The 144,179-nt window shown below is 39.7% G+C and overlaps 1 protein-coding gene and 1 long non-coding RNA gene across 2 annotated transcripts; one reads left to right on the top strand and one right to left on the bottom strand.

Moving 5' to 3' along the window:
- Positions 1–56,648: 56,648 nt before the first annotated feature.
- LOC147465713 (uncharacterized) lies at positions 56,649–117,092 on the top strand. The gene is made up of 3 exons (XR_015188093.1): positions 56,649–56,827; positions 57,035–57,447; positions 116,475–117,092. It is a non-coding gene; the product is annotated as an uncharacterized LOC147465713 (long non-coding RNA).
- A 2,494-nt stretch (positions 117,093–119,586) lies between these two features.
- On the bottom strand, positions 119,587–120,348 carry LOC147465712 (uncharacterized). Its single transcript, XM_086512173.1, has one exon. The coding sequence runs from the start codon at positions 120,346–120,348 to the stop codon at positions 119,587–119,589; it is 762 nt and encodes a 253-aa protein (XP_086368299.1).
- Between the last annotated feature and the right edge of the window lie 23,831 nt (positions 120,349–144,179).

Here is a 144,179-nt window from a genome sequence, read left to right as displayed (position 1 = left end):
AGTTTGTTTCAGGAAAGAACACCACCCTCTCCCACAAGCTTGGACAGTGACTAAGCACCTCTAAGCTTCACATGAATCAGTACAACCTACCTCAAGACAGATCACACATACTAACACGTGTACGCTCAATCAAGGTAATACTGGATTTGAAGGCTCACTACCAACACGTCATTGACACCATGCCGAGTGGGGAGCGGTTTTTGGAGGTTCTGGCATCAGATCAACCATTTGTCTTACCTTTGGTACAAGGCAATGTACCGTTTGAAGTTTTAATCTATGTCCTAGTATAAGAGGGTATACACGCCTCCTTGTAAAGAAGAAAAAAACTTTTGCAAGTTAAGCAGTGTGTCTTTCTAGCTCTCTCTCAGTAATCATGGCAAGTGTAGCATTTTCAACATTTAAAGGAAAGAAGGGGGAGGATTTGGTAACAGACTTCCTAGATGACTTTGAAGTAACATGTGTAGTGAGCAACAAAGATACGGATGAATACCGGGTTAGAATCTTTAAGCATCTCATGAAGCTAGAAGCTAGATCATGGTACAATGCACTTCCACAAGCAACCAAGGATGACTGGGAACCCTTAAAAACCACTTTTAAGAGGTGCTTTGGGGGAGGTACCACTTCAGAAAAGTTGTGGAACAAGTTGAGAGACTTGAAGCAGGAGGGTCTTTTAGAATATGCCACCTATGAGTCCAAATTTGTGGATTTGTGGGAACGGTGGGTTGAGTCACTGGCAAGGGGGGAAGCCGCACCCGATTTCCTAAAAAATGATCGGTTCACGCATGGCTTATGGCCGCTTCTCAAGGAGAGGTGAAAGGTAGATTCTCGGCTATGTACGAGTTAGCCGTTGAGATTGCTCGCCTTAAGGACAAGAAGCTGCGAATGAAAGCCAAAGAAACCGAGTCAACAGAAGCAGGAACATCGCGTCGACCAGCAACTACGACAACCACCATACCACCACCACCGGCTCTTGGGGTAAGAGATGAACAACAAGATATGTTGGCCCATATTACTGACCAACTGCAGAATTTGTCTGTCCACTTAATACAACAAGGGAGGAGTCAAGAAAGAGATCAAGACCCTGGAAGAGAACGACGACAAAACAGGGAGTATCATTGCTACAACTGCGGAGAAGACGGTCACGGTATGTACTACTATCCCAAACCACGACAAAACTATAATAGAGGAGGTAGGAGGAACCAATTGTCACCCCCTAGAGAAAGAACACCCCCACCCCGAGCACCACCCCCACCAACACAAATTCTACATTCACCCCAGACACCACTACAAGCATCCATCCCACCTCTTCCACCAGCCCCACCACCTGATCGCCCTGTAAACATCATAAGGCTAGAAGAGAAAGGAAAAGCCGTAGTAGTGGATCCACCCAGAGCAAAGGAGAGGGACAAGGGTAAGGAGAAGGTAACCTTTTTAGAACCACTTGAAGCCATGACTGTGAAAAGAGCTAGGAGGGAGAAAGCTACACAATCAGATGATGAGAGAAGCATGAGAGGAGAAACTAGCAAGAGGCCATCCAGGCCACGACGGAAATTGGGCATCACCGACTTCCAGCTAGGGGAAAGTTATAAGCCCTATGATCTAACATTGGATGTGGCAGAGCAAGGACCGAAGATTACATGGCCACAGCTGCTACATCTTGCACCAAAAGTAAGGCGACAATGGTCTAAAATGGTAAGTACAAGACGCTCCAAAACAAAGGTAGCCGGAGCAATTTCGGGATGCAACATGGATGACATCCTTCCAATTGTCGACGTAAACATAAAAGGAAAGAGGGTTGGAAACACCTACATTGATGGAGGTGCACAAATCTGTGTAATGAGTGAAGCTATGATGCTTCGATTAGGGCTCGAGGTTGACAGGCCTTCTCCATGCAAGGCAAAGATGGCAAACAACGCAAAAGTAAAGTGTGTGGGTGTGGTAAGTGCCGTGAAAATCAAAGCTTTCAACACTGAGGTAGAGGTAGATGTTTTTGTAATGCCTACTAAGGGAGAGGGCTATCCACTAATTTTGGGAAGGCCATGGTTGATGGCCATGAAGGCAAAACAGAACTGGGGTACTGGCCTTCTACGCATGACCGGTAAGAAAGGGGAGACAATCTACTACGACATGAGGATTGGCAAGAAGAAGCAAATGAATCTCGAAACATTGGCATATGAAACCACTAGCGAATCTTCCAGTTCTGAGGAGGAGACCACATCCACCGACGAAAGTGACAGTTCCATTGATGTGATGGGTATCATTATGAAGGATCCACAAAGGGTAAGCACAACTGGTGATCCATCACCAAAAGGGCAACCCAATGAAGAGGAGAGCAAATCACCTAGCCTAGGAGGAAGTAGGTTGAAGGGTATGTTGTCTACGGAATTAACACTTGAGGAGAAAGATAGTTTTTTGCAAATGTTGATGGGATTTCCTAACCTGTTCATTGACAACTATGAAAGAATCACAGGCATTACAGTGGTGGAACATCATATTAATCTGAAGGAAGGGGTAAAACCAGTTGTGCAAAAGCTACGACGATTGGGGGTCATACAAGAAAAGGCACTCTTGGCCGAGGTAAGGAAACTGCTGGAGGCGGGATTCATCTATCCTGTAGAAAACTCAGAATGGGTGTCACCCGTAGTGGTGATGCCTAAAAAGAATGGTAAGTGGAGGGTCTGTGTTGACTACAAACCACTAAATGCAGCTACAAAGAGAGACCACTTTCCTCTCCCTTTCTTGGATGAAATTCTGAATGAAGTAGCGGGTTTTGAATGCTATACCGTATGTGATGGTTATTCTGGATACTTTCAAATATGCATAGCCTTGGAAGATCAGCTAAAAACCACTTTTATCACTCCATGGGGTTGTTTTGCATACAGGGTTATGCCATTTGGTCTCACAAATGCACCTGCCACATTCCAAAGATATGTCACATATGTTTTTCAACCGTTCTTTGGAACATCCATAAGAGTGTTCATTGATGATTTTTGTATATATAGCTCCCGTATTTCACATTTAGAAAAGGTAACTGAAGGTTTGGCCAGGTTGCAGAGCCTAGGTGGGCAATTAAATGTGGATAAATGCCACATTGGGGAGAGTAAAGTCATTCTACTAGGCCATGAAATTTCAGCAAAAGGTATCAACGCCGACCCAAGTAAGGTGTCCGCACTCATAGCCCTACCTTCACCAACGACCGCACGCCAACTGGTCTCTTTTCTACAGAAGGTGAGGTACTTAAGTAGATTCTTACATCTACTATCACAACTTGTTCTACCACTGCAACAACTCACTCAAAGATCAACTTTCACTTGGGATGAGGAAAGCGAACATCACTACAACAAGGTAAAGGAGGTCTTAGCCACTCTGCCAACTATCTCACCACCTAAGTGGGATGAAAAATTCTATGTCACCTCAAGTGTTGGTGATGACTCATTGGGGGCTGTGCTACTCCAAAAGGATACGACGACATCTTTCATGAGGCCAATCTACTTCTCTAGTCGAATGATGACAGCAGGAGAGAAAGGTTTCACCCATGTGGAACACTTAGTCCTAGATCTTAGATTTGCAACTACAAAGTTTAGGTCATATTTGATTCCTAAGTAGTTTGTGATTCTAACCACGGATGAAATATTTCCCTATGTTGTACAACACATGGATGTGTCTGCTAGAATTACTAAATGGCTAGTTCGTCTGCAAGAGTTTGACTACACGGTACAGGTAGAAAGCACGACAAGGGCAAGTTTGGGGGGACTCATGACTTACCAAGTCTTTGAATGTAAGGAGAAGAAATCTAAGGAAGGAGAAGTCCGATTACCTCCAGTACCACCGATGGTAGAAGGAGCATACTCTCTCTACTTTGATGGAGCCTACAAGCAAGCGTCCGACAAAGCAGCTGCAAGCATAGTGGTCTTTGATGACAAAGGGACAAAGGTATTTTCGTTGGGCCAATTATTAGATTCACATTCTAACAATGAAGCTGAGTATGCAGCACTAACCAAGGGTCTACAATGGTGCGTCTCGCAAGGTGTACAACGCCTTAATGTATTTGGGGATGCTCTACTTCTGGTAAGGCAAGTAAATGGAGCATGGACATGCAAGAATCCTAGTTTAAGGACTCACTTAAGTGGTGTAAAAACCTTGTTGGGTAAGTTTGAAGAAGTTCAAATACACCATATCCCAAGGGCTCAAAACCAAGAAGCAGATGCCCTAGCAAGTGAAAGACTACAAGAAGTGGTGGTTGGAGCAATAAAACTAAAGCTCCCTCTATTTCAAGGCAGTGATTCCTTGCCTGACATCATGCATTTTTTGGAAACAGAGGAATGCCCATCAGATTTAACAAAGGGACAGAAGCAATGGCTGACGCGGAAGGCCACAAGGTATCGACTCATCAATGATGGTTTGTACTGTAAGGGTAAGGACCAAATACTCAGGAAGGTCCCTCTCTCTCACGAAATCACGGGAGTAATTGCTAGCTGTCACGACGGGGTTTGTGGTGGTCACTTTGCCCTAGACATAACAAGTAGGAAAATCTTGCAGGCAGGCTTCATATGGCCTAGCCTCAACCGTGATGTACACCATTGGTGCAAAACGTGTAAGTTGTGTCAAAAGGCCCGAACTAGGTCACTTATGCCTGAACCACAGACACCTATTCTCTCATATGGCCCATTTGAAAAATGGGGTATCGATGCCATTGGGCCATTACCTAGGGCCAACTCAGGAAAATTCTACATTATCATGGGAGTCGACTACATGACTAGATGGGCAGAGGCTACAGCCACCACTAGAATCACAGCGGTAGAGGTAGCTAAATTTATCTACGAGCACATATGCTGTAGGTTTGGCACACCTTTAGAGATCATCTCTGATAGAGGGCCTGGTTTCAGAGCAGACTTGGTAGGAGAATTAATGCAGAAACTGGGCATTACAAGGAAGGCACTCTTCACCATATTACCCTCAATGTAATGGCCTAGTTGAAAAGGTAAATGGAATGCTTTCTAAAATTATTACCAAGCAGGTAAACAATCATCCTGGAGACTGGGATAAGTATCTACTACCAGCTTTATGGGCCTACAGAACTTCATTTCGTACATCCTTGGGATTCACACTGTATCATCTAGTATTTGGTAAGGAAGCAATCTTGCCCATTGAAGTGCAACTACAAAGTCTCAGAGTAATGGCAAGCCAGCTTCAACAGCCCAACATGCATTTGAGAGATCACATCATCAACTTGGAAAGACTGCAGCTAGACAGAGAGGAAGCAATAAATTATTATGCAGCACAAGCAGAGCATAGACGGCTTAGCTTTAACGAGCATCTCCGGAAAAAAGAATTGAAGAAAGGAATGTTGGTGCTCCACTACGACAATCGCTTCGACACGCGCAAGGATAAGAAACTCCTACTCCGATGGGAAGGCCCTTTCATCATCAGGAAAAAGTATGCCAATGGAAGCTAAAAGCTTATGGAGGCTGATGGAAAACTTCATAAAACCAGGGTAAATGGTTGGCGACTTAAACCTTATTTTCTTCGATTTGACCAGGCTCCACCAATTGACATTCCAGATGAGAACACACCATCAGCCACCACCTCCGACGATAATGATCAAACAGATGAGCTAGAGACATGAATGCCTCTAGCCAAAAGGGGAGGGCTAATGATGGGGGCTTTTCACAAGCCAAGCTCCCATACCCCTCTTCTCTCGTCCCCACCCCATGAAAACCCCCTCTTAGGGAGGGAGTGATAAAAAAGCATTGGAAAAACTAAGAAAAAAATAAAGTATGATTATGTAAATATATAAGAAAGGTAAAATAGGCCACCTCATGCCTGCGGGGTAGCCCATCCCCACCTTGCCTCCTTTTTCTTCACTGTTGCCCCGTCGGGTGTCCCTTTTCCTCTCCTCCACTCAAAAGGTCAACCCCCTCTCTCTTCCCCTTGTCCTTTCTCCTTTCTCTCTCCCCTCAAGCTACCCCACCTCTCACCAATAATGCATTATAACTCACCAATAATGCACCCTAACTCACATGCAACTTACCCTATCTTCCAAAATAGTATACCCCACCCCCTCTTTCTCTCTCCTATCATATCCCATGACCCAAATACCCCCCTCTCTCTCTAAAGGGCGCCATGTCTCTTGTCTTGTAGATAAATAACCTCCCTCACACTCACACACACTCAGTTTCACTGAAAAAGGTGCCCACAGACCCATCCCCACCCGGTGGTTACCTGATTTTTCTTGTGTTCACACACATCTGCACACAGATTCACCTTTGAGCACACTCCCCTCTCTCCCCTCTTGTAATTACTTTATTCTCCATGTCACCTCTCACTTTTTTTTCATCAACCCATCTCTCTCTCTTAGTCTCTCTCTCATGAGACTGCTGTTCTGGCACATATACACACAGCCAGACAAGTGGGGCCCACAGTCACATGGCCTATGTAGATAATGATTTCTTCATTTCTAAATTCTAGAATTTCTCCCCCCCTCCTCCCCTATATAAAGAGGGGTCACCATCACACTAAGGACACAACATCACCAAAGAACACACTATGCACTGTGTGTGCCTAGTGCACACACACACACACACACACACACCATCACCATCACCGCAATCACCATGCTTGTCTTGAGCATGACCTCTACACCCTTGGCTATGGAAGATGAAGGGCAACTAAATGAAGGATGATGGCCATAATCCTCGTGCGAGTCTTCGCCATCAACTCCCACCTATCCGCCATGTACTCTACCACTCTCTCCCTTCTCATTCCCCTACCCTATGCTCCCCATTTCATTGCCTTATTCTCTAAATAAAGCTTGAGGTTTTGTGAGTATGTTTTCTTGCAATGTTTTGCCCATGTGAGGTGTGCGGAATCGCCACCTAGTCTTGTGTTTTGGAGTGAGCTTGTGTATGTGTGAAGGGTGTGCGGATTCGCCATCCTTTTGTGGTGCCTAAGTACTAAGCCGCTATACCCCCTCCCTCACTCTCTCTCTCTCTCTCTCTCTCACTCACTTGATCTCATTCCCTTTCCTCTTCATCATTACTCCCAAGCATCCATCTCTCTTGGATGAAAACTTTGTTATGGTGGTGTGTTGTTTGCGTCCTAGCCGTTGAAGCTAGGTGGTGCCCCCTGTTTGCTTTACCATGACAGGCTCAAGGCGCTCCATTCGATCCCCCGGTGTTTTAGAGGCCATCGGGGTTCGGGGTCCGCTTTGCTCCCGTCACTAGCTAAGAATTTTATTTGTGTGCTCAGCTTGTCCATTTTCTTGTGGATGATATGGAGCTAATTTGTTATGGATGATCATAAGTTCATTTAGCAGATATTAAATTACCTCATTAAGGAAATAAGTTCCACTATCACTGAAAATTTCTATTGGTAGTCCATATCTTGTGAATACATTCTCATACAAGAATGGGGATGTGGTTCTAACATCATTCTTCTTGGTTGCCTAAGTAGCCTCTGTCCACTTGGTCAAATAGTCTATAGCTACAATGATATATTGAGCTTGAGTTCTATAAGCAGGTGATTATATTGGCCCAACAAAATATATATCCCATTTTTCAAAAGCGCTAGCCCCCATCATTGGTCTTAAAGGCATGCTATCTACCCTTGTTGGCATTTTTTTCTCGTTGGCATGCATCACACCTTCGAACATATTCTTTAGCATCTCTAAAAAGTGTTGGACACATATGCCTGTCATTAAAATTGCTCTAGTAGTGGTTTCACTAGAAAAGTAACCTCCAACTAATCCAACTTGTGCTTGTTCTAGCATGGGTATATATTCATCTTCATTTTCATAGAAACGCAAATGTTAATCCTTTTTTGTATGATACAATTGATTTCCAATAAGAGCATAGTCTCTTGCTTCAGATTCAATAGCTCTTTGGCAGCATTTACTCATATCCTCTAAAAATGTTCTGCTTGATAAGTAAGTAACTAGATAGTTACTCCACTTAGGAATGCGTGATATTTGAAATAATGTCAGATGAGTTATGGGTGTTTGTTATTGCATTGAAGACAATCTCTCACAAATGAGTGAACATCAATTCTCATGGTTGGCCAAAATACTCCAAGTCTCAAGATCTGTTGCATAGTTTAGTCTTCCACAAAGTGAAGTCCTACTATGGTAATGTGAGCTTGACTTAGGGATTGGGTTTTCTCCTCAAGATTAATACACAAAATCAATATTCCATCTTGATTTCTTTTGTATAGCCTTCTAGCTAGTAATTAATACCTAGTTGATTGCCCAATTAGTCCTATGTAATAGGAAGTGCTATTTGAGAATCCACCGGATCTATGGTCATCAATGAAACCATATTTTTTGACCAATGGGGTATCATTTCCACGGAGAACAGATATGCATATAGTAGATCATCGTCTACCCCTTTTGGTAGTTCTCTTGAAATAATCATTGATAAATGATCTACTCTTTAGTGTGTGGTGACCTTTTTTACAACTACAATGAAATCCAATTCCAAAAGAAAAATGAACCATCTCACTTTCTCCCTGTGTTGCATGGCTTGTTGACCAAGTAGAATAAAGCTTGGTGGTCCACAAATTTATTGGCTAATAGGTAATGTCTATACTCTTTTATGGATCATCCCTAGTCCTTCTCTTTTAGTGGTTGTATAATTCTTCTCTTCCACTTTTTTGAGATTGACACACACTCTTAATTTTTCATTTTTCTTGGGTACCACCACAATTGGAGACACCCAATCTGTGTGTTCAATTTCATAAATAAGCTCTGCTTCCTTGAGCTTCTCTATCTTTTCTTTGATCTTTTTGGAAAATGTTTCATTATAAGTATATGGTCTTTGTCTACTTGGTTTTCCATCATCTCTCATGGGTATGGTATGTTGACAAATTTCTGGATTAGCACCCTTGAGATCTTTATAAGACCAAGAAAAGATATCTTGACCAGTATTCTTTAGTAAGCTTAGAAAAAGTTATTCTTCTTTGTCAGTAAGGTCATTTGCAATGTAGGCAGCTCTAGGTTCTTTTCTGGTTCGGCTAGATCTATTTTCTTTACATTTTTAGGTCCTTCATATGACTTACCCTTTTTTGTTAATTCTCTTACTATGATCTTTTGGTCTTGGAGAGTATAATTCTTGTAATGGAATGAATCACTTATTACATCTATACTCTTCTCGTCGATTGTTTCCATTCATTATTATATATACATCTCCTTTAGAGTTTTCTTCAACTCTTGATATTTTTTCTTTCTTTCAAACCTGTGTCATGGATGATTCATCATCTTAGTGCTTATGTTTTGGTTGAGTTTCCTTTCTCATTTTCCTTGATGTTTTTGATGTTCCTTGTTTATTGTCTGATCAAGGATATCTACCCATGATTTTGTCTTTGACACAATCATGTGCATCTATCTACGTTGTGAGCGGGATGAAAACACACAGAATGCCTCTATAATGACCCGACACACACTCTTGGGATGATACATACACACAATATGGGGCACCACTCGGCTTACACAACCCACCTAGCCGAGACAGGGAACACACCTATGGACTGAGAGGAGAGAGACTACCCATTTACCCACTCCACACAGAGACACACACACACACACACACACACACCCCCAAAAAACTCATCTCAAAAAAGAATAATGTTTTATGTTTAGATACAATTGAGCTTGGGACAACACCAATGGGGCAAATAGCTCACACAATATGGGTAAAATATGCCAGATACAATCACAAATTGGAGTAGAAGCTTTGCTCATAGGAGAAACTTACACAGCCAAAATAGCAAAACAAAAGTGAGTAATTTGGAAAAATAGACATCGTCATCGCGTCCGGAATGGCCCAAAACCCTAGTCTACAATGTCAAAGTGCTCAAATCCGATCTCGGATGAGCAGTTTATGGCCAAAACAGGCTCCAAAAACAGCAAAAACACAGTTGCAGCTGTTCCTCCTCTTCTCTCCATTTTTTCTTGGTCTTATCTCAGTTTTTTCAGTTCCCACACTTATCTTTCTTACTTGGGAACCTTTGGCCTTTTAGTTGACCTCAAACGGACCCCGAACAGGCCAAAAAGTGGCCTCGCAGTGCATAGTTGTCACCCTGCTGCATCCATCCGCACACCTGGCACTCAACTTTTTCCAATAATGCATCCCACAACCACATAAAGTGGCCGCAAAATATGGTCCTCATGATGAAATTTATGCATAATTATCGCAAGAAAACACCCACGTTGTGTCCGTACTTATCCACGTGCAAATATTGACCCCATTCGACCTCCTGACGCCACTAGATGCCATCTGACGCACCTGCTTACCTCATGTTGTCGACCCGTGGATAGCTTCCTTGAGAATTTCTACGCGCTACCAACTCCTCATTATTATAGAAAAAACACACTGGTACTGATGAAAGTGAAGATCGGTGCACTATGTTCATGTTGTCCTACCTGTACACATGTGGGCCCCACGTAACCACCTGCCTCTGGAGAATGGGCAATCCTTTATTTGATGCACCATGCATGTGTATATACATATGCGCAATCCCTTGATCCAAAAAACTTCTGACAACGTCAAAAAGTCTGTTCTACTAGAAACTGATGGCATAGGTCTAGATTTCAATTTTTTTGTGTCTCTTTTTCTTCTATGATATTTTTGACTTCTTGTTTTTTTGTTTTGTAAATTCAAAAAACTTTTCCTGCCCTCCTTTTAAGAGTAGTTGGCCTCTAACATGTTCTTTTTTGGACCCAAAATCATCAGATATAGTTGAATGTTCTTCAAACTCATTAGTAGCATCATAATAGAGGTTTGAAAAGACCTGTTGGGCTTTCAGTAAGTCCTTGGGTTCTTGAACTTCATCTTCAATGTGAATGGTTGAGATCATTTGTATGGGAATTATGTCATAACCATCCCCATTGCAAAATTGAGTAGGCATAGATGTATTCACATATACATTCATTGTTGCCAATATTTGAGTCCACTCAGATGGCTCAAACAAATGCTCCGAAAAGGGTTTAGGTATATATGCTTCATTTGTGCAATCCTTTTCTAAGATACATTCTTCTCGTTTTAAACTCTCATTTTTTGAGGCTCCACACATCCAAAAAGATGTATCTTTGTTTAACCAAGATGGAAGATTTCATTTAGCTGAAGAGACTGAGTCCAATTCTTGAATGGGTGTTTTCATTACATCTCTATAAGTGTGATCTTTTAGATTAACCCTTGTGATTGATCCCACTTGCTTCAAATACAGGTAATTGTTTCCCCAACCTTGAATGAGCTATACTTGCCGCATGAATGGCCTTCCCAAGATGATTTCATAGTTAAGTTATTTCCAAAGTCTACTATCGCAAAAGTATGTTGATAATTAATTCCACAGGAACTAACTATCACTTTTTCAAGAAATCGTAGGGGTCTTTCTATGTGGCCAACTGCCAATTGTAATTTCATTCGAGTTTGTCTAATGATTGATTTTTCCCAAGATTCCCATACTACTTTTGTGGCTATGGCTATGTCTACCCCACTGTCCAATATTGCCATGGTTTCTATATCATTATATCTCACAAGAAGGATTGTGTTTCCTTCTTTCCCCTCATAATATTCTCCGACTTTGTTCATAGGGATGGATCTAGTCTCCTTTTTATCCATTTCATGTTTCAATTTTTCCAATTTTTTTGTGATTAGCCCTATTATCCTCACTTTCTCTAGAGCTTTCTATAAATCATTTCATAAATATGGTCTAACTTTTAACAGTTCTCCCAAATTAAGAGTGCATTAAATGGGTGTTGACATGATTGAATGGATGTTTTTTACCTCGAGAGTCTGTTTCACTCTCTTTACCTGAGTGTTTTTACACACTATGGATTCACCTTTGCTGTCTCCTAAGTAAGAGCATAGTGTTTTAGAGTCAATGGTTTAGACATTCTTGATGCTTCAAAACCGCAATCCCCGTACAAGGATTGTACATCATTGTCCATATTAGGAGGTAAATTGTCTAACCAAACTTCCTCTTTAGGAGCTGAGTTCAAAGTTATGCTCCCATCATTAATCTCTCTTACTCTTTTCCATAAATGTCGTGGCCAGTCTTCCTTCACAAATGGAATTCCATCCAAAGCATCTTCATTGTTAGGCACTATGAGTTCTGGCTCTTTAGTTTCAAGGCGGGGTTCTACCACCACTTTGGATTTCTCTTTATTGATTTCTACCACAAGTTCCTCCGGTTTTGCTATACTCTTAAGCTTGGGTTTTTGTTTTTCCAGAATCTCTTAAGTAATTCTTGCCAAATGTTGATAAAATTCAAGCTTAGCTGCTTCCATATCTGGCGAAGGATAGTTTTTCCATTTGTTTTTCACGTTTTTTTCTGCTTTAAGTCCCACTTGAAAAGCTTCCGAGGCTGCATCGATTGACTCAAAAATTTTGTCCACCAAAATTGATCCTCCAGATTTCATTGTGATTTCTTTGATTTCACTCCCGGTTTCGTCCACTTTTTCTTGGAATAGTTTCTTGGATTTTTTTTCAATTTCATCCTTTTGTTTTTGTTTTCTCATCCCATATCTTTGACCTGGGTTGCATTTATACGCCCGTATCGAAAAAAATAAATCTATAAAATGCCATTATATACCAAAATCCCGTATAATCACCATATAGCCGTTTTATTTCTTTTTGATGGAAAGGTATTTTGATCAAAGTATCTTTCAATCAAAAAGGATTTCGATAAAAAATATCTCGTGGAGTGCAGTAGACATGATGCTACACCTCTCACTCCAGAGTGACCTATAGGTTACTCAATTTTAGATCAGCTCACATTATCATTTGTTTCACGTAGACACACAAGAGTTCTATTCGTCAAACATAAAGTGGAAAGATACATAGTTTATTCCCTCTTCATCTTTGTGTGACGCACTGGTTACTCTTGTGTTTCAAACTCCAAAGGCATGTCATTGTCACTAGAGGACTTGGTGTTGTTTTGGATGTAGATACATACGATATTTGGCCTGCATCTGATATTGTTAAGCAGTTCGTGATGTTTGTGTTGTGAGTTCCACACACTTCATCAGGGATTGGATTAAGTCACATCATCGTTCTTACTACATAGAAATATGAGGGTTACATTTGTCTACCTAAGAGTGGAGAGATGCATACTTATCCACGACCTACTCGCATACAACTTGTGCAACAGTTGTATACTGAGTTCTAGAGCAAGGGAAAGCTAGAAAGAGCAGCAAAGCGCACGAGAGTGGAACTTAGCTCTTTTGATTCTACTCCAGAGCCAGAAACTATGGTGTGCCACTCTTACTTCTCAATCAGTATCAGCTCCCCCTTGTATTATATCTTTTGCTAGAAACTGCAAGCTTCAACATACAGGCTCTACAGTTGGGAGAAGGGAGACGAGCACACGTAAAGCGTATAGGTGTCACACACCGTGCATTTAAAGATCCATTGTATGCAACAAAAATCTTCAAAGTACACTTGCGTAGACCCATTGTGGATTAGCAGGTCAAGGACAAAGCCACAAGTTTGACCATCGCTCATCGTGGCATTATTTATCCACTTGCCATGGTCTGCGACATAGAGCGTCCAATGCTCATTTCACATTTTTGGAACGGCCGCCATGTAGAGCAGTGGATAAGAGAGTGCAATGCAGATGGCAGTCAATCTCCTTCGTGATTATGTAACCACGGAAGGAACATTAGAGTTATTCCAAAATAACATTTTGCAGATAATAAATGCTCTTCTTTAAACTCTGCAGTATCTACATGCGCACAACTAGCCCCACAATGATCTTCACTCCCTCAACATGATGCTTCACTTTGGATAGAAGGGTCTATGCAAGAATTGTGGATTGGGGGTCATGTAAAAAGACCAGAACAACGATATTCTTTCCTCGCAACTTGCAAATAGAAACTAGAAAGTAGAGCAAGAGAGATTTACCATGGGCTGCCCCAGAATGCATATCTACTAATCCCCCTCCCTGGAATAAAGCCATGGATATCTACTCCATGTGTCATACTTGAAAATGACCCTAGAAGTGCATGAAAGTGCCAAAAGAGCAAAACAAAAGGGATTTTTTAGGCAATGTACTTACCCACCTTGAGAGTGTTAAGTGATACTTAAGAAAAACTTGAATTATTTAAACTTAGTTACAAGGAAGACTCACCAGGGACTGATATGGCATTTGTTGTAGCATCGGGGCCTGTACACTCTCATCAGTAGGCCTAATACTAGGCCCGTCTTTGTGGTTATGCGACGTTCTAGTTCTTTTTGAAGCTCTATCCTCACCATTAGATGTAGGATTTGCTCGGGTCCTTTTGGGTGCCATAACTTCTTATCCTCATAAAAAAGGACATCTAATCATTAGGTAAACTATCCAAAAGTTAGACTTAAACTTTGTATTCAATCTTAACCCAATCAAGGTTAAATTTGTAGTCTTAATTGGTAAATTCTTGAACTAGTAATTTCTTATTTGCCTATATAGATATGATAACTTTTTCCAAAGCTTCCCTAAGGGTTTTCTAAGCTCTCCGAATTTTCTTATAATTTTCTATATCTTTTTCCTAATATTCCCATCGAATTTTAAGCTTGGAATCTGCTTATTTTGAACTTAATATTTAATCTAATTTTTTTCTCTTAAAGATTTCATTTCCTCAACTTTATATCATTGGTTTACACTTATTGTAATTTTCCTAGAGACTTTTGACTGCAAACTCTATTTATTTTAATTAATCTTTTACTAAAAATAGGACTTTTGGTCAATTATAATTTTCTAAACTGAGTAATTAACTATGTATAATTATCACAAGTAGACAATAATATTTACGACCTTTGGTAATTCTCTTTTAATTTTACAACTTAATTTACTAATTTTGCTCTCTAATTTTCAGATAGAATTAGAATAATTTAACTTAGATAAGTAGCTGTATTAATTTTTAGACTTGAGATAACTATCATGATTTTTTAAATATGTAATCTAAGTTTGATAAATAGCATGTAATCATCTAACATGATTTACTAATGTCCACCTTTAAATTCTAGCTAAAATTAGTATAATTTGACTTAAGTAAATGTCTATACTAATTTAATAACCTTGAGATAATTATCAACACTTTTTTATCACGTAATCTAACTCTAATAAATAGCACATAATTATCTAGAATGATTTACTAATTCCCCTCTTCAATTTTTATCTAAAAACAACTAATTTTAGTTTAATTAAATATTTATATTAATTATATGTTAATGAGTAACTTACCCCATGTTTCTAACAATATTTTTTGATTGTGATAATTAACTTAAGAATTTTTGAGCTTTTGGCGTCTCCAACCCACCGCCTAATTTCATCATAAGTAGGAATTTAATCTAGGAAATCACAAAGTAAGCATAGGCGAGGTATTCGGACAACATTGCTAAGCATTTGAATGCATTCAGGGTCAAAAACGACTAGGTCAAAAACTCATTGTTGTTAATAATCGCGCTTTTTGCACTTCATAAAAAATGAGGTTTGAGACCATAAGCATGTGTTCTTAGGTCTTATATCCTTGTCCTAAAAGTTTCGTAACATTCGGATGTCATTTGATGCTATAACGGTCATGTTTTGTTTGTCGATTAGTGATGAGCTTTTGATGACTTTGGTAATTTGAGAGTAGCTTGTGTTAGATGCGAGTTGTCTAATGTTTTCCAAGAGATTGACACCCTCTTTGTAGCCTCTATGCACTAGTGGAGTCAGCTTCATCCCATGGATTGGTTCGCGTTGTGTGTGCAATAAGATAGGAGTGAGGTTAGAAATCCATCCCACATTTGGAACCTTTTCTGGGGACGAATGGAGCTAAATAGGGAAAAACAAGAGCGTCTTGTGTAGTTGTCCATTAACTTCCTCTAGGATCACGTAGAGTAAAACTTTCTCTTTAAAACCGCATAGCTTAAGACTGTCGTCTTTTGTTGTATAGAGGTAGCTTGGAAGTAGATTGTACTTGCTAAGTACCTTGTAGGATTGTAGGATTAGGTTAGGATTTTGAGAATGATTGATGGACGAGACAAGTCTTAAGATCAAGGATCAAGAAACCATAAAAAACAAGAAAACAAGTGTTTTTTTATTAAACACAACTAATTCTTGCCTAATTAGTTACATAAACTAATCACAAAATTAAGAGATAATTTTTATAGCTTCTTGATAGTCTAATCTATCTTTAATATTTATCTTATACTAATCTAAGTTTATTTGGTATAACTACCCTAAATTTAAGACCAAAAAGATTAATTTCAGTCCTAATATGACTTAATAATTAATTAGATTAATATCCCTAATCTTAATCTAAGTAATAATTAAAAATAATAATTAAGGAAGTAATTTTGAGTGTAAATAGGTTTAATCTTCTTAATTAATTGGATTAATTAGAAAATATAGATAAAATAGCATAATTTTGCTAATTAAAAAGAGATTAAGCTAATTATCGTGGTTAATCAACTAGAGTTTTTTCTCTCTAGTGATTTCTAAGTAGAGTTCTTTGTAGTTTTCCTGAAATTGTGAAGCAAGAGGTCATATTTATAGGTTTCTGGGCACTCACAGGCTGAAAATGGCAGTAACTTGCATCCCTACATCTCCACAAGCACCCCTGCTGCTAATTCCAGCCTGGGCAAGTTCATTCCTGCCCCACACAACCCCCTAGATAAACAAAATTGATTTTTTGCTATTATCTGACCATTTTCATGATTAATTTTGGAAATATTTGTAATTATCTGTAAATATCTAGGGATATTATGATAAAAGTCTTTTGCAGTAATGATTACCAAAACCTTACAGTCTACTTGATATGCTTGACCTTGTGGTATACTCAATTGTGCAAAAATGTTTAAATCTGGGGTAGATATAAATAATTGCGATTATTTACTTTTGGGATTTTTTTACAACCTTTTGCCAAAATGTTAATACAAATAGGTTAAGAAACTCAATTTAAGCTCCCTAGCCAAGTTTCATCAAGTTTGGATAAAATCTGCTCAATTTGTCAAGAGTTTTGTGTCTGTAGATTGACTTTATTAATCTCGCCACAATTTTCACTTTATAGATCCAAATCTTACCAAATTTGCTATGAGTGCTCAATACAACATGGTAGAACTGGTGGTATGCTTGGTTGGCCAAAAAAGTTGAAAAATAAGACAAAAGTAAATAATCATAATTATTTACTTTTGGTAAATTTTTGCATATTTTTTATTGACTGAGGATTCACACATGTTCAACACTTTAAACTAAGCCTCTGAGTCAAGTTTCACTAAGGTTGGATAAGATTTAGCAAGTAAAACTCAATTTCTCGACAATTAGTACAGATTTCAATTTTTTTCAAGTTTTTGGTCTCTTTTGTGATTCAAATTCTATGAGCCTTCACAAAAGATGTTTATAATCATGCATAGAATCTCTGGTATCAACCTTGGGCAATTTTGAGTTGAAAGTAAATAATCCTAATTATTTACTTTTGGCCTAAAATGCATACTTTTTGTAATTTTTTCAATGGTCAGTCTTTTTATGACATGTTTTAAGCCTTTAAGTCAAGTCAAAACTTCATTCTTAATTCTCAATAAAATGTAAATAATCTGAGTTTTTGCAAACTCTTGAAAATTTTCCTCAAAAGAATCCTTATACTTACCCACTGGTTCATACAACTTTTATAAGCAAAATCTCTAGCTGGATTCAGTCGTTGAAAGTTTTTTGGTGTTGTTTCAAGTCATAGACTTGAAGTTTTGCAACTTCATATAAACAACTCACAGATGATTCTTTTGGAGTGACCAATGATTTGAGATCCCACCTCGGATTCTACTGACCCTACTCCTAGGTTCTTCTGTAATTGGGTTGTGAAAAAAGTGTCCATAAACACTTGTTTTCTTGTTTTTTATGGTTTCTTGATCCTTGATCTTAGGACTTGTCTTGTCCATCAATCATTCTCAAAATCCTAACCTAATCCTACAATCCTACAAGGTACTTAGCAAGTACAATCTACTTCCAAGCTACCTCTATACAACAAAAGACGACAGTCTTAAGCTATGCGGTTTTAAAGAGAAAGTTTTACTCTAGGTGATCCTAGAGGAAGTTAACGGACAACTACACAAGACGCTCTTGTTTTTCCCTATTTAGGTCCATTCGTCCCCAGAAAAGGTTCCAAATGTGGGATGGATTTCTAACCTCACTCCTATCTTATTGCACACACAACGCGAACCACGAATGTCAATCCATGGGATGAAGCTGACTCCACTAGTGCATAGAGGCTACAAAGAGGGTGTCAATCTCTTGGAAAACATTAGACAACTCGCATCTAACACAAGCTACTCTCAAATTACCAAAGTCATCAAAAGCTCGTCACTAATCGACAAACAAAACATGACCGTTATAGCATCAAATGACATCCGAATGTTACGAAACTTTTAGGACAAGGATATAAGACCTAAGAACACATGCTTATGGTCTCAAACCTCATTTTTTATGAAGTGCAAAAAGCGCGATTATTAACAACAATGAGTTTTTGACCTAGTCGTTTTTGACCCTGAATGCATTCAAATGATTAGCAATGTTGTCCGAATACCTCGCCTATGCTTACTTTGTGATTTCCTAGATTAAATTCCTACTTATGATGAAATTAGGCGGTGGGTTGGAGACGCCAAAAGCTACAATTTACCATAATATGTTTACGTTAATATGTAAAGCTCTTTACCTGCGGTTGCAACGCAACAGATGGCACTGCAATGTGACAACCGACAAGGGAGTAGGAAGTATGAGAAGGAAAGAAATGAGCGCCGTTAGCTCACGTTGTGTATTTGTTATCCAAAAACTTAACAATAACTTACAAAAATTGGCTTTTATACCTAAACCAAGGTTTCTTTGGTCAAAAACTAATAATCTGGGAGCTCTAACTAAGGATAAATTGATACAATATGGAAGCTTATAGCCCTAGCTCATCGATTATAACATCCACCTAGAAAATAGGAGTTACAGTTTCTCGATTTATCAAAAGAATAAGTGTTTTTACAATAAAAGCTCCCGAAAAATGTTACATGGGTTAGCTTGCTGCTAACATTTTTCATTTTGGATACAAATTTGGCCACTTCCTTAGCTATAATCTGGGTGGTAGCTATTGCTTCAGTCCATATGGTCATGCAGTCTACACCCATTATGGATATACAATTTACCTGATTGGGTCTTGGCCAAGGCCCAATAGAATCAATTTCCCATTTCTCAAATGGTCCATAAGAGATATAGGAGTTTGTGGCTCTTAGGTGAGCCTCCTATCGCAGACCTTCTGACATTCCTTACATGTTTTGAACTAGTGGTGGACATCTCTTTGCAAACTAGGCCACACAAACCCATCTTGTAGAATCTTCCTACTAGTGATGTCAAATGCAAAGTTCCCTCCACAAACACCATCAGGGCAATTTGAAATTATTTATGTCATCTCTCTAGAGAGAGGTACTCACCTAAGAATTTGATCCTTACCCTTGCAGTAGAGGTTATCATGTATAAGGCGGTATTTTGTTGCCTTACACGCAAGCCACATTTAACACAAAGAATCCAGATAAATGTTCATGTGTCCGAGAAGATTTTTTTCCAACAGCGCATAGTCTTTATGTTTGGGCCAAAAAGATTAAGAGAGATACTGGAATGCCCTTTTCCTGTTGTAATTCCAATGATTAACTATGAAAACTCATTTTATGTGCATGTGTTTGTCCTTATCTAAATACAACCTCCATTGAAGTTTCAAGGGATTGAGTAAGTCAAAATTTTTGGTTCTTGCACGTGTGTTTGAAGGGGTTCTCAAAGCATTGAAACTTGGGTAGCCATGGCTTTCTCTTATCCAGAATTTCATGGAATAAGTGATGAAGATGTGGAAGACTTTTTCAAAAGGATGGAGGTTGTCTACATTAGCAATCAGATTCATGATCCGGCATAGATGTTACGTCTTCTCCAGATTTGTTTGAAGAGTGATGCAGGAGTTTGGTCCAAAGCATTTAAAGAGGAGTTGGGTGTGGTTGATCCGCCTGTAAGATTGAGTTGGGACAATCTAAGGCATGGATTGGAAGTGGAGTTTAAGAAGACAGAAGATCCTGACAAAGTGTGGCACGAAGTACAAGGTTTGGTGCAAAAGGAAGGTGAGCCAGTAGATGCGTATATACGTAAGTTTTCACTGGCATGGGAGAGGATGTGCAAGGCTTTAGCACCACATGTACCCCCGCCTGACATGATGAAGAAGGACAGGTTCTTGGCTGGTCTTTGGGAGAATATACGTTGGAGAGTGGAGCTAAAGAAGCCTAGGACATATGAAGATGCCCTAGAGATTGCAAGGAACAAAGAGTGGAAGCTGAGAAGATTGAGTCAACTAGGAGTAGAATCTTTGCCCATGAGGTCTGAACTTCAGCCTATGGATTATTTACAAGGTTGCATGCCAAGGGTTCATCATGAACCAGTGGTTTCTGTTACCCCTCAGGTTATGCCAGCACTGGTCACTACAACAGTGCAAGATGATGGGCTAAGGCAAGACATGAGGCAAGTGGTAGATTTAATGAAGAATCTCAGCCTAAACATGCTAGGTCAAGTGGGAAATAATCAAGTAAGGGAGGTTTGCAAATCAGCCAGGAGGTGAAAAAAGACCTAGGAATGGTGTTGGACAAAGCAATGGTAGATTTTGGAGGCAGACACCCACGTGTTATAATTGCAAAGAGTTGGGCCACATCAGTCCGCAATGTGATAAGCCACCAAGGATGGGGGGAGACATGTATCCATTTCCAAGACAGGTGCTAACTAGGTCAAATGATTATGGCATTGAAATTAAGGGAGAAGAAGGAACCAGTGGATTAACCTAAGAGGAAAAGGGAAAGACCAAAGTGATAAGTGTAGTCACCTTGGAGAAGGCATCAAAGCTAGAGGATACATTAGTGATGCCTATTGGGAAGAGGACAAGGAAGGAAGAAGTGCCCGAGGTCCTAGTAAGAAGAAGGGAAAGAGCCATGAAGGAGAGGATGTCAAGGCCAAGAGGAAAAGGAGGGCTCGTTGCAAGTTTCATGTTTCAGATTTTCCACTAGGGGATGGGCAATTAAGCTATGACTTGAAGGAGGATTTGACAAGCAGGAAAGCGGATGTTACTTTTGGGCAGCTTATAGAGATGGTGCCTGAGCTAAAGCGACAATGGAAGAGGATGGTTAACCCAATGGAGAGAGAGTTTTAGTGAAGGTGTTGGCAATGGATGAGCTAACAGACATTTTCCCAAAAGTAGATGTGTGGCACAAAAGAAAAAATATAGGACAAGGTTATGTGGATGGCGGAGCCCAAATATGTGTCATAACACACTCATGCATTGAGAAGATGGATCTTACAATAACTGGGGTGTCAGGCTTCCGGATTAGATTGGCAAACCATCAAAAGTAAAATGTTTGGGTGTTGTAAAGAGCTTAGAAGTGGAGGTGTATGATGCAAAGGCGATGGTTGATTTTCATGTGATGCCAGAGGGGTTGGGAGCATATCCTATTATACTTAGTAGACCATGGTTACGTGCAGTGGGAGCTGTACAATTAGCCTCTATGGAAAGACAGGTGCCAAGAAGCTGTATAATATGGACACAAGGAAAGTATTGGAAGAGCTTTATGAAGATGAGGATGAGTCTAATGATGAAGACTATTCCACAGTGTCTAACGAGGACAATGATAGTACTACCAGCAGTGATGAGGATGTTGATGTTGGATTTCTTTTGATGGACAAAGAAATCTAGGAGTCTGGTTTAGTTGCATTTTCAAATGAGATTGAAGATGAAAGTGAAGGGCCTTATGAAGTGATTGAAGGGCTGATGGAAACCAAGGTTGAATTGTCAAAGAAGAAGGAATTGATGACACAAATGATCAGTGGAGACCTCTCAGCTATGGAGAAGGAGATATATTTACATATGCTGGCTAGTTTTCCTGATTTGTTCATTACTTCATATGAAGCGATTAGAGGGTTCAAAGGACAAGAGATGCATATAGAGCTGAAATAAGGTGCTAAGCCAGTGTGGCAAAGGCTAAGAAGGATGGGTCAAGAGTAGATGGAAGCCTTGAGAGAAGAGGTGGACAAGTTATTGAAGGTAGGGTTCATAGTCCCTGTGGAGACCATAGAATGGGTGAGTCCAGTAGTAGTCAGTCCAAAGAAGGATGGGAAGGGGAGGATTTGTGTAGATTTTAAACCCTTAAATGCAGCCACTAAGAAGAACCCATATCCTCTTCCATTCATTGATCAGATCTTGGATTCACTGGCAGGTTATGAGAGGTATAGTGTGTGTGATGGTTTTTCAGGCTATTTTCAATTGAAGATTGCTCTTAAAGACCGAAGAAAGACAACTTTCATTATGCCATGGGGTTGTTATTGTTACATGGTATTGCCACTTGGGTTGACAAATGGACCTTCCTTCTATCAAAAGAGAGAAAATTGGGTATTGGCACCATTCATTGGTAGTTGTGTTAAAGCTTTTATGGACAACTTCTGTGTCTACAACAGTAGGGCTAAACACCATGAGAAACTGCAGATGATATTGGCTCGATATGATGAATGTGGAGGACAACTAAATCCAAAGAAATGTCATCTAGCACAGCCAAGGGTGAAGTTATTGGGCCACATGGTGTCAAAAAATGGCATTGAGGCTGATCCAAACAAGGTTAAGTCTAATATTATTCTTCTTCCATCGATGACCTACGAGTACGAAGCAATTGGCAACCTTTATACACAAAGTGAAGTACATGGCACGGTTTATTCCATTGTCTTCATAGCTTCTTTATCCATTACAACAAGTGGCAAAGCATGATCCATTGCAATGGGATGACAAGTGTGAAGAAGTGTTTCAAGAGGTGAAAGAGGTGCTAGGGGGGTTGTCAGCCATGCAGGCTCCTGATTGGGAGCAAGTGTTTTATGTAAATCCATCAGTAGGGGATGATGCCATTGGAGCCATGATATTGTAAAAGGGGAAGGGCAGCCATTATATGAGGCTAGTGTATTGTGCAAGTCAAGTGAAGATGGTAGCAGAGAGAAAATTCTTGAAAGTAGATCTAGTGATGGGCAGTGTAATATTTTCTTGTCAACAATTTTGTCATTACTTGCTACCACGACCTTTTGTTTTCTTGATGAGCTATGCTTTTTTGCCACAGTTAATTAATGGCACTAACATGTCAAATGTGTGAAGAAATGGGTAATTGAGCTACAAGAGTTTGAGTTCTCTTTTTTAGTTGAAGATAGTGTAGCCTAGCTGATTTGTTGACTTACAAGCAGAATCCCCTCCTTGTTAAGGAAGAGGTGGTGAGAAGGGTAGTTGAAGAAGTGCCACAGATTAGCAATGCACATGTGTTGTTCTTTGATGGCTCAGACGGAAAGAGCCATGATGCAGCTTCAGGGGGTATAGCACTTTATGATCCAGAGGGGAAGCTAGTATGCAAGTGAGGGTTCAAATTGGATGCGCATAGTAACAATGTGGTTGAATATGCTACTTTGGAAGCTGGATTACACATTTGTTTGAAGCATGGGATTATAAGGTTGAGCATAAAAGGTGATGCCTTGTTAGTTGTGAAGCAGTGCTGGGTGTGTCGAAGAGCAAGAACACCTCATCGAAGGAAATGTGTTTCAGAATTAAAGGCCTATTAAAAAAGTTTGAAGCATGGAGCATCAAACACATTGAACGTGCTCTAAACGGAGAGGCACATGAAGCAGCTCCAAGCATGATTGGGGAGCTATTTGTGTTGAGGACCAATTAACCTCTTTATCATGGCCGGGAATGTTTGGCTCAAGAAGAGGATATTTGCTAATGAGAATCATTCCGAAGGACATGCAAAAGTCTAAGAAGTATGTTTTTGTGCATAGAGCATACATATACAAATTGATTGGTGATGTCTTATACATGAAAGGGGCTGATCTCGTGCTGAGACGTGTACCTTGGCGGGAAGAGATTTATAGAGTGTTGGAAGAGAATCATGAAGGCTCATGTGGTGGCCATTTTGCTCTAAAGATCACCTTGCATAAGATCTTGCAAGAGGGGTATGTATGGCTTAGTTTGCACAAGGATGTTCACCATTGGTGTAGGTCTTCCAATAGGTTTCAAGCATTTGGGAAGAGAGTGTTGAAGCCAGAGTTACGAAAAACCATTATGGCATTTGATGTGTTTGAAAAGTGGGGGATTGATGCAATAGGCCCGTTACCTATCACAAGCAGGGGCAAAAGCTATATTTTGACTGCAATGGACTATCTCTCCAGATGGGCAGAGGCTATAGCAGTAAAACAAATCACTGCAAAGGATGTGAAAAAATTTGTGTACGATGAAATATGTTGCAAGTTTGGGGTTCCATTGGAGATACTTCGGATAAGGGGCCAGGATTTAGAGCTAAACTACTATACTTTTTATGTGCAAAGATGAAGATTAGGCACCAACATACCACTCCTTATTACCCACAGTGTAATGTCTTAAATGAAAGATTCAATGGTGAGTTGGTACAAATCCTTTCGAAAGTGACAAAGCACCAAGGAAATAATTGGGATTTGGAATTGCCTAGTGTATTATGGGCTTATGTACTTCGGTGAAGATAGGTACAAGGTTTAGTCCATTTCATTTGGTATATGAAAAGGAAGCACTATTGCCTGTGGAAGTAGAGTTGCTTGTGGTCAAGATGTTAGAGAAGTTGCTTGGGCAGCCTAGTGATGCATTCAAAGAGAGGCTCTTACAGTAACAAGAGGTTCATCTGGATAGGATGAGTGCATTAGAACATTATGGGCAGATGCAGGATAAGGCTTTGGCAAAGATAAATGAAAAGGGTAAAAGTAAGGGTATCAAGAAGCATGACTTGGTTTTGCGCTACAACAGTAAGCTGGACAACACCTTCCAAAAGAAGTTTCAAGTTAAGTGGGAAGGCCCTTTCAAGGTAGTGGAGTGTTTCCTGAATGGTACATATCAGCTGGCTAACCTGGATGGAATCCTACATAAGTCAAGGGTAAATGGACTGCGTCTTAAATTATATCATGCCTGGTTAATGATGGTGGAGCAAGATGAGCTGTCTATGTAGCAAGTAATGTCTGTGAGGGATGAGGAGACTTGTGACGCGGCGAGTCTCATATCTCTTTTTTCTACTGCTGATCATGAATGATCTAGCAGGCTAGGGGATGGGAAAACTATGTTAGGATTTTTTTGGAGCAAGGGATTGCACAAATGTATATACACATGCATGGTGCATCAAATAAAGGACTTCTCATTTTCCAAAGCCAGGCGGTTACGTGGGGCCCACATGTGTACAGGTAGGACAACGTGTACATAGTGCATCGATTTTCATCGTCATCAGTACTAGTGTGTTTTTTATATAGTAATGAAGAGTTGGTAGCATGTAAAACTTCTCGAGAAATCTATCTGCAGGCCGACAACATGAGGTAAGCAGGTGTGTCAGATGGCATCTAGTGGCGTCAGGAGGTCGAATGGGGTCAATATTTGCACGTGGATAAGTACGGACACAATGTGGGTGTTTTCTTGTGATAATTATGCAAAGAGGTCATCATGAGGAATATATTTGTGGGCCACTTCACGTGGTTGTGGTATGCATTATTGAAAAAAGTTGAGTGCCAGGTGTGCAGATGGATGCAGCAGGGTGACAACTACGCACTGCGAGGCCACTTTTTGGCCTGTTCTGGGTCCGTTTGAGGTCAACTAAAAGGTCAAAGGTGCTCAACTAATAAAGTAAGTATGGGAACTGAAAACCCTGAGAGAGGACCAGAAAAAACATGGAGAGAAGAGGAGGAACAGCTGCATCTGTGTTTTTGTTGTTTTTGGAGCCTGTTTTGGCCATAAACTGCTCATCTAAGGTCAGATTTGAGCACTTTGACATTGTAGACTGGGGTTTTGGGCCGTTCCGGACATGATGGTGCTATCCATTTTGCCAAATTCCTAGCTTTTTTTCTTCTATTTTACCTGTGTAAGTTTCTCCTATGAGCGAAGCTTCTGCTCCAATTTGTGATTGTATCTAGCATATTTTACCCTTATTGTGTGAACTATTTGCCCCATTGGTATGGGCCCAAGATCAATTGTATCTAAACATAAAAAATTCTCCTCTTTTGAGATGAGTTTTTTGGATGTGTGTGTGTGTGTCTCTGTGTGAAGTGGGCAAATGGATAGTCTCTCTCCTCTCACTCCATTGGTGTGTTCTGTCTCGGTCAGGTGGGTCATTAGGCAAAATTTGGACTCACAAAAGGGCCCTTTAAGGAGTTTGACTTTACCTCTCTCTACCAAAACGGGCGCATGGATAATTTTTTGCAAACAAACTCCAAAGTTGGAGGAGGTTTGACAGTTAGAATGTCCTCTTCAATCTCTATCTACTGATATATAGCACTCCATGAGATTACTCATATTTTAGAAGATTCTTTTTTTGATTCACCTATGATGTGACAAATCTGTCGGAATCTAAGTGAATCAAAAAAAGAATCTTCTAAAATATGAGGAATCTCATGGTGTGCTATATATCAGTAGATAGAGCTTGAAGAGGACGTTCTAACTGTCAAACCTCCGCCAACTTTGGAGTTTGTTTGCAAAAATTTATCCATGCGCCCGTTTTGGTAGAGAGAGGTAAAGTCAAACTCCTTAAAGGGTCCCTTTGTGAGTCCAAATTTTGACTTTGGCATGCACGTTTTGGTCATCTGAATTTTGCCAGTTTTGCGCGTTTGCAGAAATCTGATATGGTTGCTTCTTTGCCGCCTCTTGAAGCACCTGTTGAACATGTTTGTGAAGGCTATATTTTGGGTAAAATGTAGCGTTCTAAGTTTCCAAAGGATGCTTCAGTTAGGTCCACATGAAGATTGCAGCTTGTGCATAGTGATGTTTGTGGGCCCATGAAAACTCTATCCTTGGGCAATTACCTGTACTTTGTGGCTTTCCTTAATGATTACTCCAGGCATGCATGGGTATTTTTGTTTAAAGCAAAGTCCAAAGTTTTTATGTGCTTCAAACAATTTCTGGCCATGACTGAAAATGTGTCAAAATGTACTATGGGCACCCTCTATTCCGATCGAGGGGGGGAGTATATGTCTCATGTATTTAATGCATTTCTGGCTAGTCGTGCAGGGATAAAACACCAATGTAGAGTGCCGTATACACCTCAGCAAAATGGTGTTGTTGAGAGGAAAAACAGGTCTCTTACAGAAATGGCAAGATGTATGGTCAAGAGTCAAGCTTTACCACATTCGTTTTGGGTAGAGGCTGTCATGTGTGCCACTTAAGTACTCAACAGATGTCCTAAGAAAGCGTTGCAGTCTATGACTCCATATGAAGCATGGCATGATAGAAAGACATCTATTGAGCACATGCGTGTTTTTGGTTGTTTGGCTTATGGTTTACTGCCACAAGTGCAATGCAGAAAATTGGATGATAAGGCTGTCAAATGTATTTTTGTTGGTTATAGTGCTGAATTCAAAGGTTACAGGTTGTGTCATCCGCAAACAAAGAATATTTTGGTTTCACGAGATGTAGTGTTTGTGGAAGATTCTGTTCAACCCTTGTTGTCATGTACTGGAGACAATACTGTAAGATCACAGGACATTTATGACACTTTGTTGCCTCTTTTCAGTGGTGGAAGTTCGAATGTAAATTTGAATGAGGCAAATGTACAGACTATGGGGGTTTTGGAAAATGTTATAGATTAGCCTATTACTGATGCTGATGTACATGATGTACTTGATGAGGAAAGGGTTGAAAATGAACAGGCTAGAGGTATGCGAAAATGGCTGGTACACACTTTGCGTGACAGTAAATTGGATGCACCTTTGTCTATTCGTACTAGTTCAGGCTCTCGCCATGCATGTTATGCATCAGATTTTTATGCTTTGTCTGTGTCTAGCTTACATGATGGAACCTCTGTCTTTTGATGAAGCACAAAATTCAGAAAATTGGATGGCTGACATGCAATCAGAGTATGATGCACTTATAGAAAATGACACATGGACTTTATGTGATTTGCCTCCTGGCAAAAAGGCCATTGGTACGAAGTGGGTTTACAAGTTGAAACGCAAGCCGGATGGTGGGATCGATTGCCATAAGCCTCGACCTGTTGCAAAGGGTTATGCACAACAAAAAGGCATAGATTATGAAGAGACTTTTGCTCCCACTTGTCGTATGACTACTGTGCATTTTCTATGTGCATTGGCATCTCATTTTGGTTGGGATGTACATCAATCAAACATTGTTACTGCTTTCTTGAATGGTGACATATTTGAGGAAATTTATGTAACGTAGCCTCGTGGTTTTGTCACATTAGGCAAAATTTGGACTCACAAAGGGGTCCTTTAAGGAGTTTGACTTTACCTCTCTCTACCAAAACTCGCGCATGGATAAATTTTTGCAAACAAACTCCAAAGTTGGCGGAGGTTTGACAATTAGAATGTCTTCTTCAAGCTCTATCTACTGATATATAGCACGCCATGAGATTCCTCATATTTTAGAAGATTCTTTTTTTGATTCACTTAGATTCCGACAACTCTGTCGAAATCTAAGTGAATCAAAAAAAGAATCTTCTAAAATATGAGAAATCTCATGGCGTGCTATATATCAGAAGAGAGAGCTTGAAGAGGACATTCTAACTATCAAACCTCCGTCAAATTTGGAGTTTGTTTGCAAAAATTTATCCATGCGTCCGTTTTGGTAGAGAGAGGTAAAGTCAAAATCCTTAAAGGGCCCATTTGTGAGTCCAAATTTTGCCTAATGAGGAAGGACAAGAGGACAAAGTGTGCAAATGTAACAAGGCTTTGTATGGGTTGAAGCAATCTCCTTGTGCTTGGTATGAGAAAGCTGACATGCATTTGGCCAAACAAGGCTTTCATAACAGTCTAGCAGAAAGCACATTGTATGTAAAGCGTGAGGGTGATGTACTTCTCATTATGGTTCTTTATGTAGATGATTTGTTGATCACTTGACCAAATGAGAGACATATTGCTGAATTTAAGGCTGATTTGAATGCTACTTTCAAGATGAAAGATTTGGGGTTGTTGCATCATTACTTGGGCATACAATTTAAGCAGTGTGATGGTGGTATTTCCTTGTGTCAAAAAAGTTACGTAGAGACATTACTATGTAAGTTTGGACTTGAGGATTGAAAACCTATTGCCACTCCCATGGAAACATGTTTGAAATTGAGTCTACATGATGCTGGTGATCCTGCAGATGTCACTCTTTACCAAATTGTTGTTGGATGCCTCATTTATGTACGCAACACGAAGTGAGATATTCAATTTGCAGTCTCACAAGTCAAGAGACTTATGCATAGCCCAAGGTCTAAGCATGGAAGGCTATCAAGAGGATTTTTCACTACCTTAGTGGCACTTTACATCTTGTCTTGTTTTATCCCAAGGGGGGATCATTGCCACCAAACTTACATGCTTTTTCGAACTCAGATTGGGCTGGCTGTTTTGACACGTGAGTGTCTACAAGTGGTTTTTGTTTCATGCTTGGAAGTTCATGTATATCATGGTTGAGCAAGAAGCAACCTACTGTGGCCACTTCGAGTTGTGAGGCTGAGTACAGGGCAGTCTTCATAGCTATGGTTGAGTGTGTATGTCTCAGACGCCTTATGGCTGATTTGGGTGTTGGACAGGACACTGCCAACACCATCTACAATGACAGTTAGAGCGTATTGGAAGTTGCAAGGAACCCAGTTTTTTCATTCTCGCACAAAGCACATTGAGGTGCATTACCACTATGTCAGGGAGAGGCTCTGAGTAGGAGAGATCAGCTTGGCTTATGTGCCAACACAGGACAACCTTGCAGATCTTTTCACAAAGGCATTGTCTCATGAGAAGATTGAAGCTTTCCGAAAATCTTTGGGCTTACTCCCCTTTGTGGACTGATCATGTCCTCAGGGCATGGCACTTCTCTTTACTCATGTACCAACTCTCGTTTGTTGCATCACTCGAGGGGGGGGATTTGTTACCATATACATGTAGTAGTGATATGTGTGAACACATAGGACCGCCGGGGCATTTTTTCCCTCTTTAGGAGGTTTTTCCACCCCAACATTGTATATACGCCCATCACTCTAGGGCTAGCTATCTTTCCATTGCACACTAAGTAACACACTCTCTATTGTGTGCCTTGATCTTCCTTCGTCTTCTCCAAGCTGTGTGCGTTTCTCTGCAACCCTAATTCCAACAAGACAAGTTAGCCCTAGAAGGATGGGCTTATATGCAATGCATGGGGGGAAAAACCTCCTAGTGAGGGAAAAATGCCCTGACGGTCCTAAGTGCGTTCACACATATCACTACAAAATATGTATGGTGACACTATTGTCATTTGATAGTGGAGGTTCTTGTCCTAAGGTTGTTTGTGGCTTCATACCCTTTGATATAACATTGTTTTGGCTAACCAAATATGTAGTTAGTAGAGGTTTATACATGGGAGGTGGATTATATGACCGATTTCTTACATAGTTATGATTGTAATAACACTCATTTGTCTAATGGTTTGTACATTGTTGTTCAAATGTGCACCATATTAATTGTCAAGCCATGTTTTCAACTAATGGTTTTGGTTGATTATAGCATTGGGTTGTAAGATGATCAACCCCACAAATGTACTTTTTTGAAGGCTTAGTCATCTTTCTGACTACCTCTTCATCTATTTATTCAACATCAACTACTAGTTGGATTGAGTTATTCTTTCTAGTTGTCGTCTCACAAATTGTGGAGGCTGCATCATTTTTGGGACATTTGTATCTTTTGAGATCCCGCCATGGGCTTTGCAATTGTCCACAAGGTGAAAATATTTCTTCATCACTCCTTTTAGAATGCAAAACCCTTTTAAAAATGATCCTTCTTGAGTGTGTCATTATTTAGATCTTCAATGAAAAGCACTACCAATTCGGTCTTGTTGTGATACTTCACGTGATGGCCGACATCTCTCAAGGTATTGTTTAAATATGAATGAAGCTTCCTTCACTGTCTCGTATCTTTTCAAATGTTTGAAAGCATAAATCTTTGATATAATGTTAATCTTTATTCCCGTTTTAAAAGTCCTTTTTTAAATTCTGTTTAGAGATTTTCAATCCTAGCAAAAGCTTCTTGATTTAGCAATTGGAACCAAGTCAAAGTTGTTCCTTCCAAGGTCAAGCTAATCTCTCAGTTTGAGTATAAATATCATGCACTTGCTTTTCTCTCAAGACTCTTTTTAATAGAGATACATGTGCATGATGATCTCTAGATTTGCCTTTGGTTTTGCTTGTACATTTTTCTACTTGAGAAGGTCAGCAATGTATATATCTTATCATCTTCAGGTCTCTTGTAGAGATGCATCCTCTTGGAGGCATTCTCAATGGAATTCTCTCTAGTACGTGCTAGGGCACATTTTTGGAACTCAAAATTTGGCCCTCTAGACCCCTTACAATCGTATAACCACCTATTGGGTGCAATGTACTAGGATTTATAGTCCCTTGAATAGAATTCCAAGATGTTTTTTATCCCATTGATCCTATATATCTCCTCCCTAAAATGTGCATATGTCCTCGAGACACTTGAACCTCGTCCTTCCACATGTTCTATCTCCAATTTTGGTGGATTAGTTTCTAATATTTTTGGTGTGCTTACACTTGGTTGTATATAGTATGTCAAGATTCGAGTCCCTAAATAGAAAATACCTTTTAGACTTGATTGGATCAATAGGTTTGTTCACTATTCCATACTTATCTACCATTAGATTCCATATACATGAGCCCATAGAGATTCTTAGAGATGGTTAGTTCCCTAGAGCTTGGATCTTCATATCTGTAGAAGTTACTTTTATCCCCATTTTCAAGCCTATATACGTCCATGTACATGTAACCTCTATTGAGATTTTCTTAACAAATCTAGCATTAGGTTTATCAATTAGAGGAGGTTTCTCTTTTGGATCTTCGCTGACTTTTTACTTTGTGCCTGTTATTCCCCACTTTTTGATTGTATAATGGTCAGATACAACTCAATACTCAACTCCACTTGTCACCGAAGTACTTACCTCCATGTAATCTACTAGACCAACTCCTTAAACTCAATGGGTGTATCTTCTACCTTGAAATAATAACACCCAATCTAGTCTTTGTATACTTTTGCTCCCTGATCATTGTCAAACTCGTATTGCAAATTCATGACTTTAATTTTTTGTTAGCGGTGGATGTCCTAATGATTTTAGCTTCACTCTTAAAACTCACATGCGTCTAACAAGATTTCTTGTAAGATGGTCTCTAAAGGTTTTGGGAAAACTTGATCCACACTCTCTTCCATTGTTATGATACTAAGGCAATCTCCTTAGGCTTCATTGTTGGACTAGTACACTTGTCCTAAACTTAGAAACATAGAAAATTACAATGGAAGTGAGAACAAGATGCGAATATGCTTCCTGGTTTTTATGATTTGGTGAACCTCTATCTTGGCTATATGATACTTGATGGCAATCCTTGGATCCTCAACATGAAAACCAATAGTACTCGGTAGTTCTTAAGTTCAGAGGTTATTTATACCATGAATTTATCGAATTTTTATCAAATTTAGCTGATTCCACATTTGAAAACACTTCTTAGCTAATATGGCCCTGTTATAGTGGTCCAAATTTAATTTCTACAACACCAATATGATCATAAACAATAGGGCTATCACTAGTATAAACCTTGTTTCATGATCCTAAAAATGATGCATTGTTGCGATCCATCATTACTCTGAGATGGACTTGTGCTCTTGGTAGGGGCTATGCCTGCAATGTTTTCTAATTTGGACTCCTTTTGATGGGTCAAATACCTTTTTTTTTAATAAGTGTGGTGATTTTTGTACATCTATCTGATTTTGAAATTTGTCCAATATTTTTAGGCCTTTTTTATGCTCTATGTGATGAGTCATTTTTTGGCAAAACATCACTCGAGAGGTAATGGACTATGATCCATCATTGGCACAATATGCCCTCTAGATTGGTAACACTTATTTTTCTTGTTTGGTGTGGTTTCATACTTATTTTATTTGTGAAGATTTATACTTTCATGTGTTGAGTATTCAAATCCTCAAAAATTTAGTTTGTATCCTCTAGGAGTGATGGACCACAATCCATCATTTCTACCGGTTTGCTACCAAAATTGTTAGACTTGCTATAGAAGGAATATGGGGATTAATTTCTTGATCTTTTATGATTTAAATGAAATGAGTGTGCATGTGATATGTGCATGTGGTGAGGAAGAGTACACATTGTATGGTGGAGGCTGTAGTTAGATAACACTCAGGGACCCCTTATTCATATTTGATATAAGAATAAGTTTAGCTATGATTTAGTATGTGTGTGCTCAAACGGACATATTAGTTGTTACCCCAACAACCTCCCACTCAATATCCAATGTGTCCTTAGTAGAGTAGAACAAAACCATGTACAAGAACTTGTACAATTGTGAAACATGCCATTGGCTTCACCCTACACCCATCATCTCCTTACATGTAAGCCAAATCATCAATGGTGAACCAAGCAGACTATCAATGTTTTTATCCACCACATGGAAGATCATCATCTAATCATGGAGAAACTAGAACCATTTTCAAATTAAACTTTTTGGGTGCTTATGATATCCTTCTAGCATGGATGCTCTTATTACACAATATGCCACTTTCACATAGAGGGGGTATTTGATTCTCAACGTTACACCACATAGAGATTGGTTCTCTACTTATGCGAAGAAACAAGGCATATAAGTGGATCTTAGAGACTCTTATGTGCTTGATATATTTTGTTTTGGAGACATCAAGTTGGTATGGAATAAGGGCATAGAGCTTATGTTATGCAATGTCTAATTACATGCATCCAAGATTGTAGGAATATTGATATCCATTGGGAAACCAGATGATTTGGGTCACACTACAATATTTGAAAGCATATCGTGGATGATCAAGGAGATTATTCTTGAGATTCTCAAAGGTCATAAGCATGGGCTATCATCTCTAGCACCGGAAATCTCATAAGATGATTAGAAGACAGGATGTCATATTCAATGAGTCCAAGATGCATAGGAATCCTATCAAAGATGTAGAGTAGAGTATAATAGATTCCATCCATTTATGTTGCCTAAAATTCAATCAAAATTTAGAATTCTAGTGAGGAGCCTTCCACTAGCAACACTTTAGAAAGAGTAGAGAGCAACAATCAAGGATTTGAATTCTCTGGGAAAGCCTCAAATATGCTTGAGTGTTTTTAGCCGAGTCTAGATTATCTTATGCTCAATGATTGTGGGAAAAAATCTTGTTTCTAAGAAGGCATGCAAATAGATGCTAAGGACAAGTGAGAGCAAGTGGTGAAATGAGATACGTTCTGATTGTTAGTAATGAGAATTGGGAGTTGGTTAGATTTCTTGCAGGCAAGACAATGTTACCTTGCAAAAGGGTTTACAAGAAAAGTATACATGAGGAGATCCAAATCTTAGATACAAGGTAAGACTTGTAGCTAAAGGTTTCAACTAGAAGAAAGGTGTAGAATCTGAGGAAATATTTTCACATGTGGTCAAGATGACTACTTTACATATGGTGCTTGTATTGATAGCTATCAAGGACTTTGGATTAGTCCAAGTGGGTCTAAAGTATTTTTTAACCCAAGTAGAGGCGAGCTTGTTTGTAGACTCAAAAAACCATTGTATGGCTTAAGTAAAGGTTATAGGAAATGGTATCAAAATTTAATACTTTCATGCAATCTCATGGATATTAAAAAATGCATAAGAATCACTGCTTATACAAAAAGAACCTCAATAATGGATCACTTATTCATTTTCCATGAGGGATTTCGAACAAGCTGGTCACTTTCTTCGCATGCATGTCAAGCATGAGAAGCCAAAGGATATTCTTGAGATTTCTCAAGATTCGTACATTTAGAAGGTGATCTTGCAAAGTTTCAATATGCAAGGGGGAAGGCATCGAGTATCCCCATGCAAGGATACTTGAAACTTACCACAAATGATTCTCATAAGCTGGATGTTGAGAAGGCCAAGATGGCTTTGATTTTGTATTCCTCATTAGTGGGTAGTCTCATGTGTGCTATGGTGTCTACGAGACCAGAGATTTCATTTGTAATGGGAGTGGTGAGCCTTTAAATGGCTAATCCTTACAAGAAACATTGAGATGAAATGAAACATATCCAATAGGTATGACAAGTGCTTATGCTTCAAGAGTAGTGATGCATCCATGGGTGGATACATAGATGTAGATTATGCAAGGAATGTAGACAATAGGAAGTCCACATCTAGCTATATTTTCATATTTTTGGAGGGAAAATTTCTTGGAGATCATGTCTCTAACATTGTATGACCTCTTCCACTACAGAGGGTGAGTATGTTGCAGTATTACAAGGCATCAAGGAAGCATTATTCTTGGCACATATAGTGGGATCAAAAAATTCTAGTGTTATAAAATTATGTATGTAAGGTGTGACATGCAATTTCATATGTTGTTGATTTCAAAGCTTATTACTATTTTTTGTATACTTTTCAAAACGCAATTGGTATTTGATATATTCTATACAGGTCAAAAATAAAGATGCTCATTCCCCAAATGAGCATCTTATTTTTGAAAACCCATATAGCAACAATATACGCGATAATATAGGTGGTAGTATATGCGGTAAGAGACGTGGATATATATCCGTGTTTCTCTTTCTATTGTCCTTTTTTAATCCATGCAATAGCAGTGGTTCTTGACTTTTCTTCTTATAGTGATCATTCCAATAATTTAGAAGGGAATAAATGTAATAATCCTCTTAATTGCAAATTTCTTATGGATTGACTTCATTCACACACATATCCATGGTGGCTAGTATTTGATTCCATTCTAGAGGTTCAAAGAGATCCTTGAGAAAAGTTTTTAGCATGTAAGCATCATCTTTCAGTGATCTTTCTAACTGACACTCTTCTTTGAGGATACTATCACAATCTAAATCTCCACACATCCTAGTGTGAGCTTTGAATTGCGGCCATGCAAAAAAATTGGTCCACTTATTGTTGTGTAATCAATTAACATCTCTATATCCTTTGAATTTGGTTTCCTTATGACATAAGTAGATATGGTCATAATCCCAACCTTGAACCATTTCAAGTTGTCTTATGAATGGACGTTCCAAAATGACATCTAAGTTTTTTTCTTGACCAAAGCCTACTATTGCAATGATGTGTTTGTAGTCAATCACACAAGATGTGACTACTATTTAATCAATCATTCCCGTAGTATTTTCTACATAGCCATCCGCTATTGCACTTTCATGTGTCTTACAAAGGGATGGTCTTCCCCATTTTCCACAAGTGTCCTTTGTTACAATGGCTACACCCACTCCCTTATCAAGAATAGCTAAGTTTTTGAAGCCGTTGTATTTTGTAAGCAAGGGTGTGCTTTCTTCCTTTCCCTCACAATAATCGCCCACTTTATTGACAAAATAGTGGCACTATGTTTGAACCAATACATTTAATTTTCCTTGACCCATGAATTCATATCCTCAAATGGATATTCAATACCCACTTTTCCCAAGTCCACTTAAGCCCACACAAGTGGTTTGATTTTTAGCAACTATGCTAAGACTATTGCACATTGAATGGAAGTAGACAAAAACTCTTGTAAACTCCTTGCATCAATCATCCATGGAATTGTCTTCCATTATAAAGGTACACTCTCACTTTTTATTTATCTTCATGCTCTTTCATATATATATAAATGTATATCTATTTTCAATGTATGAAAATTGCTTTCAATGGAAGCCACAAATCCAATGTCATCGTATAGCAATTAAAACTCCATGTTTGGTGCTCATGCTCTAGGTTTTGTGATAGGAGAAGATTTGTATGTTTTGCTTTCTTATTTAGAATTCCTAATTGATTCTTATAACTCACTTGTCCATGGATTTTCTATTTCTAGTATATTTAACAAAAACTAAGATCTAAATTATCTATGGTGTTTCAATCATCTAGTCGAGAGTCATATGCCAAAGGTAAGATAATATTCCACCACTCAAAATGGTGTGAGATCAAGGTATTGTACCTCTATTTTTGTAGAGTCTCCATCAAACAATGGTTTATGCAAGAATGATGGAGGAGATTGCTAGAGTTGAGGGTGCTTTTCAAGGTGTAGATAAATGGAGTAGATGTTCATGCATGGATGTATGAGGTGCACACTTTGAGAAAGCAATGTACATTTCCTAATTTTAATATGTAGGACAATTTTTCACAAATGAGAATGCCACATCAATAAAGAAATTGCACAAAACTAGGCACCACACAACGTTTTTCTACCTAATATATATGCAAAGTTGTAACATTTGGAAGTTTGTACTACAAAACGTTTCCAACATAAGTCTCTCTCTCTCTCTCTCTCTCTCTCTCTCTCTCTCTCTCTCTCTCTCTCTCTCTCTCTCTCTCTCTCTCTCTCTCTCTCTCTCACACTCTCACACACACACACACACACACACACACACTTAAACACTTTTTTGTAAATCCACACACACAATACACACACAAATCCTTCTATCCCTCCTTTTATGTACATATTTACAGAAAGTCAAGTACAAGTTACACATTCATTCACCATTTGTGAATGATTCTCAATAGATGAGCACTATCTTGATCCTTTCCCCATCAAAAGAGCATCGTCAAATGTTCTACTTCTAAGGAGCTACCATGGAAGGTTAGGGTATATCAAAAATACAAAGTGGCAGAAAGAACACATGAGAGAGAGAGAGAGAGAGAGAGATTTTTGTGAGATATAGGGAGGAGATAGGATAGAGGAGAAAGACAAGGATTGTAGAAAGGAGAGGGAGAGAGTTCATGGAAAGGGAGAGGAAAAATACCAATTTGTACATAGGGAGAGATGCATCTAGCTAGAGAGAGAGAGAAAGAGAGAGAGAGTGAGTGAGTGAGAGAGAGAGAGAGTGAGTGAGAGAGAGAGAGAGAGGGAGAGAGAGAGAGAGAGAGAGAGAGAGAGAGAGAGATGAAGGAGATAGGGAGAGGATGATAATTCTACAAGAAATCTTTAACCTGCTTAATAAATTCTAGAAAAGGACTCACCATCAAATATTGGCAAATTTTTTGCCACAAGGGTCCTAAAATGGTAGAACTTTGTTTTGAAGAGATCTCTAACAATTATTATAGACGTAATCATGCATAAGTTTATATGTATACAACACAATTACAAAATGAGAAGAAGACTTTAGAATTTTATTTTACACAAGTGAATTATATAAATGTTGTAGGATTTTAGATTTGATGGAAAAAAGGATACAACTTGCCCGAAATAGCGTGAGCACTTCAAGTTTCTTTTGAAGTTTTTTTTGTAACTGTTCTTCATGATGACAAAAGATTATCCCATTTCACTTTAATTTTCCTCATGGTTTTTTTCCATTCTCTTGAATGAAGATACTTGATAACATCTTCAATTTTGGGCATAATGTTTTTTCCTTTGAGACTTAACACCATTTGCCAAACATTTGTAGCAAGTATCGCCTTTAATAACACAAGAACTTGGTATTCATTCTCTACATGGGTTTTAATATAAGCTAGCTCCATTGTAGATGTTTTGAATCATGTTGACAAGAGAAGACACATCCTCCCTAGGCTCTATAAATAATCCATAGGGTTGCATTTTTGGTGCAATCATGAAATGTTTAGTGATAGCTCCATACTGACTCTCTAAGGTGATCCACGCGTGGTATGTAGCAGTGCAAGCATCAATGTAGTACAAAAAGTTTTCATCTACTAAACTAAGTGATTTTCCTAGCGCTTGCTCATCTTTTGCTACAAATTGTGCCACTAAAATTGTCAATTTACTTTTTACCTCCCATGAATATAGTGCAACACCCCTTGGCATAAGTGAGATGAAGATCTTAGCGTGGTTGAGTTGGGTAGTCTCAAGTCTTGTTGGTGCAATTTACATGAAAATAAAAGATAACATATATTGCAAATACAAAGGGTGTGCACTCGTAAAGTGGTACATGGTAGGGAGTGAAGAGGAGATGTCAAATTTCAAAAAAATTATATTTCATGCTTTCTTCCTATTAAGTTTGTGAGGACTTGGGCCAAAAGGGCTTGTGATTTTTATGGATGTAGTAGGAACCTTGGATTTAAATTCCTCTCTAGGAACACAAGCATAATGGATTATGGATTTGAGGGAGAATCATAAGATAGTTGATGTGGGAAAGGTTTAAGAAGGCTAAATGTTGCAGGGCCTTTGGTAGTGTGGAAAGCAAACCCTACAAAACTACTATCTCAAAATATATTATATATATAACACATAGAACATGTTTACTTTATAACCAAAGGCTTTGATTATGGTAAAGTGAACCTACTCAACAATAAAGAACATTCCATACTACACATAATACAATAGAGACAAGGGTTGAAGCACTCCAATATTTAATCAATGCACACCTTGATTCCCCTTAAAGTCTACATGATTGTTGAATCTTCTCAAAGATATAAACTAGAGCTTGAGATAGTGTCTGTGTTTTCCATTGAACTGTACTTGTAGCTTTCTTGTCTCAATGAGGAATTTATGGCACTATGAGGTGATTTTACCAAGTAATTAGCTTCCATAAAATTGATATCTTAGGTTTGATCAAAAGTATTATGAGACAAGAAACAACATGCAATATTTAAACCGACTTTCAAATTTTTGAGTTGTAATGTAATCCTTGATGGAACCACAAGATCTATGAGATTTATCACATAGCCTTAATAAAAAAAGATTAAAGGCTAATATACTCTACAAAATGCAAACAATTGCACGCCAACTAGCAGCAATAATGTATGCTAGTTTTCTAGTCAATCCCTAATTTGAAATCATGATGAGATTCGCATACAAAGACTACCATTGTGTATCCATTGAGAAGTTGAACATATACTTGCATTGCTTTCCCTATATTTTTGAGTGAATATGAATATTAACCATTATCATATTCCTTTTGCAAAGTTTAAAAATGCCCCAAAGTTGAAGAATATTGTGTAGGTATATTGTAGCATTGCCTCTCTAATATGTACACATGCATATGTTGAGCACATGTACAAAGCATATAAAATAAATATGTTCAGTTGACATCCATTAAGCTATGTGTGTTGTATGAGTGTGTCACAAAGACATATATGGTTGGAAAGGAGAATTGGGAATCTTAATGAGCAGAGATCCATTGCTAATACTAGTTTAGATTTTGCAAAAAATGATGGAGCTGTCACAGGAACAGAATAATAGAGATAGGCAGCAAAAGATAGAGAAAGAGATCTTTGTATTGATGGATTTTTGTACAGTTTTGATACAACAGAGGAGCAATAAAATATATGGGCGCACTCCGTTGTACGGATCTCGAACCTCCCGACCACCCCCGAGCTTCAGTCCGTTTGCATGCAGTGTCTCACGCGCACTCACACTCTCACTCGCACTCGCAGAAGAGGAGATATGTGAATGATCCCCAAACGCACCACCTGTCGTGCTTTTATCCTTCTTTTCCTCGAAAAGCCTGCACGATTTTCGCACCAAGTATACCTGCTAGAATAATATAAGAACGTGATCGCTAAGCGATCCGTAAAGGTTAGATTTCTATCATGACACTTTGCACAAATCCTGTTTCACACATTGATTTCAACATCGCCTACAAAATAGCCAAAAGAACATACTCGTGCAACCAATTCAACATGATAATCAAAGTAAACAAACATAATTATATACCTTCATAATCTCAATTACAATAGTTTACCATGAGGAAACAAATCCACTTCTTGGTTGATAGCAGGGAGAGTTGTATGATATTGTATGTCTGTCTTTCCCAATGTATACTACACTACTGCTGCCTTCTGTTTGTTTTCATCATAACTTTTACAAACAAACTCAGAACAAAGCAATCTAGGTACTCAAACTGACGGGAATAGATCTGGTCTATAAGGCTGCGCGAACAGAATTGCGAAAAACGTCTTTCTTTGACTAAAAACGCAACTTTTAGGTCGCGACTCATAAAAGCTCTATTTTTGGATCTCCACTACTTTTTCAACTTATTTTAAGCCTATCCATGCATTTTAAGCTAAAACACATAAATATAAAACATTGATATTAATAAAAATCTCAATTTTACCGTTCCTAGACAGACTATCTATTATTCATTATTCTTTATCAAATACGTCTTTAGTGTATTATTTTTAAAAAAAGAATATATGTTCTCTCTTAATATCTCAAACTCATTGATATAAGTTCTGTTTAATAGACTATTCAACAATCTTTCAAATCGTGCTAAACGAAAGATATGCCCTGCTACATTCTTTTCGACTTTAAGAACTTCAAAGATTAGTCCTATTACATTCTCCCCTTATCAAAATTAGCTATGTCCTCAGAGTTGGTCTAAAGAGAGGAAATTTCTCTTTGCAAAACACTAAGATCAACCCATGATACATCCTCTACTGGATAGTTCTGCTACTTAATCAAAACTTTTACAATGTCTCTATTTCTCAGATGTTTAACACACCTATCTAGCACTAAGTCTGGTTCTACTGTCAATGTTTCGTCATCTTTCAACTTAGAGTTATCCTCTAAAACATGATGCACATTAGGAACATACTTTTTCAGTAAACTCACATAGAATACATGATGCACTTTAACATGAGAAGGCAATTCCAATTTGTAAGCTAATGAACCAATGCGCTTCAAAATTTTAAATGGCCCAACAAATCATGGAGACAATCTTCTATCATTTCCAAGAATCAAATGAGACTTCTCAGGAATAACCTTTAAAAAAACCATATCACCAGTTTCATACTCCAAAACACGATGTTTCTTGTCATAATACAGTTTATGTCTCTTCTGAGATTCTCTAATATTCCCCCTGATTTTGGCCAACTCGCTATCCATTTTCTCAAGCATCTCACGTGACAGTTCTACCTTATTCCTCGAATTAAGAAAATGAATAGGTGTAGGACAGCTATAGCCATACATTGCCTCAAACGGAGTCATCCTAATAGATGAATGATATGAACTGTTATATGCAAATTCAACCACCAAAGGCAGATATTCATTCCAATTAGATTGGTTTTCATCGACATACATTTGTAACATATCTTCTAGAATACGATTCACTCTCTCCGTTTCCCCATCTGTTTGAGGGTGAAAAGCACTAGACATGCGTAACTGGGTACCTATAGAGTCAAAAGTCGCTCTCCATAAATGAGAAGTGAACTTAGAATCTCTGTCAGACACTATGCTCTTGGGCATGCCATGCAAACGAAATATCTCTTTCACAAACAAGCGTGAAATGGTCAAAGCAGTATCAGTTATTTTAACAGGAAATAAGTGAGCTTGTTTTGTGAGTCTATCTACCACCACAAAGATCGAGTCATACCCTCCACGAGTAGTAGGAAGTCTAATGAAAAAGTCCATGGATATAGACTCCCACTTTTGTAAAGGAATGTCTAAGGGTTGAAGGTCACCAGGCATCCTCTTATGCTCAATCTTAACTTGTTGACATTGAAATCATTCACACACATAATTCTTAATATCCAATTTTCATACGCGGCCAAAAGAATGAGGTTTTAATCTTTTCATATGTCTTATTCAATCCAGGATGACCAGAAAAAGGTGAATTATGACACTCATGCAGAATTTGACTCTTAAAAGCAGAATTTGCAGGAATACACAAGCGGTCATAATAATACAGATTTCCCTTATACAAGTGATATCTGTTCTTATACATCTCACCAATATTTTCACGCAACAATCTCAAAATAGGCATATAAAAAGAATCATTCAACTTCAGCATGTATATCATCAATCAATTGGACCACACAACAGTCAACAAATTACACATGGACCTACGACTCAATGCATCTGCAACTTTATTTTCTTTTCCACACAAATACTTCAAATCAAAATCATACTCAGCCAGCAATTCAATCCATCTCCTTTGTCTATTGTTTAACAATGGCTGAGTGAAAATATACTTCAAACTTTGATGATTAGTACGCAACTCAAATTTAACACCAAGAAAAAAATGACGCCAATGTTTCAATGCATGAACAACAACAAGCAATTCTAGATCATGTGTTGCATAGTTCAATTCATGTCGTCTTAATTTCCTAGACTCATATGCAACCACTCTTCCTTCTTGTGTCAAAACGCAACCTAATTGTTCACCACTAGCGTCACATGACACAACAAATGGTTTGCCCATCTCAGGAACTTTTAAAACACAATTTTCCGCTATTTTAGCCTTCAAGGTCTCAAAAGCAGTCTCACAGGTAGAAGTCCACACAAAACCCTTGTCTTTCTTGGTCAATTCGGTCAAAGGACTTACTATCTTAGAGAAATCTTTAATGTGTGCTCTCTCATATTGTGCTAGACCCATAAAGCTTCTTACATCTCTTACTAACATAGTCTTAACTTTATCAAGATCAATGTGAATCCCCTCTTTAGAAATCACTCTTCCCAAATACACAATTTGATCCTTTGCAAAAGAACACTTACTTGCTTTGGCATACAATTTATGTTCACGCAAAACCTCAAATGTTTTCTTTAAGTGCAATGCATGATCTTCTTCATTCTTAGAATACACAAAAATATCATCCAAGAATACCAGAATGAAGTCATCAAGATACGGGTGAAAAATATTATTCATTAAGGACATGAAAGTTGCTAGTGCATTAGTCAAACCAAAAGCAAGAACTGTAAATTCATAATGCCCATAACGTGTACGAAAAGCATTCTTTGGAATGTCCTCAGCCTTAATGCGGATTTGATGGTAGCCAGAACGAAGATCGACCTTTGAAAATATTGTGGCACCACTCAAATGGCTAAGCAATTCATCTATGCGAGGAAAAGGATATTTTTTCTCAATGGTCCGTTTGTTTAATCCCCTATAGTCAATGCATAACCTATATGTACCATCCTTTTTCTTTTGGAATAGCACAAGACTACCCCAAGGAGATACACTAGGTTTAATGAAACCCTTTTTCAAAAGATCATCAAGTTGTATCTTGAGCTCTTTAAGCTCATCAATATTGAACCTGTATGGAGCTCTTGAATAAGGTGTTGCTCCTAGATATAGATCTATGGCATGGTCTACCGCTCTAGACGGATGTATACCAGGAAGATCGTCCGGAAACACATCCTTAAATTCATGTAAGAGATCTTCTATAAATTCTGGATTTGTCTCTTTGTCTTTATCCCCAGATTCTTCTTTAATCTCATTAGCAAACACAAGAAACGTCTCACACTCTTATCTAAGTCACCTTATCAATTCCATGGCCAAAACTAGATTTAGAATCTCTTTCTTTCTACGAAGAGTGAGACTTATCATCAGTTTTCTTTCTTAACAATCAATCAAAACATGATTTTCATCATCTAGTTGATACCAAAGATGAAATCATGCATATCGATGTTTATGATATAGGAACCATCTTTATGCTTCTGACTTTTCAAAGAATAAAAAAATAAAAATATTCTACTAACTCTTTCGTGAAACTATTATTACCACTGGTTAAGTCCAGAAGTCTTTTAACTTCTCAATTTAATTTAAAGTTTAATTTCTCAATCAATTTAGACAATAAGAAGCAATGAATACTATCCAAATCAATTAAGAAATTCAAATTTAAATCTCAACTTTTACGCATAAATTCGATCAAAGGACATGTCAAAAACATAAAACATCACAAAGAAGGGGTAGATGACTTACCTTTATTGTACGCATCGCCAAAAGTCTCCAATTGAGCCATCTTGGTACGTATTGTCTTATCGATCACCTTGCTCGAGCATTTGAAAGTCTGGTGGTCGTGTTTTCGATATTGAAAGTATAATCCAAATCTTTAAGTTCTATAATCCACGCTTTTAAATTTTCGCATATCTTTCTTATGCCATCAAACTCTTTATCTTAGCCTTCGTTAAGAATGATTTGGTTATCACTTCTCCCATATCGTCATCGTTTCTTTTTTTTGCGTTGACGACCTCTACGTCCACCACCACCGTTCCCACCATAACCACTTCAACCATCATCTCCAAGTGTCCTAGCGTCGCCACAATCATTATTATTTCCTGGTGGAGTAGCATGGTTTTCGTCTTCATGTTGGCTATCAAGGTCCACATAGATATCAAGCTCTCGTGTTGCTTTGCCCCGCAGAGCCTCAGCACGCTCCCGATTTGCTTGTTCCAGATCTTCTCATAGTTGTCGAATCAGGTCTTCTTGCTCCTTCATCCTCCTCACGTATCCTTCCATGTCCAGAATCAACCGCTTGCTCTGATACCAATTGTCACAGGAACAAAATAATAGAGATAGGCAGCAAAAGATAGAGAAAGAGATCTTTGTATTGATGGATTTTTGTAGAGTTTTGATACAATAGAGGAGCAATAAAATATATGGGCGCACTCCGTTGTACGGATCTCGAACCTCCCGACCACCCCCAAGCTTCAGTCCGCTTGCATGCAGCGTCTCACTTGCACTCACACTCTCACTCACACTCGCAGAAGAGGAGATATGTGAATGATCCCCAAACGCACCACCTATCGTGATTTTATCCTTCTTTTCCTCGAAAAGCCTGCATGATTTTCGCACCAAGTATACCTGCGAGAATAATATAAGAACGTGATCGCTAAGTGATCCGTAAAGGTTAGATTTCTATCATGACACTTTGCACAGATCCTATTTCACACATTGATTTCAACATCGCCTACAAAATAGCCAAAAGAACATACTCGTGCAACCAATTCAACATGATAATCAAAGTAAAAAAAATAATTATATACCTTCATAATCTCAATTACAATAGTTTACCATGAGGAAACAAATCCACTTCTTGGTTGATAGCACGGAGAGCTGTATGATGTTGTATGTCTATCTGTCCCTGTGTATACTACACTGCTACTGGCTTCTATTTGTTTTCATCATAACTTTTACAAACGAACTCAAAACAAAGCAATCCAGGTACTCAAAACGACGGGAATAGATATGTTCTACAAGGCAACATAGGCAGAATTGCGAAAAACGTCTTTCTTTGGCTGAAAACGCAACTTTTAGGTCGCGACTCATAAAAGCTCTATTTTTGGATCTCCACTACTTTTTCAACTTATTTTAAGCCTACCCATGCATTTTAAGCTAAAACACATAAATATAAAACATTGATATTAATAAAAATCTCAATTTTACTGTTCCTAGACATACTATCTGTTATTCAGTAATCTTCATCAAATACGTCTTTAGTGTATTATTTAAAAAAAAAGAATATATGTTCTCTCTTAATATCTCAAACTCATTCATATAAGCTCTATTTAATAGACTATTCAACAATCTTTCAAATCGTGCTAAACAAAAGATATGCCCTGCTACATTCTTTTCGACTTTAAGAACTTCAAAGATTAGTCCTATTACATTGCACTCAATTTAGAAATATATTACGTCATTGGTCATAAAGATCCAGGGATGGAGGACCTTTAGTGGTGAGACACCGTAACTCGGGGGGTTCTCTATGTGTAAAACTACCATATCACGTGCGTTCAAGACATGTTTGTAAAACCCCTTATCTGTGAATTTTGCTAGGAATATAATATAACCTTTTCTTTTAAAATCTGTAAGTTTTTTTCAAATTTGAAATAATAATGCCCTTTTGTATATATATTTCTGTAAGTTTCAAGAACTTTAAATACCCTTCTGTTGAACTCACGTTGTGAGCGGGATGGAAACACACACAACGCCTCTATAATGACCCGACACACACTCTTGGGATGATACACACACACATTATGGGGCACCACTCGGCTTACGCAACCAACCTGGCCGAGACAGGAAACACAAAGACGGAGTGAGAAGAGAGAGATTTCCCACTTGCCCACTCAACACTCACACATACACACTCACACACACACTCTCAATTCAGCTCAAAGGAGAAAAATTGCTGTTGTTTAGACTCAATGATGCTCAGCCCAACACCAATGGGGCAAATGGTTTACACAGTATTGAGGAAATACACCAGATACAACCACAAAGTTAAGCAGAGGCTTCACTCACCAGAGAAGATTACATAGAAAAATAGAAGAAAATCTGTGAGGAATTTGGCAAAATGGACAGCTCCATTGCGTCCGGAACGCCCAAAAACCCCACCCTACAATGTCACAATGCTCAAATCCGACACTGGATGAGCAGTTTAGGGCCAAAAAATGCTCCAAAAATAGCAAAAACACACTTGCGTCTGTTCCTCCTCTCTTCTCCACATTTTTTTTGGTCTTCTCTTTGTTTTTTCAGTTCCCACACTTAGCTTTATTAGTTGGGCACCCGTGGCCTTTTAGATGACCTCAAACGGACCCCGAACAGGCCAAAAACTGACCTCGCAGTGCATAGTTGTCACCTTTTTGCATCATCCGCACACCTGGCACTCAGTTTTTCCCAATAATGCATCCCGCAACCACGTGAAGTGGACCCAAAAAGTGATCCTCATGATGACCTTTCTGCATAAGTATCACAAGAAAACACTCAGATTGTGTCCGTACTTCTCCGCGTGCAAGTATTGACCTCGTTCGACCTCCTGATGCCACTCGATGCCATCTAACGCACCTGCTTACCTCATGTCATCGGCCCATGGATAGCTTCCTCGAGAAGTTTTACGTGCTACCAACTCCTCCTTATTGTAGAAAAAACACACTGGTACTGATAATAGTGAAAATCGCTGCACTATGTACACCCTGTCCTACCTGTACACACGTGGGCCCCACGTAACCACCTGGCTTTGGAAAATGGGCAATCCTTTATTCGATGCACCATGCATGTGTATGTACATATGCGCAATCCCTTGCTCCAAAAAACTCCTGACATAATTTGCCCATCCCCTAGCCTGCTAGATCATTCATGATCAGTAGCAGCAAAAAGCGATATGAGACTCGCAGCGTCACAAGTCTCCTCATCCTTCACCAACACTCCTTGATCCACATACAGCTCATCTTGCTCAACCATCATCAACCTGGCATGATACAATTTAAGACGCAATCCATTTATCCTTGACTTATGTAGAAACCATCCAGGTTAGCCAACTGATATGTACCATTCGGAAAACACTCCACTACCTTGAAAGGGCCTTCCCACTTAATTTGAAACTTCTTTTGGAAGGTGTTGTCCAACTTACTGTTGTAGCGCAAAACCAAGTCATGCTTCTTGATACCCTTACTTTTGACCTTTTCATTTATCTTTGCTAAAGCCCTATCCTGCATCTGCCCATAATGCTCCAATGCACTCATCCTATCCAGGTGAACCTCTTGTAGCTGTAAGAGCCTCTCTTTGAATGCATCACTAGGCAGCCCAAGCAACTTCTCTAACATCTTGACCGCAGGAAACTCTACTTCCACAAGCAATAGTGCTTCTTTTCCATACACCAAATGAAATGGAGTAAACCCTGTACCTGTCTTCACCAAAGTACGGTAAGCCCATAATGCACTAGGCAATTCCAAATCCCAATTCTTTCCTTGGTGCTCTGTCACTTTCGAAAGAATCTGTACCAACTCACCATTGAATATTTCATTTAAGCCATTACACTGTGGGTAATAATGAGTGGTATGCTGGTGCCTAATCTTCATCTTTGCACATAAAAAATCTAGCAGTTTAGCTCTAAAGCCAGGCCCCTTATGTGAAAGTAGCTCCAGTGGCACCCCAAACTTGCAACATATTTCATCATACACAAATTTTTCCACATCCTTTGCAGTGATCTTTTTTACTGCTATAGCCTCTGCCCATCTAGAGACATAGTCCACTGCAGTCAAAATATAGCTTTTGCCCCTGCTTGTGATAGGTAATGGGCCTATTGAATCAACCCCCCACTTTTCAAACACATCAAAACCCATAATGGTTTTTCGTAGCTCTGGCTTCAACACTCTCTTCCCAAATTCTTGACACCTATTGCAAGACCTACACCAATGGTGAACATCCTTGTGCAAACTGGGCCATACATACCCCTCTTGCAAAATCTTATGCAAGGTGATCTTTAGAGCAAAATGGCCACCAGATGCGCCTTCATGATTCTCTTCCAACACTCTATAAAGCTCCTCCCACCAAGGTACACGTCTCAACACGAGATCAACCCCTTTCATGTATAAGACATTACCAATCAATTTGTACATGTATGCTCTACGCACAAAACCATACTTCTTAGACTTCTGAATCTCCTTTGGAATGATTCGTGTTAGCAAAAACTCCTCTTCTTGAGCCAAACTTTCCCGGCCATGATAAAGAGGTAAAGTGGTCCTCAACACAAATAGCTCCCCAATCATGCCTTGAGCTACTTCATGTGCCTCTCCATTTAGAGCACGTTCAATGTGTCTGATGCTCCATGCTTCGAACTTTTTTAACAGGGCTTTAATTCTGAAGCACATTTCCTTCAATGAGGTGTTCTTGCTCTTCCACACACCCAGCACTTGCTTCACCACTAACAAGGCATCACCTTTTATGCTCAACCTTCGAACCCCATGCTTCAAACAAATGTGTAATCCGGCTTCCAGAGTAGCATATTCAGCCTCATTGTTACTATGAGCATCCAATTTGAACCCTCTCTTGCATACTAGCTTCCCCTCTGGATCATAAAGTGTTATACCCCCTGAAGCTGCATCATGGCTCTTTTTGTATGAACCATCAAAGAACAACACATGTGCATTGCTGATCTGTGGCACTTCTTCAACTACCTTTCTCACCACCTCTTCCTTAACAATAAGGGGATTCTCCTTGTAGGTCAACAAATCAGCTAGGGTAGCCCTTGTACTATCTTCCACTAGAAAAGAGAACTCAAACTCTTGCAGCTCAATTACCCATTTCTTGACCACATTTGACATGTTAGTGCCATTAATTAAATGTGGCAAAAAGGCATAACTCGTCAAGAAAACAAAAGGTCGTGGTAGCAAGTAATGACGAAATCGTCGACAAGCAAATATTACACTGGCCATCACTAGCTCTACTTCCGAGAATTTTCTCTCTGCTACCAGCTTCACACGGCTTGCACAATACACTGGCCTCATATAATGGCTGCCCTTTCCCTTTTGCAATAGCATGACTCCAATGGCATCATCCCCTACTGAGGGATTTACATAAAAAACTTTCTCCCAATCAGGAGCCTGCATGGCTGACAACCCCCCTAACACCTCTTTCACCTCTTGAAACACTTCTTCACACTTGTCATCCCATTGCAATGGATCATGCTTTGCCACTTGTTGTAATGGATAAAGAATCTGAGAAGACAATGGAATAAACCTTGCCATGTACTTCACTTTGTGTATAAAGGTTGCCAATTGCTTCGTACTCGTAGGTGATGGGAGAAGAATAATAGACTTAACCTTGTCTGGATCAGCCTCAATGCCATTTTCTGACACCATGTGGCCCAATAACTTCACCCTTGGCTGTGCTAGATGAAATTTCTTTGGATTTAGTTGTCCTCCACATTCATCATATCGAGCCAATACCATCTGCAGCTTCTCATGGTGTTCAGCCCTGCTGCTATAAACACAGAAGTCATCCATAAAAGCTTTAACACAACTACCAATGAATGGTTCCAACACCCAATTTGCTCTCTCTTGATAGAAGAAAGGTCCATTTGACAACCCAAATGGCAATACTGTGTAGCAATAGCAGCCCCATGGCGTAATAAAAGTGGTCTTTGTGCGGTCTTTAAGAGCAATCTTCAATTGAAAATATCCTGAAAAAGCATCACACACACTGTACCTCTCATAACCTGCCACTGAATCCAAGATCTGATCAATGAAGGGAAGAGGATATGGGTTCTTCTTAGTGGCTATGTTTAAGGGTTTAAAATCTACACAAATTCTCCACTTCCCATCCTTCTTTGTACTGACTACAACTGGACTCACCCATTCTGTGGTCTCCACAGGGACTATGAACCCTGCCTTCAATAACTTGTCCACCTCTTCTCGCAAGGCTACCATTTTCTCTTGACCCATCCTTCTTAGCCTTTACCGCACTGGCTTAGCACCTTCTTTCAGCTCTATATGCATCTCTTCGCCCTTGAACCCTCTGATCTCTTCATATGAAGTAATAAACAAATCAGGAAAACTAGCCAGCATGTGCAAATATATATCCTTCTCCATAGCTGAGAGGCCTCCACTGATCATTTGTGTCATCAATTCTTGCTTCTTTGACAACTCAACCTTGGTTTGCATCAGCCCTTCAATCACTTCATAAGGCCCTTCACTTTCATCTTCGACCTCATTTGCAAATGCAACTAAACAAAACTCCTGGATTTCTTTGTCCATAAAAATAAAGGAAACATCAGCATCCTCATCACTGTTGGTAGTGTTATCAATGTCCTCATCTGTCACCGTGGAATAGTCTTCATCACTAGACTCATCCTCATCTTCATAAAGCTCCTCTAATCGTTTCCTTGTGTCAATATTATAAAGCTTCTTGGTACTTGTCTTTCCATAGAGGCTAATCGTACCATGTCGCCAATCTTGAACAGCTCCAACTGCACGTAACCATGGTCTGCCCAGTATAATAGGATATGCTCCCAATCCTGCTGGCATCACATGAAAATCAACCACTGCCTTTGCATCATATGCCTCCACTTCTAAGCTCTTTACAACACCCAAGCATTTTACTTTTTGATGGTTTGCCAATCTGACCCCAGCCACTATGAGACCCATCTTCTCAACGCATGAGTGTGTTATGACGCATATTTGGGCTCCGCCATCCACATAACCTTGTCCCAAATTTTTTCTTTTATGCCACACATCTACTATTGGACAAATGTCTGGTAGCTCATCCATTGCCAACACCTTTACTGAACCTCTCTCTGGCTCTTTCTCCATTGGGTTAACCATCCTCTTCCACTGTCGCTTTAGCTTAGGCACCATCTCTATAAGCTGTCCAAAAGTAACATTTGCCTTCCTGCTCGTCAGATCCTCCTTCAAGTCATAGCTTAATTGCCCATCTCCTAGTGGAAAATCTGAAACATGAAACTTTCAATGAGATCTCCTTTTCCTCTTGGCCTTGACATCCTCGCCTTCATGGCTCTTTCCTTTCTTCTTACTAGGACCTGGGGCACTTCTTCTTTCTTTATCCTCTGTGGTCCTCTTCCCAATAGGCATCACTAATGTATCCTCTAGCTTTGATGCCTTCTCCAAGGTGACTACACTTAGCACTTTTGTCTTTCCCTTTTCCTCCTGGGTTAATCCATTGGTTCCTTCATCTCCCTTAATTTTGATGCCATAATCATTTGACCTAGTTAACACCTGTCTTGGCAATGGATACATGTCTCCCCCCATCCTTGGTGGCCTATCACATTGCGGGCTGATGTGACCCAACTCTCCACAATTGTAACATGTGGGCGTCTGCCTCCAAAACCTACCATTGCTTTGTCCAACACCATTCCTAGGCCTTTCTTCACCTCCTGGCTGATTTGCAAACCTCCCTCGACCTCGATTATTTCCCACTTGACCTAGCATGTTTAGGCTGAGATTCTTCATCAAATCTACCACTTGCCTCATGTCTTGCTTTAACCCATCATCTTGCACTGCTGTAGTGACCACTGCTGGCATAACTTGAGGAGAAACAGAAACCACTGGTTCATGATGAACCCCTGACATGCGACCTTGTAAAGACTCTATAGGCTGAAATTCAGACCTTATGGGCAAAGACTCCACCCCTAACTGGCTCATTTTTCTCAACTTCCACTCTTCGTTCCTTGCTACCTCTAGTGCATCTTCATATGTCCTAGGCTTCTTTAGCTCCACTCTCCAACGTATATTCTCCCAAAGACCAGCCAAGAACCTATCCTTCTTCATCATGTCAGGCGGGGGTACTTGTGGTACTAAGGCCTTGCACATCCGCTCCCATGCCAATGAGAACTTACGTATCTACTGGCTCACCTTACTTTTGCACTAAAGCCTGTACTTCTTGCCACACTTTGTCAGGATCTTCTATCTTCTCAAACTCCACTTCCAACCCATGCCGTAGATTGTCCCAACTCAATCTTATAGGTGGATCAGCCACATGCAACTCCTCTTCAAATGCTTTAGACCAAACTCATGCATCACTCTTCAAACAAATTTGGAGAAGACGTAACATCTGCGCAGGGTCATGAATCTGGTTGCTAATGCAGGCAACCTCCATCTTTTCCAAAAAATCTTCCACATCTTCATCACTTCTTCCATGAAACTCCGCATAAGAGAAAGCCATGGCTACCCAAGTTACAATGCTTTGAGAACCCCTTTGAACACACGTGCAAGAACCCAAAACTTTTGACTACCCAATCCCCAGAAACTTCAATGGAGCTCAACTTTAGATAAGGACAAACACATGCACATCAAATGAGTTTTCATAGTTGATCATCGGAATTACAACAGGCAAAGGACATTCCAGGATCTCTCTTAATCTTCTCGGCCCAAACATAAAGACTATGCGCTGCTGGAAAAAAATCTTCCTGGACATAGGAACATTTATCTGGATTCTCTAAGTTAAATGAAAAGGAGTGAATTGAGGGCCATTTTGATAATCCATTAAAGCCAACCATGAAGCTCCCAAGAAGGCACACCTGACTTAACCTCTGATTTTGCCAAAATTTCAACAGCATAACAGCATAAATGGCTCAAAAGACCAAGAAACCAGCCATCATCACTTGGAAAAATTTTCACAGAGTTTCCCCAGAAGTAGAGCAGTAGGAACCCAAAATATAGACTGTATATATATATATATACATAAACTGTTAACAATAGAACCCGAGCATCAAGTAGGACTCACTAGTACATAGCCTATGGCGAGGTCACAAAAAGGGTGCTCCAGCTACCTGTATCACCGAAAGGATCTCCACATTTGAGAGTCCCCCAGCTCAATAAAATCTCACGCTATCGACCCTCACACGAAGGCTAATGCAAATCGCGTATAGTCAAGTCTCAGAAATGACTATCTTCCAGACCAAGTCTCAGAAATGGATGGGACTGCCAAATACAACCAAGTATGGCTCCACAAATGCGTACAATGGCAGTTTCCACAAGTAACGTACAATCCAACAGACAATGCGCTCAAATAGGCGCCAAGTGATGCATACCCACAACAACTGCTAGTATATCACTGTACTCCAGCTACCTGTACCTGTGTGAATCCTGTACCTGTCCCTGTAACCTGTAACCTGTAATCTGTAACCTGTAGCCCCGAATCTTGAAGCTTGAAGCTCGAAGCAGAAGGTACTCGAAGAAGATCCTCCGGGGGGGCACCAAAAGAATGTGAGCAGGATGGAAACACACACAACGCCTCTATAATGACCCGACACACACTCTTGGAATGATACACACACACATTATGGGGCACCACTCGGCTTACACAACCAGCCTGGCCGAGACAGGAAACACAAAGACGGAGTGAGAAGAGAGAGATTTCCCACTTGCCCACTCAACACTCACACATACACACTCACACACACACTCTCAATTCAGCTCAAAGGAGGCAAATTGCTGTTGTTTAGACTCAATGAATCTCAACCCAACACCAATGGGGCAAATAGTTTACACAGTATTGAGGAAATACACCAAATACAACCACAAAGTTAAGTAGAGGCTTCACTCACCGGAGAAGATTACACAGAAAAACAGCAGAAAATCTCTGAGGAATTTGGAAAAATGGACAGCTCCATTGCATCCAGAATGCCCAAAAACCCCACCCTACAATGTCAAAGTGCTCAAATCCGACCTCGGGTGAGCAGTTTAGGGCCAAAAAATGCTCCAAAAACAGCAAAAACACACTTGCGGCTGTTCCTCCTCTCTTCTCCACGTTTTTTCTAGCCTTCTCTCTGTTTTTTCAGTTCCCACACTTAGCTTTATTAGTTGGGCACCCGTGGACTTTTAGATGACCTCAAACGGACCCCGAACAGGCCAAAAACTGACCTCGCAGTGCATAGTTGTCACCTTTTTGCATCATCCGCACACCTGGCACTCAGTTTTTCCCAATAATGCATCCCGCAACCACGTGAAGTGGCCCCAAAAAGTGGTCCTCATGATGAACTTTCTGCATAAATATCACAAGAAAACATCCAGATCGTGTCCGTACTTCTCCGCGTGCAAGTATTGACCCCGTTCGACCTCCTGATGCCACTCGATGCCATCTGAGGCACCTGCTTACCTCATGTCATCGGCACGCGGATAGCTTCCTCGAGAAGTTTTACGCGCTACCAACTCCTCCTTATCGTAGAAAAAACACACTGGTACTGATAATAGTGAAAATCGTTGCACTATGTACACCCTGTCCTACCTGTACACACGTGGGCCCCACGTAACCACCTGGCTTTGGAAAATGGGCAATCCTTTATTCGATGCACCATGCATGTGTATGTACATATGCGCAATCCCTTGCTCCAAAAAACTCCTGACAACGTGATAGGTTACATTTTTATTAGGTGACCTCCCTGGGAACCGTAAGCTGCTCCAGCCTGACCAATAAGAAATTAGTATCGATATTGACAATTGATTGAGCGACAATCTAAGCTACCATCACTAAAAGGAGTAGACTTTAGGAAACACTCCACATTTTGTTAAATGTTATCACACATGGTGAAGATGGATGCATAGCTCTTTTTATAAGTATGCCTAAAGAGGTAATCTATAAAAGGTCCATGAGATCATGGAATTTGCAACTCGGTGTGATAGAAAGGATGTCTTTTTGTGATGATGGACATAAGAAGTGGAGCCACTTGTACTAGCAAGATGTTTGCAAGGAGTATATTGTTTGAATTCAAACAAATGATATGCTTTGATAAGTGTAGTGAAAAGTATCAAAATCAATGCAAAATTACTTCCCTATTTTTGACAATTCTTGTGTCACGCATATGTAGTAGTGAAGTTTGTTGTTTTATAGCTTGTCGAGTGGAACGACAAGCACCAATGTAGCTCATATAATTTGGAGCATCTGTATAGGTCACAATACTAGTGTGGCCTCTAAAAGCCCCCATAGTGATGCTTCACAGTATGGGACATATGATTAGCAAGTTAGTGGCCGAAAGTGTGCGGTAGAAAGTAAATAATCATTTCGGGTATATTTGTAGGTGCACAGAGCCATGTGTTCAACTACAACTACATCCAAATTGTGTATATGCATGCACAAAGGCCCAAGGGGTGTGGTATGTGTTCAAGTCTAGACTCTTGACGGTGTCGAAAGATGGAAAAGAGAGATGCACATGTGAATGGGCCTCTACAAATTGAGAGGGTTAGGCGTTTTTAGAGGCATAGGATAGGAGGAGGAACGCGGTCAAATGTACTCATTTCACATTCCCCACCGCCCACTAGATAGGGATTCCTTCTCTTCATAAATAACTGCGTAGGCGAGCTTGCCTGCCATGCGCGCCACCTGCGGATAACAACCGACTTGGATGGGGGCCTATAAAAAGCGACTTCCATGCCCCGCTCTCTCTGCAATTGTGCAGTTTTTTCCCAATTGCCATTTGGCGTTTCAAGATCTGATATCTTTCCTTCTTGTTTTCATCGCCTCACACACTCAAATACAGACAAACTTCTGCTAAATTAGCAGCTCTCTCCAAATCAAGGGGCGGATTAAGCAGCATCCAGCCTCCCTCCCCATCTCTCTCTCTCTCTCTCTCTCTCTCTCTCTCTCTCTCTCTCCAGTCGCAGAAGAGAGAGAGCACAGCCCTTTCACGGCCATATTTTATGCTGTCGCGTTGGGAAGACGATTAGACAACTATCGCTATTTTATTGGTGGCACCTTGGCCTCATTGGGCTGTGTTCTATCTCTTCTGCAGCTGAAGCAAGTGAATTCCTGTCAAAATATCAAGTTGGGTACCTCCTCCATTGCCCTTAAATTGCATGCGAAGCAAGCTTTTCCAGGTGAGCTGTAGTCAAGCTGTCATCATGTCGAGCTGCCAAGTTGCGGACTGAGCCGAGCTACCGAGTTGCGGGCTGATCTCTCTCTCTCTCTCTCTCTCTCTCTCTCTCTCTCTCTCTCTCTGAGACACGCACACTGCAATGTCTTACTCGCAGAGCTATATTGTGCCCACCTCTCTCTCTCTCTCTCTCTCTCTCTCTCTCTCTCTCTCTCTCAGATGCGCTTGCGTGTATGTGCTGATCTCTCAGGTTAAAGGGTTGCTTTTCTGTGAAGGGTTGTGGGAGCGACGGTTATGCAAATATGAGCGCTCTGTGCTGGAGCTCAATTTTGGCTACACTTCTCTCGCTGCTTTCCTCCGCCCTCAGCTTTAATTATGGCGGCAGCTTGTTGAGGGCTTTTATGGGTGCTCGTGTTGGAATGGTGACTCTCGAGTCTCTTCGACTCATGGAATGGTGGGTCGTTTTCTGTTTGCAGTTTTCATGGTAGGTTTCTAATGCCGCTTTCTTGTTATCTCATCTTGTACTTGTGGTACAAGTACAAGATTGATAGGCGACTTGGTCCTTTGCAACGTCTTGACTCTTGTAATGCTCGTTGCTGCAAATTTTACTATTCTTCGTCCCATCCTTTTTGGAAGAGATGAAGGAAGAACGTCTTGTAATGCTGCCCCACCCATGTACCACAGCGAGGTAAGCCTTGGTCCTTCAATGCTTTTTTCTTTAAAAAAGAACATATTCTCTTCAAGTTTGTAAATTTTTGCATGTTGGAAGGGTTCTTTGACATGGGCCTAGGCTTCATCCTCTTATCCTCATGTGGTAATAAGTTTGGAGCACTCAATCAATTTCTGTTTTACATGGGGCCAAAATCTTTGAATGTTGATTTACTATTGTAGAAAGAGTAGCTCCAAGCCACCCTTATATTGTGGTCTGATTATATCATTGCCAGGCACATAGTCTCAAGGTATGTCTTAACTTTTGAGCATAAGTTATTAAAGATAGTAGGTTAGTTTCAAATTTGGGTAGCTGGTGATATTTCTCTTATTGTAACTCGAGTAAGTGAGTGTATAATAAAATAAAAAATTGACTTCATTATAACTATTGCTTCAAGGTATTTAGGATAGCAGCATGTGGAGCTTTTTGCTATGCTCATCTTTCTATGTAGATGTATTTGTTGTTTAGTTTTTTGTTTGTATTTACTTGTAGCAAGGTTTTGCACTTGAGTGATAAAGCCCTTATTGATTAAGGCATTGGTGTTGGTTCCATGAGTACAAAATGTGACCCATGATTCGACCAATAACAATGGATTGGTACAGTCATCCATAGTGTTTAAGATACGTCTGATTGGTTCCCTTCTAGATGTATGTGCCTTGATCTCCGACCTATGGGTTCAAACACTGATAACCTGAACTCCACCACAAGGGTCCAAACTAACTATGCACTATTTGACCCTCTCTACCACTCACAAGCCTCTCTCTAGCTGAAGCTATTGGTGGCACTGGTATCCATGTGACTAGAAGGCAGGAGACCTTGCCAATGTGGACTCCACTACACTAGTAGCCACTTTGCTATCCTTCCCTAATGAGTCACTATCACTGCTTTCTCCTAATGCTTTCTTTTATCTTTGTCCTTTGTAGATTCCTGTCTTTGCCTTTGGATCTGCAATCCTGGGCCAAATGACCGCGTTGTCCACAATTGTAACAACGGTTCTTCGTCCACTTTCTGGAATCCAAAGCAATAAGTGCTTCCTCGCTGGTTGTCTCAAAAATCTGAATTGTGCCTTGAGTTATCAATAGGCTTCCTCCTCAATGAGAAAAGAGCTAAGATCATCCATTTCTAGCTTTTCTTTCGTGACTTGTAGCCAAAGTGTCATAGACACCGTTTCATATCCCTTAAGCAACTTCGTGAGAACCAAAGCAGCTAACTGAGTACTTGTTAGTGCACCTTTCATAGCCGATAGTTGATCTTGAGTAACTTCAGTCTTTATAAGAAATGATTGCATGGAACTTCCTCATGGAAATTGGATGGAAAATAACAGTCAAAGAAGGGTCACTGTCCGCATTGTAGGATCCCGATCAAACATTCCTACAAGCTTGAACCACATATCGTTGGTAGCCTTCAAAGTTTGATAGGTCCGCAATGGATGACATTGACTTCACATTAGTCGCATCCCAGTCGACACACAATTTGCGATATTCGTCATCTTGAAGGTGGGTGTACATGTTGTGGGGATCCCTTGTGGGACGGGGCTCTGAGCTATTGAAAACATCCCATAAGCCTTTCCATGATAACTAAATTCGTATTATTAAATTCCAATGAGCGTAGTTATTTTCCGTTCAATTTGTCGGTGGCGCTCTAGCAAGGGGGGGGGCCATGATGAAGTTACAAGACCTGGAATTCTGAGAAACCTTCTTGCACTCCAAGGGTGGCCGCAACCAAGCCACAAAAATAAATGTTCAAGTTGTTCCTCTCTTCATCTCCCAAGCCGATCCACGAAGCTTCACACATTGAGCTTCAAAGTACTCCCAAGCCGCTCCAAAGATTCGTAAAATGGGCTCAAAACCCCAGCTTCCCTCTCTTCTTCCAAAGGGTGCCCTCACATTCCACATTATTTTAGAACACTGGGATCACATATTGGAAGAGGGGGCGTCACTGCTACCAAGACAAGGCGGGCTGGAGGGTTCTGTAGTCGCTAGCTATAGGTAGGAAACAAGAAGAGCATTTTAGAACAAGGCTAGTGTAGGTGTGTAGGGATAGGGGCATTGCCTTTCACGGATGAGCTTGTAAACACCTAGCATTCTAAAACATTGGGGATATTGATGTCTCAACGGTGACACCTTTTAGTAGCGTGTCAAAACGCTAGGAACAAAGGCCACTGATGGAAGCGTTGGTGGAACCAAAATTGGTCGATGATGTAAGGTGTATTGTGTTGTGATTCATGTGGTCACATGTGCTGGCCAAAGGGCTAAATCTAGTGTGGGAAACCTGGGCAGATAGGTGGTAGCGGAGGTGTATGTATAATGTGGTTTTTTGGCTAGAGAAGGCTCCAGGAAAGGCCAATTGGGAAGGTACTTCCAAGTTTTCGAAGTGCTATGCTAGTGGCCATGAATGTAGTGTTCAAGATGCTATGGAAGCTGGTCCAGACGGCTCATCAAACGGATCCACGATGTGAAAGATATTTAAGTTCAAAGTTAGAAGGTTTTCCAGATCCTCGAGAGATAGGGTGGACAGGGACAGATGGCCATGCCCTATTTTAGCAAGTGAATGTGAAGTACTCGAGTTATGGGCCATGTTGGTCCTTACAGATCGGCAATCGAGATCCTAGATGCCAAGTTTTAGGGCTGTGAAGTTTTGTCGGGGGTCAGTTTTGAGCCGGTTTGGATGCTTTGGGAAATATGCCACTATGTGTTTTTTGAAGCCCAACCAGGTTTGTGGATGTAATATTCCATTGTATGAAGCTGACAGGAAGAAATGGCCTCTCAATTGGGCTCATGGTCTCCAAGTTACAGACCGGTGAAGATTGGGGCAATTAGCGGAGAGGAGTCGTCAAATGTTTTTTGCACGTTCTGGTCGGTTTGGTTAGATATGCTGACAAAGTTGAAAGGTAGCCAAGACAGAGGAGTTCGAGCTTGAGAATGTCAAGGTTCGGTTGGTTTTGGCGGCTCAGCGATTGAAGCCATTTTCACTAAATGGTAGACATTTAATAAAGGTGGAAAAAAATGGAGAGGGTTTATGGAGGCCTTTGGAGCCCACTTCATAGGGTGCTGCCATGTGCCCAATGGAGAATCCCATATACGAAGTGTGAAGCTAGATAAGCAAGGTATTAGAGCTTCAACGGACGCCTCACATGGTCAACTAGTGGGAGAGAGAGAGAGAGAGAGAGAGCTCTTGAGCTCCAAGCGATGGCGTCCCTCTCACCGCGCACTGCGTGGGTGCTATCCCTAGTGGCAAGTGGTGCAAATGGGAATCCATTGGCATCGCTGCTCGTGCATGAGTTTTGAGAAGAAGCAATGCAGATTCTCGTGTAAGCATTTTTTTCGCCTTTCTTGAGAGTCAAACAATGTTGGAAATTATATTGGTATACTTGTGCAGGTTAGTGCTTGACTGAAAAAATTCATATCACAAATCTTAAGATTCATATGAAATTATTGCGATAAACAAAAGAGCTTTAATGGGTGGTTCAAGTTAACTTTTTATCGGGGTCTAATAGAGCAAACGCTTACCTAGTATTTGAACGCAAGAGGGCGACTTAAAACCATTGGAGTTTTTACAAATCACCCAAGTCATCTCTTTCCCTAAAATTGATGAATTTGACTACCACTTAATTGTTTCAATTAACGATCCTTAATAGAGGGTAGTGCTTAATTAACGATATATTCTAGAAATTTTAGATCTAAATAGAGGGTAGTGCTTACAAATAATTACCAATTGTACTACCATATCCCTAGATCTCCTACTCAAAGATTGCATAGCACTTTTTGTCTTGTAAAGCCCTTTTAAATAAAGCCTATCTTATGTACAAAGTTGCTCATGATGAATAAACGATCTTACTTTTGTCTTCAAATTATTATTTTTTGTGGTGAAATAAGTTTCTTGATTTTATTTATTGTTCTAACCTATTAAAGTTTAAATTATGTTCTGAGTAACTAATTGTATCAGTTGCACTATGTAGTAGAATGCTCTTGTTAGTCTAGACAGAGGCTTAACACTAGAATGGTAACAGGACACTTTTATGTCCTTGGACACTTTTGTGTCCTGTTAAGTGACCATTTTGCTTGAATTATTTGAAGAGTATGAAAATGAATTTCTAGGTGCTATATATCCACAAAGTTGCCTTATGAGCTGAAAAAAACTTAGCATTTTTTTTTGAGTATCGATCTCAACATTAACCTTACTCTTGCACAACATTTTTGAACCTAAACTGTGTGAAAAAACGGGTCCTATTTTTGGCAACTATACCACTCTAAACTTCATGTTTGTTAAGTGGCCAAATTAAGATGCGAAATAATTTTAGAAGGTTAGAAATTAATTTTCATGACATTATCTCTCCCTTGAAATTATAGTCCTCCTTGACTATGGGGTAGGGAAAATGAATTCATAGATACTCCTATTACTTTTGGTAGAGGATCCTTTTTACCTGTTGACCACAATGGTGAGTAACTCCACTTGGTTCTTGGAAGGATTAATTATCACAAGCATAGTTTTACTTAGCCCTAATCATCTCTCATTGTAGATTGGCAAGGTCTACTAGATTCTTGAGAGACTAAGATTGAACAAGCTTGATTCATGGCATGCATACACTTAAAACTTAAGAACATTCAAAAGAAATGTTAAAGTTAGAACAAGACATAATTCTTTATGAAATATACTTGTTCATACTTGATATTTATCTTTGACAATTACAAGGTTTACATTATCCTTTAGCTAGATGTCTTGCATCCACCTTGCATCTTCAAAAGGATAATTCTTATATTTGACGAGATATCGTCGGATAGTCTTACCACTTCTTAAAACCTTGTCGACGTCATGTAGTAGAATGTTGTCTCGCTGTAGGATCTCTTCTTGACCCTTAAAATCGGGTGGTTCTTCAATTATTGGTTCTTTGGGTGGTTCGCCCTTATAAGGCTGGGTTCAGACTGAACCGGCGGAAGAAACAAGCCTTCGTAAATCTGTCGCCGCCTAGTGTGAACAGTGTGGAGGAGGAAAAGTGAAAAAGTGAACGGGACTGAGAGAGGCCATCAACTCTTCCGAGGGGGGGGGAGGGGGGGTCGGAAGAAAAATGGAGGGCCCGGCAGAAGAGTGCCTCAACTCCAACCAAATTAATTTCGCCATGGAAGATCGATGCCCCTTTCCATTTTTTTTTTTGTCTCCTAGTCTGAACCCACCCTAAGGTTTCAAGAGGCTCAAGTGAAAGGCATTATGAATGAGCCAAGTACTTGGTAATCTTAAATTGTAACGTGAATCATTGATATTAAGAATCTAAAATGGGTCATAATATATTTTGCTAACTTCACCCATTGGCAATCCTTGTGTTCCCTTGACCGTAGTATTGCTTAAATCATGATTTTGGAAAGTTGAGCAATACCCAATTATTTTCTTTAAAGGTCGAGGCTCATCTATCCTTATCAACAGCACTCTTTTGCTTTAATTGTGTGCAAGACGTAGTTTGCTTAATCTTCTAAAAAGATTCTTTAAGATCTATACTATAATCATCAGAAGAAAATATCTTCCCAAGTGTCTTGACTATCAATCGAATCTTGAGTCTTTATTCTGTTACCTTGAAGAGTGTCTTTCTTGTAGAAGTATGGGTAGAGTAATTGTACACATACTCTACTAAGGGTGAGTGATTTTTCCATTGATCTCTTTGATCTACTTCCGTAACATAGGCTTTAAGTAAATCAATGATGGTTGAATTTTCTATCTCACTTTGGCCATCGGTTTGTGGATGATAGGCCAAAGAGAATTTGAACTTTAGTACCCAGATTCTCAAAGAGACCTTTCCAAAAATTGGTTGTCAACCGGTATAACATGTGCTTGCTTGCTAAACCAATCTCTTAGGGTAAGACCAACTTATGGCACCATATGGAAAAGCCCTCTAGCCACCTAGTAAAGGATAAATGATGACATGGTCCGATAGCAAGATCTCTAGAGAATGATTATAGATCTCTAAGCCTATATTCAAGAGGCTGTTCTCTAATCAATCAATCAATGGAACTTGATTCTCTTATTGTGTCTATACTCTCTCTATAACCCTAACCATAACACCATCCTCCATCCTCCATAGCATAACGCTAAACCATTGTTGACTAGGGAGCACACTTCTGCATCTATCCCAACAAGTGGTATCAAAGCTAATGGTTCCATACCTAAGTCTATTTGCATTAGATTTCTTAATAATCTCACTTCCTCATCACCATTCTGGCATGAGCATGCTCCACTACCCTTTGGTAATTAGAGAAGGAGGAAATCACATTTATTCTTTTGATTTCTTGCATAGCATTTCTTTAATTAGCCTTGATTACTAAGTGATCATTTCATTAAGATTGTTGTTTGCATTTGGATTAGCCCTAGATTTCATTTAGTGCAACAATAATCACTCACTTAATTGCACGCATTCATCTTGCAATTTTTTAATGTGATTTTTGTATGGGAACAATACTCTTTGCTGAAAATAGGAAACACACACATAGCTTGGAGAAAATGAAGGAGTTCAAGGCATACAGCATAGAGTATAGAGAGAGTATATCGCTTAGTGTACAATGGAAAGATAATTTATCCCTAGAGTGATGGGCATATATCTAATGCATGGGGGGCGAAACCTTCTTGTGAGGGAAAAATGCATTGAAAATCCTAAGTGTGTTCGCACACATCACTATCACATGTCAAATATTTCACAAAAGCATCATGTAATGTCTTCTATGCGTACTACGATCGGAAATCCTAAGTGTGTTCTCACACATCACTATCACATGTCAAACCTTTCACAAAAGCATCATATAATGTCTCCTATGCATACTACAATCCTATCACATTTGTAGAACCCAGTGATGGAAAGATTTGTACAATAAGATCATCCTTCAATATCTATGGCACTTTTTTGGAATCCCAAAATGAAATTGTGCTCCTAATACATGTCAAATGACTAATCACATGAGTCATAGAAATAGTATAACTTTGCCCGGTAGTATTACATGTCCACACCCGTGTTCTTGACCATGCTTGCCTTGGTGTTTTGACCACCTAAAGAATATTAGTTTAAAGTGCCAAGTATAGATTGGCCTTGTGCAATATGTTGAGGCATGCATAACACGCAAGAATATTTAGTTTCACACATAAACTTGCTAGAGATTCATGATAGATTCGGGAGAACGTGTGAGAAGGGATAAAAGTGTAAACAAGCATGACAAGATAACGAGTAGTATCTAGAAGAAGGTTCGATGTCGAGAAAAAGACCTCTACTAAGCCGTTGTTGCACTTTTCTCTATGAAGGACATCTCTCTATGATCAATTATAGAGACTAGAAAACTCCCTAACACTTTATTATACCCCCTCGCACTGCTTTCCTAGCCACACATGCACAACTAAAGAGGTTATTTTATAGAAAGTTGTCCATATGGTACCTTCATGTATGTAGTACGGATCCATCCATATAGATGTGTCATATCATACTAATTTGTACTAGTACGTACAAATGCAACCTTGAGTGTAGGGTCCCTATAAAGGGACCCATGCCCATCCTTGTATGCATATTCATTCGAGTATTGCAGACTGCCAACATTTTGGTAATCACCTCTCTTGAACATTTTCTATCTCTACATTTCTCTAGCATTTTCTCAGCACTATCTCTTTTTAGATTTTTGTTTCATGATAATGTCTTTCCCTCTCTCCCCCCTTCAATGATCACTCTTCACCTCTCTATAGCCTCCTTTATAAATGTTTGTGTGCAAGTTTTGCAAACTGGTGGTGGTTGCCTGATTCTTGAGTGGGGTGGACTCCTCAATTTTAGAGGCAAATTTAGTGGAGATCTATCATGATAGATCAAATAGCTAGTGTCTTGCTTTGTTTGAGAGAAGGTTTTCTCACCATGGCAAACTTGACCGTCAGTCCATCAGCTTATTTGATGAGCATAATACTCTCAACAAAATCAGTTTTTTTTCTACACATAATATGTGTTACCAAGAAAAGGAATATATTGCATTTGCTGAAGAAAAAAAATTAGAAAATTAGTTGATTAGAAAATACTATTATACAGAATGCACATGGTGTTTGTATGCCTTACCCCTTCACAAAAGTGCATTGGTACAAAGTAAGTTTTGAAGTTAAAATGAGCACCTAGTCACATTAAAGTGATAATTGTAAGAAAATGTTGTGCTAAAGAGAAGGGCACTATTTTAAATGAAACTATTGATCCCCATTTTCATATGACTACCGTTCATAGCATTTATACATTGGAGTGTGCATTAACTCGACATTTATGCATTGGAGTGTGCATTAACTCGACCTTAAAACCACAAATGCTGATTTTCATGAGAAAGTGTATATGGTGCAACCTCATGGTTTTTTCCAAAGAAGGCAAGAAAACTAGGTGTATGACATTCAAACAATCTCAAGGTGTGTAGTATAAGAAGACACATATCTATTTCAATGCCCATGAATTAAAATTATCCAATCAAGAGGTACATTGAGAAATTGGCTTAGGCTTGAGGAGTACAAGCCTATTGCTACTCCAATGGAACATGTTTCAGGTTTAGTCTTCATGATACTGAAAATTACTTACATGTCACTATCGGTCAACACGATATTAGCTTATCCATTTATGAATGGGTTATGAGGCCTAGATCACCAAAGATCACCTCTCTTTGAATTCAATAAATCCACCTTGATATCATTCTATTAAAGATCAAAAGTAGCCTTACTTGCCTAATCCGTTGAAGTTTTTGAATCCCAAGAACATCAATCCATAACAATCAATCTGTTAAATACCTATACAAGGTGCCAACACTATATTGTTTTGTTGAGAGCATCTTGAAGAATAAAGATAATTATATGCAAAACATCACATATATCCCATCACATCACATATATACAATAATGTATGCAATTGAAAAGCAATTCACACTTGATAAAGAAGTGGAAATCCCTTGAGAGGGATGGCGAATTCCCGATTGTATTGTTCTCCTCTCTTAGTCACTCTGTCAAGACTATTAAATGTAGGGCCTTATCAGACATATTTTACCTTCATAAATTAACTATATGTCTTTCAATGTACTCTATAATGCAAGGAGCTATACTTACACAAAATACACACACACACACACACACACACACACACACACATATATATATATATATATATATATATATATATATATATTAGCATTTACTATGTAGCTAGATCCAATGAAACTTCATGTCAGCTGTAGCATCAAGATCATGGAGCACATATGTTGTGCATGGATAGAGCACACTGTGTATGTATTGTGCCAATATCGGTGGTGGAGTCGACATAGGATTTGAAAAAATACCTAGAGGACCACAATAGGAAAAATCCTTATGAATAAGAATTCTTTCACACATATGTAGGGTCTCTCTTTCCCTTGGGGTGTGTAGTATACATTGATGGAGACTAGCACTAGGCACAAGTGTGTTGGCTCATGCAAACAAGACAAAAGAGGGTGTAGAACCCTAGTAAAGATCAAGTAACTAGATGAACTTTTAAAGAAACAAAGTATATGAGGAAACATGAATTGCATATGGCACATTGATGTAAGCACCGGTGTATTTAATTAAGTATCATAGAGATACTTACAAATGAGGTCCAATTGCTTAAAATTTGTACAAAGTGTCTCTCTTAAAGGAGTCCTCCACTTCAAAAAAAAAAAGAAAAAGGGTTTTTCCTTGGCTCGTGCAGCTCGTTGAGCTCACTTTGACATTTCATCCACCTTACATGTATTGGGTCCTCGTATTTTTAGCATGCTTGATAAGATCGTGACACCTTGGCAAGCTCCTCAATCCACTTGCATGTGAAGCACCTCAAGGAGCCCCTTTTGGTTGTCACGGCGCCATCACAACCCCAAGGGATCCCCTTATCCTCAATAAAAACGATTGGCCGCAGGTGCCCTCTGGAACAGGGCCTACCAGACCGGCATGTCATCAGCTTGCTCATGCGAGCGGTACTGCCAAAAGAAGCCCATTTGCACCACTTGCCACCAAGGGTAGCGCCTATGCAGCACGTGAGAGGGACTCCATCACTTGGAGCTCAAGAGCTCTCTTTCTCCCACTAGTTGACCATGTGAGGCAGCCATTGCAGCTCTAATACCCTACTTATCCGGCTTCACACTTCGTATTTGGGTTCCCCATTGGGCACGTGGCAACACCCTACGAACTAGGCTCCAAAGGCCTCCACAACCCTCTCCCACTCACATGCATAAGGCCAAACTCTTCTTACCTCGAGTAGGACATGCAAGATGTTGTCCAAGATAGTTAGCAGCGAACAGAATATCAGGACGAGTGTTCATGCCAACAAACTGAAGACATCCAATCAAGTTAGCATAAGGTTGATTTGTGACAAGTTGACCGCCATTGTCAGAAGTATTCTTCGTAGAGCTCGCAAGACAAGGTGTGTTGGCTGAATGTGCAGATTCCATACCAAATTTTTGAATAGTATCTGCAATAAACTTTGACTGTCGAAGGAATAAAATACCTTTTGTACGGTTCCGTTGGATTTGAATGCCAAGACAAGAGTGAATCTCTCCAAGATCCACCATATCGAATGCAGAAGACAATAAATTTTTCACTTGCTGAAGAAATCCCAAATCATTGGAAACAAGGATGGTATCATCCACATAAAGAGCAAGAATCACAAAACTGCTACCTTGGCGTTTTATGTATAAGTTGGGGTCTGACGAGCAAGAGATGAATCCTTTAGAGGTGAGAAAAATATCAAATTTTGTATACCAGGCTCGCGAAGCTTGTTTGAGACCATATAGTGCCTTATGGAGTTGAGCAACAAGGTCTTCTTTACCTGGAATAACAAACCCTTCTGGTTGTTCCATATAAATTTCCTCTTCCAAGTCACCATTAAGAAAAGCAGTTCGCACATCCATTTGATGAGCTTCTAAATCAAATTGAACAGCAAATGCCAATAAAACTCGAACACTTGTAATGCGAACAACTGGTGAAAAAGTCTCTTGATAATCAACACCAGCTACTTGGGAGTAACCTTTTGCAACTAAACGCGCCTTGAACTTGTCAAAAGATCCATCTGCTTTTACTTTTGTTTTATACACCCACTTACATTTAATAGCTGTACGACCAGGAGGTAATTCAGTTAGTATCCATGTACCTTTAGAGATAAGAGAATCGTACTCTGCTTCCATAGCCTCTTGCCATTGATCCTTTTGTGGTGAAGAGATAGCTTCATCATAAGTAACGGGATCTTCAGAAGTAGAAAAAGCATTATCAGCAATATCGTCATCATAAACATGACATGAGCCATGTTCAAAATCAATAGGCAGATCAACAAAAATATCAATATCATCATTGGCAACATTTGGAATGGATGGTTGTGAGGAGGAAAGTTGCTCTATAGGAAGTGTTTCATCTTCTGAAAGAAATGGAAAAGCCTGAAGCAATGATTTAGTATCATCAGAATCATCCATGGACTATGAGCCTCCAATAAGCTGTTCGTTAAAAGTAGCATCACGATTCCCAGTTACTTTCTTGGAGGAAGGGTCATAGAATTTGTAGCCTTTGGAAGCGTCGGAATATCCAATAAAAATAACTTTAAGACCAGGAGCATCAAGCTTTGTTCGTGTTTCTTTGGGAACATGAATATAAGCAATACATCCAAAGGTTCGAAAATGAGATACAGAAGGAATGTCACCTGTCCATGCTGTGATGGGTATCTTACCAGAGGATGCAGTAGTAGGAAGATGATTCTGAATAAATGTTGCTGTCAAAGTAGCTTCAGCCCAGAAAACACGAGATAAGCCAGAATGAATCAGCATACATCTTACAGCATTGAGAATAGTGCGATTCTTTCGTTCAGCAACACCATTCTGTTGAGGCGAATATGGAATAGTGTGTTCATGATGAATTCCAGTGTCAGCACAGTAACTCACAAACTCTCGAGAAACATATTCGCCTCCATTGTCACTACGAAGCTTCTTAAGGCGGCGACCAGTTTGAAGTTCCGCAGCCTTGTGGAATTGTTTGAAAACAGATAAGGCTTCAGATTTTTGTCTAAGTAGAAATACAGTCGTATACCTTGAGAAATCATCAATGAAAGTAATGAAGTAGCGATATTGTGATCTCGAAGAAGGTAGAGGTCCACATATATCAGTATGAACAAGATCCAAGATGTCATGAGAATGAGTTGTATTTGAAAGAGGAAAGGGTTTACGATTGTGTTTCCCAAGAGCACAAAATTCACAAATTCCCATATGGGGATGGGCTTTAAGATCCATGCCATGAACAAGATCACGACGTTGAAGATCAAGGAGTTTTGAGAAATCAGCATGAACAAAACGGTGATGCCATACTTTGCAATCATGATCACCTAGAGCAGTGACAATATTTGCTACAGCATCGTTTAGAGAGAGTTCAAATAAATTACCGTTTCGAGGAGCAGTGGCTATAGTCTGTCCATCTTTCTCAATTAGGCATTTGGTATAATCAAATCCAACAAACAGACCAAGATCAACAAGTCTAGCAACTGAAAGAAGATTACGTTGAAGATCTGATACATGTAATACTCCTCGTAAAATTCGAGTGGAAGAAGATAAGGTACCAAGATATAAGTCTCCAATACCCTTTACTTGACAAGTAGTATCATCAGCAAGATAAACAACACGTTGAACTGGCAGTGGATGATAGTTATGGAGCCACTTAGACTGATATGTCATATTTCCTGTAGCACCAGAATCGACAATAAAAAGTGATCCATCACGTACATGAAGTATTCTGTCTGGAGCAACTGAACATAGGACGCAGCTTGTTTCTGGTACAATGTTGTTTCGATGTTCAGTAGCATATGCTCTATTCCGATCTGTGTCGAATCGATGCTTATAGCACATATGAGTGGGATGATCAGATCGTCCGCAATATTCACAAGAAGAAGAAGAAGATTCTCTAGATAAACGTGGTTGTTTTGTGGTAATATTGTGTTCTTCATCATATTGACATGCCCAACAATCATCTTCAGTATGGCCATTTCTGTTGCAGTAAGAACATTGCTTATTAGGAAATTTGAGACGAGAGAAAATATTACCGCGACGGCCACCTCTGCGGTTTCCTCGTTGAAATGGACGCCTTCGAGCATAAAAAGCACGTTCCATCTGTTGTGACTCAGTCTCCTCTTGTGAAATCATAGCTGTATCGTGACCAGCATTCCGACGTTCTTGACGTTGAGAGTATTCAATTAAAGACATGCAAGCTTGGTCGAAATCAAGACCATCTTTATTAGAGAGAATAGTAACAATGTTATCATAAGAAGAGTCCTTCACCGTATCAAGGAGAAGTGTAATCAGTTGCTTTTGTGGAACAGGATCACCGGCATCAGCAAGTTGATTAATAATAGATTTGAAAGACTCAATATGTCCCGTCATGGCAGTACCAACTTCATATTGTAACTTGTTAAGCAACCCTCTCAAATAAAGTATTTCTGTAACAGATTTCTTCTGAAAGTTTGCAATAAGGTACTTTCATACGTCATGGGAAGTACGCAGTTCATACATATCAAGCAAAAGGGAATCAGTAAGAGCAGAAAGAATATATCGACGAGCTGCTTTATCACGTCGTTGCCAATCCGTATAGGCAACATTCCAATCTTCAAATATAGGTCCTTCAGTGATAAGCACGTTATCATTATTCGTATCAACAGGCTGAGGCGGACAAACACGATTTCCAAGAACAACATCGGAGAGTTCATCGCCTTCAAGAATTAACAACATCTTTGCTTTCCAGCCTGGAAATCCTTGACCTTGGAAAGGAGGAACAGAACGTTGGCCAGAAGGAAAGCCGTTGACGAGAATATTCATAGCCATATCTTGTTGCGAGAAGACGTATAAGATAAGATCGCAGAATCTGCACACCATATATGGTGAAGGCCGCAATTGAGAATGAGAGAGATATGAGTACTGCGTTCTGTCAACGATAAACGTAAGAAGGATGCTCAAGGAACGTCCAAAGATGTGAGAGACGTCACCCAAAAAAGACAGGGTAAAGGAGACGTTAATAATAAACGAGTCCTCAAAATAGAGTGGCGTGAGACGCAAGATTGACGGCCACAATACGAATAGCAAAAAGCTAAATCTTCTCGAAAAAGTTAACGCCAAAATAAGAAAAAGGATCGCGGACGCTTCACGAAGAAGTAGGACGAAGAAAGCTGCGTCAAGCTCTATTGCAGTAAAAACAACATAACTTTCTGCTGCGAACTCCGATTGACGCAAACCTAGAACTCAAATCGAAGAGCTCGAGGAGACGAACAAGTTTTGGATGAAAAGTGCTACGCTCCATTGCGCTTTTCCCGTTTCTCCAAATTTTGAGCAGAACAGCAAGAAAAATTGAGATGAAGTTCAGGGTGTCATTAACAAGAAAACGTAATCAACGATTAGATTGATTATAAATAAACGCCACATAAAACACTAATCATATTCTTCTTAACACAAAACAACCACAGTTAACAAGAATCAACGCTCAAAAATAAAATTTGTAACAATTTTGAATCTTACATGCGAATCGCATACACATACTGTTGTCACCATGAATTGAATCGGCGCGTGATCGTTACCGCTCTGATACCATGTTGAGATGTAGAGAGAAAGAGAGAGAGACGAGACAAGAGACACACCATATACGCTCCCAAAGACTGATTCATATTGAGGACAAGATACAAATATATAGGTGAGACCAAGTTCAGTAGAGTGAGCCATATATAGCTCCAACACTTCAGGAGATTCCTTGTTCAACCTCTTGCAACGGCAAACACCTCCGCATATGACACGGGCCCATCAACCTACCTTTCATCACGAACATCTGTATAAAAGAACTTCATAAATTTGCTTAAATTCAAAAAATCAAATGTCTCTACATCAAATACCTTTATGAGCTGTTCCCAAAGAGCCGTGACTTCCCATTCAAACATTTCGGAATCCCATCCAGACATTATCTCAAACCATCCAGCTTTCTCTTCACCTGACCGAGTTGCGTACTCGTCACCAACTTGCACCGAAATGCCATTTCCAAAGCTTCCCAACTCGCCAAAAAATAAGTACTTTGATCTATCTCCCATTTTTTTGGGTGCTTTGATCAATCTCCCAATTTTTTAAAGATAGTATTTAAAACCATGAAATAGCCGCACCAATACATACTTTATTGAATTCAATCCTAGCGTTTAATGTGCATACATCTAGGCTCTCCAATATGAAAACTACTTAGAACCTTTGTGTGGTCCAAGGTGGAAAGGTGTGCAGATGTTTGGAACGTGTGCACAATGTGAGGTTCATTATACTGAACATTATCAAGTTTAAGGTACATTAAAAATTGTCCATTCTTTACAAAACCAACTAGTTTATGATACTTCAACATTTGTTCAGAATCATATAAGATCACAAACCATAACACAAACCTTGACGTGAATCCGAATGCGACAAGTTTTTAATGTCTATTCTCTAAGACGAGTCTCTTATGTATACTATAGTCACTTATGTCTATTAAATAAGACTATCCCTTATTGGTCATTATTATTACTTAGTGAGGTTACCAGAGTAACTAGTTGGTAGAATATCTACTTTTCTAACCTTTCAAGAGTGCTTAATGGTCAAATACATTTAACGTTTTGTGATGTTTTAACATACCCATATATGGTACAATTTATGCATGGTATACTATAAGGATGTGTTTTGCGTGTGCCTAAGTATGTGTTTTTGCGTGCTTGTAAGTATTGAATCTCTTATCATTTTTTCCCTTGATATGGTATCATCACCTTGGTGTGGATCAAGCCCTACTCTTGAGATATTTCGGAGGTGTGAGTTGCTTCAATTTAGTTACTTCTTGTGGGAGTTCATATGATTTGTGATTCTAGCTTGGGGGTGCACCTCTAAAAATATAAGTATAGCACTTGAGTTCAAAATAAGGGGTGTTTTATTTTCTCAAAATTGAAAATACATTTTCAAAAGGGTTTTGTTATTGTATTTTTATGCAAAAACCATATGTCTCATAAGAGAAAGGGGTCATTTATCACCTTATAGCATGTAGGCTATTTACTATATGTGAAGCCCCAAAGGATTCTAGTTAGTCCTTTGGACTATTCTTAATGGAGTTAATATTGAATGTTTGGAGTATTCTAGCAACTATGGTTGAATTTGGATGCATTTGTGTGCAATTTTAAATTTTTTTAAATGTGATACAACTTATTAACTGTATGCATATTATAGATCAAAATTATGAAAACTATATATACAATAAAAAATACCCCTATAATGTATTTCTCAATTTTGAGAAAAAAATAGTTCAATTAAAAAGGTGACGTATGCTAGCTATTTGGATCCCTTCTAGCTTATTTTGATCTCCAATGCCCACATTTCAACTCCCAAGTGAAGTATTTTGTTTCTTTTGAAATCGTTTGAATGTAGAGAACCAGGTTTTAGACTCAAAATCTCACAAGTTTTGAACTCCATATATCAAAAGCTCAAAATTATGTCTCAAAAACTTAAATTCACTTATTATATCTCACAACATAACTGAAAAAATTGTAATTTGGATGTTACCTCACAACTTTTAATTTGAATGTTTCCTACCTCAACTTTTTGTAATTTACTTATCTATCCTAAGAAAGCTCTTTCACTTTTTATGAGCTTATCTGGATGTAGAGATCCCCCAATTTAAACCTCACAACTTTAAATTGAACCTATTATTTAGTTTTTGAGGGCATCAAAGCTCTAAATTTACTTTACTGTGAGTTTATTTGGATGTGGATATTCTCCAACTCAAAAGCTCACATTTTACGATATCAAAATATTTAAATTGTAATATCTTTAAAATTAATAAATATCTTATTATATTATGTTAGATCACAATCACTTTCGAGCACAACAATAGTGGTGTGTAAGCTTTTTTAGTTTTTTCAAGAGACTATAGTTCTTTTTATACTGTAGGATTTTGCTAGAGAAATTTTTCCATGAAAAGTCTATTTTTCCTCTCTCAAGTAGTATTTTGGATTCAAATGTCAAAATATATATCTATAATCTCAAATCCATGATGTGGCTACATATAGCATAGCTTGAATAACTAGATTATTTATATAATACATGCACATTATTCATATACTCTATAAATTTGAAAGAATGTATAATGCAAGTTAGTCTACTAGGTACATAGGTGAAATTAAAGGTTTCCAAGGGAGCACTCAGAATTGTGAGATAATACTTGAACAAATAAATTTGTAAAATTTCTTAGCTAGGAAAATCATCAAATCTTTGGTAATTTTAATGTACGTCTTTGGTGATTGGACTAGAAAACGTGTAGTGCAACATGAGCATTATGATTGTGCAATGCATGCTTTGATAGGGCAATGCGTCTGCTTCTACCTTTTTTACCAAAATTCCCAGATGAGTTGTTGCTAGTACAAGCACTAGAAACAAGTGATCGATGAAGAACCATCAAAAGTGGTTGCATTGCTATTACCACCTTTTCTTTGAGTAACAACAAAAACCTGGCCAATTACACTATGTTTAGCCATGTTCTTTCTTGAAAGTGACTCTTGTAAATAGCAATGTGCATAATGCATCAAACATGACAGCTTGAGGGTTTCCTTGGGTCATAAGTCTCCAAGCACTAGCAAAAGTCTAGCAAAGCATTAAGAATAGTTTGCACAAGTGAAATAATAGAATAAATTCATCTACAAAAATGAGTTTCTCATTGATATCTTTGATACCAGTAAGAAAAGTGTCCAGGTCATCTTCCTTTTGCATAACCTTCTAGTGCAACTCTTTACCTAGCAATGCAATTTCTACCTCATTGTTACAACTTACATAAAGACTAGCCAGAGTATCCCAAGCTTGTTTTGACGATTTTGCTGACCAAATGTGAGGAGTAATAGTGCGCTTCATGGAGAATGCAATCCTGGGGGGTCCACCTTAAAATATGTAAGTGTACCACGTGAGTTCACTTGGAGGGGTTTTTTATATATCAAACACTACAAGAGGTTGTGTGCTCTTGTGATGCTGTTAGCAACGGAAATACACTGGGTTTTTATAACCCCCGACGTCGCTAAAACCGTCGCTACGAGCGTCGCTACGAGAGCGTCGCTATATGCGTCGCTATAAGCGTCGCTATAAGTGTCTCTATAAGCGTCGCTATGAGCGTCTCTATATAGCGACGCTCATAGTGACGCTCATTGCGACGGTTATAGCGACGTTTACACAGAAGACTATCGCGACGCTCATAGCGATGCTACAGAGCCATAAATAGCGACGGTTATAGCGACGCTCGAGAGAATTTTTTTTTGGTGGTAGGGCATTGAATGCCCTGCCACCCATCAACCATATTGTACTTGATTCACTTTTTAAAAAAAGTGCAAGGGTAGATAATAGACCCAAAATAGTCACCCACAAGACGCATTGTTTGCAAAATTGACAATTGTACACATCATAGGCAAAATGAATTGATTGGCAAATGTAATAATGACAATTGTACAACATCATAGGCATAAAGAATTGATTGGCAAAAGGAACTGCGGTGACAAATGTAATAATATACATGGTTCAAAAAGACGTATAAAATCCGTCTCATGACACATAAGCTATGAGAAACCCTAAACTAATGCTATCTAGCTACGGCTAAACTGATGTCGTCTAGTCAGACGTCTCATCGCGTCCAAGCGGCGTATCTGTCGGATTCTGCAAAAAAAGACAATAAGACAGCTTTCAGTAAGTATAAACATATAACGACATTTATAAAACAATACAAAAAATAGAAAAGAGTAAACCCTAATACTAACCATGCCGCCGCGAGAACTGAGAATGTCCATCAGGGCGTTTAAGCCCTTCCTGCCTGCGTACTCGCGCTCGTACGGTGTGGGATCACGTCCTGTCATCGACCACTGTCAAAACATACAAAGATTTCATTATGTTAGAATTAAAAAACTCATAAACCCTAAACTATCGAACATAAAGAGCAATACGAAAACACTTACAAAATTGGCCTCAAATGATGCCCATCCACCGCTCCCCAGGTGGTGCGAGCTCCCTGCCTCTACTCGCGCTCTGGCTGCATCCTTTTGTTGCTTCCACTTGTCGGGATTCTCGCGCGCTGCTTTCTTCGCATTCTTCCAATCTTCTTTGGCCAGCCAATCTGGCCTGTTCCATCCATTCTTGATTGCTTTTTGCACTTCGAAACGCTTGTGTTTGCAGTATTCGCGCATTCGAATCTTCATCAGGTCTTCATTGAAGCACTGATCCCGTGTTGGAACGGGAAACTCATCATGAAGTATGCTGATGACTCTGTTTTTTAAATCACTTGGTACTTCACTCCATTTGTTTAGTATGTAGTGTCTAAACAGCCGAGAGCAAAGACGACGCATGCGCGAGATCACCTTCTTGCCATCATCATCCATGATGATGCCGCCGCTGAAGTCGACGGAGTAAGGCAAGCCCTCTGGCCGGTGACGCGTGAACCTGGGTGTCCCGGTAGGGGTCTCTAGCGGCGTGTCGATGGGGGTACGGACGTCAGGTGTCTCCACCGGCGTCTGGGCCACGAAGCGAGGAGCGTCGAGTGGGGTGGCTCCTGGCAGAGTAGGTAGAGGTGTGTAGCTTCTAGGAACAGTCAGCCGTGCAAAACCTGGCGTAGATGGCGATGCTGTGGCTGGTGTGGGGGTGGGCAAAGAAGGGGAGGGTAAAGAGCCTCGTCGAACACGAGGCAGTGTGGAGGCATCGGTGGTGGAATCCCCACAACAACCGCCACCACCACCACTAGAGCGCCGGTGTCTAGACGAGTGTGAAGCTCGTCTCGTCGACGCCGAAGCTTCGGAGCGCACCGAATGCTCCGAAAGAGAGGGAGATGCGGATGGAGTAGGAACGCGCGATGACACTCCACGTACCACTGTCTCTGCTGCGGTGACAAAGAAGAAAGAAACTCCTCATCATCCATACCTGCATTAAACACACGAATATTTAAACTTAATATTGAATGAATAGAGTAGACAATGACGCAAAGACCATTAAATACAATGACGTAATGACGCATATAAATACAATGACGCAATGAATTGAGTGATAGAAGAGGCAAGTCGAAAACTCAGAATTTTCAATCAAAAGATGTGAGCGCGAGTAGAAAAGAGCGTTATACACCATGGAAGGTACTTAGAGAGCCAGAGCTTTTACAACACGGAGCAAAATTGCTCAAATACAATATTTGTGGCTTTAAGAGATCTCTCTCTCATCCTCGCATAACTCAGCATAACTTCCTATATCTATATAGAGCTCTCCGTTTAAACACATATCCTCTGTTTCATTTTGTAGCTCCTCTGCATGCACCCCATATAGAGTAGTAGCATCTTGATGCTCGTCTGGCACCACCGCAGTGGCTTCTGATTGAGCATCTTCTCTGATCTCCTCCATTGATGCCGTTGTGATTGGCACATGGTAGCCTTCATACGTCCTTGCACTACGAGGGGCTACCTCTATGACATACCACTAGTTTGATGTAGACTTTGTAGGATGAAATATTACCTGCCAAAGCCACATAACTTACATGAGAGCTTTCAAGCACATAACTTGTAAAAGGGGGATGTTAACTATTTACATACTTACTTGTTCACAATGCTCGGGTAGTACGAAAGTGTCTCTTAGGTCAGTCCATTTCTTACTAGAATCCACCTCAAGATAACCAGACTCTCCTCTACGCACAGTAGCGTTGCGACCCTCCATGATTATCTTGAACCATTGCACGTCGAGCAAGTCGACAAAAAATCCTCTGTAATCGATTCTCAAAATCTCTTGCAGCGTGCCGAAGTAAGTGAGTTCCGCCACCACAGGATCTGCATCAGAGGAACGTCGTCGACTAGACTGTTCAAATTTTGCCATGATTCCACAATCTTGAGTAAAACGCTTTTTGTCGATTCGTTCCACCCTAAAATGTCGACCTTTACACCATGCTGCTGTGTATGACTTGTACTACAACGAACAAAGATTATGAGTGGCCGTTCAAACGTTTATAAATAAAGTCACTTGCTAGTCGTACATTGCAAACTTACCTTGGTCGCGCAACCCCGAGAGTACTCCCACTCTTCCTCGGTCACTTCGTCACCGCATTGTTGTGCGCTTTTCAATTGGTTGTGCAACCATCTTAAGCTCATGAAGGTTGGTAGGCTCTCCAGAACCGCTGGATAGTGCATCGGTGGTCGTCTCCCCGTCTCCACTCGATTCGTGCCCTTTGTCGCTCTTGCTTTGCATCCTCATATTGTGAAATTCACTTTTGCATCACTGGATTGTGAAGCATGCAAAATCGGTTGATTTTAGCCTCTAGATCTTCCGGCATCTTCTTCTCAACACCGAGATTGCACATGACAATCCCAGATATGTGCTCATCATCTATGGTTCGCCATAGCGTGTCCCGGGCTTTATCAAATCCGTCTAGCCACTCTCCAATGTACACTAGAAACTTTGATACCAACCAACCTTCTGCCATGCTACCCTCCGGACGTGCCTTTTGACGCACATATCCCTTAAGCGTTTTCATGAAACGTTCTAAGAAGAACATCCATCTGGAATGAACTGTGCCAGCTATTTCCACCTCATCAACTATGTGAACAAGAAGATGCACCTGAATGGTTAGCATGGTAGTAGGAAAATGTTTCTCAAACATGCACACAAGCTCCGCAGCATTTAGTTTGGCGAATGGTATGGAGTCTACGTTGATCTCCTTTTGTGACATCCATTGCACCAGCTTTGCAAGTTTGTAGATTGTGTTACGGATGTCGAGAGACAAACATCCCTCAATGGCAACCGGTAAAATAAACTGTAAAGTATGTGCAGCAATGATATTAAAGTCCACATTTTATGCAATGATATTAAAGTCCACTATGAACGCACCTGACACATTTTATGCCAATCGTGTGACTTCAAACCGGTAAGCTTTCCTTCTTTAGTAAAACACGTTCGGAGCGAGTGCATTACGCCAGTGGGGGTTCGCAAAGATCGAATGGTCTCTTTTACTTTGTGTTCTTGGGCTCCTGTGAAAATCCATGGTGCTTTAGGGAGTTTTATCGATCCATCAGACGCTGTTTGCGGCCAATATTGCTCCATACGATCCACATTTCTAAGGTCAACTCTGGCTCCCAAAGTATCTTTCTTGCCGGTCAGATGGTCCCATAGTAGATTACCCACATTCTTGAATATGTGCATTGGATCGAGCAAGTGATTGATCATGAGTCGGGGCCAGTATGGTAACTCGTACCATAGAGATAGTCTCTTCATCCCTGGAGGCAATCCGTCATCGCACATCTCCTTCTGCTCTAACCATGCTTGTGCAGACATCCTTGATGGCTCTCTTCCCAAAAAGCCGTCGCGTAACACATGATTCTCTGGAAGATACGCTTGATGACCTTCGTAGATTTGCTTCTTCAGTGAGGGTGCCCTACGTGCATTCAGTTAGGTCCACATGTGACACATGCTCTGTATCCGCTTGTTTGAAGCCCTGCATGTATACACATGATAATAGATCAACTATGGGAAAAAACAAGATTTACATGTCTGAGTGAGGAGTGTCAATAGATCACCTGAGCATTCTGTTAGCCCGGGATAGTCATGCATGGTCCACATTAGAATGCCTCTGATCAAAGCATTCCATCGTCCTGTGTGTCGGCTCATATCCACCACCTCTATGCCAATCCACAATTGTTGTAGCTCTTCCAATAGTGGACGAAGATACACATCCATATTCCCCACTTTATATCGCCCTGGCACAATCAAGCTTAGCCATAGGTGCCCCTTCTTCGTAGTCAACCACAGGGGAATGTTGTAGTTGACGATGACAACGGGCCATACACTGTAAGATGTTGATCTTTGACCAAATGGATTTACGCCATCCATAGCCAGGCCTAAGCGCAAATTTCGAGCTTCCCTGGCAAAATCCGACCATGTTCCATCTATATGTTTCCAGGCTGCGCAATCTGCAGGAATTCGTAGCACACCATCCGAAGATTTATTCTCCTCATGCCATGATGCTAGGGCAGCCATGGACTTACATTCGAAGAAATGCTTGATGCGAGGAAGCAGAGGAAAATGTCGCAAAACCTTTTGTGGAATTTTTGTCCCGTGGAGATCTACTCGATATCTTTCGCAATCACATTTCGGACACTTCTCCATGTCTATGTATTCCCCTCTGAAAAGAATGCAGTCATTAGGACAAGCGTGGATAGAATTGTAATCCATCCCCAAGTTTCGCAAAATCTTTCTTGCTTCATCTCGGGAATCTGGCATCACATTGTCAGCTGGTAGTATGTGCTCTTTAAGCAATCTACACAACATAAAAATACGATACAGTCGTGTAAAAATCTATCAGATCATTATACATTTAGAGTTTTATTAAAGTAAACTAATTGTAATAGATAACCTGAAAAGCGTTGTGACGCTAGTGTCACTCCATCCAAACTTTGCCTGCATGTTGAGAAGAACCAGGAGTGCTTTCAATCTAGACATACGTGCTCCATTATACAATGGCGTATCGGCTTCACTTTTCATATCATCATAGATAAGCCTTTCTGAATCCATGATCGTCTCGATCATTTCATCAATCTCGGGCTCAAACATTGCCTCGTTGGGAATGTGCTCTGCATGATCATCCCCCGAGCTGTCAGAGGCTACATCTTGTAGCCTCACATATGCTGCTTGACCAAAGCGCATGCGAACACGTCTATTGGGTTGCAAGATTGCTGCTTGTTGGCCAGCGTCAGAGTCCGACGAGTTATAATTGGCAACAACTCGATCTATAATACATGGATCGAACTCGCCAAATTCGCGAACGTGCTGCAAAGAAACAGGTCTTGTCCGTCGCATAGCATGCTTGCATTGATTACAAGGACATAAGACCCTCGTTGAGAGATAGGTGTTTCGGTTGGACGGTCCCACATCCTCGTCACTACTCATAATGAGGATAAAAATCTTATAACCTGGACAACAAATTTAATATTGTATTGGCATTCTTCGTCTTATCTCTCTCTCTCTCTCTCTCTCTCTCTCTCTCTCTCTCTCTCTCTCTCTCTCTCTTTACCTCACATTCTCTAGTCATGTCCAATCCCCGCACACCTCGGTCTAGAGGTGCACGGAGATCAGAACCACCGGGTTATAATCTCGTCTTTATTGGTCAATACCTATATTTGTGGGTACAAGAAATCTACACACCCACGTCTACATGATAGTGCATGTAGTGGACAAAACCCCTTTGCCTCTTCTCTAGCTGTAGCACTTCACAGCATCTTAACATCTTTTCACAGTAGATCTTTTCACTGTTCGTCTAACTCTAAACCCTAAACCGTAAGTAATTCTGGCGTGGACTCGATCTAACGTAAATAAGCGTAAATCTAAATAAACGTAAATCTAACTAAAAATAAACCTAAATCTAATTTAACGTAAGTCTACATCTAACCTAATCTTTAACGTCTTTTGGGATAGTTTCCTACGACGTTAAAACTCTCTTCTTCTTGTGTGTGTGTGTGTGTGTGTGTGTGTGTGTGTGTGTGTGTGTGTGTGTGTGTGTGTGTGTGTGTGTGTGTGTGTGTGTGTGTGGGTAAACCTAAATAAACCTAAGTCTAATCTAATATAACATAAATCTAAATCTAACGTAAATTATGTTATATTAAAAACAAAGAACTAAACTAACAGGGATTATAAGAACCTTAAAACTGATTTAACACATAATTTTTCACATAACTCGGCAAGAGTTGGCATTCTCATCACTAAAGATGTGAGAGTTAACTTCCGGCGGTGACGCTACCTCATCTCCATCCTCATCTGACCACAGCAATTGGCCCTTTAGATCGTTCTTGCTCTTGTTACTAACTTTGAAGTTGTTGTTGAATGACTAGAGGTTGTCTAGATGGTCATTGTGTTGGGGATGTAGTGACTCTTGCCGCCCTGAAGATCCACCTAATTCTTCCCTATCTTTTGAAGACATTTCACCAGTACTTTTGGATCGACGGAGCCCACCATGAGTGAAGGCAGCAATACCCTATATTCCATTGAGGGCTTTCTTCACCCGCTTCATGCAGGCATCGCGCGCAGTCTATGGAGACCTAAATATAATCTAATATAACGTAAATCTAAATCTAGCGTAAATAAACGTAAATCTAGTTAAAAATAAACCTAAATCTAATCTAATTTAACTTAAATAAACCTAAATCTAATTTAACGTAAGTCTACATCTAACCTAATCTTTAACGTCTTTTAGGATAGTTTCCTACGACGTTATAACTCTCTTCTTCTTGTGTGTGTGCGCGTGTGTGGATGTGTGTGCCAATAAAAAGAGATAAATGGTATAACCTTTCTATCACCCATGCCAAGTATGATAGATTGATTATGCCATTTCCCTCTTGAATAATAGGTCTTGAGTTCAACTCCTCGTCGGCTAGATCTTTAGGTCTTTTAATTTTAATTAGTTTCCTACGACGTTAAATTAGTTTCTCTCTCTTTCTCTCTCAATGTGTGTGCGTTTTTTTGGATCGTATGCATGTTTTCTCTCTCTTTTCCTCTCTCAATGTGTGCGTTTTTTGTTTATGCATGTTCTCTCTCTCTTTTCCTCTCTCAATGCGTGCGTTTTTTGTTTATGCATGCTCTCTCTCTCTTTTCCTCTCTCAATGTGTGTGTGCATTCTTTGTTTATGTTTGTACTCTCTCTCTCTCTCTCTCTCTCTCTCTCTCTCTCTCTCTCTCTCTCTCTCTCTCTCTCTCTCTCAAAAACACTATGTGTGTGTGTGTATGTGTGTGTGAGAGAGAGAGAGAGAGGGAGAGAGAAAGAAGGGAAGGGAACATGAGAATGAGGAGAGGGAAGGAGCATACCTGGCTCTCCTTCCTCTCCTCGTGTGTGTGTGTGTGTGTGTGGAGAAGAAAGAGAGAGAGAGAGAGAGAGAGAGAGAGAGGAAGAGCGTTACCTGCTCCTTGCTTGAGGGCGCCGAAAAACTCAGATATGAGATCTGAGTTTTTGGGCACGCTCGGTTATTTTTTTAGCCCAGCCGGCGTCGCTATGAGCGTCGCAAATTTCTTTGTAAATTTGCAACGCTCATAGCGACGGCGGGAAATTTTTTTTTGAGCGTCGTTGTGTGAGCGTCGCTAATATGAATAGCCTCTTGTAGTGAAAGATTTACAAAATTACATGTACAAGAGGGGTTTAAAAATGGAAAATTGAAGAAAAGTTACAGGTTTATGAAGGAAGAGGGGTCTTTAAATTCATAATGAAGTGTGTTTGTGTGGAGGTGTTTAAAAATACCCCTTGAACGTAGGTGCTATGGGTATTTTTGGAAGGTGGACCCTAGCCTCCCCCCCCCCAGAATGCAATGAATACATGAGCTTGCACATCTCTTACATCTCACAGAGATTGTTCAGCTATGTCCATTCTTGTCTCTATGCTAGTGCTTGTACATCTATGCTCTCTTTCGGAGTGGTTTTCACATCAAGTACAGTCACTTGCCTTCGCTAACAACAACAACACATCAGTTATTGAGGATAACTACCCAGTGTGGGCGTACATGACGATCCATGCTCTTGTGTCAAAGGGAATTTGGAATGTTGTGCAAGGCATTGATGTACATCTACCTTCTGTGCATGCAGGCTTTTCTGAGGATGTTGCAGGTTCTAGCAACATAGACACAAGAATGGACAACTTCACGTGAATACAATATATATAACAAAAGAGAGAAAAATTGCTTAGGTACAATGTCTATGGCTTTAAGAGGTCTCTCTCTCATCCTCTCGTAACTCTCATCATAACTCCCTATATCTATATAAAGCTCTCCGTCTAGGCAAATGTCGTCCGTTTCATTTCGTAGGTCCTCCGCATGCATCCCATAGAGAGTAACAATGCCAAGCTAGTTTGGCACCACATCAATGGCTTCCGCCTCAGCATCGTCTCCAATATCCTCCTTAGATGCCAAGGTGATTGGCAAATTGTATCCCTCATACATCCGTGCACTCTGAGGGGCTACCTGTATGACATACCACCAGTTTGGTGCAAACTCTCTAGGATGATGGAATACCACCTGCAAGAGCCACATAACTTAATTGCATGAGTGCGTCCATACCACCAGTTCTTTAAAGTTGGATGTTAAATATTTATAGACTTTTTCACAATGCTCGGGTAGTACGAAAGTGTCTCGAAGGTCGGTCCACTTTTTGGTTGAGTCCAACTCAAGGAAACCCGACTCTCCTCTGTGCACAATAGCGTTGAATGGAATGAGGAATGTGAAAAAGCATTTCAACAATTGAAGGAGAGACTTATTTCTTCTCCAATTTTGAAAGATTCTGACTGGAACAAGATTTTCCACGTCCATGTTGATGTATCGGCTTACGCTATTGGATGTATCTTGGCTCAACCTACAGAAATGACATGGACTTTCCAATCTATTACTCCATTAGACAATGCAACAACAGGGAACGGAATTATGGGACCACAATTTTAGACACTATCTTCTCGCAAAAAACAAGTTCATATTCTTTGTGGATCATCAGGTACTAGTGTACTTAGTTAACAAACCATCCCATATGGGTCGCATCGTTTGATGGTTCCTAATATTGCTGAAATTTGATTTTACTGTGGTGGTCAAGAAAGAGAGGACACACTAGAGAGAAGACCATTTATCATGAATGCTACATGGGAAATCTCCTTTAGGGATTGAGGATGATTTACCTGACTCTTATATTTTTAATATACAGATGGTACCAAGGTGGAGCGAACGTGTTATACCAATACTCACCATTGGGTCTCTCTAGATTGTATGACAACCATCAATAATTGAGCAATTCTTCTCTCTAGTGCTAATAGCCTGATATCACAGAACACAACACCTTTCAATTTAGTCTTCGAGATAAATTCCATACTTCTTGTAGAGTCCTTAATTCCTACACTACCTGTAGCACGAGACCTTGGATGGATGGGGCATGAGTTGTCTGATAAACTAAACCAACTAATACAGCTAGACAAAATGAGTGTTCGCAAAATTAAAAAATGAAACAATCCCAAGAGAAACATTTCAAGAAACTCAAAAAGCAGGGTAATGGCCCATTTGTGATTATTGACATATCACCAAGTGGTGCCATCCAAATTGCGACATTGGAGTGAGGTAATGTCTAAGTGGATAAATGGTTGTAGATTGAAGAAGTATCATCAACCTTTCACTACAGAAATGCTTGCAAAAATACATTTAGCTAAGGAACAAAAGCAGCAAGAGATCAACCATAGTAGGAAGCTAAATCATAAAGTTTAAAGAGAAAGGAACAACATAAAAAACCACCTCCTATTACATCAGTTCAAGTTGATCAAACTTGGCTAGGCGATATAGATGTTTGGATCAATGTCCAGCTAGCCGATGGCACAATTGAATGACCACTTATGGACACTAGAGCACGTGTTAATGCTATGAAATATTCAACCTACCTGAAACCATCAAAGTCCATGATTGAAACAACTCAAACTGAACTCAAAGTGTCTAATATAGAAACCACGGTTAGTTTGAAACAATCCAATGTTTGGATTAATAAAACTAGTAACCACTGCCCACATCAATTCCACATCATGGCAGATATAAATCTCAATAAGAGAATCATTTTGGGAGTTTTGTGGATGTGCACTTACAAGGCTATTCCAGATTGGAAAGATGACATGCTGCATTATTATCTCAAGGATAAGCCTTATGCTAACCCATTCGTGCAAAAAAATCACATCTAGGATGAGGAGAGGCATTCAAACAACTACGACACAAGTGAAGAGCTACTTGCATTTCTACACAAATTACCTGCAAGTAAGTGCAAAAAATAATTACGCAAAGTTTGGATCCGAAATTCAACCTTCACATCAAAACCAAAATAGATATGGATTCTAAAAACAATGCTCGTTAATCAATCTTTCACCTCGCCACCATAGTACAACATCTCAATTGTCAGAACCAACAAAACTAAACAAAACCGATGATAAAACTTAAATCAACAACTTCTTGCTTCAATATGATTACCCAACTACCAATGGATTCCCAAAGTTAACTTGAACAAGCCAAAGAAATAAAAAACTACCACATGGGATGGTGATTGAAACCATGAAACAACCAAACCTTGTTGAAGTGTACCGAAACAAGCCACAAATGGGTCCCTAAAGTACAACCCCATCATAAATTGGACACACATAGGATAATCACCAAACTAAACACTAAGGAGAAAGCATTATAGCTTCAACAACTTCTGTTTGTCAAACGCATCATCAAAGAAACCTTGCTAGCAACAATCATTGAACGATTGGTTTAGTACCCACCTCTAGCATAGCACAATGTTACCCAATGCATCTCTTTTCTATGCATGATAGGACCACCTTACACGGCCTTGCATAGACGATTTTTTTTTGCCCATGCACTTCGCACAAACCTTCATCTGAGGCAACTCAAAATGGGAAGGGGGAGTAGGATATAAGATGCTAAGAGATTATGTGTACAATGTATAAAGTGTGTTTGATGCTATTTTTTAAAAATACCACTTTTAGCAATTTTTTACACTTATCTGGCAAAGTATTGAGCCATATTGACAAATTTTAACAAAGGAGATACTTAGAGTGAGAGTATGTATATAGTAGTGTGAGAATTAATTTTGGCACAAATTTTGGCAAAATAATAATAATTTTTAGTAATTTTCTTTCCTTTCTAACCTAATAGTAATAAAAATTTATTAAAAAATGCCAAGAATTTTGGATTCAAGACTTGGAAGCAAACACCAAACCCATAAAGCAAGAGCTTTGAGCAGATGACCAAGGAAGCAGTGGGAAGCCCTACCTTAGAAATTTATTAAAAAAAGCCAAGAATTTTGGATTCAAGACTTGGAAGCAAACACCAAACCCATAAAGCAAGAGCTTTGAGCAGATGAACAAGGAAGCAGTGGGAAGCCCTACCAGGTGGTAGAAATCTCATCAAACGAGAAGGCTCACATACCAGAGGAGGAGCTTGCAAAAATCCTGACAAATATGTTCATTGAAAAATTGAATCCGTAGATGGCACTAAAGTAAAGACCACCATATTCCCAAGGGAGCTGTGGACTTTATACCAACAATAAGACGTGATTGAAGGATCAATGTGTCTATAGATGGATACATTCTTTTGCTTACAACCATGGGGGACAAGTTTCCAGTGAGCTTATGTCTTCAATTCAGTACCACAAGGAAGCCGATGAAGTGGTAAAAGTTTGAACCACTGTAGTCATGAGAAATCAAGCTCTGCATTTACCGCTAGGTACACCAACATGCTCTTCAAGACCAAAGGTATAGATATTGATAAATAATTCATCAAAGCAGTAGGGAGACAAGTTCACATACTAAGATTTTTTGTACTCAGAGATAGAGATGCTGCTATGCCTAATATCACAACACCTCAAGGCCAAAAGCCACCAAGACACAATGAGTCTAACCTGCACATTGCAGTAGTGATGGCCATTGGATTGTCCGAGGAAAGGATGATTTTTTGTGACCTGGGTACCTATACCTTGGAAAATCTAGTGTAAGATAATTTCAAAACATTGATAGAAACAAGACATACATGAATGGTTGACCTGTGCAAACAAGGATCACATAACATGCACTAGGAATTATAGATCAGCAACCACTAGTAGAATCGCAACTGGATCTACAAACAACCTATCACATAACATGCACTAGGAATTATAGATCGGCAACCACTAGTAGAATCATAGCTGGATCTAACACACAAGTCCGAGCATGAAATTAGAGGAGTAGGAGGGCCCTCAAGAGCTCCAGAAGTAAGAAGTTTGATAGCGAGGAGACAATATCTGATAATAATCTCAGTGGAGGAATAAAACCCAAAAATATACATGAATGGTTGACCTATGCGAACAAGGGTCACATAACAGGCACTAGGAATGATACATCAACAACCACTAGTAGAATCACAGTTGGATCTAATACAAGTCCGAGCATGAAATTAGACGAGTGACAGGGCCCTCAATAGATCAATCACCCAAGAAATCAGCTAGACAGAGCTCCGGAAGGAAGTAGTCTGATAGTGAGGAGACAAAATCTGATAATAATCTCAGTGGAAAACCCAAAAACAGAGACATGCCTTTAGAATACCAGACTTCTGAAGAGGAAGAAGACGAGAAAGAAGAAGAGGAATATACTCTTCGTTGGGTAAGAGTCAAGAGAAAATATATTGAGTAGAGGGATCAAATACCTATCTCTCAAACACAAAGATCCAAGAAGGATGCACAAACACAAAGAGAGGAACTCCGCAAGAAGATAGTGGAGGATAAAAAGACAGGGAGAGCAGAGGCGGATAATGAAGGTGAAGATGATCATCATAAAGAACTCGAACAATGGAAGGCAGATGAAAGGGCGGTGGTAATGCATGTGCTAGTCTCCACCCAACCGTGCTATCTTATAGCCTCCCCCTAGCGTACGCACTGTCCGACCGTGCCGGTGGCCTTGCCCATAGGACACATGTCCTTACATTACCCCCCTTGGAGAATCATTTTCGTCCTCGAAAATGAATGTAGGAAAATGTTTCTTAAGTGCGGAGACATTCTCCCATGTAGAACCTTCTTCAGGTCTATCTAGCCATTTTACCAACACCTATCGTCTGACATGATGTTTAGTGTGAAGCTCATGAGAATCCAAAATCTTTTCGGGCTCATGAGGAATGCTTGGCGGTTCGATAAGGTCAACCAGCACACCTGTGTCAATGAAATTATCATTCGGTCTTAGTTGTTTTTGTAAACGGCTAACATGGAAAACAGGATGAACTCGTGAGTGCTCTAGAAGAGCTAACTTATAGGCCACTTGACCTATACGTTTGAGAATGGTAAACGGTCCACAATAGCGTGGTGAAAGTTTAGCAACTTTTCCCGTCTTCAGAATTTCTGAATGCTCTGGAACTTTGAGGAAAACCTTGTCTCCTTCTTTGAAAGTAGCAAGACGTCGATGCTCATTTGCGTACTTCTTATATCGATCTTGAGCTTGCTTAACATTATGTCAAGCAACTTGAAGCATGCCAAAATGGTCTTGGAGAAAATCCTTAGCTTGTTGTATCTTCTTCTTAGCCAACCCCACTGTAACAGGTGATCTAGGTTGAAATCCATACAAAAGCATAAATGGACTAAACCCTATGGTCACATGCTTTGAACTATTATAGGAAAATTCCAATATAGGTAAGTAGTCTTCCCAATTGGTTTGCTTCTTGCTAATGTATGCCCATAGCATATCATCTAGCACTTGATTAACTCTTTCTGTTTGACCATCCGTTTCTGGACGATCAGTTGTACTTAGATTAATTAGTTTCCAACTTTTGGAACACAGCTCTCCAGAAGTGATTATCGAACTTTCGATCTCTGTCACTAATTAATGATACTAGTTGGAAGACCATAGAGTCTTATATATGCTCTACAAATAGTCGTGCTAATTTCGGTGTCTTAACCGTAGTATTAGTGGGAATGAATCGACCCATCTTTGTGAGACGGTCTACAATTACCCAAATGGCATCATGGCCACGATTTGTAGTAGATAGTCCTACTACAAAATCCAAGAAATACTCTCCCACTTACCTTGTGGAATCTCTAAAGGATGTAAAAGGCCACCTACCTTGAGGCACTCTGCCTTATTAACTTGGCACTATTGGTAGTTTAGTATGTACTCTTGAACATCATGATGTAAGCCTGGCCAATAAAATTACCGTCGAACTAAGGCATACGTCTTACGGATACCTGGATGACTAGCACTTGGACTATCGTGACACTCAAATAAGATTTGGTGCCTAGTGTCTGAGTCCTTTGGCACACATACTCTACCTTTGTGGAGTAAGTAGCCATCATCAATGGAAAAATTATTCCATCGCTTAAGCTCTTCCTAAGTAGGGGTGGAGCTCTGTGTGTTGGAGTTTCTATCTGCGCGTGTAGAGACATGTTGATCTGGCTGTTCAGAGACATGTGAGTGTGAGGGATCCCTTTTTAAAATTGCACTCCACACTTTAGCATATGAGTGATCTTGTGCACACTTGCCACGTAATGACTCCAAAAATCCACTCTTTAGTTCCGTGAAAGCAAGTGAATTAATATGAGGCATCCGACTTAGTGCATCCGCTACTACATTATATCGCCCCTTGCGATATCGTAGCTTACAATCATAATCTTGAAGGATTTCTGCCCATCTAGCTTCACGGCCCTTCAAGTCTGTTTGAGTAGTAAACCATTTGATACTCTCATGGTCAAAAACTACTTCAAACTCGGCACCATATAAATAGTGTTGCCACTTTCGTAAAGCGTGATTTATGGCATAGAGCTCTCTCTCATAGACATAATAATTCTGTTGAGCTCTATCTAACTTTTTACTTTCAAAGGCTATAGGTCTTCCCTCCTGGAGAAGTACCGCACCAATGGCTTTATCACTAGCATCAGTCTCTACCACAAACAGCTTAAGTGGGTCGATGATTTCTAGGATGGGAGCAGTGGCCATACCTACCTTGAGTTGTTCGAAACTGCGTTTTTGGGCTTCTTCCCAAGAAAAGGTTGATCCGTCATAGGAGCAGTGATTTTGGCATAGTCACGGATATAGTGTCGATAAAATCTAGCCATGCCTAAAAATATTTGAAGCTCCTCAACCGTGTTGGGATGTGGCCATTGAAGAATGGCAGTGACCTTGTCAGTGTCCATCTTGATGCCAGAATAAGAGATCGCATGACCGAGGTAATGTATCTCTGTTTTAAAGAAATCGCACTTGCTTTGCTTAGCATATAGCACGTGAGCTCGTAGCTGTTCAAACACTAATCGTAAGTGTTCTATGTGTTCATCTTCAGTCTTACTGTAAATGAGAATATCATCAAGGAAAACCACAATAAATTTTTTAAGATAGGGAAGTAAGACACTATCCATGAGTGTCATAAATGTAGCTGGAGCATTGGTTAGACGAAAAGGCATAACCAGAAATTCAAAATGCCCCAACCGTGTTCTAAAGGCAGTTTTGGAGATATCTTACAGTAGGATACGTACCTGGTGGTATCCTGAATAAAGATCTATCTTTGTATAGTATCTTGCCCCGTGGAGTTGATCAAATAACTCATCCACTCGAGGTAGAGGATACTTGTTCTTGATGGTTATCGCATTTAATCCGCGATAATTTATGCACATGCGCATAGTACCATCTTTCTTTTTTAGTTAATTGAATGCGTTGAAGATGCGGCAGATACAATTTAAAGATTTCTAATGGGTAGATACTTAATGATAAAGCTAGAACATTGATGATAGGGTATAAGCCTTATTTTTTTTTAAATGTTTACCAGTTACGTGAGTCTAATGTTGGGAAAGAGCTTAAGGTACCTATAGCAGATGCAGATTGAAGTGCAATTGGCATAGACCAGACGGTGTGCAAGTTCAAAGGGGTGGATGTCATGCAGCTCCGCTTACATGCTAAGAAAGATACCAGGGAGATGCACATCAAGCTTAATTGAAGCCTACCTGGTTAATGATCAGTGTTCACGGCTTGCTAACAAGATAGTTTTATGATTAATGTATGCCAGAAGTGGTTACAATAGGGCTAACATATGCCTTAAGGATGCTAAAAAAGAGTATTCTTAAAATGAGCAAAGGTGTGAGTTTATGATCTAGAACTGTAGTGCTTGAAGTGCTCTACTAGCTTGTCTTTACGGCTCGTCGATTGGAGCTACGATGAAGAAGTTATGTCAGTTTGAGTTTTAATTTGATGCAGATCTGTATTGGATTAAGCAAGTGCACTCTGATGTACCTTTTGACCCCAGATCTAGCCTCTAAGACATCATACGTGTATGATATCCAAGTGGTCAGAATGCAGTTTTGTTTTTACCCAAGGTGCTCCTTGGTGTGTACAAAAAGAATATGTTGTCACAACAAAATTTGGAGCTAGAAAATGCACAAAATCATCACTCCCCTTAACTCTCAATCTATAAGCCCAAATGATTTGAAGTTTGTGTATGTGCTCAACACAACATGCACAAGACGTGTATAATGTCAAAAGTTCATTTTTGTTGCCAGAATCACCCTTCAGACCTCATACATGCTAAGAAAGATACGAGGGAGATGCACATCAACCTTAATTGGAGCCTACCTGATTAATGATCAATGTTCAAGGCTTGCTAACAAGATAGTTTTACGATTAATGTATGCCAGATGTAGCTTTAAAGGCCCAACATATGCCTTAAGGATGCTAAAAAATATTATTCTTGGATTGAGCATAGATGTGAGTTTATGCTCTAGAACGGTAGTGTTTGAAGTGCTCTACTGGCTTGTCTTTACGGCTCATTGATCGGAGCTACGGTGAAGAAGTTATGTCAGTTTGAATTTTAAGTTGAAGTGAATGCATGCACCTGAATTCCTCACTTTGTGGAGCACATCAATCTTTTGAGATCAGCAATCGGAGTTCTGACTGCCAAGTTATAACTAGTTTAATTTTCCTTGGGGGCTAGTTTCGTGCGAGGTCAATTGCCTCGGTCGGTCTGCCATCTAGGAATTTTACAGCCTCAGCATGGTTTGTATGCATTCTATGTAGCTTGAGAAGTCTACAGGAACTTACAGCTTGTCAGGCAGAGTCTGGAATGATGAGATAATATGGCTCGAGGTCGGTGTAAGTTGTCGACACTGCTGAGCTGGATGAATTTTTGGCATTCTTTAGGACATTGATATCCGCAATGAAATATAAGACGATATTGTCATTTAGGGTTGCCGGATGTTGATAAGGTTGTGGCAAAGAATCTTAGAGAAGGGAATGCCTTTCGACAAATGCAATCACCTATACTGCATCTTAAAGGCGTGTGGCATTATACGAGATGTTGATATGGGTAGTTAAATTCACGATGATATTGTCAAATCAAGGGTTACTAAAAATGAGCTATGCTTTGGCCCACTTGAAAGAACAAAAAGTTCTTGATGAGCTCTTTGTCCGAAATGTTGTCTCTTAGAGCGTGTTGATTGCGGGGTTTACCCAACAGGCTGTGGGTGAGTGAATAATTGATGAGATTGATCGGCAGGAGATGCTGGAGAAGGATGCCGTGTGAGACACCGCCTTGCCCGATGTGAATACCAAATATGGTGCCCAATGTGGCCGCCCAAAGTAAGGAGCAAGAGGCCTCCCATTGAGTAAACAAAAACCATTTTATGTGTGAAGGGAAGAAAAAACAAAAGGGGGAGAAAAACGTGCAGGCAACCGGCGGATACACAAAGGGAGACCAAAGGAGACAAAGTGCTCGAAAGAGCAAGAGAAAGAAGGGAGAAAGGATGGCGACCTTCGGGTGACCCCATGCAATCCAATCTATACTAATAGATAATGGGGGAGGGGATTCCGGCTCCCCCCCCCTGACACGCGTCATCAGCAGCATGCTCCGGCAACTTCAGGTGATCTGCTGCGTCAAACTTCAGGCGATGTGCCTGCCAGGCGGCATCAGAGCGTGTAGCACCCTCAGAGCGAAAAAGAGAGAGTGACTGCCGCCGCCTACGAGGGGCTTGTCAAGCACCGTGATGAGCCCCCCCCCCCCCCCCCCCCCCCCGCCACGCGACGTGCCTTCTGCAACCCCACGCCAGTGTGCAGAGAGAGAGAGAGAGAGAGAGAGAGAGAGAGAGAGAGGAGAGAGAGAGAGAGAGAGAGAGAGAGAGAGAGAGAGAGGCGGCCTTCATGCAGTGTTCTAGAAAATTTATTTTCACAAACATCCAAAAATCCCTCCAAGACAAATTTGAACCGGAAATTTTACAATACTAGCCATCATTTTTACAAAATTACACTATTTTTCATGTATTTTAAGTGGAATTTTCTCCTTCTTGCCCTCCCCTCAACCGGCTACTTTGATTTTGCAACCGGCTCAAGGCTAAGCTGAGGCACACTTTTCCCGAACAATTTCTTCATGCCAAGCTCTGCGCACGATCTCCTCCGGAGTCCGGCCTGAGCTCCACGGCAGTGCTCGAAACAAACTGTTTTCCGAAAACTTGGCAAAGCTACATATATGAAACAACATAGGTAAATTGACAAAATTTGAAGGTTTTTTCACCAAATTACATTAATTTCTTCAAATTTTTGTAGGTTTGCCCACTTTCAAAAATAAAATTTACAAGTAAATTTCAATATTTGTAGCTGGGATTACACTACACCTAGGTTTTTTTCGAGCACTGCTCCACGGTCGTGCAAGGCGCCCTTCTTCCCTACCTCGACGAGCAAGATGCGATCCATCGCGGGCAAGAAAGCGGGGGGCCATTTCGCATGAAGCTGCCATCGCTAGACCCCAAAAAAATAAAAAAGGTGAAATCTTCAGAGGCCAAGCAGGGTTCGCGAAACATTTTTGCAAAATTTTGTAGGTTTTTCCACTTTCAAAAATAAAATTTAGACGTAAACTTCAATATTTGTAGGTTGGATTACACTACACCTAGGTTTTTTTCGAGCACTACTCCACGGTCGTGCAAGGCACCCTTCTTCCCTGCCTCAACGAGCAAGATGCGATCCATCGCGGGCAAGAAAGCGGGGGGCCATTTCGCATCAAGCTGCCATCGCTAGACCCCAAAAAATTAAAAAAGGTGAAATCTTCAGAGGCCAAGCAGGGTTCGCGAAACATTTTCGCAAAATTTTGTAGGTTTTTCCACTTTCAAAAATAAAATTTAGAGGTAAATTTCAATATTTGTCGGTGGGATTACACTACACCTAGGTTTTTTTCGAGCACTGCTCCACGGTCGTGCAAGGTACCCTTCTTCCCTGCCTCGAAGAGCAAGATGCAAGGAGGGCCATTTCATGCGATCAAGCTGCCATCGTTAGACCCCAAAAAATAAAAAAGGTTAAATCTTCAGAGGCCAAGCAGGGTTCGCGAAACATTTTTGGTGGACCTGGCGGATAGTCACATTAAATTATCATATCTATACTAAAGTGAAAGGGGACGGAATTCCGGTCCCCCCCCCCCCCCCCCCCCCCCCCCCCCCCCCCCCCCCCCCCCCCCCCCCCTTTTCGCATGGCAGCACGACAATCATCCGGCAGACACAAAGGCATGCTCAGTGCAGAGAGAGAGAGAGAGAGAGAGAGAGAGAGAGAGAGAGAGAGAGAGAGAGAGAGAGAGAGAGAGAGGATGAATGAGAGAGGGACACTGGGGAGATAGAGAAAGAGAGAGGAAGAGGAGAGCGAACAAAGAACTTTAGAGAGAGAGAGAGAGAGAGAGAGAGAGAGAGAGAGAGAGAGGAAGTGGAGAGGAGCTCGGTGGCTCAGTCCGGTGGTGTCTCTGCAACGCTGGCAGCACAGATGTCATCCACCCTCCAGAGACTCTAGACTCTAGAGGAGAGAAGGGGAGAGAGAGAGAGAGAGAGAGAGAGAGAGAGAGAGAGAGAGAGAGAGAGAGAGAGAGAGAGAGAGAGAGAGAGGGGGGGGGGGGGGGGGGGGGGGGGACACTGGGGAGATAGAGCCTAGAGACAGGAAGAGGGAGAGCGAGACAGAGAGCTTTAGAGAGAGGAGGAGGGAGAGCAAGAAGAAAGCTAGAGAGAAGAGAGAGAGAAGAGAGAAGAGAGAGAGAGAGAGAGAGGAGGAAAGAGAGAAGAGGAGAGTGAGACAGAGAGATTTAGAGAGACAGAGAGGAGGAGGAGAGGGTGTGAGAGAGAGAGAGAGAGAGAGAGAGAGAGAGAGAGAGAGAGAGAGAGAGAGAGAGAGAGAGAAGAGAGAGAGAAAGAGAGAGAAAAAGAGAGAGAGAGAGAGAGAGAGAGAGAGAGAGAGAGAGAGAGAGAGAGAGAGAGAAGAGAGAGAAGAGAGAGAGAGAGAGAGAGAGAGAAAGAGGAGGGGAGCGGGACACGGGGAGATAGAGAAAGAGAAAAGCGACAAAGACAGCTAGAGAGAGCGTGGAGAGAGGGAGAGAGAGGAGAAGAGAGAGAGGAGGAGAGTGGAGAAGAGAGAGAGAGGAGAGAGAGAGGAGAGAGAGAGAGAGAGAGAGAGGAGAGAGAGAGAGAGAGAGAGAGAGAGAGAGAGAGAGAGAGAGAGAGAGAGAGGAGGGGAGAGGGACAGAGAGAGAGAGAAGAGGGAGGAGAGAGACCAAAGAGAGAGAGAGAGAGAGAGAGAGAGAGAGAGAGAGAGAGAGAGGAAGAGAGAGAGAAGAGAGAGAGAGAGAGAGAGAGAGAGAGAGAGAGAGAGAGTGAGAGATGGAGAGATAGAGAGTAGATAGGATATAGAGATAGAGAGAGAGAGAGAGAGAGAGAGAGAGAGAGAGAGAGCTATAGAGATAGATAGAGAGAGAGACAGAAGGAGGGAGAGCGAGAAAGAGAGCTATAGAGATAGATAGATAGATAGAGAGATAGATAAATAGATACATAGATTTTATTATCGTCCTCGGAGGTCAAATAGACCTATGGGACCAAAGTTACATGTGATGTTCCAAAATTGTAGTGATGAGAGTCGCAATGGAAAGCCCACACTTTGGCTGGGAGAGGAAAGTGTGTAGGTCTAAGTTATGGCTGAAAATGTGAGAGAAGCAAGTTCGGATGTGATCAAAAGCTGAGCACTCTAGTAGTGTGTGGTACTCAGACTCTCGAACTTGCAGTGAGCATAATGTGCACAATTGATTTGACTCTTCTCCATTGCCCCAACGCCCTATCTCGCATTGAAGGAAATGGGAGCTAAGCCGAATTGCTGCGATAGTGCGTATCGCGGACAAGGGAATAGACTCAAGCACGTAAGTGTGAGTACGGTTTCCTCTCTTAGCGAAGAACATGGTTTTGTAGTTGGGGGCAATATAGGTGGTGTAATGTATGAAGCGTGACCCACCGGCTTTCTCCCAAGCCGTAATACATTGGCGTTGTAGAAAAGTTTCATTCACTTGAGAGTCAATTGAAGCATCATGTAGCAAGTGTAATGCATCCCATCTCCCAAACCACTTCTTTATGTCTTGCATCCATCCCGTGCTCAAGATCTTGCTTTTATGCGTCTTTTGAACTTTTTTGCTTGCTTCCCATGCAATTGTAGGAAGTCGATGTGAGAGGTTTTGACGCATCTTTATCATGTACTCCACAACCCTTTCCATGCCCATAACCTCAATTGGAAGAGATCCCGACTCAAGAAGTAGGAGCATATATGGTGTTTGTGTCTTAACTTGGAGAAAGTTTGTAAGAAAACGCTTTTGGACATTCTCAAACTCTTTCCAAGTAGACTTTGAGATGCTCCCGCCCCACACTTCAACTCCATAAAGAAGAACCGATGTCACCAATGCATCAAAAAGATACTTCTTGAGAACCCAACACTTGATGTTTCCCGCATTACACATGTTCTCAAATGCATAATATGCTCTCTTTCCCGCTTCCAAACGACGCATAGCACATTCATGCCACTTGTGATTGGATGGAACCTCAAGGCCAAGGTACTTAAAGCTCTCAACAACTTCAAGTGTCTCGTTGTTGTACACAATGCATGGCTTCTCCTTATGGTTGGTTTTCACAAGCATAACCTTTGTTTTGGATTCATTTACAATCAGCCCACTATGCAAGCAAAAGTTCTCAAGGACAACCATAAGCTTTTGTGCATCTTCTAAAGTGTGTGCTAGAAGCACTACATCATCCGCATACAACAAAAGCATGATTACCGCATTGCAAATAGTGACCTCTTCAATGCCTTCTTCTTGCATAAAGTCAAGTACCATTTGTTCCAATTGATCGATGCATAGACCAAAGAGAGTTGGTGACAATGGACATCCTTGTTTAACCCCAATAGTGCTTACAAAAATTTCTGAAATTTCTCTTCCCATGCGCAATTGACAAATCACCTTCTTATAGAATCGAGAAACCGCAAGCATAAACTCACTTGGCACTTGGATTTCTTCCATCCTTCTCCACAAATTGTTACGTGGAATCATATCAAAGGCTTTCTTAAAGTCCACAAAACAACAATACAATCGCTTGCCTTTCAACCGACTTTCCTCCATGAGAACACGAAGAGTGACAAGATGATCAATGGTGCTATGGCATCAACAAAAACCCGCTTGTCCCTTTGCACGCTTGTCATTCTCTTCAGCCCAATCACTCAATTTCATCTCCATTATGCACCCAAACAACTTTGCCATAAGAGACCCAATCATTATAGTCTGGTAGTTGCTTACATTCTTTACATCCCCTCCTTTATGCAAAGGCTTAACCCAATTAGTACTCCAATCATAAGGTATACCATGTTGAAGTGCAAGGTTGAACATATCACACATCCACTCATGGGTAAAATCTAATGTCCATTTGATCATCTCCGGCTTGATACCTTGAAGATCTCCGGCTTTGCGAGTGGCCAACTTTTCAAGCCCACCGCATACATCCTCAATAGTAAAAAAAGACAACATACATGGGAGTGAACCATAAAATGACATTTTTTCAGTATTTGCTTGCTCATATAATTGCCTACAATGTGTGGACATATCCACTAGACTCAAGTTACCAAAATCCTCAACCCGCTTGCCTCTCAAGTTTCTCCAAAATCTTCCACATGCATGTGCCTTTTCTTGAACTTGAAATTCTTGTTGCTTTACTTCCCATCTTCTTCTCTTCTTTTGAATCAATGCCTTGTATATATGCAAATGACTTTGATAGTTGTCTTTGTCCATAGTTGCATCAAGCTTTATCAAGGACTTTCGAGCATCTTGACATTCTTTATCAAACCACCTTTTGCGTGATCTATCTTTGTTGATACCATGGAGATGCTTTATGGCAAAGCATTCTTCCGCACAAGAACAAATAGCTTTCTTGAAAGCTTCCCATTTAGTTTCCAATGGTGCATCACATTGAAGCTTTGTCATCCATAATTTTTGCTCAACCATTTCAATGTACATTGGTGCCCATTTGAAATCCATACATAGTGATAACTTCTCTTTCCTTTGGCTGAGATTATCATGCTTAGTTGCTTCTCCACATGAAAGGTCAATACATAAGGTGCGATGGTCGGATTCCGGGGTCCATTGACCAAACATAAAACTCTTTATGCGATACATGATGGCTTCAGAGAGTAGCATATAGTCAATCACACTATCCCCATTATGTCTCCTACATGTAAATCCATTGGTTCCACTCCACAAAGATACACATTGGCAATGAGCATACCCATGCTATTACACATGTGTAAAAGTAACTTTCCATAGTGATCCGGCTCTTTCTCATCCATTGAAGTACGATCATACAAGTGAACTTCCTCCAACTCCCTTGAAATGTATGGCATATCAAATTGTTGAGTATCATGTTGCAATGTTTTTGTGCGAGCATTCATATCCCCAAAATACAATAACATCACCTTCACCTTTGAAATAAGCAATGTCTTCTTCCAAATCAAAAAATGGTTGATCTCTATCCATGCAAGCATGAAAGGGAGAATCATGATGAGGAATGTAGCAACCGGCTACAAAAATGGTGCTCTTTTTGGTGTCATAATTTTCAGCCATACATAACGTTTGTACTTGTCATCTTTCACAATTGATACAAAATCTTCCAATCCTTTCTTAACCATACATGCTAACCCTCCTTGTCCTCTTCGTTGCTTGAGATTCTTTGACCACATCAATGAATGTACATTGTAATCCTCCAAGCCGTTAATCCTTTGTGTATCATGCTCCCAAGTTTCAACAAGAAGTACAACATCGGCTTTGCTTGTTAGTTCATCAATGCCAACCCCCGCATTCCATGGGTATCCATTACAATTCCAAAAGCATATTTTCAATTGTAACTCGGTCTCATAGGTCACGCGTCCCTATTTTCTTGAGAGACTTGCCTCCTCCTTGGGCACATTTTCTTCATGAGAGATCTCCTTGTTTTTATTATTCTTTTCCTCATATGCCTTGCGACGCATATTTTGTTGCTTAATAGTGCGATCTTCACATACAAAACATTTTGTATCCCTCAAATAGATCCAACTATTATCAAGGAAAAAGGCATGATATGAAGTTGAGACACATTTTTCCCGAAACTGCTCTCAGGTGCGCAGATTTTGAAGTTGATTGAGAGAGAGAGAGAGAGAGAGAGAGAGAGAGAGAGAGAGAGAGAGAGAGATAGATAGATAGTTCTATTATCGTCATGGGAGGTCAAATATTATGGGACCAAATGAACATGTCACGTGGTGTGAGTGGAGTTCATAAGTGACTCTCGATGCTCAAAAATGGCTGAAATGAGCGTCGCAATAGAGAGTCCACATCGTGGTTGGGAGAGGAAGGTATGTAGGGAGAGATCATGGCTGAATATATGGGGAAAAGAGGACCTAATGTGGTCAAAAGCTGAGCACTCAAGTAGTGTGTGGTACTCACTCTCTCGCACTTGATGAGGGCATAAGGTGCAAAGTCGATGACACTCCTCGCCAGTGCCCCAACATCTTGTCTCGCAGCGTAGAGAATGGGAGGTAAGACGAATGGAGGCAATGGTGCGGATCGCACTCAACGGGATGGGCTCAAGGATGTAGGAATGGGTTCGGTTACCTCGTTCAGAGAAGAAGAGAGATTTGTAGTTTGGGGCAACGTGTGTGGTGTAAAGGCTGAAGCGAGAACCTCCGGATTTCTCCCAAGCCATGATACATTGGCATTGTAAGAAGGCCTCATTAACTTGGGAGTCGATCGACGCATCCTTGACCAAGTGACATGCATACCATCTTCCAAACCATTTCTTGATATCAAGCATCCACTCCGAACTTAGTATTTTGCTCTTGCATGTCTTTTGAACCATTTGACTTGCTTCATATGCGATTCTAGGAAGTCGATGCAAAGGGCTACGTTGTGTCTTACGCATGTACTCCACAACCCTTTGCATGCGCAAGACCTCAATGGGAAGCAATCCGGACTCAAGAAGTAAGAGCATGTAGGGTGTTTGTGTCTTGACTTGGAGAAAGTTGGTGAGAAAACGCTTTTGGACATTCTCAAACTCTTTCCAAGTAGACTTCCCGATGCTTCCACCCCACACCTCCACTCCATAAAGAAGCACCGGTGTCACCAATGTGTCAAAGAGGTACTTTTTGAGAGCCCAACACTTGATCTCTCCTGCATTGCACATGTTCTCAAATGCATAATAGGCCCTCTTTCCGGCTTCCAAGCGACGCATTGCACAATCCTTCTATTTATGATTGGATTGAATCTCAAGGCCAAGGTACTTGAAGTGATCTACCACTTCAAGTTTCTCATTGTTGTATACAATGCATGGATTTTCATCATTGAGGGTCTTTACAAGCATAACCTTGGTTTTGGATCCATTCACAATCAGCCCGCTATGTAGGCAAAAGCGTTCCAAGACACTCATAAGCTTTTGTGCATCTTCTAAGGTATGTGCCAAGAGCACTACATCATCGGCATAAAGCAAAAGCATGATCACCGCATTTCCGATCTTAACCTCTTCTATGCCTTCTTACTGCATAAAGTCAAGAACCATGCATTCCAATTCATTAATGAGTAGCCCAAAGAGGGTTGGGGAAAGTGGGCATCCTTGTTTGACACCAATAGTGCTTGCAAAAAATTCTGAAATTCCATCTCCCATACGTAATCGACATATCACTTTTTGGTAGATGCGAAAGACTGCATGCATAAATTCTCTCGGCACTTGAAGGCTTTGCATACGTCTCCAAAGATTTCCTCGCGGTACCATGTAAAAAGCTTTCTTGAAATCCACAAAGCAACAATACAACTTTTTTCCTTTCAATCGAGACTCTTCCATAAGAACTCGAAGAGTGACAAGGTGATCAATAGTGCTATGATGCTTTCGAAAACCTGCTTGGCCAAGTGCACGTTTGCCATTCTTTTCAGCCCATTCACTTATCTTCATCTCCATGATACATCCAAATAACTTTGCCATCAAAGAACCAACCATTATAGTGCGATAGTTGTTCACATTGTTTACATATCCTCCTTTGTGCAAAGGTTTGATCCAATTTGCACTCCAATCATGAGGCATGCCATACTGAAGTGCAAGGTTAAACATATCGCATATCCAATATCGTGTTTTCTTGCTTGTCCATTTAATCATTTCAGCCTTGAAACCTTGAAGGTCACCTGCCTTGCGAGTAGCAAGTTTCTGAAGCGCGCGGCATACATCTTCAATGGTAAAGAAGGGAGACATAAACGGAAGGGAGCTACAACACTCCATCTTATCAACATTGGGTTGCTCATAGAGGTTCTTACAATGCATATACATATCCTCAAGCGTCAAGTCACCAAAGCTCTCAACGCGCTTGCCTTTTAGATTTTGCCAAAACTTGCCACATGCATGTGCTTTCTGTTGTGCTAAAAGAAGTTGTTTGTCGACTTCCCACCTTCTCCTCTTCTTTTGAACAAGTGCTTTGTATGTGTGTGAACATTCCAAGTAAACTTCCTTGTCTTTGATTGCATCCAATCTTAGCAAGTGTTTTCGGGCTTGACTACATTCCATGTCAAACCATTTCTTCTTGGTGCTACCCTTCTTGGTGTTTCACCGAAAAGCATTCCTTCGCACAAGAGAAAATTACTTCTTTGAAAACTTTCCACTTGCATTCTAATGTTGGGCTCTCTTGATGCTCTATCATGCTTAACATTTGGTCCACCATATCAGCATATATAAGTGCTCGTTTGAGGTCTAGACGTAGGTACAAATGATTCACATCATGATTGGAGGCTACATGCTCGGGCCGTTTACCACACTTGAGGTCAATACATAACATCCTATGATCCGATTCCGGATTCCATTCACCAAGTGTAAAGATTTGTATGCATTCTAGAGTGGCTTTCGAGAACAACATATAGTCAATCACGCTAGCACCGTTGTGCTTTCTACATGTAAAGTCATTGGTACCTTGCCATAGAGATACACCATTTGCAATGAGCATTCCGGTACTATTGCACATATGTAGAAGTGACTTTCCATAGTGATCCACTTCTTTTGCATCATTAGAACTTCGATTATACATGTATGAGTCATCCATTCTTCTTGATACATGCGGCATGTCTACTTGTTGTGTGTCGTGTTGTAACATATTTGTGTGAGCATTCATGTCTCCAAAAACAATGACTTCACCTTGATCCTTGTAATGACAATGTCTTCCTCTAGTTCAACAAAGGCTGATCTCTATCCATATTCAAGCAAGCATAAAAGTTGGAGTCAAGTGAGGAAATGTAGGAACCGGCCACAAACATGATTTGACCATTTGGTGGGCTGATTTTCAGCCATAAGTAGCGTTATACTTATCTTCTTTGACAATGGAAACATCTTTCAAACCCTTTTTGGTCATACATGCTACGCCTCCTTGGCCTCTTCGTTGCTTTGCATTTTTGGCCCACATCAAAGAATGCACATCGTATTTGTCAAATCCAAGAATTCGTTGTGCATCATGCTCCCATGTTTCGACAAGAAGTATCACATCGGAGTCATTGGTAAGCTCATCAATGCCAATTCCCGCATTCCATGGATACCCGTTACAATTCCAAAAGCTAGAGAGAGAGAGAGAGAGAGAGAGAGAGAAGGAGGGAGAGTGAGAAAGAGATCTATAGAGATAGATAGATAGATAGATAGAGAGAGAGAGAGCTGCAGATAGAAACGGCATGATATTAAGTTGAGACACATTTTTCCCGAAACTGCTCTCAGGTGCGCAAATTTTGAAGTTGATTGAGAGAGAGAGAGAGAGAGAGAGAGAGAGAGAGGGGGGGGGGGGGGGGGGGGGGGGGGGACACTAGGGAGATAAGAAAGAAAGAAGAAGAGAGAGTAATTTTCTTGATCTTCTTTTGTGAAATTTGTCAAGAGTGAAGAGCTTGAGGGTAAGAGGGGCCATGCCGCCGCCGAAGGCGGCGCGGTGTTACTAGTCTGCATAAAATTTGGAGCACTTCGACCCCAGCCTGGGACGTCACAAGGCGGCTTGTCACGCCACCGTGACAAGAAATAGAAGGGGATTTTTTTCAAGCCTATAGAAGGAGGAGAGCTTTCGAGGAAAAAATGAGCAAGAGATGAGAAAGGCATAAAATTGTTGCTTGTTGTAGGAAAATGGAGGAGAGGAGAAGGAGGAAGGACTAAGCTTTATCACGGGCTCACTCTCTCTCTCTCTCTCTCTCTCTCTCTCTCTCTCTCTCTCTCTCTCTCTCTCTCTCTCTCTCTCTCTCTCTCTCTCTCCCCATAGAGAGGAGGCACAAGCAAACAAGAGAGAGGCATGAGGAAGGGCAAGCAAGGAGTTTCTCTCTCTCTTTTGTAGATGATCAAGCAGGAAGTGACTCTCTCTCGTCGAGCATAAGTCAAGCATAAGGAAGAGGGAACTCTCTTGCTCAAGAGTACAAAATCAAGGCAAGGGGAGGTGATCTCTTTGTCTCTCTCTCTCTCGATCTTCAACAAGAGATTCGGACAATCAACCAAAGAGGAAGTGCATGCTAAAGAAGGGTATTGAACAAGAGACACTCAACAAGAGGTGTTGCAGGAGATACTCAACAAGACGTGTTGCTTGAACAAGGAAGAAGGGTATAGCTTGAGCATTTGGAGAAAGGAGTCAGAGAGGAGGAAAATGACTCTCTTTCTCGCTCTCACACATAAGAAAGGAAACTAAAGTCGCTCTCTCTCTCTCTCTCTCTCTCTCTCTCTCTCTCTCTCTCTCTCTCTCTCTCTCTCTCTCTCTCTCTCTCTCTCTCTCTCTCTCGGGACCTTGAAGCAAAAAGGCAAGATGACACAAAGGGGAGTTGCACAAGCAAGGATCTCTCGACCTAGAGAAGGAAGGAGGAGATAAATCAGGGAAACTTTCTTTCTCTCTCTCAAATCTGGGAAAGAGAAAGTACCAAGGACAAGATTAGTTAATTAGAGAACATCACAGGGAGAAAGCTGTTAAGCTCTTAAGGGAAATTAAAGCAGAAAGATGAGAGTGAATCTTGTAAAGCAGGTGGACAACAATTGAAGGTGATCAAAGAAAAAAGACCAACACGGAGGATATTTGCTGTTGGAATTAGGGTTGTAGAGAAACGCACACAGCTTGGAGAAGACGAAGGAAGCTCAAGGCACACAATAGAGAGTGTATTACTTAGTGTGCAATGGAAAGATAGATAGCCCTAGAGTGATGGGCGTATATATAATTCTTGAGGGAAAAAACCTCCTAAAGAGGGAAAAAATGCCCCGACGGTCCTAGTGTGTTCACACACATCACTACCACATGTATATGGTAACAAATCCCCCCTGGAGTGATGCGGTGAATGAGAGCTGGCACATAAATAAAGGGAAGTGCCATGGCTAATAGAGCAATGGTTAGGAATCTATGGAAATAAACCCTACAAAATGGATGTTAAATTGATAAACACCTGACGTAAGCCTTGGAAATACAAAAGGGAACAATGAAAGCTACACAAGAGAAAGAAAACAAACCATGGATGTACAATTCTCACAAAATCAAGCACAACTCAAACAACACAAGGAAAGGGAAGCTTCAATAGTGGAACCAAACAAAATCCCTTACACTAGCTCAATAGGATTGATGTTGATAGACAAAGTCTTCAATCCATTGATTGTTGTATTATAAGCATGTGAGGCTAGACTCAAAACCAACTAAACTCTAAAGCAAAGATAGATGACGTATCCCTTTGCAAAAGTTGAGAAAAAAAAGTGAGAATATTATAAAAAGATGATAGAGATTTCACAAGCATTAATGGAACCTACCCAAATCCACAGTAAAATGAAACAAAATAGCAAGAGTTGATCTTGTGATACAAAGAAGAGATCTAGTGAAACATCTCCTCAAACAAAAATAAAACTAAAACCACAAAGAGAAATGAAAGTAGAAACTCGGCCATAAATTGTTAATGAACCAAAAATACAACTTGATAATGACCACAAAATATGATTGAAACAAAATCTCAAATAGATGATTACAAACACCACACGTGACAATAATTCATATTTGGTAGCACCTGTCCTAGAGGTTGAAGAAACATGGCCAGACAAAATATAAGAAGCTAATAGGATTGAAAAGTAGGGAAGAACAACCTAACCACCATCCAATCCTTGAGATAAACATGGAGTACAAGCATCTAAACCTTGATGTCAAGTCTCTATATGGTGACATGGCATCTATGGCTTCAAGGGACAACAAACCTTGCACTGCGAAAATTTTAACCTCGTATACACAAGATCAAGAGTCCAAATTAGAAGTCTAAGTTGTGTCTTCACAATGGAATATAGCTCCTAAAATGAAAGATTGTAGAAGTTTACAAGAATTGATCGCAACACCAATTTAGTATACCATAACTCTAGCAGGGTTGTTGTGTGGTTTGAAGTAGAAAAGATCCTAAAAAAATGTGTGAAACAAAAGAGTATTGAGTTGGTGCCTATGAGCAAAGTGGGAGAATATTGTGAGGAAACACCATCTTGCCTATAGAATTTAGGAACATAAAAATAATAGCTATTTTACTTTAGCATAATAGGTGTATCCATAGAAAAAAAAGAAATATGAGAGAACTGGGAAAAATGATCCCTCAAGAAAACCCGCATGAAACTATATTTTGTAGTCAATAGTAAATGGCTACATTGAAAGACCCATATAAATATTAGAACAAGTGGTAGTCACCATATGTGGAATAAAATCCATAGTAGATTTCTAAAAAGACAACAATTTTGAAATCATTTTTGGATTTCCATTCATCAGACAACTTAAGATGGTTCAAAATTGTGGTTACAACCTTATCTATGTAAGGCATGACAAAATGACTACCAAGGTAAACTTGAAAAACCATTCCTATAGAGATGTCACAAGGACATAGGTTGAGGAATTGGACTCAAGTTGCTAGAAATTTACTCGTGCCTACAATAAAAAAAAATCATTTGGATGTGTGGTGCTTTTGAATCTGGAGACCTATAAAGGGAAGATTATATATTGGAGAGGAGAGTAAAGGATAAAGTAAAATCCATAACCCTTCCCCAAACATCTCTTTGTACACTTTGGATGGGATCAAATACTCACCACACTAGGCATATATATAAACAAGGTTACCAAGTTTTGTCATGAAGATAGGTACAATATAGTCTATCTACAAATGGTTGAAATAATCTAAGAACATTTGAGTAAGCTATTAGTTAAAAAAACAATCTACGTGCAAAAAAGCGATGAAATCTCCATGAGAGGTCTCTTTGAAGTAGAGAAAAAAATCTATGATCCTAGTGAGAATTCGCTTTTGCAAAAAGATGCAGGTCATGAAATGACAAGTACATTTGAGACTAAAAACATAGTTTTGAGGGCATAAGAAGGATTCTACGATTTTTCCAATCAAAAATTAAAGGAAGAATGAATCAAAAATCAATGTTGACAATAGAAGGGAAGACCCGTCACCCACTGCTTGTAGGAGCAATAGACTAATGGAGCAATAGACTAATGGGTGAAAAACAAAATCATTGAGAGACATGAAGGCTCCTTTTTTGAATGGAAGAAAAAAACAAGCCACAAGGAAAATAAACCTAGACCGAAGGCCAAACATAATCAAGATTGAGTGCAAGAAAAAATAATCAAGAGCTAAATGAACCCTAAAGGAGGTTTGGATGATGGAAATGGTAGATCAAATTAGTGTTCCATCCCACTACAAAACATACAATATTCTATACAAACAGACTGTTTTCCAACAACCTATATGAGAAGTGAAAGAACCAAGGGTTTCATAAAATGGTCCCAAAAAAGGCAAGATAATTGACCTAGTAGAACCAAAAGAAGAGCTTAAACCAACATACATTACAACTGACCTAACCCCTGAAAAAGAAGAGATCTAGATTTTGATGCTAAGAGTACAAAGATGTCTTTGCTTGGTCTTACAAATGTTAAGGGAGTGGATCCCAGCATTTTCTAGCACACCATCCCTCTTTAGAGTGATGCTAAGCCAAGCAGACAAGATCCATACAAGTATAAAATGTACGCGAGAAAAAACAAGAAAGAGATAGGAAAACTAAAGAAAGCATAATTCATTTATCAAGATTGGGCTTTACCTATTGTAGTGGTACCCAAGAAAAATGGACAACTCAAAGTATGTATGAACCTCAAAAAGGTCAATTCTACCACCATTAAAGACAATTATCCTCCTTGTATTATAGATCATGTGTTACAGAGATTGGCAGGAAAGGAAGTATACAACTTTTTTGACAAAGTTGCAAGCTAACCAATTGACTATTAAATTCATAGACCAACATAAAATTTCCTTTGCCATGGAATGGGGCATATAAGCTTATTGAGTTATGTTTTTTGGCTTGAAAAATGCTCCAGACACCTTTCAATGATTGATGAGTCACAAATTTCCTATCATTTTGAACCCAAAAGTTATAACTCTATCTCTACTTTCATGAGTGCAAATCACACTGATTCCAAACATTCTACTTTCTTTTATTCATTTGGAGATGTATAGTGTGTAATGGGCACAGAAGATTCCAGATTGTAAGTGTTCATTACTTAGATGTGATCTCCATCTTCACTTTGCCCCAATATTGAGTCGACCCATCATTTTTAAACTTTGAATAAGGTATAAAGCCCAACTTTTGCAAAAAGAAACTAAGATATTGGATAATAAGAAGTGAGCATACAACTATGTTTGTTGTCTGTGTTTACCTTCTTGCTTCTTCTTTTTCTATATTTCTCACATGGTGTGGCATTGTGATTCTAGGCATAGTTATGTATTCAGAAGTGAAACCTCTTCAATTTGATGTAATTTTCTCATGGTATTATGCGACTTTGAATGCGTCCATCTATGTTCTATTTTTCTCTTGTAATAAATGTTTAGCATGTATAAACCAATTTTTGAGTATAGCAGTAGAAAGAGCATGCTTAGAGGATGCTATAGAATGCTTTAGGTGCCTCAATAAACCTACTAAAAATAGGATTTATAAACAGGTGCAATTTTTCCAAGATACCAAAATAGGAATTTACATACATGAGGATGTCTATTATGATGTGGCATGTTCTTCTAGCAAGTTTGAGCATATTGGAAGTATTCTAGCTATCATTAACCATCAGCTTGAGGCTTATGGAAAAGTGGAAAATATTTTGGCGTTCCAAAAACACTTGAGATTAGTACTTTGAATTAGTGAGAGAGACTGGAAACAAGTTAGCTACTTCTTGTAACCTCCATGCACTAGTCGAGTTGGCTCTGTCCCACAAATTGAAATTTTATGTATCTATGGTTCTCTCTTTGCTACCACAGATATGGTGAGGCTTGGTAGCCCACCCACATTTCAAAACTATTTTGGGAATGAGGCAACCTAAATTAGGAAAAATCCCAACACAATTACAAGTAAAATCCATTACTTTCTCTAAATTTATCTAATTAAACTATCTTTTTTATTTTTCATGGTTAGAGGGGGAACTTACTAAGTGTGTAGGGTACTAGGGAGTAGGGAGACTTGTCAAGAACCTTGGTGGTTGTACCTAGTTAGGAAAAGGAGTGGTGGATGATCCTTGAGACTAGAGACAAGCTAGGATAATGCCGATTTTAGATACTATTATTTATGTATCATCCTTTGTATTTTTTTGGTTACATTAGAAGTAGAGTGATTATTGAGTGTGTTCTTGAAAAAATTGCATCTGATTAAATTTTGGCCGAGACCAATGCCAAAATAGGCATGCCTATTTTGGTTTGACAAATCTAAACATCAACTACACATCAAGTCTTACCAAAGTACTCCAAACAACACCTAGAACATGAATATCTACTAAAATTTTAGTACGCTACCTTGGAAATTAAGCACACCTATTTTTCATCACAAAGTTTGCACTCATTTTGCATAAGCCACTTCCCCAAACAAGCTCCATATACTGCTAGTAGGAGGTATATGTGAAAAAAGTTGAGATAGGCCTCCAAATTTCACCATTTGAGACCCAAATTACACTTTTGACCACATAATAAGTTTGTATGCATGCATTGTATAGACCACAACCAGAAAAACTGAACTCATTTGAACCATTATACTCTCGGATAGGGTAAATTCTGATTAAAGATCGTTGAAATCTATTAAAAAAAGGGGTAGCTTGAGATTCATGTGACCAACAATCTATATCTTTGTCTAGTGGAAACCTAATAGCATGTAATAAATTGGGACATCACCAAAAGGGGCGAAGAATGATGATCTTTATACAAGAATTTGTTAATTTATTCTAATGGAATCTGGGTCAATTGGAAGCTGCTAGCAACCATATAGTCTAGTATCGGCTTTTTCTTTGAAGAGGTCTGGCTAGAAGATCTAGGGCCTCTAATTGACATTACAATATCTGGTACTAGAGCGAAGCTTGATACTATAGCTTTCTCCATGAGCAAGCTTCAATACTCTTTGGCTCTGGCTTGATCTCATTTTTGTTGTGATGGTATGATCTATATTGCTTTGCCAATGTTTGACATTTGCAAACTTATGCATAGTTTCCTATGCATCTCCATTATCTTTTCCCTACTATTGTCTATCTTCTGGGGCTTGTATGACCTCAGCTTCTACGGATTCACAACCCGCAGCATCATAGACTGTAGACTGTTATGGAATTGATATGTTATTATTTATTGCAGCTAAGATGTGGAAAAGGCTTGACCGAGCTAGGATATTGCAAAAGGATATTACATTTTTTGTATATTTATTCAAGTGCTCTTTTATGATTTTTGGCCATTTATGATGGCAGCCAGTTTGTACTCACATTGACCATTCAAGAAATCTATAAATGAAATAGGTGCAAGAGGGAAATGGTCACTCTTGCACGGGGGGAGATTGCACCCAGTGTTTATGTATTCTTCTCTCCTCTCCTCTCTTCTCTCTCGCCGTGCTGGCATAGCACTCCACTCTAGGAGGTGCACCTACACACGCTCTTTTGCTTAGTACTCCCGCTCTCAGTCTCTCTCTATTCGCATATATTGTGGTTTATGTGCTATGGGAATCGCTAGGTATGCAGATTAGTCAGTTTATGCTAGATATTGTGTTACCTTGGGTATTTTGCAGGGTAGCCATGTTTCCATTTGTAGCACTGGTATCAGAGTCCAGAGCTATGTTCTTGGTATGGATTGATCAAGGAGATCCCAAAATTGGCATCCGAGTGAATATCTATGCGATTATGCACCAAAGATAAGTGCATTTACCCAATTATTTCTATTTTATTCAATTTTTGCATCCTCCTTTGAATGACTTACCGCAAATCCTTCCTCACTCGATAATTAGTGAAAGAGATCTAATTAGGATAGTAGAAATTATAATTTCATACCTTGAGCAAAGTCTATATAGTGTTAGGATATAGATAGATATACATATGTTCATAAGCACGATCAATGTAGAGATTGCTTGTAATGATAGAATGCGTGCTGCGGTTACATATGATTAAGAAGAACTCTTAATTAGATCATAGAATCTGTCTAGTGCAAGAAGAAGAAGAAGAAGAATTTATATATATTTTAAAAACATCTTAAATCTCTTCAAAATTGGTAGGCGCCTTCACATAAAACTCTGTGCGGTTATTTGAGGAGTCAATGGACAGCGACATACAACAACATTAGTCCTGTCGAGGGGTGGTTGGCTCAACCAAGTGTTAGCATCTAGAAAAGAAGGCCGTAAAGGTATTTTCTCATCAACGTGGGAAGGAACCCCAAAAGCCATTGAAAACAATACTAATACACAATTTTGTTTCTAACATGAGAGGAGGAAGGGAAACTTTCTGTGGGCATCACCAAGCAAGGACAGTAGACAAGCCCGCTCGACGATACTATTTGCCTACCAAATCATCATGGTTGTCCACCTCATGCAAAGTTGCATTCAACTCCCAGTGCTACAGAGACCTTTCTGAAAGCTCATGCACATGCAAATCCCCTCACTCATGCTTCAGGACTCACCAAAGCCATGCAGAGTGAAAGATACATGTGATATTTAAAGAATTTATCTCTCTCTCTCTCTCTCTCTCTCTCTCTCTCTCTCTCTCTCTCTCTCTCTCTCTCTCTCTCTCTCTCTCTCTCTCTCTCTCTCTCTCTCTCTCTCTCTCTCTCTCTCTCTCTCTCTCTCTCTCTCTCTCTCTCTCTCTCTCTCTCTCTCTCTCTCTCTCTCTCTCTCTCTCTCTCTCTCTCTCTCTCTCGTAGCTGGGGATGTCTACCATACAAGAGGCAGTGAGCACAATATCCCATCTTCAGTATAAGGCTCACTCGATGTCCTCATCTGGCAGACACAAGGTGACGAGGTAGGGCCTGCCAAGCTAACATTGTTGGCACTGGGCACTGAGTCTAGAACTGCTCAAGGAGGAAAGCAACGACCGACTACCATTGTCGTAGAGTTGGTAATCATTGTGCATATCACCAACACCCACACTGGCTATAACCTCATAGGCCCTTCCTAACCACATGATTCGTTTTGCATGGCGGCGCCCCTCGTCGTTGCCCTAGCAAGTTGCATGCACCACTGGTGCCAAACACACTATGGGTTGCAGTTGAAGCGGCCTGCAGTTGGGTGCTCCTGATCACACGCCGCCCACCCCACACCCAAACTCCTTTCTCACAAGTGTAGAACACATAGTCAACATAGTGTTCTAACCATCTCTCTCTTCATTGGCACCCACCATGCAGCCCACGTCACATTTCACAGAGAGTTACTTTACTCTTCTAATGGTCATCAACCCATAGCCCAACCTCAACCATTCTCTGCAACTCATCCCTACCACCAAACGATGCCTACCCATGCAGTTGATCACTTGCAACCGCCAACTATGTGCCAACCAACTCTCGCTCTTTCTCTTCAGCCACCTAAAAGAAATCTTAGTACTAATATTGAGTCTCTTGTAGCAAAGGACTGCTCTTGACTGCCCATCCCTTGTGACCTTATTCACGAACAGAGTTTCTCTTTGAAGATCGTGTTCATGTCTCCCTGGACTTCAATGCATAAATAGATTGACTGGTATAATCAGCAGACTTGGGGTCCGACGTGTATGCAACCTTCTATTTTGAAAATTTGTATGCAGCTTCGAAGCTCTCAGAAGACTACTAGAAATAGCTGCTCATCGTTCTTTATAAATTTTTGGGTCCTCCTCAAAAATGGATTCCAAGCTCCAGTTAAGAATCTCAGGTGGTGGAAAAGTTCTTGCAATAGAGACACAGAATCTTCTTCTGCGGCAATGGCACTTACTCCAACCAGGTGTAAAAGGCCCAAAAGCATGATGGTTATCTTGACGACTCTACGTAATAGACCGGTAGAGAGTCGGGGAAGACACATCATGGCGACAACATGCTGTTTTGATTGTAGCTTGTACAAGTGGAAATAGTTGTTGAGGAGGTTTTAGCGTCAGGTCATTGGAAAGGGCTTTATATGGGCAACATAAATCTAGATCATGGGCCTTTGCAGGCTAGCAGGGTTGACCTCTACTAACGGCGCTCAGAGCTTGATGTCGCAAATAGTAAATAGTAATGATAACGACGGTAGTGATGGTTCCGGTGGTGATGGTACAGATGGCAATGATTCTGAAAAGAACCGCATAGAGGCTATACTAGTGCTGGCAAGCCTTGGAGACAATATTTCCAATGTCCGTGCAAGCTTCGGGTCTACAGTTCAAGATGGAAAGATTCCAGACTACAGCTAAATTGGGGTGCCATAGAGAAACTTTTAGTAAGGAATTGGACTTTGTGGTTGTGGACATCTAAAGTTTTACTCTTCATAAAGCTTACAAACACATTTTTTTCTGGGAAAAGCTTTTCATCTAGGTGATCACCCTATGGCACAAATGCTCGCTGGTATATCGGGTTGCTCTGTGATTTTTACAAGTTGTAAGGCGCATAGGCAAATGTATGCCAAGTGATAAATCTGGGCACCTCCTTCAAATTTCTTTAAGTCACAACTTAAAAATATTTTAGTTTTTCTGTTCTTGTTCGGGTATCTATGCCTGGCTGGACTATTTTATGTGATTCTTGAAGTATTTGGGTTCCGTAGATTTGTTTGCATCACCTGAGTGTTGTAATTTTATTAGGCACACTTGCAACGCCACTCTCATAGGATAGCTCTCACTACCAAGGAGCCGTGAGTATCATTCGTCATCCATTTTTTTTTCTTTGACATGCTATTATTTTCGGCTAATTTGCCAAGCTTGATCGACCTCACCTAAGAGTAGTTTTTTTTTTCCCCTAACTCACTAGCAACCATACCTCATGCAATCACCTAACAAGTGTTGAGGGAATTAGTTTTTGACCCCATTTTCTATAGAACATACACTCACTTGTCAATTCGGATGATATACGCATACACACACACACACATATTGTATGAGTGTCTCGTTAATGCGCACACCAATATCCGTACTTGACGGATCTTTCTTCTGCTATTCAAGCTTAAGTAATTTGTACCTGCCTACAAGTTTAAACAAGAAGCTTAAGTATGTGATTTTGCACAGAAAACATAGATTCTTTTACAGGACTGTATGTCTAACTCAAAATGCCTGTCGTAACTAGAGGCTTCTAGGAAAGATCAGCTCAGATCCAATGAAATTTGGCATTGTTTTTTATTATTTGTTCGATAAATCTCCTATTTGTAGCCTGCCATTTACATGATATACAAGATGTATGCTTGTGATATCATGACTTTACACTAGTCCATGCCCTTTACCACAGTTTAAAATATCAAGAGGACTTCTTCATTTATTCAAAAAAAGAAATATATAAAAAACAAACAATTTATTACTTCCGTCTAACTTTCTAATCGATCCAAGGCTAATCATAATAAATGATTGTAAGTCATCAGTGTAATTTTGTCTCTTAAATTGCATTATACAATCAAATCGAAAATGGTTTCTATTATTATGTTTGTTTGTGACTCTAGTGGATCTAAGTTATTAACATTAAAATTGTAGAGTTTTTCTTCCTACTTAGTTGTCATCCTCTCCCTATCTAGTCTATAAACTAATAAGGTGGAATATGCTTTTTACAGAAAGCACACAGGTGAGTTCTCTTTGCATTTTCAATTTTTGGTTTTAAAAAATCTTCTCAAAAACACAAGTAATTATACACTACTAGCACTCTCTCAAATTCTATGATACCCATAGTCCTACACATATCTACTAATACCATTCCACAGAGAACAACAACATTACATAAATTCAATACATCTGGCTTATTTATCAGCTTGATTACCATTTATTTTTTGAAAGAAGGCATAGCTCTTTTAATTACCTGAATTCTCTAACATTGTGTCGATACTTGTATTAAATGAAATTGCTATTGCGATCATTACACATTGAGATATGCGGCTACTCACATGAGCTGAGGTGCTTTCCGTTAAATACCAATTTGTCAGTACTTTGTTACTCAACCTTACTCCAATGTGGTGTGAAACAGCTAGTACATTTTTTATGTTTTTATGCCATGCCTAGTCCATTGCTCACATGCACACAGATGCGCCAATTTAGGCAGTGTGTAGATGCTCATCTTGGTGTAGATTCACCGATTTAGGAAACACCAATTATATGTGCAGATTTGCCGATTTAGGCAGCACAGTGACAAATTGGAGATCTATTCACAATGGTAAATGCAGATCCACTGATATAGGCAGCATTAGTGCAGATTTGTCGATTTAGGCAGCACGCCTTATTGGTGTAGACTCGCCGGTTGAGGCAACACGATCACAAAATCATGCTTTAGTGGCTGGCTACCACTGTAACCGGTATGATTTTGTTACCCGAGGATCTTCGATTTAGATATTTGGATTTTGGATTTGAAATGGATATATGTTGGCAGAAATTTTGATTTTGGATTTTTGTGGGTTATCATGACACTATCTATGAAATTGGATTTGAAATTGATGAGAATTGATTATGATGATGATGAGTGTGACCAATGATATCCTGATTCATCAGGTTATGACATATATTTCTTATTCTAGTGGTATGGGAGACTAGAATAGGTAGTATGTGGATGACGACAGGCGTAAGCAATGTTGTTTAGTTTCATTGTTTTTACTATATGTTAGTTTTTGACACAGATTTCTAATCACTGTTTTTGACAAGTATCGTTTGCAGATTTTTTTTTATCTTTGCAAAATTGAGGACAATTGCTTTCCGACGGAGGGGTATGTTATGGAATTGATATATTATTATTTATTGCAGCTGACAGGTGGGAAAGGCTTGACCGAGCTAGGCTATTGCAAAAGGATATTACATTTTATGTATATTTATTCAAGTGCCCTTTTATGAGTTTTGGCCATTTATGACCGGCCGGCCAGTTTGTACTCACATTGACCATTCAAGAAATCTATAAATGAAATAGGTGCAAGAGGGAAATGGTCACTCTTGCACGGGGGGAGATTGCACCCAGTGTTTATGTATTCTTCTCCTCTCCTCTCCTCTCTTCTCTCTCGCCGTGCTGGCATAGCACTCCACTCTAGGAGGTGCACCTACACACACTCTTTTGCTTAGTACTCCCACTCTCAGTCTCTCTCTATTCGCATATATTGTGGTTTATGTGCTATGGGAATTGTTAGGTATGCAGATTAGTCAGTTTATGCTAGATATATGTGTTATCTTGGGTATTTTGCAGGGCAGCCATGTTTCCGTTTGTAGCATAGACTCTCATCTATATCTAATCCATCTTACTCATAATATTATCTTTGCCCTAATATTGTCTATCTTGTGGGGCTCATATGACTTAAACACTTACCATTAGGTTGTAGACTGATCCATCTTGATCTCTATACCACCATCGACTTGGTCCTCCAATAAGGCTTGCTTTTGTTGGGTTTTCTAATTTTGGCCCTGAACTATAGAATTTTCCACTATAGTCTGTGTACAATGATCCTCATTGCATATGTATCGATTGTACGGTCTATTGGCTTATACAAATTTTTGGCTAACAACTTGGGCCATTTTTTTGAGCTTCTATTTGTACCTCATCTTTGAGATATAATACCTAGATTTGTTGAAATTTGTAAACGTTTGGGAGTTCTTTGGATCTTGCTTCACTCTTATCAATAGGATTTTGGTTCTTGTGCTACTTTTACTACTCATTAGATACCTATGGCCTTCTAAATCAAAATCTAAAACTTTATCTCCAGTGTAGCCATAGAGCTATAAGATTTTTCTTGCTACACTATTCTCTGTGTTGTTGCTAGTATTGGCAGGTTTTGGTACACTTAAGTCATGTGCTTGACTTGGGTCCATGCTTCACTCGGCTTGTAACTTTCTAGGAAGATTTTGGTGTTGCTGAGTCAAATCTCCTCCTGGTTGGGTTGAAACATTGCTTATGCCATGGAATTTTTTGCAGTTGAATGTCCTTCGAACTCACAAGAGCTGGCTGATTATACTTGGAATGAGATAGAATTGACTTTAACCATTTGAAATGAAAAATTGGGCCCTTAATCCTTTAATCAATGCCCTTTTTTCTTCCGGTCCTAGGTCAGAGTTGCAATGCATTAAGCCTTAATACAAAATGATTGCACTTTAAAGTTGCAATTGCTCAGAAATCATCAGGCATTCTTTGAGTGAAGTGTGATCCTCTTTTAAGAATTGGACTAGACCAAAAATATTTCCTATTGCTTGAAGAGGTCAAGACCACACTTTGAATGTTTTTTAATTTCCAAGTCAAACTTTGAAGCTTTGGTGAGATTTAATAATAAAACTTTGCCAATTTTCTCCAAAACAAGCTCAAAATATTACCTTGCTTTAGAGTTTTAGCTCCTTTAAAATGCAATAAACATCTATTTTTTTTCAAAAAAAAATTATATAAGGGATTTAAGGGATCTTTTCTGGCTTTGATAAGTCTTGACGAGTTTTCCATCTGCTCTATTTTAAGAAAGTTTGTTTTCACCTTTTTCAACAAAAATGCTTAAACTTTTCCGATCAGCTCAAGACTCTTATTTGGTTTTTTGTTAAATTTTCTATTTTTTAAATTTTATTTGATTTTAATCTATTTTTGGACTTTTAAAAAAAATTATTTCATATGAATTTTTATTGTTTTTAAATTTTTGAGATTTTTTTATTCTTCATAATTTGAAATTTTTATTTTGTTTTCAATAAATAAAATTAAATTAAATTTTAATGAAATATAAAATAAATTAAAACTAAAGAAAATAAGAATGAGATTCAAGCTAAATTTAAATAAAAATGAAATGAAAGAATTTTTTTTTTTAATAACTCAAATGAAATTGAAATAAAAATAAAATTAAAGCACTTGAGAAAACAAAAAAAATGAAAGAAGGTCAACCTTACTTGGCGCCCACAAAAGTGAGTCCAATTGACGTAGTACAAGGAGCAGCAAGTGAGTGAAAGAGAGAGAGAGAGAGAGAGAGAGAGAGAGAGAGAGAGAGAGAGAGAGAGAGAGAGAGAGAGAGAGAGAGAGAGAGAGAGAGAGAGAGTCTCTTGAACCAGTCAACCTTGCCAATGAATTGATGATAATACAATGGGGGCTGATGGTTGCTTATATAGAAACCTTAGTAAATTTCCCTACCCAATCTTTGACAAATAAGTAAGATAAATACCTGAAATCCAAACTAAATAATAGGATCACATTGGGTAGTGTGTAAGTGTGCATGTGTGTGTGTTGTCTATAAGAGAACAAGGAAGGGAGGTGCCGTTTAGTGTACGAGTAGAGAGAGAGAAAGAGAGAGAGAGAGAGAGAGAGAGAGAGAGAGAGAGAGAGAGAGAGAGAGAGAGAGAGAGAGAGAGTATTAATGAGAAGCAGTGTGTGGGTGTGTTTAAGCATCTGTGCTGAGAGGCTTTTTGGAGAGATCATGTGTATGTGAGGTGTGTGGGCGTCCTGTGGCAAGGCATCGAAAGGGAGTCACTTGAGAGAATTTATTAAGCATAAAACTTTGAAGAGAGATAAAGTGAGGGAGAGAGTAGAGAGAGAGAGAGGGAAAGTTAACAAAGAGATAAAGTGAGGGAGAGAGTAAAGACAGAGGGAAAGTTAATGAAGAGAGAAAGTGAGGGAGAGAAGAGAGAGAGATAGCTATCAGAGAGAGAAAGAGGGAATAGAGAGAAAGAGGGAATAGAGAGAAATCAAAAGTGGAAGAGAGAAAGAGAGTGGAGAGAGATAGTTATCAGAGAGAGAAAGAGGGAATAGATAGATAGATAGATAGATTATATTATCGTCCACGGAGGTCATATATGACCTATGGGACCAAAAAAGAACAAAACATTACAATGGATAGGGTTGTCATATACATCTCAGTTAAGGACTGATGGTCCAACGGGGGATAAACAAGAAAAGAGAACAAGAAAAAACCTAAGAGGGAGCAAGTGGGAGGGAGGCTGGTTTAGGAGTTTGAAACTCCTGGATGATGGATTTACCTCCTCGGTACACTGCCCATTTTCTTGCTGCACGTGCTTCGCGTACCTTTTGAAGTTCTACTTTTTTTTGTTTGAGTTGAGCGGGTGTAAGATCTTCCGCAAAGAAAAATTTAGTGTCTTGGAGAAGCCTTGATTGTTGAAGGAGTCTAATTCGATCCGATTTAGTCTTGAGAGTGAGGATGGCATGGTTGGTTCGATACTCGTGTGTAACTACGGTGATTGCCTCTTCATCCCATTGTATCATGGGGAATGCCGCTTGAATTAGAGGAAGTGCCTTACCAAATTCGATGTCCCCCTCCCCTTTCCAGCCGCTTGGAAGCCCGCCGATGCGGACATTGAGGGCGATGTCATCTTGCCTTTGTCGTTCGCATAGCGTAGAAGCCACACGGGCTTCAACTTTGTTAGAGATGACCTCTTGCACGTGATTCTTGACAGCCTTTGTGAGGGTGGTTTCTACATCTACCTTCGTTTTCTTGAGCTTGGCTTCCATCTGCTCGATCTCTTCTTTCTTGTCTTTCTCCATTGTGGTGAGCCGAAGCTCAATGGCAACAATTCTCTGTTTCAGCTCGTCGTTCTCCTTGCGGAGCCTTTCAACTTCATTTTGGAGGCGGATAGTGCTGTCTAGCTTTGGGGACGTTGCCACAACCCCGGCGAAGGTAAGTTTGTTGCGGGACGAAGCCCTAGTAGCCATGGTCATGTGATTGTGGCTTCTTGTGGTGTGACTCTGGTTGATGTTAGAGCTCTAGGCTTTTGAGGCCAGCAGAGCCAGTCAATGTTGAAAAATCGAATCGATGGCAGGCAAAGCTTCCCTCGCAAAAGACTACCCCTATGATGCCAGTCGACGCGGCAACGGCAATGGTGCACACACACACACAGAGAGAGAGAGAGAGAGAGAGAGAGAGAGAGAGAGAGAGAGAGAGAGAGAGAGAGAGAGAGAGAGAGAGAGAGAGAGAGAGAGAGAGAGAGAGAGAGAGAGAGAGAGAGAGAGAGAGAGAGAGAGAGAGAGAGAGACCGAGACCCGCAGGTCCTCGCAGAGTGTGGGAGAGCGGAGCTTGCTGTACTGCAGACGGGAGGCGAGCTCGTGAGCTTAACGCCCCTCCACAGGCCGCCCTTAATCCTGGGAGGGACACACAAAGAGAGCTAGGGTTTCTTCAAAGCGCAGGAGACTCGCACAGAGAGAGAGAGAGAGAGAGAGAGAGAGAGAGAGAGAGAGAGAGAGAGAGAGAGAGAGAGAGAGAGAGAGAGAGAGAGAGAGAGAGAGAGAGAGAGAATATAAACAAAGAAAGTGGGGTTGATGTTTTTAACCTTTTTAATTCAACTAGAGGAGGTTCTCACATTAGGAAGAGAATGGGGTCTAGAAGGGCCTCTTTATTTGGCAGTTTAAGGGAGTCAAACCTCTAGTAGTAAGATACAATCAAAGGACAGCTATCGAATTCAAACAGGCAAAACAGTTAGTTTATTTGAATTTAAACTTTCCCCCCAAAATGAGATTTAAAATCTAGCAAACAAAATCATATCATGTAACATGTCTATGTAAAGAGCATAGCCTGTAGATTGCAGATCTATAATCTCCGGTCAAATCAGAGATCATATGTAGGAGTTGTGGAATATAAATATATCCATCCCTTTTTTGGAGGGAAAAGTGCATCCTTTGAGCACGCTTACACACCCACCATTCTTGCACACATGGCATGCATCTATGTTTCAAAATGTTAATCACCTCTGTAATCTCATGGCAAATAAAGAGACCCTAGAGTCCATCCTCTTCCTAATGACCACACATGAGGTTCGCCAAAAGAAAATCTTTCTTCTGGTCGGAGTTGAAAAAGACCTATTTTCATGTTTGTGATTAGATTTCATAGCACCGGTCAAACTTTACATCAAACTCGTAAAAATTCTTCTCAACACAGTAAACTCAAAATCCATCGGGATTTTGCTAATGTGGTCGGTTAGACTCGTGAGGGCCTCAATTTCAGCTAATAACTAAGTGAGACACAAAGAAGATGCGGGTGCAATCAACAATTCTAGTGTTAGTGCAGATGTGCTCAACAAATCAGTTTTCTTTTCAATTTTACTTTTTTTACATCCCAAAATACGAGATTTGGCCAAAACTTTTAGCCCAAAATTAGCACAAAAAATAAAAAAATCACAAAAAAAAAAAAAAAATCCTAAAACATCCAAAAACCTCAAGGAATCATTGGCAATCACATTCTCATACCTTGGGCATGTACAAATACATCAAAAATAGCAATTTTAATTGAAAACATCCATTTATATCAAAGTCATCAAACCGATCTTCAAAAATAGCAAAACGCACAAAACTCAACCAATGAGGACACAAAATTACTTCACAACATTCCATAATCATGCAGTCAAAATAGCTCATCAAAATCATGCATTATTGATTTTTATGGAATTAATTAGAAATTAATGTAATAATTAGCAAAAAATTGCCAGACTTTTACCAAAATTATCCAAACAATACCGCAAATTTTTTTACAAATTCCACATACTTGGGTGCATGGTGAAGCTAAATAAGATATCAACTTTCAAATCAATTCAATTGCCAATTAATTTCATCAATGAAAATCGAGACTAAGCCTATAGACATTGATAAATTTAGGTGAAAAACTTATGCAGTTAGAGTGTAGATCCCTATTTTGAGCTTAAACTTGCATCAATTAATTATTACACAAATCAATTTGCAATCAAATATCCAATCAAGCATGTACATTAATCATTTTTCACGTGTGTGCACACTAATAGTTGGTTGTAGGTTTTTACCAATTTCTAGGTGCTCACACTCAAGTGTGAATATTGTCAAATTTGCACACTAAGAACTCCAATAATCAATTGGAAAAGCCCATTCCACAAATTATTAATCACATTTACCAAATCTCTAATTACACATTGATTTTTAGGGTTAACACAAAGTCCAATTAGTGCACACACACTTAAAATTAGGAATAAATACACTCAATTAAAGTGCATAAACACTTATCTTAGTGCACACAATAACAATAAAACCATTCAAGCACAAATTTGGAAAATAAAAAACGCAAATCATTAAGTTAAATCACCAATTTATGCACATTCAACTCTATGAAAAATTCGGCATTGGGATGGCATGCAAATGCACAAATCAAAATCCCATAACATCAAATTGACCATAACTTTCTATACTGCACACATCTCAAATTCCAATGGCACCCCGTAATTGTCAATTTCTCAATGTGTAGGTTCACTTTGTTGACACTCCAAAGCCCTATTCTTGCATTTCAAAATCAAGAAATGGTTACGTGATTATCACAAATCAACTTTGTTTTTAAATAGTGAAATTAGAAATGGGATAGTGTCAAAAATTAGAGTGTATAGGCACACAATTAGAGAGATATGGTATCAAATTACGGAAATTTGAACACATTTCCATTTTCACACTCTTCCAAAATCCACAAAATAACAAACATACTAATAACCGTTTTTCGGCTCTCTGTAATTTCCATAGCGAGTTACCTCACCCTATCAAATCACTCAAAAACCCTCAATTAGGTAGTCAGTAGGTTAGCTAAGCCAAAAAAATAAAAAAATAAAAAATTATAAGTATATTATGGCCCATTTGTGTGTAAATATTTCATTGTATATAGGGCCTAAATAAAATGATTTTTCATAGTTATTTTGGTATTTATTTAAATATTTCTACCTATGGTGTGTTATTTATTATATGTACATTCACTCACCATTACCATATTTTTTCTTACAATTTTGCATACTCTTTATTTCATATAAAAATAATTTCATGCAAGCTTCTCTTATTTTTGGTGTAACTCCATCCCAACAAAAATCCAAAGAAACTAGTTCTATATTTTTTCACTATTGTGATTTTTTCCTTCCTACATCTATTTTTTATTACTCTCATAAATTAAACCACCAAAAATATTCATCTTTTTATGGTAGACCTGTAATGAGAGAGATTTATTTTGACCCATTTTTATTTTTTCCACCTTTATTATTTATATTTGACATATACATATTTTTTTAGACCCCTCAATATTTGATTTTCTTAGTTGTACTATTCACTTATATCATAATCTCAACAATATCTTCAATTATAGACCTACCAAATAAGGTCGAGGGTATGTGGCATGCATGCATGCACTATGGGGGGCTCACTCTTGGAGGTATTCAAAAGAATCATCCAAAGAAGGACCTCACAAGGACTTTGTGCAGTGGAAAAAAACAGTCGGTTTTGCTGAATTTTTAAGGATCACATGCTCTCCGAATTTGAAAAGGTGATACAAACAAAATTTGTAGCTCGTGGACTGAACTTTTACCTCAACTTTTTTCATATTTTTTTGAGCTACGAGCTATGAGCTGTGATTTTATTGGTGGACCCCAGTTTGCCCATGTTATGCAGCCACGCTCCCTCTTCCACTTTATCATTTTCCTCTTTCACCCACACTTCTCCACTCATCATCCCCACCTCTGTCACCACTCCTCTATGCACCCTACTCACCTTCTTCCCAACTTTGAAGAATAAGAGAAACCATGGTGAACTCATGTCTCCTACACACACTTCCTTTCCAAAATTGACCACCTAGTCTCATTTTTCCTCTTCCATATTACCCATATCTATCAAAAGAACCACAAAATTCAGCCTCTTCTCTTGAAAGACAGCACCATGTTGATTGATTACTCATATTTAATTACCTTGGCTCCCAAGGAAGGTCAAGAGTGGAGAAAAAACGTGCCGTCAAAGCTAGTGGACCGTCAACAAGCGTCAAAATTGACCCTACTCAAGACACTTGGAGCATCAACATTGTAAGAAATCCATTTTTTCTTACATATTAAGAGTTTTTTCTTCCTTATTTGTATCCTACTTGGATACTCCCATTGTAAATATCCAGTTCCATTTGTAAATCAATAAAAATACTAACTCTACTAATTTACTAACACTAACCTACTATGAAAAGTCCTATCACCTCCACTTCTCTCCTCTCTCTCTTCTTCATCTATCCACACCAACTTCTTGATAATTCCAAGCAAAAGAAATTAGATAAGTGCTGAAAATCTAACCCAACCATGGTTAGACGAGTAACTCTAGCCCCCAAAATTGCTATAAAAGGAGGGTGTAGCTAGCACAAAAGGGGGAGCCATAAGCAAGATCACTATGCTATAGCTTGAGAAGCCAAGCTCAACCTCTCTAAAAGGAGCTCTTGAGTGGAAGATCATTGTCTTATGCATATGCATGTGTTGTATTAGGAGTGATTAGCAAGGGAACTCTATGCCATTGTAAGAGAGAGTGATCATTCAATTGAGAGTAGGAAATCTATCATTTCTCCTACTAGTGTAAGCCCAACATTTGTTGAATCAAGAAGGGTGGATTTGGACTAAGCTTGGATACTTTGTCTCTCTTCCAACGTGAAGTAATGGACAACAATGATCTGTAAGTGTCTTGGTGTTTTCTTTAAGTTCTTGATAGCTTCTCTCTGGGTGTTGTTATCAATTTAGCCATAAATCCCACATACTGTAAGAGGGCGACAGGGTGGAGAGGACTTCCCTGGCCTTAAGACAGTGATTGGGGTGGCTTTTCTTGTGATGTGTTGTGGTGTAATTTACTCAAGCTATGTTGAAAAAAATACTAATCTCACTTTCATTGGTCATGACAAATTTCAAAGAAGGTATTAATGCGACAAGCACCCCCTCCCCCTTCTCTCTCCTTCTTACATATATAATTTTGTTTGCTTGATCACTGCCAATACATTTCAAAGCAGTCCGAGCTCTCTCTCTCTCTCTCTCTCTCTCTCTCTCTCTCTCTCTCTCTCTCTCTCTCTCTCTCTCTCTCTCTCTCTCTCTCTCTCTCTCTCTCTCTCTCTCTCTCTCTCTACGCATCCTAGTTCGCATCCAAAACTATGTGGTGCCCCAAATTTGTGTAGGGTTAGGTTGCGGGTTTGTGTGTGTGTTTATTGTTTTTTTCCAACCCCAACCCAATTGAGCAGCACGGGAGCCTAGAAGAGTGCTTAGAGGCCACTCTTCTTGTTGCCCGCCCCGGACCGCCTTCAAATTGGTGCCCCCACGGAGGAACCAACTTGTGTATGTTTTTGTGTGGGATCAATCTCTAGAATAGTCAAGTAGTTTGCATGAATCATGAGAATTTGTATGATCCTTTCATTCCAATTGCAAGGCAAAAGTTACACATAATTGTTAGTACTAACTTGCAACTTCAATGTGTAATTCGTAGATATTTAGGTCCCCTTAGGTTGGCAGAGATAAACGCATCAGTAAATCCCTTTATTTTGCCTCACATTAGGTACGACCTTAGTTTGGACGTCTATATTTTTGTTTTGTTTTAAGCATTAGGTCATGCATAGACCATGGATAATGGCCCAGGAATAGAGGTTTTCCCCTTCCATTTCACTCCACACATTAGAATAAACGTTGCAATTAGTAGGAAGATCCACTTTCAACAACGTATGGTGTTCATGTTTGGTGCCCAAAGAGTAGGAGAAATTCTGGCATCACCAAACCCTGTCATCCTGCCTCTTATTGATTATCATAGGTCATTTGATGTGAATATTTTTATTTTGTTGTAGAATAGATTGCAATTTAGAAAATATTACTCTGTAGATCTTTGGAGAGCCTGGAGAGGATGAAGAATTATTTTTAGCAAATTTCAAGATGTCTTGTCGTATCAAGAGGACAGTAACTGATCAAGAAAACGTAGATGTTTGAAGTGGTCCTTAGGAAAGCTAGCACTTGGTTTGACTCGTTGCCTGAGGAAGTTAAAGGGAATTACACGGAGGTTGTGAATCATTTCAAGAGATACTTCTTTGATACCCAAAACAATCAAAAACTATAGCAAGACATTGTTTCTCATAAGCAAAAAGACCTAGATGACTACTACTTGTACAGGCAAGAGTTTCTACGTCTTTGGGCTGTATGGGTGAGAAATGTTGCTAACCCTGGTGATGGTGCAGAGTTCCTAAAGAAGGAGAGGTTCATAGCCGGACTCTTTCCTGACCTTAAGATAAAAGTTGAGGCGCGTGCACCTGCTACCTTTGATGCAGCTGAAGCTAGGGCTGCTGAGAAATATAGGAAACTCAAGTGCTTAAGGGGGGGGTTCCAATAGAAGTTCTTAGACCCAAAGGTAAGTCACAAGCATCAACATCTAGGGAGCTTCCTGAGGTAACAGCGGAAGTGATTGAGAAGTTAAATGAATCTTTAAGCAGCCTATCAATTCACCTTGCACAAGCTGTAGGTCCAAAGGGACAAGCAAAGAAGTTTGAAGAGTGAGATCCACGACATAGGAGAGTCTTGCAATGTTGGAATTGCGGAGAGTCTGGACATGGGATGTATAATTTTCCTTGGCCCCATGGGGAGCCAGGGAGACCTAACTTGAATTACCCAGTGATGAATGCAGGTGAAGGAACTGGTCAACAACCAAGGATTTTACAAAGACCAAATGGAGCAAGACCACCTCCACAAGGAGTGGAAGGAGTTCCACCTTTTCCAAACCCAAATGTGCATGTGGTAGAGGTGACAAACTCAAATGAGGTTGACATGGAAGCAAATGGCATTAAGCGTGGCCGAGGAAAAGATAAAGAGAAAGAAGGCGTCACATCACAGAGTGACCATGGACGAGGCAAGAAGGCAAAGGAGATCAAGGAAGCTAAGAGGACTCGACGTCGTATCAATCTCCAAGACTTCCCTGTTGGACATGGTATGGCTCCATACAACCTATTGGAAGACAATTAGGAGGGATTTAACGAAGGCAGTTAGCACTAGGAGAAAGATAAAAGAGAGTGTTCCTGTTGTAAAAATTGTACATGTTGAAATGAATGAGGATATTACACATGTGCTAGATTGTTACATCAAAGGAAGATTGGTTAGGAAAGGTCTAGTGGATGGGGGTGCACAAATTTGCATCATGACAGAAGGACTCATGCAAAGACTAGGCATGCACATCCATGAGACACCTGAAATTAAATTCAAAATGGCAAACAATAGCAAGGCTAGGTGCGTAGGCATTTGTAAAAATGTCTTTGTGGAGGCCTTTGTAATTAAGAAGGCAGTGGATTTCTATGTCATGTCTACCAAAGTAAATGGTTACCCATTTATCATAGGGAGACCATAGCTAATGAAATTGCGAGCTTTGCAGGATTGGGAGAGTAGAAAGCTAATTTGCAGGAATGACAATCATAAGAACGTTGTCTTTGATATGAAGGAGCAATGCCAAGAGGAGCTCCATGAAGAATCATCTCAAAGTGAGACAGAGGAAGGCTGGACTGATAGCACTTCAGACGGAGAAAGTAGCGGCAGCATTACTGAAGAGGAGTCTTCCATCGAAGTCATGGGGGTAAGGTTTAATCCAAACAACCAAGAGACCTTTTGCCCAGGTTTGGAAGAGGTAGGTTCCCAAGAGAACCAAAATGTGTAAGATGAAGGAATGTTAGAAGGTATGTTCTCTACAACACTTACAAAGGACAAAAGAGAGGAGTTCAAATGTGTGCTAAGGAAATTTCCTAGGCTTTTTGCTAAAGACTACACCGATGTACGTGGAGTAGATGCTGTTCAACACAAAATTGAGTTGAAGCCAGAGGCCACACCTAAGGCTCAGAAGCTACGAAGGCTATGAGTCATCAAGGAGCAGGCTTTACTCAAGGAGGTAAGAAAGCTTCTAGTAGCAGGTTTCATTTATCCAGTGGAGAATTCAGAGTGGGTCTCTCCCATTGTTGTCACTCCTAAGAAAAACGGAAAGTGGAGGGTGTGTGTGGATTACCGTCCACTCAATGAGGCAACAAAAAGAGATCACATTCCCCTCCCATTTCAGGATGAGATACTAAATGAGGTAGCTGGTCATGAGAAGTACACTGTGTGTGATGGCTACTCAGGTTACTTTCAAATAAGTATCGCATTGGAAGATCAGTTAAGAACAACCTTCATCACTCCTTGGGGTTGTTATGCTTTTAGAGTTATGCCATTTGGCCTAACAAATGCTCCTGCAACTTTCCAACGCTTCATGAACATGGTGTTTCAAGCATTCTTTGGAAAGTCCATTAGGGTTTTTATTGATGATTTTTACATTTATAGGTCAAAATCATTGCATCTACAAAGGGTAGACTCAGAAGGTTTAAAGAATCTCTACGACATGGGAGGTCAACTCAACCCTGACAAGTGTCACATAGGTGAGGATGAAGTGATCTTGCTTGGTCACAAGGTTTCCTATAAAGGCATTGAGGTGGATCCTTCAAAGGCAAAGGCTCTTCTTGAGCTCCCATCACCCAAGAATCTCAAAGAGGTCATCTCATTCATTCAAAAGGTGAAGTATATGTCACGCTTTATTCACTTAGCTTCGGAGTTGCTTCATCCTTTGCAAAAGTTGACACAATAAGTAGAATTTGCATGGTCTTATGAGCTTGAAGAGTACTTTTGTAACATTAAAGTCATTTTGTCAGAGCTACCAACACTCATGCCTCCTTGTTGGGGGTACATATTCTTTGTTAGCTCTAGTGTTGGGAAGGAAACAATTGGTGCAGTTTTACTACAACAAGATCCCCACAGTACCAGGATGCGACCCATCTACTTTTCTAGTAGGGTCATGAATGCTTTGGAGAGAGGCTACACGGAGGCAGAACTCATGATTCTTTCTCTCATGTTTTCGGTGAGAAAGTTTAGATCTCAAATGAATCTTAGCACTAGGATCTCAAAGTGGATTATGGAATTGCAAGAGTTCCAATACTCTTTCAAGGTAGAAAATAGTGTGCGTGCACAATTGGCAGGGATCCTTACTTATAGGGTACATGAGAAGGAGATAAAGGTGCCTGAAGTAAAGACCCTACCATTTCCACCACCTAAAAGTATTCCTAATGCTTTTACCTTGTTCTTTGATGGAGATTTTCGACGAGTCACAGGAAAAGCAGGGGGAGGGCTAGTATTGCACAACCCAAGCGGAGAGGTGGTCATGAAAGAGAAGGTCAATCTACCAGGTTCAACTAGCAACAATGAGGCAGAATACGACACACTACTTCATGGTTTAAAGATATGCATTGGCCAAGGTATACAACGTCTCATGGTAAAAGGGGATACACTTCTCATTGTGAAGCAAATTTTAGGCATTTGGGCATGCAAGAATGAAAGCTTAAGGATAAAAGTTAATGCCATTCATAGATTGTTTAATCAATTTGAAGAAGTGCAACTATATCATATTCCTAGGAAACAGAATGAAGATGCCAATTTACTTGCACAGCAAGTAGTTACATGTGTTGAGAAAGAAGTGCAGGTCATCATGGTGGCAGCAACTATCAAGCAACCGAGATACCAGGGATTGGAGTCATTGACTCCCATTATTAGCTACATTTTGGAGGGTGAGTTTCCACAAGACTTCATGAAGGCTCAGAAGAGGAGACTCATGAAGAAGGCAAGCGCGTATCTCTTCCTAGAAGGATCACTCTATCAAAGAGGGAAGGATCAAGTGTGCAGAAGAGTACCAAATATCAAGGATATTTCATCCATTCTAAAAGGTTTTCATGAAGAGGCATGTGGTGGTCATTTTACCCAAGAGTTAACTGTGAAGAAGATTTTGCTTGCGGGGTATGTTTGGCCAAGTCTGCATGTGGATGTCCAACATTGGTGTAAAAGTTGTCACAATTGTCAGGTAAATGGGAATAGAAGATTGTTTTATGGTCCAAGGCAAATCGTGCTTGCAAATGGACCCTTTGAAAAGTGGGGCATTGATGCTATGGTTCCTCTGCCTAGGAAAAAAAATGGTAAACTCTACATTCTAGTGGCTGTAGACTATATGACTAGGTGGGTGGAAGCACAAAGTGTGGTAAAGGTAAATGAGAGGACGGTGAGCAAATTTGTCTACACTCACATTTGTTGTAGATTTGGCACACCTTTGGAGATTTTTTCTGATAATGGTCCAGGGTTTAGAAAGGGCTTGCTCACAGAAGTCTGTGAAGAACTTCACATTCTACATCATCATAGTACACCCTACTATCCCCAATCAAATGGTTTGGTAGAAAAAGCTAATGGTGTCATTGCAGGCATCATTAGAAAGATGGTGAAAAACAAGACAAAGTTGTGGGATGACTTCTTGGATGGTGCCTTGTGGGCGTATCGAACCACATACAAGGAAGCCACGGAGTTTACACCATTTCACCTAGTCTATGGTCAAGAAGCTTTGCAACCAATTGAGCTCAACATCCCAACAATACGGCTTTATGGCAGAGGTGCACAAAATGATCAAGAAGCATGGATGGATCGACTTCTTACCTTAGCTAAGCTTGAGTGGAAAAGAGAAGCAGCATACGAGTGCTACAAGAGGAAAGCCACACAGACGAAGGAAAAGCTTGACAAGAAACTGAAGGACAAAGGCATCAATGAAAGAGATCTTGTGCTAAGGTATGACAATCGACTCGATAATCGTTTTGATGCCAAGTTTGAAACTAGATGGCAGGGGCCATACATAGTCAAGAAGGCTTTCAATTCAAGTTACTATCAACTTATGGACTTGAATATGAAAGAGCACTCCAGGAAGGTAAACGGGTATCGCTTGAAGCCTTATTTGAGTCGCCTTTTACCAAAGGATCTACCAAAGATCTGTCAAAAGGCAGCTATCTCATGTAAGTATTGTTACATGAAGCATGAGTGTAACTCCATCCAAAATTCTGAGGGGCCAAACAATGAAGATCTCGTCCAAGGACTCTGAAGCGCTCTCTTTGAAAAAGATGCTTTATGATGGTACATGAATATACCATCATCCTGGGGGAGGGCTAATGATAGCCATTTTTCGGCTCTCTGTAATTTCCATAGCGAGTTACCTCACCCTATCAAATCACTCAAACACTGTGGTTACCCTCACCCTTTCACTGTATAGGTGTGTGTGAGTTAGGGGACTTTTCCCATATCTTCTTAAAAACCCTCAATTAGCTAGTCACTGGGTTAGTTGAGCCAAAAAATAAAAATAAAAAAATAAAAAATTATAAGTATATTATGGCCCATTTGTGTGTAAGTATTTCATTGTATATAGGGCCTAAATAAAAGGATTTTTCATAATTATTTTGGTATTTATTTAAATATTTCTACCTATGGTGTGTTATTTATGCTATGTACATTGACTCACCATTATCATATTTTTTCTTACCATTTTGCACACTCTTTATTCCATATAAAAATAATTTCATGCAAGCTTCTCTTATTTTTGGTGTAACTCCATCCCAACAAAAATCCAAAAAAACTAGTTCTATATTTTTTCACTATTGTGATTTTTTCCTTCCTACATCTATTCTTTATTACTCTCATAAATTAGACCACCAAAAATATTCATCTTTTTATGGTAGACTTATAATGAGAGAGATTTATTTTGACCCCTTTATATTTTTTCCACCTTTATTATTTATATTTGACATGTACATATTTTTTTAGACCCCTCAATATTTGATTTTCTTAGTTGTACTATTCACTTATACCATGATCTCAAGAATATCTTCAAATACAGACCTACCAAATAAGGTCAAGGATATGTGTCATGCATGCATGCACTATGGGGGGCTCACTCTTGGAGGTATTCAAAAGAATCATCCAAAGAAGGACCTCACAAGGACTTTGTGCAGTGGAAAAAAACAGTCGGTTTTGCTGAATTTTTAAAGATCACATGCTCTCCGAATTTAAAAAGGTGATACAAACAAAATTTGTAGCTCATGGGTTGAACTTTTACGTCAAGTTTTTTCATATTTTTTTGAGCTACGAGCTGTGAGCTACGATTTTATTGGTGGACCCCAGTTTGCCCATGCTATGTAGCCACACTCCCTCTTCCACTTTATCATTTTCCTCTTTCACCCACACTTCTCCACTCATCATCCCCACCTCTGTCACCACTCCTCTCTGCACCCTACTCGCCTTCTTCCCAACTTTGAAGAATAAGAGAAACCATGGTGAACTCATGTCTCCTACACACACTTCCTTTCCAAAATTGACCACCTAGTCTATTTTTCCTCTTCCATATTACCCATATCTATCAAAAGAACCACAAAATTCAGCCTCTTCTCTTGAAAGACAGCACCATGTTGATTGACTACTGATATTCAATTACCTTGGCTCCCAAGGAAGGTCAAGAGTGGAGAAAAAACGTACCGTCAAAGCTAGTGGACCGTCAACAAGCGTCAAAATTGACCCTACTCAAGACACTTGGAGCATCAACATTGTAAGAAATCTATTTTTTCTTACCTATTAAGAGTTTTTTCTTCCTTATTTGTATCCTACTTGGATACTCCCATTGTAAATATCCAGTTCCATTTGTAAATCAATAAAACTACTAACTCTACTAATTTACTAACACTAACCTACTATGAAAAGTCCTATCACCTCGACTTCTCTCATCTCTCACTTCTTCATCTATCCACACCAACTTCTTGATAATTCCAAGCAAAAGAAATTACATAAGTGCTGAAAATCTAACCCAACCATGGTTAGACGAGTAACCCTAGCCCCCAAAATTTCTATAAAAGGAGGGTGTAGCTAGCAGAAAAGGGGGAGCCATAAGCAAGATCACTATGCTATAGCTTGAGAAGCCAAGCTCAACCTCTCTAAAAGGAGCTCTTGAGTGGAAGATCATTGTCTTATGCATATGCATGTGTTGTATTAGAGGTGATTAGCAAGGGAACTCTATGCCATTGTAAGACAGAGTGATCATTCAATTGAGAGTAGAAAATCTATCATTTCTCCTACTAGTGTAAGCCCAACATTTGTTGAATCAAGGAGGGTGGATTTGGACTAAGCTTGGATACTTTGTCTCTCTTCCAACGTGAAGTAATGGACAACAATGATCTGTAAGTGTCTTGGTGTTTTCTTTAAGTTCTTGATAGCTTCTCTCTGGGTGTTGTCATCAATTTAGCCATAAATCCCACATACTGTAAGAGGGCGACAGGGTGGAGAGGACTCCCCTGGCCTTAAGACAGTGATTGGGGTGGCTTTTTCTTGTGATGTGTTGTGGTGTAATTTACTCAATCTATATTGAAAAAATACTAATCTCACTTTGATTGGTCATGACAGATTTGTAAGAAGGTATTAATGCAACAAGCACCCCCTCCCCCTTCTCTCTCTTTCTTACATATATAATTCTGTTTGCTTGATCACTGCCGATACATTTCAAAGCAGCCCGAGCACTCTCTCTCTCTCTCTCTCTCTCTCTCTCTCTCTCTCTCTCTCTCTCTCTCTCTCTCTCTCTCTCTCTCTCTCTCTCTCTCTCTCTCTCTCTCTCTCTCTCTCTCTCTCTCTCTCTCTACACGTCCTAGTTTGCATCCAAAACTATGTAGTGCCCCAAATTTGTGTAGGGTTAGGTTGCGGGTTTGTGTGTGTGTTTGTTGTTTTTTCCAACCCCAACCCGATTGAGCAACACGGGAGTCTAGAAGAGTGCTTAGAGGCCACTCTTCTTGTTGCCCGCCCCGCACCGCCTCAATACAAATCAAATAAGTGAGAAAAACTATTTGATTATGCCAAATTTACATTAGAATAGCCTATTGATCCTTGGCAGTGACACCAAATGTATGGGGTCCATTGTAGCATATCCCCAATGATAAGCTTATATATGTCAATCTAGAGCGATTGAGCTACCTGGCTAGGGCATGGAAACACTTACACAAGATTAGTGAGCTAATCATGATAACACAAATGGCTAACTCTATGAGGTGAGCTTCTTGGCCTAGTGAGGAGCTATGACACAAGATTGGCAATCTCAACTTCCACCTCTCATCATCTAGATCAAATCAATCAAGCACATTAACAATTCCAATGATGCACAATATCACTAATCGCATCATGCTACACATTAATGAAAAGCATCCATGCTCAATCAAACCTACATGCACACAAAAAGTATAGAGGGCAATCACATAAGATTAGAGAGAAATTAACCACTATTTAGTTAAGATCTAGTTAATCATTAGGGAAAAATTGGACTCTCAAAAGGTCTGTATAAGGAGGTTTGACTTTGCGTCTCTTGTCCAAAGTGGGCAACCCGGTGAAGTACATAAATTCTTTGTCAAAACCTATCAACCAACATATCATTGGAGAGATCTTAGAAAGTAGGTTCTAAATCCCCAAAGTCCGATAAATTCGGAGTTGATTTGTAGAAGCTATGGCCTCCCCACTGAAGCTAAAGTGTGGGGAGAGATTCCATTTATAAGACGGAGTTGTCACATCAAAAAATGAAACCTTCTAAAATAAGGAATCTGATGGCATGTTATATATCAATGAATAGATCTCAATGAGTACATCTAAATCCAAAAGGTTCGACAAGTTTTGATTTCATTTGTAAACATTTTACCATGCCCTCGGTTTAGACAAGAGGAAGAAATTCAAAGTCCTTATAGGGCCCATTTGAGAGTCCAAAATTTCCCTAATGAAATCTATCAAAGATAATCAATAGAGAGTGAAAATGTCATAGTGAATGACAATTAAGAGCATTGATTAGTATTAATCAAGTCACATGAGCAAGGAGAAGCTCAAGGACTCCTTAAAAACACACCATTTGATCTCTCACTAGAGGTGATCTCGACAAATGAGGATGAGATCTCTAATTCCATTTACACACATACCTAGGGTTATGTGCAATGTCCAAGCACCCAAAGCCTTTAGGGCTCCATATTTATGTATATGCCACCTAGACACACTAACCGACATATTCTTTATATCTTGGAACTCTCAGTGATCTTTTAGCATATGCAAAGTATTACAATGGCTTGAAATAAATTGAGAAATTAAACTACACGACCATATTAGGAAAATATGTAACTCCCATATTTATTGCTTCTACTTATCCATACATGTGACCAAAGAATGGAAACTCAAGAAGCAACAAGTAATCAAAAAAGTTCAAGAAAAAGCCCAACTTAGAATCCTTAAATGCAAATGACTAATGACTACTGCAAAAAAAGTCCAATCTTAATGGCAACAACTACATTGTTTGACTCAATCCAAGAAGGCATGGATGTTAGGATTCAGGTTGGCAAGTCATTATAGGTCACTTAGGTGTGATGCAACAGTCAATTGTGAAAGTTGGTTGTATGTAAGCATCTATCTTTATTCAAATAGGTAGTAATATTGTCCAAGAAGATAGAGCACGTGCAGTTTAATCTGACTTTTGTTGGGTTGAACCCTATTCTAAACTAGCTATAACAATCAACCAATGTTGAAGTGAGCTATTTGCATATTTATGTTTGTTGGGGTTTGTGTAAAATAAAATATTGATGTATTCTTGATAGGGGACGATAGGGAGAGAGTGGATGACTTGGAATGTGGGTCAATTTCATATATAGCTATGTCAACTAACTTTGTGTTTGCATGATAGGGGAAAAACGTGGTCCAAAAAGTTGTTCATATGTGAGATGCCATGAGAAAACTCTGAAACCATTTCCTTTTAAGGAGCTTACTATGTCCAAATTGGTGTTGCATGGGGTACTAATATGTTTATTCAAAGGAAGAGGGTTGATGGATTGGCAATGGAAGTGAACTTTAGTGTTGATGATGCATTATAGAGCTTGGAAGCATGTTGTGCAAAGTTGGTAGTGTTGTATTTTATGGGTCGATGGATGATGGCTGAAGATCTTTGGGATTGGGTGGTTATTATGCTCAGTAACAAAATAGAAGTGCAACACTTCATAGAGGTAAGCAAAGTCTTTTATGTGGTTTCATGTGCCTCTGAAAAAGAAATTCAAGATATTGTCACTAGAGGAGATGTTTGGGGTGCTTCATATTTTATGTGTGTGATGCCATGGACACCGAACTTTCTCCCCAAGGTTGCAATTATGCACTTTTTTCCCATTTTGGGTCATGTTTGAAAGCCTGCAGAATTGGTTGCATGATCTTGTCCAAACTATAGTCATGAAGCTGCGTCGTATCCTTTTTATGCCGACGGATGACATCTTGTTTGGATGCTAAGGTGTCCATTTTGTGGAACATGGACTTGCCTATTCCAAAATTCATGGATCTAAATATGAGTTGGTTTAAATCTTTTTGGCACGAAATTTTGTTTGCTTCTTTCTTCAGATCTTCCTACAAATGTTGCAAAATTGATAGTTTTGCCAGAAATTGTCCTATGGTTGGGATTGATAAGAAACGTAAGGTCAAAACCACATGAAATCGGGTTTATAGAGATTTCAAGCAGCTAGTAGATGAGAAAAAATTCTTACTTCTAGATAAAGCAAATGACAAGGATGTTGTTGAGGTTGTTGAACTGGAGAATGCACTCATTGAGGATGCATGTACATAGTTGGCATGAGAGCAAGAGGAAAAGAGCATGATTTGTGAGTCCTCACAAGAGGAATTGGTGCCCAAGTAAGCTCAACGACAAGTTTCTACAAATGATGTCCATCAGGGACAAAAGATTTGTGAGTCCTAGCAAGAGGCATCGGTACCCAAGGAAGCTCAAGAGTAATTTGATACAGATGACGTCCATCAAGGACAAAAGATTGACCTTCTCAACCAAAAACTCAATGGCCTAATACCATTTTAAATCACTAAAGATGACATCAATGGTCATGCTAGATCATCACCACATCTCTCAAAATAATATCTATCCTTCACCTAGAAAATTGCATTTTCCATTGTAGTATTTCTTTCCTCCTCAATAGTCTTTCCTTCCTCCTCAATAACCAAGCTACTTGGTCCTACTTCCACTTTGATTCAATTCCATATTCATGAGTAAAAAAGAAGGGACATGTGATGGAAGAGGATACATCTCGGATCCATTCTCTATTTTGGTCACATTTAGTACTCTTTTGACCCCAACCTCCATAGTTTTGATATGGGAAAAAGTCCCCTGTAGGCTCCCATAATTTCCATAGTCATAACCATAGCCATATTCTTAGCCATTGTATCCTTGTGGGGGGTCCACCTTTCAAAAATACCTAGAGCACATGCATTCAAGAGGTATTTGGTAAAAAACCTCTACACGCACTTCAACGTGAACTAAAAGACCTCTTTTATTTCATATACATGTAGCAATTTTCACAACTTTTATTTGTTAACCCCTCTTGTACATGTTATTTTATAGAACTTTGAAACACCATTCATGGTGAAATCACATGCTACACTTCCATATTTTGAGGTGGGGCCCCTAGGTCCATCCTCCCATTATTTTCACACTGATACTCTTAATGAGGTCGTCACCTCTTGTAGGTCCTTTTCTACAGCATCAAGGCTTTTTGAAGGTCTCGGGGGGGGGGGGGGGTTCACTAAAATAAAAAACACCTAGCACATGGGTGAAACATTAGGGATTATTTTTTTCTATATTTTCTCACATTTTCACAAACATAAGGGTGTTGAGTAAAAAATTTACAGACTGAATAGGAAAAGGGCTTCTTTTATCTGTGAAAAATTAACAGTGAAGTAATTTTATGCATATTCTTTAAACGTACATGATATATAGGTTTTATATATAGTGATCCCCCCTATACCCGAGTTGAAGGTTCAATACAAATCCCGTGTTGTCATGTCAATGGTTGTGCGACCATATGTTAGGTGAGGTTTCATTCACAACAATGAGAGACATCCAAAAGAGAGCACACAGAATGAAGCATAGAACATATTTTTCATTTTTTAGGTGCTCTCATTCTTGGCATGGCATATGGGATGTCAAAGAAAACACTCTTGGTCAAGGTTGACTTTGCACAACATGCCTATATCCAACACGCTTGATGATGGCCAAGGATAGATTGAGATTTGACAATTGAGGGGATATATGAATTACAAATAAAATTGACATATCCATTTTCAACATAAAAGAGAAGAGAATTGGTGGTTCCATGTCGCAATGAGTTTTTTGTTTTCTTTTTAATATCTGAGGTTATGCTTGCTTTGATATGGCAAGGAAAAGTTCTTTGACTCCCCAAAATAAAAACTTAAGAGACAATAGCATTATTGAAAAATCAAGGATCCAAACAGCTAAGAAGACAACTTATATCAACCTTATAGGAAGAACTCATTGATCAATACGTAATGTTGATTACTGCGCAAGATCTATCAAGGGAAAGATCAATGGGTATTACTTGTAATAGGTAGACAAGACCATAAAAATAAGAAAAAACAAAAACTCAAAAACTATTAGAAGGCCATCTAAAGTAGTAAGGGGAAGGATAGGAAAGCAAAACTATTATAAATTGAATAGAAAGCAAAGTATCAAGAGTTTCAAAGAATGCATATGGAATTCCAATGACTAGCAACACAAGCATTACAAAATCATCGTAAAGATCTCATATTCAATTCAATTGGGTCACATCTACAACACCTACTAGATCCCCATACTTGTCATGCGGAAGCATAGGGACCGGGGGGGGGGGGGGGGAGAGAGAGAGAGAGAGAGAGAGAGAGAGAGAGAGAGAGAGAGAGTGAGAGTCTCTTGAACCAACCAACCTTGGCAATGAATTGATGATAATACAATGGGGGTTGAGGGTTTTGTATATAGCAACCTGAGTAAATTTCCCTACCTAGACTTTGACAAATAAGTAAAATAAATACCTAAAATCTAATCTAAATAATGGGATCACATTGGGTAGTAAGCTTGATGCAAAAACTCCAACATCCTCTTTGCAGCTCATAGTGGATATCAATAGTGAGATCAAGTCATTGAAGAAGCAACCAAAAGTGAGATCAATTCGTCAATAGTGAGATCAAGTCGTTGAAGAAGCAACCAATAAGGACACCCCATCAACAAGTCCTTGTTGGATACACCTCGGATTTGCTACCCTCAATTTTGTAACTTAGAATAATATAATCTTGAGCATCGATTGCCTATTAATAAATTGAATTGTAGACCACATTATGTCCAAGGATCCCCCATTTGTGAATAGATTCAACATGAGCGTTTTGATATGCAACTGTGAAATTGGTGTTTAGGACATGTAGAGTGGTGTTTATGACTATATTGGTAGATTTAATAGTCGATTCTTGTGGCATCAATTACTTGCATATCAATTAAAATACAATTGATGCTCAAGATGACATTGTTCTAAGGTACAAAGTCGAGGGTAGCAAATCCGACTTGTATCCAACAAGGACCTGTTGTTGAGGTGTCCATGGTAGCTTTTTTATCGACTTGTTCTGACTATTGATATCCAGTATGAGCTGCAGAGAGGGTGTTGGAGTTTTGACCTCTCAAGTGAACTTCCCAATGTGATCCAATCATTTAGTTTGGATTTTAGGTATTTATTTTACTCATTTGTCAAAGTCTAGGTAGGGCAATTTATTGAGGTTGATATATAAGCAACCCTCAACCCCATTGTATTATCATCAATTCATTGCCAAGGTTGTTTGGTTCAAGAGACTCTCTCTCTCTCTCTCTCTCTCTCTCTCTCTCTCTCTCTCTTCCCTTGGTCCCTATGCTTCTGCATGGTTGACTTTGACAAGTATTTGGATCTCGTAGGTATTGTAGATGTGACCCAACTAAACTAAAGATAATATGTATACGATGCTTTTGTTGCTAGTCACTAAAATTCTATATGCATTCTTTGCAACTCTCAATACTTTCCTTTCTATTCAATTTATAATAGTTTTGTTTTCCTATCCTCCCACTTATCTTTAGATGGCCTTCTAATAGTTTTTGAATTTTTGTTTTTTCTTATTTTATGATCTTGTCCACCTATTATAAGTAATACCCATTGATATTTTCCTTGATAGATCTTGCGCATTAACTAGCATTACGTATTGAGTTTTCCCTATAAGGTTAATATAAGTTGTCTTCTTAGCTGTTTGGATCCTTGATTTTTCAATAATGATGTTGTATCTTAAGTTTTTATTTTGGGAAGTCAAAGAACTTCTCTTTGCCATACTAAACCAAGCATAATCTCACATGTTTTTTCTTTAAAAAACTCAGTGCGATAAGCATTTTCTCAAGCTTATGTGTAGCATCGTAGAATTTTGATGCCACCGATTCTCTTCTCTTCTATGTTGAAAATGGATATTTCAATTTTATTTGTAATTCATATATCCCCTCAATTGTCAAATCTCAATCTATCATTGGCCATCATCAAGCATGTTGGACATAGGCGTGTTGTGCAAAGTCAACCTTGACCTAGCGTGTTTTCTTTGACTTCCCATATGCCATGCCAAAAATGAGAGCACCTTAAAAATGCAAAATATGATCTATGGTTCATGCTATGTGCTCTCTCGTGGATGTCTCTCATTGTAGTGTACATGAAACCTCACCTAACATACGATGTACAATCATTGAGATGACAACATAGAGTCTGTATTGCACCTTCAACTCGGGGGGGGGTCACTATATTAAAACCTATATGTCGTGTGAGTTCAAAGACTACTTAAAAAATACCTTAATTGTGATTTTTTTACTAATAAAAGAAGCCCTTTTCTTATTCAGTCTGTAAATTTTTTCTCAACACCCTTATGTATGTGAAAATGTGAGAAAATATAGAAACAAATAATCCCTAATGTTGAGCCCATGTGATAGGTTTTTTGTATTGTAGCCCCGCCCCCCCCGTCCCCCCCAAGAACACGTTCAAGATGCATTGATATTGTAGAAAAGGACTTACAAGAGGTAATGACCTCATTAAGAGTATCAGTGTGAAAATAATGAGAGGATGAACATGGGGGCCCCACCTCAAAATATGGAAGTGTAGCACGTGAGTTCACCAAGAATGGTGTTTCAAAGTTCTATAAAATAACATGTATTTATGAAAGGTGGACCCCCCACAAGGATAAAATGGCTACGAATATGGCTATGGTTGTGGCTATGGAAATTATGAAGAACCTACATGCAATAGATGAAGAGGCATGCATAAAACAAAGGACTTTTCCCCATGTTAAAACTATGGAGATTGGGGTCAAAAGAGTACTAAATGTGACCAAAATAGAGAATGGATCCGAGATGTATCCTCTTCCATCACATGTCCCTTCTTTTTTGCTCATGAATATGGAATTGAATCAAAGTGGAAGTAGGACCAAGTAGCTTGGTTATTGAGGAGGAAGGAAAGACTACTGAGGAGGAAAGAAATACTACAATGGAAAATGAAATTTTCTAGGTGAAGGATAGATATTATTTTGAGAGATGTGGTCATGATCTAGCATGACCATTGATGTCATCTTTAGTGATTTGAAAGGGGATTAGATCATTGCTCTTTTGATTGAAAATTTTAGTGGGACTAAGTTCATTTATAGCCAACATGCCAATATTTGAGTCCACTGAAAAGGTTCAAACAATGTTCGAGAAGGGTTTAGCACATAACATTCATTAGCCACATCCCAATCCAAAATACAATCTTAGTTTCAAAAGTTACCCTTTTTTTATGATCCACACATATACAAATGCATATTTTCATTCAATGAGCATCCATCACGATAAAAATTTGATATTTTCTATTGATACAAAGTCAAATACCTCAATTAGGGCCTAGCAACTTCCCTATAGGAATGATTGATGGGTTCGATACGAGTGATGGATCAAAATTTCCTGAGAGAAATGTAATTTGATAATGTATACCTAACAATTATAAGATTTCCTCACACTACATCCAAGGATCCCCATTTGTGAATAGTTATTACTTTATTTTTTTCTTAAAGTTTCACATACAAAAGGGTACCATAAAATGGAGTTTGAAAAAAATTGACAGATTGAACAAGGAAAAAGGTATATTTTATACGTCCAAAATTCAAAGATAAGAAGTTTTAGAAATAGTCCTTGAATGCACGTGATATACACAATTTATACATAGTGACCCCCGAAGTCTAATACCATGTCAAAGTCGATGATGCAAAAGCGTAGAGACCAAGGGGAGAAAGCATGAGAGAGAGAGAGAGAGAGAGAGAGAGATTCTCTTGAATCACCAACCTTGCCAATGAATTGATTATAATATAATGGGGGTTGAGGGTTGCTTATATCGAAACCTTAGTAAATCTCCCTACCAACTTTGACAAATATATAAAATAAATACCTAAAAACCAAACTAAATAATGGGATCACATTGGGAAGTTCACTTGAGATGCCAAAACTCCCACAGTACTGCCTCACATGCCTATGAATTTGACCTATCCACATCACTTATGTTACCAACCAAAATTTCTTGCTTACCTTCTAGATTCTCTTACCTTTCCTAAAGCATTGTGGATGATATGGCATTATTTTAGCTAAAAATTTAGTGGAATTTGTAGGACACCTCAAAATAACACCATTAGGCTTAAGCTACTCATTTGCTAATGTACTCTTCAAAGTGCCTTTCATGTAATCATGCTCACTCTTTCTATGACCATAGCCAAAGTAATCTTTCAAAATACCTTAGTTATCTAAGTTATTCACATCATCTGTTAAGGAAAAAATTTAAGTAATCATTCATGTTTATTTACATTGATATAGACATATGCTCCATGAAAAATCTTAAAGTGATTCCATAGACACATAAGTTCAAGAACAAAAGTTGTTTCGTAAACAATTGCAACCACCCCCTTTTAAGGAAAAGGTTCAAAATATTGAGAAGGAAGTACATGTATGGATTGAAGCTATGGATGATTAATTCTTTGCTACAAGGATTGTGCCTACAAACAAAGAAATGCTAGGGATGTTTATCCTCATTGGGAAAGAAAAATTGAGGTGGAAACAACAATTCCATGTCATGAACGTATTTAAAGAATACTAGAGCTGGAAGGAGATTAAGGAAATAGTAAAGGAGAGATACATAGCTCCTGTACCCATGAGGCAATAAATATGAGTGAGTTCTTTATCTTCAAGCACTATAGATTGTCTCTGGAAGAATACTACTCAAAGTTTGTAAGGTCTAGATGCTACATACCACTAATGACCATATAGAGCAAAAAGTGGATCACTTGTGAGAAGGCCCAACGGAATCAATTAATCATGAGTAGAATCCATGGAACCCACCAATGTACAAGATTCTTTACTATGATATAAGCCCTTGATGAAGAAGCAAGAAAGTAAAAGGGTATTCAAACATAGCAAGAATTTGTTAGTGCTAGGAAACCAAGAAGTCTCCACAGTGATAGACAACCACAGAAAGGTTATGTTGTTAATGCCAAAAATCCCTCATGCTTAAATGTTGGATTGTTGATATTTCGGGAGATGGAAGCTAGAACCCTTGAATCTTTCCTCGCACACATAACCATAAACCTTTCACCATCTCTCCCAAAATCCAAGTACATACAATTAGACAATGACACCATCCACACACACATAGAATAGATTAGATAGTGAAAGCATGTAAACCAGAAGATGTAAATATGATTTTTGCACATACACTTAGCATAAGAGTGACAGAGGAGAATCTTGCACAAAAATGGCCTAAAATCCTAACCTCCAAACTCCATAGCAACTCTTGTGGAGTGAGTATTAATTTTATTATGAAATCTATTTTAGGTACCAAGTATTTGAGGCTCCTCTTTATACTTTAGTCCATGAGTGGTGGCTATCACTTCTTGCATGACCCTTTTCCCTAACATCTAATAACACTCTCCTATTATCAAACCTAAAAAGTGATTTAAGCACTGAAATATGAAGATTAGGCTCATAGA

The sequence above is a fragment of the Adiantum capillus-veneris genome, chromosome 1 (assembly GCF_014529385.1).
Source record: "Adiantum capillus-veneris isolate H3 chromosome 1, ASM1452938v2, whole genome shotgun sequence".
In the NCBI taxonomy this organism is placed as follows: Eukaryota; Viridiplantae; Streptophyta; class Polypodiopsida; order Polypodiales; family Pteridaceae; genus Adiantum; species Adiantum capillus-veneris.
The sequence above is the reverse complement of the archived record's forward strand: the minus strand, read 5'-3'. Positions and strand labels throughout refer to the sequence as shown.

Bases quoted from the DNA above. Each gene is read 5' to 3' on its own strand.
- LOC147465712 (XM_086512173.1), bottom strand. From the start codon at position 120,348: ATGACCATGGCTACTAGGGCTTCGTCCCGCAACAAACTTACCTTCGCC.